The sequence below is a fragment of the Falco cherrug genome, chromosome 16 (genome assembly GCF_023634085.1).
Source record: "Falco cherrug isolate bFalChe1 chromosome 16, bFalChe1.pri, whole genome shotgun sequence".
Lineage (NCBI taxonomy): Eukaryota > Metazoa > Chordata > Aves > Falconiformes > Falconidae > Falco > Falco cherrug.
In genome coordinates, this window is record NC_073712.1 from 3,145,110 (window position 1) to 3,283,106 (window position 137,997).

The following is a 137,997-nucleotide window of genomic DNA, read 5'->3' on the forward strand; positions in this document are numbered from 1 at the left end:
ATTCTTCAGAAAGCTGGTCCTTTCTTTTCAAGCTGAAAAGCCATCCTCAGTTTGATTGGATGATTATATGAACCTGGAGCATACCTGGCAGCTCTCTCCCCTCTACCTCCCCCACCCAACACCCCCACAAGGAGCAGGACAGAGCGGTTTGGGCTTTTTTATTAGGACCAAAGCCCCTGAGATGGGCTTGTTTCCTTGTCACAGCTCCTACAGGGGACCATGCCATGGCAGGCTGAGGTACAGCCCCCCCCCCCCCCCCCCCGCCAAGAACTGCCAGGGAGGGGCAGGCCAGCAGAGACCATGGCCAGAAGCATCACCACATGTCATGCTACCACACAGCAGCTGCAGCATCCACCTGAGTAAAGGGATGAGATCTGAGTCCTGCAAGGGCATTGCTGCCAAGAGAGCAGTGGTGAGGGATGAGATGGGAAACCACATCCCAGCTACAGCTGTAATGGAAGACAAACCCGGCCCAGCTCTTCCACCCTCTCCCACCCCAAAAAACTCAGGTGCAACTGCTTTAGCTCTGCTTTTCCACCCCGCAGTCCCATTTCACACCCCTTTATACCTGCCCCCAGTACCTACACCCCTCATGTGCATCCAGCCCCTGATGCCCCAGGTCTCTGAGCCCTGTCTGCAAACTGGAGCTCTGCTAGCCATGCTGCCCCTGCACCTGCCAGGCACATCAGTCTCCACGGGCATGTTTTTCCTCCTGGCCATATTCACAGCCCTCCCTCCACCTTGCAAAAGGGCAGGTTTCTCTCAGGCTCCGCACCCGTTTTTCCCACCCCACCAGTGCATCTCCAGCCATGGGATGATGGAGACCTGAGACTGGGGCTCCGTCAGCAGGTGACAAGGGCTAATTCAGGACACTCAACCCACCTCAACCCCGATGAAGTGATCCACCCTCCCCCTCCTTCCCACAGCCCCAACCCAGACCTACCTTGCTCTTCTTCTTGTGCTCTGATCTGTCCTCACTGGGGCACTGCAGGAGAGCACAGGAGATATAAACCCCCTGAACTTCCCTCGTCTTACTCCACTTTTGGCTACCAAAAGCAGGCCAGGGTATAACCAACTTATTCATGTGCACACGTACCAACACGCACCTACACACACCACCCTCACACATACACACTCCAAGCAATCATGCACATCCCCATCACTGCCTGCTCCTGGCCAGCTTGCCCACAAGATCCCAGCCTGGGTGACTCCCAGGTGCTTGGTGTCCCCAGCACAACCAGCAGCTCATCCTCCTGGCAGACTTCACCGTGCTGCCTGCACGGCTGCGCTGACAGCCCTACCTGCAGGGCAGCGTGGTCAGGGCTGGCTGGGTCAGTGCTCACTGCATGGGCTGGGAGCCCTGCCACCAGCTGCCACAGAGCCAGCACCAACCCCATGCCGTGCTGGCAGCCCTGTGGCTCCAGCAGGGACCGAGGATGCTGGGCACCTGCCGGATCAGAGCCCTGCCTGCGTGAGAAGTAGGGCAGAGCATGTCTTGGGGCAAGCATGTGCTGGGAAGCCACGGAATGAGAAATAATAAGTGTGACACGTGTCTAAGGACACACTGCCACTCAAGGAACATGCATGTAGTGTGTGGGCATGCATCCTCCTGCATGCCAAGGAGGGTGTGCAGCATGCAGAGGCAGCATCTGCAGGGAGCAAAGCAGGGCACCCGCATGCAAGGGCTGGGCTGGGCGCTCTGCTGAGGCAGGGAAATGTGAGCTGGGAGCTCTAGGCAGGATCCTGAGGCATAAATCAGAACAACCCAGGTGCAAGTGGAGGGCGTTCAGCAGAGCCCCCACCCCCACCCCACCCCTGGCTTGGGACACAAGTGCTGGTAGGCACAGTGAGGGGCAAACGACTGTCCCAGCCTCCGCCAGCACCTCTGGTCCTCTGGCTCTGGAATTTCTGGTTTCCTCCCCATTTATTGGCCATGAATGAAGGCAAGCAATTTCAAGGTGTTTCAAGACCGATAACCCAAGAAGCCCAAAGCTCCAGCTCCAGCCCCATAGGGCTGCCCCATGTCCTTGGGCTTTACCATCACCAGGATCAACACAGAACAGGGACAAACGACACCACCGTGAAAGTGAGAACAGGAAAAGCAGGCAAGGAGGCCTGCTCCTCTATCTCCTCAGCCAATTTTACCTTTCACATCAAGTTTGCAGTCTACTGAGGCTTCCCCCAAGGGGTTCACAGCTTTGCAGGTGTAGATGCCCCCATCGAAAGGGCTGGGCTTGCGGATTTCCAGGGAGCAGACACCCTGCTCGATCATCGCTATGTATTTGGGGTCTTCCCGTATCTCCATCTGATTTTTCATCCAGATGATTTTAGGCTGGAAGGCAACAGGATTTGTTTGTTTGTTAAGACAGGGAGAGAAATGAGAAATCTAGCTGGCTCCAAAATGCAGCCACCTCCCTCTGCCGTGACCCTGCCTGAAGCTGGTGGCCATGGTGGGATTCATAGTCAGGAGTTCGAAGAGCTAAACTTCCCATTTTTGAGCCCTAAGCACTGCTCCACAGTTCCTTCCCCAGTGCAGAAAGAAACAAGACATGGCTTGAATTAAGACCTGTCACCCATCTCCATGCTTATGCTTATGTTTATACACTCCAAACCCACTCAGAATTGCCCTCTAACCTCATCCAGCCCTAACCCAACATGACCCACTGTCTCCCAGCACCTCCAGCCACCCTGCAGCATCCCCACTGGTGGCTGCCCAGGGGGGGAACCACTGACCTGGGGGAAGCCCCGGACGCAGCAGAAGAGATGTGTGCTGTAGCCCCGGGTCGTGGTTCGGTCTGTTAGGGGCTGGGTGAACTTTGGAGGCTCCATCATGTCCCGTTGGGGGATCTTTTCTGGCTGGTAAACAGTTTCTAAGAAAATAATTAAGTCTAGGCTGAGGCAGAGCTTGGGCTCCTGGGCTGACCAGTACATAGTCACAGGAATTCAGCCCAAGATACCCCAAAATGTTTCTGCTCCCTCACAAAACAAGCCAGACAGCATCTAGCCCGACCCAAGGACCTGGCCTTCAGCTCAGCCCAGCTCTGTCTATAGATCCCTTCTCATCCAGCCATGTCATGTTAGTTCCCAGTCTCTGCAGGGGACAGGGAAGATGCCAGTCTGCAAACCATCACTGCAATGCATGCTACATGCGGCTTGCCAGATACAGGCCAGACACCTCTCTGGATCTCCTACTCCATCCCCAAAATTCAGGGCAGAGAAGTAGGAGCTGGAGATAAGCTCTGCAAGTGGCAGAGACCCCAGCTCACTATGTGCTACCATGGAGCAGGATGGAAATAGCTGGAGGGAGAATGGGGCTGAGGGATGCTGGTTTGGAGGTTTGGCCCCGAGATGGACCACTGCACGGGTGCCTTCCTCTGCTGGCCCTGAGCTGTGGGGTTAAAGCCAGGGCTGATCCTCACCCCTCCCAGCTCCTGCTTTGATTCCGTCCCAGGAATTTCCATGCCTTGATCCCACCCATGGGGCTGACCATGGCACAAGTCTTCCTTGGAGGCAAAAGGAGGTGTAGAAGGAGGGCAGAGGACCTCGCCCTCAGGGCTGCACAGCCTGGGGACAGGGACCTGCCTTGGCATCAGCCCAGCAGCATCACCACAACACCGAGGAAGCCCCACTAGCCCAAATGGGCATAGGACCCCTCTTGCCCATCAGCATCCCCCAACCCCTTAGCCAGAGCCTTGTCCCTACTTGTCTTCTGGATGTGGGCCACCCCAGAGGCGACAGCCGCCTTCTCGCTCAGTCCACAGGCGTTTTCCGCGAACACCCGGAATGAGTAGGTATTGCCGATGATGAGGTCGGAGATGGTGCAGCTGGTGCGGGTGCAGCGCTCCAGTGCTGTGAACCATTTCTGGGAGGAGGGGAGTGAAAAGAGTGGTGAGGAAAGGCAGGCTGTCCAAAGGATGTAGAAGGCATGTGGGGAGACAGGGGTGTGCAGCTGCTCCACTCCCACCAGGACATCCCCAGCACCAGGACACAGGAGTGCCCAGACTCACCCCACTCTTCTTGTCTGACTTCTGCACCCTGTAGCCCTTAATGTCGGAGTTGCCATTGTCCACTGGGGGGGTCCACTCCAGCGCCACATTAAAGCCCCACACATCCACCAGCTTCAGGTTCTGGGGGGGGCCTGGTGGCTCTGCAAACACAAACCCTCACAGGGTGGCATCCTAATTTGCTCCCCCTGCATTCTGTGCCTTGACCACCCCTTGCACCTCGCTTTTAATCTCTTATCACCCTGTTGCAGCACACGAGGGATGAGAAGCTGCAATGGGCATGGGTGGCAGAAGCCCTGCATCCCCAGGCAGAGGAGTTAATCTCCATGACACTGCAGAAGATCCCGTGGAAGAGGGACACCAGAATCCCCTGCCTTGTTGGTAGCCCTGTCCCATCCCACCCAGAGCAAGAGCTATCCCCAGCCAAGGGGCAGAAATGAGCCCCAGGGTGGCCCTGCAGGGTCCCATCCCCAACCTTACCGATCACTCGAATGTCCAGGGTAGCCTTGTCCTCCGCTCCATTTACCCGCACGGCAAGCTCGTACTTGCCCGAATCGCTGCGCTGCGCGTTGCGGATGTAGAAGATGGTGTCACTCTCCAAGTTGCGGATGTTGATGCGGCTGGTGTCCAGGGGCTGGTCACCCTTGGTCCAGATCACCTCAGGCTGCGGCTTTCCCTGGAGCAACCCACGCAGGCAGGTTAGGAGCCACTTGAGCGCATGGTCCCACCACATCCTGCGGGGAAGGATGGGTGGACAGAGCCAACCTGCTTTGTCCAGGCAGCAGTGGCCTGGATCTGGCCTCTCCCATCCAGCAGTCCCCAGGGATGGAACTACAGCCGGTCCCTGCCAGTCCCACTGATGTGAAGCCATCAGGCTCCAGGGATGATGCTGGAACATGCTGGTCTCCCAGAGTCCTTATGGAGCAAGCCCAGCTTTACCTGCCCAGGGTATCTCAGGCAAAGGTGTGCTCCTGCGGTGCAGACACTGAGCCCAGGTTCCAGCCTAGCAGCAGGGGCTTGAATTCAGCATCCAGGGCAAATTCATGCCTGGAGCACAGGCAGAGCAGGCTCCCAGCTGCTTATGAGACATGGCATGGACATGTCCCTCAACTCTGGGGCAGCTTTCTGCCTCTCGCTTTCCCCTGCTTGACCAGCATGTTTCAGGACTGGTTTTCTCTATCTCAGATGCCATGATGGAGATGCTTTGGTGATGCCCCACACAGTATATGATCAGTTGAGGAGAGGACCTGCAGCCTGGCCCACCAGTTTCTGCATCACTCCCCCCATCACACAGCCCTGGGGCTGCCCTGCTCCAAAGGCAGCTGCTTTCCCCAGGAAGGTCCCCACTGCTGTGCTGTGGGGTCTTGTGGTACATGGCCAGATCCCTGCCAGGAACATGAGCTGAACAGGGCTCATGGGCAGAGGCAGCAGCAATAGCTAGCCCATGCCCTAGCATGTTTGGGGTGGTCCTGTTGTCACTACTAGCAACAAAAACGCAGCAGGAGAAAAATGGGAACTAGGCAGGAACGGGAGAGATGTTCCCACCCCATCTCCCACCCTTGGCCCATGAGACATGGGGATCAGGATAAGCCAGCCCACTGTTGGCCCCAGGCATGTCACGGGGGCTAGAAAAGTCACTGCAGAAGCCAACCTGCAGAGAAAGAGCCTGGGGGAGTAACTCCCAATTCATCCACCTACCTGGAAAGGGATCATCATGTTCACAGCATCCCCAACGTGCCTGACATACGTCTGCCGCAGGTGACGAGGCACACGGATCCTCGGGAGCTCTGGGGACCAGAAAGTTATGCAGTGGGGCCAAGAAAATCACAGCCCCCAGCTGGCTGACCCACCCCATGCATCCCCCCACTTGGCCATCCAGAAATCCCACCCAGAAACACAGCCACCTCTTCCATCCCATCTCCTGGACATGCTTGCTTCCCTGCAGGGCCGTGCCAACCTACCCCATTGCCTGCACCCCAAAATTACACCCATCCTTGAGCCCCCAGGTCACCAACCCGACAGCACCACCCCGATGGACCATTCGCCTCCATTGTAGCCAGGCCACGGACACCAACATGGGCTTACCCAGAAGAGCCACAGCACAGCCTACACGGCAGCAAGGCAGAGGACAGCATCTCTGCGTTAGGAAATATTTCTCCCCAGTTCAGAAAGCAGACGGCCCAGAGGCACACAACCCAACTTTTAACAAGGACAAGGCTCGCCAGACCTCCACCTTCGATGTGCGCTCAAGGCCATTGCAAGACCAAGATGGTGCATGGTTCCTCACAGCAGAGCTGTGAAAGCCCCAGGCTTAAAACGAAGGCTAACATCCCCAAGGGAACATAACAAAGATAAGCAAAAAACGCCCTGGAGAATGTTGATGGAGTCTCCTTCCCAGGGTGAAAATAGCAGCAGCCATGTAACCCTACCGGGTCGGTGCCACTGGGTGATCCTTCTGGAGAGGCATTGGGTTTACGTGAGCCACTCATAAAAAGCTGCATGTCTCTGCCTGGATTAAACGTGCCGGAGCTTAGCTCTGGGGAGGGGGCATGGTCAGAATTAACCCGGGACTGAGCAATGGCTAAACAGCTGTGAGCGTGAAACACCGGCAGTGGGCTGGGGAGGGCAGGGAGATGCCCAGCAGTCCCAGATGGCCCCGCTGACAGCTGAGATGGTCCCTCCTCTGCTCTTGCTGCTATTCATTTCGGGGATCCGTGCATCGATGCTGCCACTTGGGCTCATCAGTCTCAGCGGGGCAGAGAAACCTGACCTCGGTGGAGGAATGTTAATTCATGGGTGCTTTCTCCAGCTCTGTGCGCCTTGCTCAGCTGGAGAGGGCTGGACAGGGTTGGTGGCCCAGGTGACGTGCTGCTGTGGGTGGAAAGGCATTTTTCCTGCTCTAGCTCCCTGCAAAATGTAACTCCCACACCAAATCTTCATCTGGTTTCTCCTTGTCTCTCTCCACTTCCCAAACCCACTCATCCCACCTGTTTCCAAACTCTCTGCAGTCTGTATCGCTGCTATTTAAAATCCCTTGTGATGCTATAAATGAACCGATAAGTACAAAATGCAGTCCCAAATAAAATGCGAAGATCAGAAGGTAACGGACAGGGCAAAGAGGAATGGAGTTGTGGACACCACACAGACCAGCACCACTGGAGTGAACACAGGGGGGCAGAGGGACACTGGGGGCTAATTTGCTCCTCAAAGCCAGGCAACGTGCACAGGGCTGTATTTCAAATGAAATGCATGAGTGGGCACGTGCTGCTTGTTAATGAAGGGTTTCAGTCAGTAAAAAGAAAAGAGGGGGGAAGGAAACCAACCCAAACACCTCACCAGCACGGAGCAAGAGCAAGCTGTGCGTGGGTCCTTCAGCTTTTTGGGTTTTACACCTCTCAGCTGGTACACACGGTTGGGACAGAGCTCAGGCAGCAGGGGCAGGGGGTTTGAAGTGGTGGGCGCAGCGAAGGATTAGAAGTGGGAAACACAAGTTGTGTACTTGGTATCTCATACCAGTCCTCCCTGCCTCATCCTCCCTGGTCCTACAAGTTATGTTGGGATGGCTTTGAGATCTGGAGGTAAACACGGCAGCAGACGCCAACCATAAAGCCATGTTCACCTCCTCCGGGCAGACTGAGAGGACAGACCCTGCAGGACCCCTTCCAGATGCTGATAGCCTTCTCCAAGCCTTTTCCTATGAAAAGCTGATGGTTCCTGGAAATAACTTTTGTTATTATTATTACTATTTTAAAGCAGCTGAAATACATGATGTGTTCTTTGAGTAATAGGAAAACCCGCGCTTTAATAATTCCTTGTAAAGGCAAAATAAGTCTATGTATTTGCTAAGTGAAAACTAACCTTGCAGTCATACATCAGCCTCAGCACATTCACAGCACCTCGGGAGGAATGCGAGTCTTGCTAAGCATGGGAGAAAGTCATTCATTGGCGAGTTCAGCATGATTAAAGTTCCCATGCTCCAGACTACCAGCTCGTGACTTTCCTTAGCTAAATAAACAAAGCTGTCCGATGTGTGTGTGATGGCATACTAGAGATGTAGTATGGCCAAGAAGAGGGAATGTGCTGGAAATGAAACAGTTTCTGAGATCTTGCAATGAAATCTGAAAATGTGGCTCTGCACCGAGTCCTTCACCCGCAAAGCTTCACCATCTGCAGGATCAGTGTTGTGAAGTCAGGGAGCTACTCCATCCCACCCCAAGAGAACTGGACAGAGTTATGGAGAATAACAACCTGGTCAGGGGCTGGATTGTGACGTGTTAGAGTGCGGAGGCTGCCCAGGCTACAAGGATGGACGGCGATTCCTTTGCACGGCTGGCAAAGCCCACAGGACCCACGCGCGGCAGGAGCGGTACTTACGGAGGATCTCCTTGATGAGGACTGGCTGCTCCAATGTCGCCGGGACACTGGCCCCGCTGGCGCTGACAGCCTTCACCCGCACATGGACCTTGTCACCGGAGTTGAGGTCCTGGATTGTGTAGCGGGTGGAAAGAAAAGGCTCCTCGTTCACGGCCGTCCAGTCTGTGCCTGCGATGAACAAGCAGAGCACTTCAGCCGTGCGGTGGACAGACGGACGCACACCCCAAAGAGCAGGATCAAGCCACAGGGGTGAAACCAGAGGTAAAGAGCCTCTCCCTTCCTTGCAAAGACTGCATGATTTGGGGCAGCAGCAGAAAAAGGTATCTTAGAGGGGAGGTTGGCCACCCCACCCTGCCAGGGAGCGTGGGGCACGAAATGCTGGCAGAAGCTCAACTGTTGTTCAGGAGGCTGTTTGCAAGCAAGAAAAGGCATTAGGCCAGCAAACATGGTCCCTGCTGACCTTCCAGGTGAATTTCTAGAAGTAGTTAAGATCCTTTGACAGCCCTGCCAGCCAGTCTGCTCCCCTCACTGCCCCAGGGTAACTTGCTGGGGCTCACCATGTTCCCCAGCACACCTTCCACATCAGGCAAGGTCTGCTCGTCACCTGTCAGCTAGACATCTCTGACTGTTCTTCCTGCTTGGAAGGGGCATCTCAAACTCACCCCCTAGCCAAGATGCAGAAGCCTCCCCCCCAACAGCTAGCTAACACAGCCTTGTGATGTGCCAAAGCTCTTAACAGGTTTCTCAGTTAGAAAACAGCTGCCCCAGTCACCAAGGGACTGGCTGTCCCAGGTGGGCAATTAGAGCCACCCGTGAGTGCTGGTGTTTGCTAAGCCACCATGTGCACCTTCAAACCAAGAAGGTTTTCCTGTCAGGGCCATTGGACTAGCCAGATCCCACCAGCTCCTCTTGCCCTTCACCATGGGCATTACTCACACCAGCCCTCACTGGGATCTCACTGTATTTTAGCCACCCAGGGTCTTGCACTAGCCCAAATACCGCAGTCACGGAGCCCATGTGGTTTTCACTGAATGACTAGCGCTCTCCTGTCACCCAGCCAAGCTCAAAGCAAGCTAGGAGAGCATCCAAAACTGTGACCTTTGGGTGGCTGTCAGCCAGCACCCTCCAGGAGTGGCTGCATCTCTCCTTCTCCCACACAAGGGCCTCATCCCCCATCCCAGTTTACCTCCCCAGTCCCCAGCCCAATGATGGAAGCCTCCCACAGCCAAGCATGTGTTGATCGTGTGTGCCACGAGCTAAACAGCCAAGGGTCACAGACCAAGCTCCCCAAGGCCCATTGACAACCTGGGTCTCTCAAACCACCGCAGCCACATACAGCACCCAGCCCACCAGTCCCAGCCTCCCCTTGCAGATCCTCCCAGCCACACAAGTCATTCACTTTCACCCCAAAGCCAAGCAGGGCTTCAAGAGAGCACCCAAAACACAAGTTTTACCCACCTAGCCCATTCCACCAACCAGCCATGCAACTGGAGAAGCGCAGATAATTGTTGCCACCCACCAGCCCACCTCCATCCACAATGGCCATTCTCCTTCCAAACATCTCAAGCCCCATCTGGCTCAGGCAGGGCTTGCCTGCTGATCTATGGTAGCCCCTCTTGCGCTGCCCAGGATCCTTTCCCCCCTCATCCTCCCACCTTACCCCCATTCCTTCTGCACTTCATTTCAGACTAACGTGGGACAATCACATCTTCTTCATCCTGAGGTCTTACACCACCATCCCAACCCCAGGTTTCTGCAGAGCTGGAGTTCATCAGAGACCACCCTCACTGGGTATGCTGGTCTCTCCTCCTCCCTCTAACACAGCAGTGATATTAAAACCCATCCAGACCCCTGCTAAAGACACCACTGCTATCTGAAGCCAGTGGGAAGCCCTGTTCCTCCATGGAAAAAAAAAAAAAAAAATCATTTAAAATGAACCCATTTGAGCAAAGAAAAGAAAATGGTCCCCAGGGACACGCACTTCCAGGTTCTGCCCAGCTCCATCCCATGCCTCCCCAGCAACACAGCAGCTCTCCACGCTTACGAGGCAGGAAAGCCCAAGCCTACTTCCATCTTTGCAGATCTCCACCACGTATCCATCCAGGCCCGACTGGCCTGTCTGTTCTGGGGCTTTCCAGGTCAGCATAACCGAGTTTTCGCTCACTCCTTCCACAGCCAAGGACAAGGGGGAGCTGGGCGGCTCTGTAACAAGCGCAGTGGTGAGGACAGGCTCTCGAGTACTGGGGCTGCTGGAGGGCAATCACCCACCCTCCATGTTGGTCCTCAGCCCCCCCCTCCTCCTAATCCCCCAGCCTAATCCCACTGCAAAAATACCCTTGATGACTTCATCCCTCCATCCCTTCACCCCAGCACCCCCCATGCCCCCTCCCAGCCTTGCATATCTCCCCTCCCCGCTTCGGTGTCCGATCCCGTCCTCACCTGCCTTTGGTTTCTCAAGCTTCGGTTCAGGGGCTGGGGCTTGGGGTTCAGCTGGGGGAGCCGGGGGACCTTCTTCAGGGGCTGGAGTCGCTTCTGGTGTAGGGACAGAAGCGGACTCATCTGCAGGGGCTGGGGGCTGCTCAGGGGCTGGGGGCTCTTCAGCAGCTGGGGCTGGCACTGGCTCTTCTTTTGGAGCTGCCGGAGCTGGGTCTGTGGCCGGAGGTGCAGTTTTGCCGGTCATTGCTGCAAAGCCGGGGGGGCTGGAGAAGAGGGTGTTTTGGGGGGTCTCTTCTCTGGGATCTCTGCTCTGTTTTGGGGTCCCTGCTCCAGACCAAAGGTATCTCCTCCAGATCTGGGATCTTGACTCTGAAGCTGGGGTCCCTGCTCTGGACCAGGCGTCTCCACTCTGGACGGAGAGTCTCTGCTCCGGGACGGCTGTCCTGGGAGGGGGGAACCGGCTGTCCTGGGAGGGGGGAACCAGGTCACTGAGCCAGAACAGGGGCTGGGAGATTTTTATAGGCTTCGGCTGGCACTTGTCACCTCCCTGCAAACCAATCTGCCTGCGCAGGCGGGGGCCGCCAGGAATAGCCACCCGGGACCTGCACATTCAGCAGCATGCCGCTACCCCTCCTATAGGGCCGCAGCATATGGTCCTGCCCCCACCCCCCAGGCTCGCACGGGACTGGTCAGGCCAGAGCCAGGTCACCTTTCCTTGGGGACATGTCTCCTGTCCCCAGCACCAGCAGCCCTCTAGCTATGGACTTCCCAATGCCCTCACTGCCACCTCCTCAGCCACCCACTGCACGCCCCCCCCCCAGCCTCCCCATTGACCCTGCGCCCCAGATGCCTTCCCCCAGCCCCTGCATTAACACTAGACCCCCAATCCTCCCTGATAATCCTGCACTGACCACCTCGACCCACCATGTCCTCCCACAGCCCCAGATCCCTCTGCTCCCCCACATACTCCCCCAGCCTTGACCGCATTGTTGAGGTTAGAAGGCAACTCTTGGGATCACCTGGACCAACCCAGCTGTCCGTACCCCTGACCCATGTTCCTGGAGAAGATTTATTGCATCCCTGGAGAAGATTTATCAGCAGCCAGCCCTCTGCCTTCCCCTCCAGCCTGTGCCCTGCCCACTCCACCAGGACCTTATCCACAGAGTTTGGTCACCCCAGAGCTCATGATCAGCCACCCTTCTGTTAGCCCTCAAACTCAGATTTGCCCCAAAGCCCCCCACTGACCTAGGAAAGCCCCATTAGTCCTGTAGGATCCACCCTTCTCCCCCCACCTCCCCTTGTTTCCCTCCCTTGCCATGCCATGCATGAGGCGCTGCTGAAAAGGTCTCTGTCACCCCTGGTCTGACTCCTTAACCTTCCTCAAACTGGGGCTGACTGTTTTCTCCTGTTTCCCAGCTACTTGCCTGTCTCCAGGGATGCTGCTATGGAGGATCCAGGCAAACCCGGCTCTCCTGGGCGTTGGTCCAAAGGCTCACAGTTCCCTGGTCCCCAGGAAACACCTCCCAAGATGGACATCAGCGTCAAGAGGCATCTCGGAGACAACCAGAGCCTGAAGCTCTGGCAGAGCCCGATGATCTGAGCTTTGCTGACAAGGGGGTGGCTTTCCAGGTGGGGGGAGCTGCAGTGAAGGGGAGGGAGAGAAGAAAGAGTAAAGCCCCATTGGCCAGGCTGGCCTTTAAAGGGATGGTGACATCCCAGAGAAGAGCTACAGGGCTCTGAGGGATGCATCCCAGCTGGAGCAGGAGCCATGGACTGGCTGGGAAAGGAAGCCAGGGCAGTAACGCTGGCTTTTTGGTCCATCAAGGTGGTGGAGGAGCACTGGGCTTGGCCAGCCACCGGGCTCAGCTCCTGGCTGCCAGGCAACCACAGGCAGTGATGCATGGAGGCATCGTCCCAAGGACCCCTGCCCACTGTGCCCTGCACAGACAGCGAGATGTGCAGCTGCTGCTCTCTGGGAAGAGCACAGAGACCTCACGCTCCCTGCTAGCCCTGCTCCTCCTGTGACCTGAGAAGAAAGCTCCTTACAGCCATCAGCGAGTCACCTGGACAGGGCAGACCTGGTCCCCCATGGGCTCCCACCCTGCCCAGGGGCTGCAGCCCAGCAGCACGACCCTCCTGCTCCAGGAGGGATATTTTTTTCTCTCCTGGGCATTTCAGAAACAGCATTTGGCAGCAGGACAAAGCCAGGACACCAAGAGATGGTATCAGTATCTCAGGGAGGGTATGTTTCCTCCAAAACTATGCGATAACCCAGATGTTCCTCGATTACTTCTGCCAGCGAGGAGTGATATGCCTAATAAAGGCTCCTCCTTCCCCAAGATACCTTTGGGATGCCTGAAGGATGAGCTCCCTGAGGCAGGGAGAAGAGGGTGATGTGGGGCTCCTGGCCATTTTTGCTGCCTGCAGGCCATGGACAGGTACTGGCGGTCCCTCCTGCTCCCCAGAGTGCCTCGGGGTGGCTCAAACTTGCCAAGTGGGTCATAAACAATAAAATTTTCTGCAGCTGCTCTGGCAAAAGAGAAGACAGCCCTGCTCCCCAGCACAGCTATGTAGGGCTGGAGGACACCATCCGTCTGTTCTCCAGCTGCCTTTGGCTCCCTGGTGGGTCTGGCACCCAGAGGGGAGGATTAGAGAAGCTCTGGTTTCTCCATACCTTGATCCACAGGGATTTCATCTTGTCTTGGATGATCTCAGAACATCCTTGATCCCTCAGCTTTCACATGGCCCATGCCTTGATGACTTTTTCCATCAGCTCACAGGTGGCCACCTCCAGACTCCCAGCTCTGCTCAGAAATCTTCTGTGTGTCTTTCTCAAAGGCAATCGTGATGTCTAATCTAAACCAAAATGCTTTGCAAAAAGCAGGTTTCTTTTGATTATGTGTTAAGAAAAACAATTTAAAGCGGTCTGGAAAAAAATACATCAATACCAAAACTCTAGGTCACAAAGAAATTAGCACTCAAATTTCTCTCCTATTTCAATTCAGATTGGTGAGGTTGGAAATTAAATAGTTTCCCCAGGAAAAAAAACATCAATGCAATTATTTTGCTTGAAGTTCTTGAAGTTTTTCAACCTGCTGGGTGATGTTTGGATGCCGTTTTCTCTGTTGACTCAGGGAATGACTCATAGGTTAAGAGCAAGTGAATCAATATGGTTTATCATCCAGACTTATCTGGGGCACCTTACTGTAGCATTTTGGCATCTTGTTTATTCACACGTTGCCAGCAAGACCTCCGTGTGTTGAGCAAACTCAAGCATGGAAACACCACACTGACTGCTGTAAGTGACAATGGCACCTGGCAGGTGGCCCAGTTCCAGCGGCAAAGGGTTTCCCGTAGGGACCAGACTCAAGTGCCGAAGGTTCTGTCACCCACCACAGTGGCTTCACTTGTGGATGCAGGACAGGGCGGGAGAAACGGCTTCCATGGAGTCATTTCATCCACAAGGATGGGAGCAGGGTGTCTCACCCCCCCAGCTTTGGGGTGAGGGAGCTAAAATGAGAAACAAAACAAAGTGCCCACCAGTGCGATACCTCCACCTTGACATGAAAACAGAGTGCCAAACCAAAAACCACGTGGGCTGTGCTGGCTGTTCCTACGGGCAACCAGGAGGGTTGAACATTAAAATTGTAGTGATAATTTAAATATCAACATATTTTTGCTTGATACCCCAAATATTTCAGGATTTAGCTGAAAACTAGGGCATTCATATTTTCCAACGAGAAAAGACCTCTTCTCTATAGGAAGCTGATACTTGTTATAAATTGGTTTGAACCCACATTCCCAGCACACCGAACCATCGATGTTCCTTGCTTATCCTCCAGGTAACATAGTTCTAACTAACCAGAGTATCATCTCTTCCCTAAAGGATCAGCTCCACCTCATGCCACTGTAATTCAACCCACCCACCCCACCGCCCCCCCCCAAAAAAAAAAAAAAAAAAAGATGCAGCAGGGACATCTTTCAGCTGGGTTTATTGCTGGGACCCCATCGCAAAGAGGGTCCCTGCTGTACAGATTTGCTGTACCCCAAAAAGCATCAGGTCTACCTGTCCATCCAGATTTGCCAGTTTGGGACATCACAGCATCAGAGACCTGTCAGGCAGGACGGGGGGGAGCCTCGGCAACACTTCTGCACGCTGGGAGAGCTGATGTACTGGTATGGGAAGACAGGAGATGCCTCTGACAGCTGAGGCAAATCCTGGAGGCTTCCAGAGATTAGGACCATCCCCTGAACAGGGCTCCAGGATTAGACAGGGGGTGGTGACACCTTCCCACTTGCACATTGTAGAGCGAAGCAGAGATGCCAAAGGCCCAGAATAAGCGAAGGGCCCATGGCATGCGGGTGGAGATGGCTCCCTGAAGCTGTAACCTCCTCTGTGCTCATCCCCTCTTGCCACTGTCCCCACGAGCATCTCTGGAAAGCCCAGTGGGCTCTTTGCACCCCAGGAGGACTGTGAAAGCAGCAGGGTGGTGTCACACGCTGTTACATGGGCCACTGCTGGTTCTGAGCACAGGATCATGAGGTTGTTGGCACAAACAATGTGCTTCACCAGTGTAGAGGACAGAGCCAGGCTCAAAGGGGTGGCATGACAGATGTCAACAAGGAGCTGTCACCTATGGCCTGTATCAGAGTGGGGAAGGGGACACCCGGGACTGACAGGGTTCCCATTGCCATCCCCAGTGGGATTAATCAAAGCCATCCAACAAGAGAGAGAGGGAAACATCCTCACCTCCCCATGGCCACATCCAGCCCTGTGCACATCACGTGAGTCCACAGGACACCACAAATGGGCAATTTGTGTTTTGGACACAGAAATGTCCAAACCCCAGGATTTCAGCAGGCAGGAGGTGCCCAGACCCCTCTGGGGGGGGGAATATTGCTGCCAGATACTGATGCAGCTGGAGACAGTGCCTGTGTGGGGCTGTCCCCTCCTTTTGGCTGCTTCCCCCGCTCCTGCCCTTGCCTGTCCCCTCTCCAGGGGTGTTAAGTCAGACCTCCAGAAAACTAGGGAGGTCATATGGAAAACACACAGTGGCCGACCACAGATGCCAGCAGGGCTGAGGCTCGGGGCGGCTCAGCGCCCTGCCTGCCACATCACAGCTCCCCGCAGCATTACCAGCCTCCGTGTCATCGTGATATTCGCAGTGCGCTGAGTCAAGTGGCCGGGGCAGGCGGCAGGTGGGCTGGGACGTAGGCAAGCTTTCCGTTTTGTGTGTCGCACGCAAACGGATGCTTACTTCACCCCAAAAAAATGACTGCAGGCAGGGGCTCCCGGGGCCAAGCTGGGACATGGGCGGGACCCCTCTCCCAGAGCTCCCCCAGGGTAGTGCCTGTTGCAGTGCAGGCCTGGGGCAGGGGCTTCAAGCAAGTATCGCTCTAAAACATCCTTGTCTGGTCTAGAAAATACAACCAGGCAATAAAGAGACACTGCCAGCAGTATCTCTGAGGTCCTGTTGGGCATCCCTTGCCAGGCACAGGAGGAGGGTTGATGCAGCCCAGCTGCACACTCCAGGGCTGTCCCTGTCGCATGGTTGCATATCAGCTCATGCCACCAGCACTCAGCATCACCACACTTCGATTCATTGAATCATCAATAACCCTTTCTCCACCAAAAGGCTTGTGAAACGTTGGAACAGGCTACCCAGGGAGGTGATGGAGTCACCATTCCTGGAGGTATTTAAGAGACATGCAGATGTGGCACTTGGGGACATGGTTTAGCGGTGGCCTTGGTGGTGCTGGGTTAACAGTTGGACTCTATGATCTTTGGATCTTTTCCAACCTAAACAGTTCTTTGATTCTATGATTAGTTGGGGCAAGCAATGGGGTCATCCACCACCAGGTCCCCAGCATCAATTTATGGATCAGCACAGTGGGTGCCCAGACATGCAACCTGTCCCTGGGGATCAGGAGCTGCTGCGTGTGGGCAGGGCTCATGGATGCAAACACCCAGAACCAACGGCTTCTTTGGGGTGTTATTTTGGGGATGTGACTGGGATCTTTCTCCTCCAAGCTTGAAGGAGCAGAGAAAGAGCAACCCATGCAGGGGTGCCCTGATTTTGCCCAGTGCCTCGCTGGGAGCCGAGTCAGGGAGCTCAGTGCCAGTTCCATGTGCCCCCCAGCCCAGGGACAGCACTGCACGCAGGAAACCATCATGGATCGGCATCGCCTGCTGCCCCCAGTCAAAGCGGTCCCCACAAAGCCACCCGTGGGGCCACCACACATCAAGGGCACAGCGCGAGGCAGACAGCACCCTCCAAAGCAGCAGCTGTGTAGGGCAGGAGCAGCGACCTCCAGCAGCTGCACCCAGGGCTGGCCAGGACAGGGCAGGGGCATGGTGGGCCAGCAGAAGCCCTCGTGCACCCTGGCACCGCATCCGTCCCCTCCTGTGTCCCCAGAAGCAATGCTAAACCTGGGGCATTGCTCTGCCTTTGGTGGTTTTGTTTTTTTTTTCCCAATCCTGCCCTACCTCCAGGTCTGCCAGCAGGAGCTTACCTAGGACGTACGGGCAGAGAGCTCGCAGGGGCTGAGGCTGTGCCAGCCCTGCTGTCCTCAGCCTGCCAGGGGTCACCTCTACCAAGGGCTGGGGACAGCAGCTGGGGACGCCAATAAGGCTCTGTCACCACCTGCCCTGCCTGGTCCCACTCTGTGGCAGGGGAAGGCTGCAAACAGCAGCTTGAGCTTTCCCTTCTGCATTCCAGTGCTCAGAAAGGCCCAGAACGCTGCCGCCTTGTTCGGGACATTACACACTGCAGCTGCACCTGGGGGATGCAGCCAAACACCCGCCTGCTGCTGTCCCTGCGCTGTGGCAACCCCCGGGCAGCGAGCGGGGAGGCTCTACAAGAGAAGGGGAAGGAAACAGCGCAGCCCCAGGCTCCACCAGCACCAGTTTCCTTATCATTTAGTGTCAGCAAGGAGCTCAGGCATTTGCTTTTCACTGCACAAGGGCAATGTCCGCTATTCAGAGCCCAGCTTTGCTCACCTCCGTGCCAGCACTACTGGTCCCAGCAGGGCATCTAGCCCTGACATAAGGGCTTCAGGGCACCAAAACCCTGCCAGGGTGCACTGTGCCCTTGGCCAGTTACACCTCAGGCACACACTCCCGGTCTCACTCGACCTTCGGCATCCCCTTACCTCCATCAAGGACTTAAGGCCACTTTAGGTACCCTAAAGGTCATCGTTCCTCTCCAGTCCCTCCTGCATGACCAACACCGGGTGCTGACATCCCCTCTTCCCCTCCCAGCTCTCTCCTTATCTTCTCACATGCACACCCCTCCTTTCCTTGCCTTAAATGCTTTCACCTGCTCCCACACCTGCCTCCCCTCACCCTGCTCTCCCCATCCCCTCCTCCTGTCTGCATCCTTCCGCCACACACAGTCCCTGCAGAGTGCTGCCGTCTCCAACCCGCCGCCAGCGCAGCCAACAGCCCGTTTGGCTGAAAGCATCAAGGCAGCCGGGGAGCAGCACCATGTCCTGCAGCCAGGCCCCCCCCTGCCATGTCTGAGCGGTATGCAGAGGGCTGCCCCTGCCCAGGATGCTCTGAAGCAAATGGGATCAGGTCCCTTCATGGGACAGCATATCCTGGACCCATCCCACATCCCTCTCTAACCCGAGCACCTCTGTTTGGGAACCTCCCTGCTGTGTCCCCCTCCCTGGGGAATTTGCTGGATTGAGAGGGGTGGGACCATCCCCAAATCCCGGTGACTCCCTCCAGGGTCCCAGTAAACCGGGAAGGCAAACTAGTTTGGGGCTGTCCAACCGTGGCCCAGCTGCGCCCCTTCTCTGCTGCCACCAGGGAGCATCATGGGGACATTCAGTCGGGCTGTCCTCACCCTGCGTCCAGCCGAAGCCCTCCAGATACTGTGCCAAGCTCCGGGAAGATGCCGTTCCCTTTGTGACTGCTCCTTAGTGTCCCCACAGCCAGATGTGGCCCAGCCCTGCTTTGGATGCACAAGGTCGACCTGCCGCAGGGTGCCTGGGTGCTGCTCTGCTCCCTGCCCTGCCCCACCTCCGCTGTCCCAGTTCAGCACAGCGTGACACCCCTGCACCTTCCCTGGAAGAAGCATCACCCAAAGCACCTTCACCACATCTGGGCCAGGACATGGGCTTCAGAGAGCAAATGGGGTTTGAGCTGTTGACCCAATAACCTGCAAGGAAACAGCCACGGAAGAGGACGCTCCATCCTCCTCCTTGTCCCTGTGCATGTCAGCACAGGAGGGACACTGGTATTTGTGCAGGGGAAGGCCACCACCCCCAGCCTGCCGTGACCGAGGGCCACTGAGGGCCAGGGCTGAGGCTGATGGTGGCTTTTGCCATGAGCACATGCGATGGGCTCATTCCCGTCTCCTGGGGGTTAGGAGGTGGCAGAGATCCCAAGGGATCTGGGGACATGGAGGAGAGATGAGGGGTCCTGTGCCTCCCAAGCGCTGGCCCTTAGGAAGGAGGAACATTTCCTTGGCAAACAGAGCTGGATGGAGGGACCCACCGCCGGCTCTGCGGCATGAGCCCACCCTGTCCGCAGGCTTCAAATACCCTGGGATCCCACCAGGCACCCGTGGCAGGAGGCATCATTCCTGCCTGGCACCTGTAAAGCCCTCGAGGATCTTGTGGGGTGGTAAAACACCGCAGGAATGCGAAGGGACGTTGCAGGGCTCTCACCCAGCCCTGGGTGCCACTGAAGGTGAGAAGCTGATTTAATTTTACAACCTGCAAAGCCCCTGGGGAGGTGGACACGGCCAGGCTGGGCACCAGGGCTGGTGATTTTCTGTCCCTGGCAGTGTGACTTGCAAAGCGGTCAGGGCTCTCCACAAGTTCAGCTCTTCCTGCAAGCCAGGCCATGACCCACATCCCACCCCACCGCCTGGACAAGGAAACAAGCCCTCAGCGATCCCTTCTTTTCTGCTGCTTGTGACTGTGGTCACCTCCTCCTTGGGGTGCAGGAGAAGCTGATGTCCTTCTGCACCCCAAGACAGCAACCAGGACGGGTGGCAGCGGGGGACAGAGGGAGCAGCCAGGGACCGGTTATCCGATCCCAGTGGCTCCGGTGTAAACTTAGCATGGCCTTTCGGAAAGTACTTGCTGTGGCAAAACATGCAGTAAATTGCTCTTCTGAATGCCAACAATATTTTGAGATTAGCAAATCTCACCGAGCTCCTTGGGTTAAAGCTCGGTTCGGGTCATGGTTTGCAGCCCTGCCTGTTTAACTGGGGGGCTCTGGCCATGCTGGTAGCCCCCAGCCCCTGGGGATTGCACCAAGCTGCAAATGCTTCTTGTTCTTTGGAGGAGATGGGGCAAGGTGTGGTGTCAGCACTGGGTGTGGGGCTGTGGGACCCCCACACTCACACGGGTGCCCAGCCTGTGCTCCTGAGGAGCAGGACCAGCCATCTGATTTCCTGCCCTCTCCTTCCCAGCTTGCTCAGCCCAGCTTGGAAGATCCCCAATTTCTTCCTTTTTTTAATCAAGTAGCAAAGCCAGCTCCCCACCCTCTGCCCTGGCCCTCTCCAACATTGTCCCATGCTCCCCGGGGCTAGCCACCATGACCCCCAGCACCATCACCCCGGTCCCCAGTGTCCCCAGCACCCCTGGCACTGGCAGGTCACTGAACCACAGCGCTGCAGGGTGGGGATGCCCAGGACTTTGCAAAAGCCACCCAGGAGGCTGGACCCCAGTGCCACCACCTGCCTCCAGAGATGCTACGAGTCCTCCAAGCTCAGCTGAGGGCTCCTGCTGCACCAGCGCCCTGCTGAGGGGCAGAGGCGGGAGAAGCCCTTTGAACTGAGCAGAAAAAGGGGCAGCAAGTGCCTGAGAGCCCAAACCAGGCGCATCCCCAAGGAATGCTTTGCACACATCGGAGGATTAACCCCTGAAACACACCCCCACGGCCAGAACGGCCCAGAGCTGGCATTTTAGCCCAACAGGAGTTACTGGCTCAGTACGGGAGGGACTGGGGAAGTACACCTGAGGCTGGGCTCTGCAGCTCGATCCTTTCCATCTATGGATGCCCGCCTGCGAACAGCGCTGCCAGCCCAGCTGGGAGCCTGTAAACTGAGCCAGCTTTGCACCTCCTGACCATTAAACAAGCAGCCTCAGAAAGCAGGAGTTTCCCTGCACTGGGATTGCAAGGGGGCTGCAGCCCAGCACCAAGCCTCCCTGCCCACCCAAGCACCTCTGCCGAACACCACCTCCAAGAAATCCTGAAGGCGGGTTGAAATACTTGGGATTAAAACCATTAGGTGCAAGGAAAAGTGATCAGATCAGCTTTGTTTTCTAATCCCCAGGAGTTCTTCAGCCCCCTCTGAAACCATCATGCAAGAAACAGTCCCTAAAGCTTTTCTCATGCAAAAATGTGTCAAAGTCACAGACCCCTGCACCCCAGCAGTTAGAGCAGGGAGGGCTCTGGGGGACAGAGGATGCACCTGGCTAAGAAGCCATGAACTTGGTGTCCCATGCAGGTTGATAGCTCTTCTCCTTGCCCAATCTGGGACTGCATTGCTCCCGTTCATGGGCCAGTGTCCCAGCCAGCTCTCGGCCCCCCTGTCCTGACAGGTCCCCCTGCACCCACAAGCATGAGGAGGAAGAGGAGCAGGCAGAGGATGTTACACGGGCCCCCCTTTTGGGGAGCTGGGAGTGATCACCAAGCACCAAACAGGGCAGTGAGTGAAGTGTCAGCAGCACGAATGTTGCAAACACAAGTGAACTGAACCCACGCGTCCTTGGCCCAAGTACAAACCTCCCGGGAGCCAGCCAGCCAGCAAGAAGTCTCTCCGGAGAAAGGTCCCCTCTCCCACAAGGTCTCCAGGGGATGTTTCTTTGCTCTAATGCTGCCATCCAGTGGGAGAAACTCCCTGGCATGGGAAAAGCTGGAAACGGGGGCCTTGGGGTCCCCAGCCCCCGGGGGGGCATCCACCACCACCTGCCCCAGGCTGCCCTCGGGGACCTCCCTGCCAGGGATGCTGTGGCCAAACGTGAGCCTCCATCTCCAAGCCCCAGTCCCAACCCGACTGTGATGAGCAAAATAAAAACTGCTCACAAGCCACACGCTCGACCTTCTGTGGCACCTCAATGTCCTCCCAAAATGCAGCACCCAGTGAAGAGGCACTGGGATGAGGCAAGGGGCAGCAAGCTGAGCCTTCCTTGAGAGGAGGAGGAGGCTGAGGAGCTGCGGTGCAGGCAAGGAGGAAGGACACCCCGGTCCCACTGCGATGCAGCCCCACGGGATGCTCACGATGGGATATTTGCAGTCTGAACACACCACGCCTGCAGGAAGCCAAATTCCAGAGTGTATTCATCAGCACCGGGCTGCAAGGAGGGAAAAAAAACTAAAAAAAAAAACCAAAAAAAACCCCAAAAAAATCCTCCCTGGGCTTGGTTCAGGGAAGAGAAACGATTTTGGCAGCGGTGACAGAGCAGCACAACGGCGAGTGCTGCATCCGCCGTGGCCAGCAGCCCCGAGGGTCCCACAATGTGCCCATTTGTTGTCCCGGTGGGTGGCTGGCTCCCCGCAGAAAGGAGCTTTCAGTGGGAATATTCAGAAGTTCAACCTCTTTCAGCAGCGCAAGGTTTGCTGGATTGTGCGACGGACACAAAGGGACAGTGTTTCCTCGGGAGCCGGGAGGTTTTGTGGCTGGGAACACGGCTCTGAGCAGAGTCAAGGCATTATCGAGGCAGGATCACAGTCGGAGACTTGCCTTAAAGGGAGAAAGCAGAAAAGATTTGTGTATATGGGAAAAAAATCAAAGAATTTGGGGATTTCTTTTGGCTGAAGGCAGCGGCTGTTTTCCCAAGGTGACTCTGGTTTCCAGGAAATCAGGGATTTTCCTCCAGAATCCAGAGGGAAAACCCCGAACTTTTTAATTTCCCTTCATCTGGGAACAAGCTCTGTGCACAAACACATTGCCCTGTTCTCCGGGAAGCACAAATACTCTTCCACCCACTCAGGATCAGCCGGAAAATGTTCCCTGGACCAGCAGTTTTCTGATAACCCAGGACGGCAGCAGAGTCCGGGCTGGGGCAGGGGCATGTGCCGATGGGAACATGTTTGGGAAGCTCCGGCCACCTCTGCCGGCTGGCGAAGGCCATTTCTCCCGGCTGCAAACCCACCTGGCGAGGGGAAGGGGATGGGAGGTGGTGTACAATAAGAGAGGAGGGTGTTTGGTGTAGGAAGTCTGGTCTACAAATGCAACCAGCCGCATGCTGGCACTGAGGCTGAGAACGGTGCACAGCTCATCACACCGAGAGCCCCCAGCCGCAGCGGCACCCAGGAGGGCCTCTCCTGGGCGTTGGATTTCTGTGTAAGCGCTGCCCAAAACCGGCAGGCGAAACGTTAGGGGTGTGGGCAGGCTAAGGATGGGAAGAAGGAAATTTTTTTGAAGATACCACTGGTTTTAAGGAGACTTCCCTTGTTCATGGGTCTGGAGCAGTGAAACCACCCAGCAAAGCCAAGCGGCTCCGGAGGGATCCCGGCTGCGTGCCCGGGACAGGGCGACCACCGTATCGCAGCAGGAACAAACTGCCTCCCTTCCTGTGAGGAAGAGGGTGGGCAACCGGCCCCCGGCCAGCCTGGGCCAAGGCACCTCTGAGTCACCCGGAGAGGGGGAATAAATCTGCCCGGTGGAGAAACGCCAGCCCGAGGGAAGGCACAGCCCGGCCAGTGCTCCCAAACCCGACCAGTGCTCCCAAACCCAACCAGTGCTCCCAAACCCAACCAGTGCTCCCAAACCCGACCAGTGCTCCCAAACCCGGCCAGTGCTCCCAAACCCGACCAGTGCTCCCAAACCCAGCCAGTGCTCCCAAACCTGACCAGCTCCCAAACCCAGCCAGTGCTCCCAAACCCGACCAGTGCTCCCAAACCCAGCCAGTGCTCCCAAACCCGACCAGTGCTCCCAAACCCGACCAGTGCTCCCAAACCCAGCCAGTGCTCCCAAACCCGGCCAGTGCTCCCAAACCCGGCCAGTGCTCCCAAACCCGACCAGTGCTCCCAAACCCAGCCAGTGCTCCCAAACCCGACCAGTGCTCCCAAACCCGACCAGTGCTCCCAAACCCAGCCAGTGCTCCCAAACCCAGCCAGTGCTCCCAAACCCGACCAGTGCTCCCAAACCCGACCAGTGCTCCCAAACCCAGCCAGTGCTCCCAAACCCGGCCAGTGCTCCCAAACCCGGCCAGTGCTCCCAAACCCGACCAGTGCTCCCAAACCCGGCCAGTGCTCCCAAACCCGGCCAGTGCTCCCAAACCCGGCCAGTGCTCCCAAACCCGGCCAGTGCTCCCAAACCCGGCCAGTGCTCCCAAACCCGACCAGTGCTCCCAAACCCGACCAGTGCTCCCAAACCCAGCCAGTGCTCCCAAACCCGGCCAGTGCTCCCAAACCCGACCAGTGCTCCCAAACCCGACCAGTGCTCCCAAACCCGGCCAGTGCTCCCAAACCCGGCCAGTGCTCCCAAACCCGGCCAGTGCTCCCAAACCCGACTAGTGCTCCCAAACCTGACCAGTGCTCCCAAACCCGGCCAGTGCTCCCAAACCTGACCAGTGCTCCCAAACCCGGCCAGTGCTCCCAAACCCGGCCAGTGCTCCCAAACCCGGCCAGTGCTCCCAAACCCAACCAGTGCTCCCAAACCCGACCAGTGCTCCCAAACCCGGCCAGTGCTCCCAAACCCGACCAGTGCTCCCAAACCTGACCAGTGTTCCCAAACCCGGCCAGTGTTCCCAAGCGGAGTTGGGACAAGCCATGGCCTTGGGGATGAGAGCACGGTGGCACCATCAGGGCGGCTCAGCGGGCCCCATCCCACTGCACAGGGGGGGACGGTCAGTGTCCCCCCAGCCCTGCAGCACTGCACTGGGCACATCCCTGGCACCAGCGGGGTCCGGGGGCCAAGGGCTTGGGGGGGGGCGCAGGGCTCAGACGGGGGGTGGGGAGGGGGGGTGTGCAGGTTTGGGGCAGGGCAAAGCCACCCCTTATCCCCAGGGTCCCTGCTTCGTTTCCCACCCTGCCGTGCCCTGCGCGGGCTGTGCCGGGCTCCCCACCGGGATGCCCAGCTCCATTTCCAGGGGTGCTCAGCTCCCCCGTGCCCGGTGCTCCCGGTATCTCTGTGCCCGGTTCTCCCGGCTCCCCCGTGCCCGGTTCCTCCTGGCATCCCCGGACCCCGGGGTGCTCCCTGCTCCCCCATTCCCGGTGCCCCCGTGCCCGCTGCTCCCGGGGCAAGCCCCCATGGCCGGTTCTCCCGGTTGCCCGGGCCCCCCGGGGCCTCCCCGTGCCCACGCGCCCCCGCTCCCGGGGCGGGTTCGCGATGCCCCGGCCGGTGCCAGGTGCTCCCCGCTCCTCCTCCGCTCCCCGCCCCGGCCTGGCCCGGCCCTCCCCCGGGAAAGCGAAAGCGCGGCGGGCGGAAGCCGAGCGCTCCCCGCCGGGCCGCTCCGCACGGGGCCGCTCCGCCTCCGCACCGGCGCCGCTCCGCACCGGGGCCACCATGGCTTCCATCGGCAGCTTCTTCCGACGGAGCCTGCGGCGCTCCGGCCGCAGAGGTGAGGGTCGGGAGGGGCCGCCGGGGAGCACCGCCCTGCGCCGGGCTCCGGGAGGGCCGGTGCCGGTGTCGGTGCCGGTGCCGGTGTCGGTGCCGGTGCCGGTGTCGGTGTCGGTGCCGGTGTCGGTGCCAGCCCCAGGACGGCGGCTGCGGGAGCCGACGGCTGCCGTCGGAGCGGGGACTTTGCCCGGCGGCGCAGCGCGGCCGCGCCGGGTGGGACCGACCGGGGCTCCGGGGAGCGACACCGGCAGCGGCAGCGGCACCGGCAGCGGCAGCGGCACCGGCAGCGGCAGCGGCGCGCTGGCCCCCAGCCCTGCCCGTAGGCGCTGCGGAGCCCAGCCTGGGCCGCCAGCCCCCGGCGGTCACCGCATCTCCCGGGGCTCGCCCCAGCCCCCAGCCGTGCACCCCCTCCCCGGGAGCTGCACCCCACCCCGGGAGCCCACCCCGTCCCGGAGGAGTGTGCCCCCTCCCCAGGGGTTCACCCCCTCCCCGGGGCAGCCCCTCCCACCACAGCCCCCTAAGCTTTCCCAGCCCTTTGCCCACCACGGGCGGCATTGCGGGGCTCCGAGCGAGGGCACGGTGCCCCCCAGGCAGGCCAGTGCTGCGGGCAATGGGTCCTTGGGGATTTGTGAGTTTTTCCGAGCTACGGGATGGATTCTCGGCGTTCCCTGGCCCACCGCATCTCAAGCCTTGGGGCAACCTGTGGCTTTGGGGGGGTCACTGCAACACCACCCTACCCCCCGTCTGTTTTGTGCTGGCTGGCTCTGGCCCTGGGTGCGATGAATGTGGTTTGGAGCTCAGCAGGAGAGGTGTGAGAACACCGAAGCCGTTTCCTCTCGACCGGGCAGGTGGGCGGCTGCGCACCGGATCAGCGCCACAAACCTTCGTGCCAGGCCAGGAGATTCCGGCACACCGCAGCAGCCCGGGACTTTTCCAGGAGGAAAGAAACAGGTTGTGCCGCATCGTAGCGTGGGGCTCAGCCCTCGGCTGATAAGGAAACCCGGCTCTGGTCAGGGAGGCTGTTCGTGCAGGAAAATGTGTTTTTGTTTTACCACTGGCAGCTGCGGTGCCATGTCTGCGTGGGCTGGGGTGCACTGCGGCAGCCTTTGCCCTCTCCGTGCCCGGCACAGGGGCGGGTGAAAATCCTCAGCACCAGCAGCCCCCTTCCATCCCAGAGCTGCGTGGGCCCCCCTGGCCACCTGGATCATTCTCCTCCTTGCTCCTGCTGCTGGGGGGACTGTGGGGTGGTCCCCAAGTCTTCCCACTTGGGCTATGCGAAAGTTGGACAAAGCTCTTGTGACAGTGGCTCATGCTGCCGGGACACATGTGGAACTGGGAATCCTGCCGGTTTTGGGGAGTGCTGGAACCCCTGATGCCACATTAAACCCATCTGACGCTGCGTGACGGTGCATGGTCCTGTACATCCCCAGAGCTCGTTTTCCAGCCCAGGGGTGGGGTGTTACGGTCTCAGGGGGATTTAGGCTCTGCCAATGAGGGCTTTGTGGCCAGACCTGGTGCAGGGGAGCGCTGTTGGGTGACACCACGCTTTTGGCAGGGCTCGCCACACCGGCTCGCTGCAGGCAGGCCCGCGGGTCCAGCTGCAAGGGGCAGAGCCGCAGCCTGGCACGACTGGCCTCCCTGGAGCAGCGGGTTGTACTTGGCTGTTTGAAAACCCCATGGACAAGATGCAAATCCAGCCCTTGCTTGAGAGTGCATCTTCTGTTCTCTGAAATGCAGGACGGGACTGGATAGGCAGGATTCAGCTGGCCTTTCACCCTACCCTGGCAAGCTGCGATGGGAAAACAACAGACACGGGTGCCCAGCGAGGATGGGGGATGCCGGCAGCCCTCCTTGCTGCACAGCCTGGTTCCAAGAGGTCCTGGCCCCGTAGGTGAGACTGGACTGAAGCCATTACTGGAGCATCCCAGGGAGCGGCAGGAGAAGCAAAGAGCATCTTGTCAACCTTTTTTCCCTGGCCTGGGGCTCCTTGCTGAGCTGCCATCCAGGTGATCCCTGCTGAGGACAAACCAGAGGTGTCTGCAGCTGGGTCTCATCCTCAGGATGCTCCTGGGCTTCCCCCTGCTGCAAAGGGACCTCTTTGGGATGACTTGCACCTTGCCAAGAGGAAGGACTTTGCATGTGGAGGTGGAGCAGCCTCAGGGTGCACACGGGTGAGGCTTCGTGCATCTCCCCACCCCGACCTGGAAAAGGCGTTTCTGGTCCCTGGGAATGGACATCCCATGATGGGACTGTGAGTGTCACCTCCTCGGATGAGCTTTCTGCTCCTGTTGGCCCATGATGACCTAGAGCAAAGGCTGGAAAGTTGTTTCCAGACTAAAAGAGGTGGCTACGGAGCCAGAGGGATACGGGGATGGGTTGTCCACCAGCACTGCTTTTGGAGGAGGATGTCATGCACCGGGGAAGAAGGACGATGGGAGCAGCCGGCCATGGCCAATGCCTTGCCCTGCCAAACTGCAGCACAAGTAAAAGAGCCCAGAGCCAAACTCCAGGATGTGGAGACAAATTGCAGGAGTTGGTTATTTCATCCAGCCACACAATTGTTTTCCTGCCTGTTATTCCTAGGAGCAGCTCAAGCATTTCTGTTCCCACCATAATCAGAGACAAGACCAAGCCCAGGACAGTCTCAGGGCCCGGGACCGGGGGTTTAGAGTCATAAGCAGCTGCTGGGAGAGGGCAGAGCTGCGGCACAGCCTGGCTCCAGCCTCCCGTCGGCGTTCAGCTCCTCTCCTTCCCAGCCTCCGGGGCTCACTGCCCCACCATGACCATCCCAGCACCCTTGGCGATGCCGGCTTGGGCGCCTTTCACTCTTCTTTCTAGTTTTTCAAGTTATGATGGCTTACGCTCGCCAGCCATCCTCCCCACCTGCCCAAACAAGAAATGGGATGTAATCTCAGGGAACTGCTATACTTTGGGAGCTGTGGTTTAGGGAATACCCTCGAGCATCTCATTTGCAATCAGCAGTTCCCAGGACTGAGGACATCTGGCAGGGAGAGGTTGGGATTCATCTTACTGGAGCCTTTGGAGGTGCTCAGACAAGATCTGTGCTGTTTGTTTGCTTGTTTTTCCCCCTAAGGGAATAAGATTAGCTGCTATAAAAGCATTCCCACACCTTCCCGCAGATGCTTTCTGCAGAGACTGTCTGCTTTCCACTGTCACACATGCTGGCTTCGCTCTGGGCATCCGTCCTTCTGCCCCTGATGGAATGGGGCAAAGCGGGGCTGGGAGTGTCTGATGGCAATTTGATTTTCCCCAGAAGACTCATAAAAGCCGTTTTGCCTTTCTGTGTCCCCAGCTGTTCACTGCCAGGGACCGAAACACCCTGTGCACCAGGTGCCAATTCCTTCCAGCCACTTTGCCCTGCTCCTGCGTCGCTCTGTGACTCCTCTCCTGCCCTCGGGACAGCTCCCACCTTTCATTCACTCTGCTCTGTTTTTCTGTTTGGTTGGTTTTTGGCTACAGAAGCAAAAGTGGACGCCTCTGCTGCAGAAAGCAACCCCGCACGGGTGCCGCAGAGGCCAGGAGAACGGAGCTCTGTCTATTCTGCTGGGCAGTTTTTCTTCGAGTACCTGGTGGTGGTGTCACTGAAGAAGACATCAGACGGACATTACGAACCCAAGATAACCTACCAGTTCCCAAAGGTATTTACTCCCATCTTTACAGGAAGATGAGTTTTCCAAATTGAGAGAAAAAGGGATTGTTGCTGCTTCCCCATCACTAGAGCCAGGGGAGGAGACAGAAGAATACCCTGTGCCCTGCAGATGCAGACCCAGACCCCAGGGCTTTGCCTGCCATGGGTTGGGGTTGCTGGGACCTGCCGGTCCTTCCCTGTGGTCTGAGCCCAGGGCCACAAAGACCAGGAGAAAAATCTGAGGGGTGCTCACTGTCCCCCTATCCCAAAAGGGGAGACCACAGCAGTGAAATCACACCCTGGGGAGGTGGCACAGGAGGAGACCCCAGGTTCGCAGAGGGGGCCCTGGGTGCCTCTGCTTTGCCCCATTATCCATGGGGTAAAAGAGTCAAAAATTGGATTTTTTGGGAGATGCTTGTCCAGGGATGTGCAGGCACCTTCTGCTTTGGTCTGAGCTGGGGGCTGCTTTGGAACACACCCCATCCCACCCCATCCCCTGGGACTATAGGCACCCTCCAGCACCCTGACTCTTGGCATCATTTCATTCCAGCGTGAGAACTTGCTGAAGGGCCAGAAGGAGGAGGAGGAACGCCTCTTGCAAGCCATCCCCCTCTTCTGCTTCCCTGACGGCAACAACTGGGCCCCCGTCACCGAGTTCACCAGGTACCTACCCCGTTGCGGGGTCTCGGCAGTGGTTGCCCACCCCTGAGGGCTGCAAGGGCCGTCCCGACCCCACACATTGTCTCTCCTTGCAGCGAAACCTTTTCTTTCGTCCTGACCAATGTGGATGGCAGCAGGAAGATCGGCTACTGCAGGCGGCTGCTGGTGAGAGCATCCCACCGCCCCACCGCCCATCGCTGGGTCGGTGCTGGCCATGCCACCCCATCCCCATGGTGGGACATGATGCCTTCTGCCATGCCCAGAGTACAGCTCTTGGGCATGTGCCTTAGAAAGCCACTCACCTTGACGAAGATGATGACAAGGGGGTTCCCAAAGGATTTTTTTGGAGCTTTCTTCTGCTGAGGCATCATCTGGGTGCTGGATGGAGGAAAGCAGTGCTGGCTGTAGCCCAGGGCTGGTCTGAAATGCAGCCAGGAGATGCAGCAGTTGGGAGGTGCCGTTCCCTGTACCAGTGGTCGCTGCCACCCCACCAATCTCCTGCAGCTTCCCTGGCTCCTTTTCCCTGGCCGCAGTGCTCAGGGTGGCTGCAAACCCCACTCAGGATTGGGATGGGGATGTGTTCGTGCCCATCCAGGTGCCAAGAGCCTGGTGCCCTCAGCCCCATCCCCAGAACCTGCTTCTGAACGGGGGCTGCCTTTCTCAGCTCATGCATTTGGCCAGCTCGGGGGGCTGCGAGGTGTGATGGAGGTCTTCCTTGGCTGCTGATTTATGCACAGCCTGCTTAAATAGGGCCATAAAGCCGCAGGGCCATACGCCACAGCTTGGTGATTTGCTGGACCCCACCACCCTTGCACTCCCTGGGGAACTTGCCCACTTCTGGAGCCAGGGCTGAGCTCTGGCTGTTTGGACTGCACGTCTGGAGCGCTGCAAATGGACCCAGGATGGTCCAGTTGGAAAGGGAAAAAAAGCCTGGGCACTCATCTCGATGGTCCCCGTTCCAGCAGGAGGCAGGATTAGCCCCAAGGATGGTGGGGCAGGACATCTCAAAGGACGTGTGTCAGGGGGAGGAAAGTTTGGGAATATGCCATTGCCTTCTCCGGACACCCTCTGCTTTTACAGCATCAACTGCATCCTTGGCCTGAGCTCCAGCTCTGAAAATCCCCAGCGGGTGATCGGGTATTTTAGCAGGAGAGAGTGGGGCTGGGGGGGATCTCTGGGGAGAGAGTGAGGGTGGACGATGCTCCAACACTTTTCCCATCCTCTTCCAGCCATCCGGCCGTGGCGTCCGCCTCCCTGAGGTCTTCTGCATCATCAGCTGCCTGGGCTGCTTCGGGCTCTTCTCTAAGGTAGGGATGTGGTGGCACCACCTGGCACGGCGCTGGCCCAGGCTGCCACTCTGTTGCCTGCTGGGGTTTCCCAGCTCATTTTTTTTTCTCCCCCAGATCCTGGATGAGGTGGAGAAGAGGCGCCAGATCTCCATGGCTGTGATTTACCCCTTCATGCAGGGCCTTCGGGAATCACCCTTCCCAGCTCCAGGGAAAAGTGTCACCATTAAAAGCTTCATCCCTGAGTCAGGCACAGAGGTTGGTAGGGGTCTCGGGGGCTCAGCGGCCCCTCCCGGGCTGCTCTGATGTGAGGAGCCTGGGCTATCTCTGGGATCATCCTCCCCATCTGCAGCACCCATAGGTGCTCACTGGAGCAGTGGGTGGTGGGTCAGGCTGCTGGGGGCCTCCTGCCCTGGGAACATGGGTGCCACCTCCCTCCTGGTCCAGGAGGAGAGCAGCAAGCAGTGAGGATGAGGATGGAGCCCACCCACAGGTGATGCTGCCCCATCTTCGCAGCTCCCTCAGCCTCGGGCTGGAGCCGCCAGCACAAAACTTCCCGGACGCTGTTTCCGAACGTGCCGGTGCTTGTCCGAGCAGGGCAGCACGCCGGGGCTGGAGCGGAGCTGGCTGCACCCCGCTGGACCCCGCGTTCACACCTCGGGGTGCAGCAGGCAGGGCTGCTGGGGTGCGTGGGGGTGCCGGGGCTGTCGTGGGGGTGTCATGGGCTGCAGCCTCCCCTCGGCACCGTGGTGCTCAGTTCTCAGCCTCGACACTCACCCCAGTTCAGCATGATGAGCGAGCAGCCGCAGCGGCACAGGCATGCAGCGAGCCCAGCCCTCACCTGTGGAGAGGAGATCTGACACGGGCACAGCGCCCGCGGGGCTCCTCTCGCCCACGCACGGCCCAGGCTCGCACGGGCAGAGCCTTTTACTTGGCTTTTTCTTCCTCTTGTGGCAAAGCTGGGGTAGAAAAATGGGTAGGGTCTGCCCCGGCACTGGACAAAATAACCTCAGTGCTGAGCACCCCAGGGTTGCATCCTGCCAGGGTGGGTCTGAGAGCAAGACCCCTCTTCCTTAGTACAATTTAGCAGCCAGCTGTCGAATTGCAAGAGATTTCTTCATCCAGGAAGGCTTGTGCAAGGGTTTGCAGGTTGCTCAACGCCCTGGCTGTGGGCCAGGCCGCGTGGATGGCGGCTGGGGGTGATGGGGAAGGAGGCTGCACCAGGGCGTTCTTCGAAAGAGCTGCACTTTGGGGCTCTGGGTGGGGGTGAAAGCAAGTCAAGGAGATCAGTGAGAAAACAGGGAAAAGGGGTGAAAATAAATCCTGGGTACTGTATGGGCTGGGAGCTGGGGATTGTGCAGGATTTGTGCTGGAATGGGGCTGCGGAGCCCAGCCAAGCCTTATGCTGTTGGCTGGGAAGATGCTGCATTGCTGGCAAGGTGGCCTGGCACGTGGAGGGGGGGGATTTCCCCCCCCTACAGCTGAGGAGAGGGGCCAAGCCTTCTCATGAGCTGCACAGTCCTATTAACCCTTCAGCGGTCACCGTCCCAGGGCTGCCTGCAGCACAGCAGATGTTTCGACCAGGTTTGGGAGACTCTTGTCAGCAGGACAGACAGGCCACCTGCAAATACCCGGCAGGTAACTCACTTTTGGGCCATCCTGGCTAGGAACAGGCGAGCTGGCCCTGCCAGGGAGGCTTTTGAGGAAGCTTTTGTGGTTTTCATAGCAAAAGTCATGCCCTCATCCCTCCTGCCTTTCCTGGAAGCTGCTGCTCACAGATGAGCTGGCAGACACCAAGGCGGGGGTACGTCCCTCTCCATCTCCTACCAGGGACTTGTGAGCGCTGAAGAAAAGAGGCATTTTGGTTAAAAATGCAGAGCCCAAACCAGTAAAGCCCACGGCGCACATCACTGCTGGCTTCCCCTGCATCCTCAGCGCTGCACAGCCCAAACCTCCAAGCAGGACAAGATGAGGTTTGTCCCTTCCAGAGGGACAAACTCTGGGTCATTAATTACTCCCACATCACCCTCGTGGGGGGCCAGGGGGGCGCGGGGGGGGTGTTGTACCTCCTAAGCTGGGTTTTGGTGGCTCTCCCTCGGCAGCTCATCGAGCTCACGCGGCCCGTGGATGCCCACCTGGAGCACGTGGAGTTTCAGGCTCTGCTCCAGCGGCTCAGCCCCCACCTCATCCTGCACATCTTCGCCTCCGCTGTGCTGGAGCGACGGCTTATTTTCCTGGCAGAGGAGCTGAGGTGAGTCCTGATCTGTTTATTTAAAAAAAACAACCAAACAAACAATAAAACCCCTTGAAGGAGCGCAGGATGCAGCTCAGGTTGGGGTGGGATATTCCCTCGAGGGGTGAAATCACCTTTCCTCATGCAATGCCCCCATGGTGGCTCCTTGTCCTGCAGCGTCCTGTCGCAGTGCATCCACGCAGTGGCTGCTCTCCTCTACCCCTTCACCTGGGCTCACACCTACATCCCCGTGGTCCCCGAGTGCCTGCTCGACACTGTCTGCTGCCCCACACCCTTCATGGTTGGCATCCAGATGCGGCACCTGGAGCGGGTCCTGGACCAGCCGATGGAGGAGGTATTTCAACCGGGTGGGGGAAAGCATCTGGATGGAGCCAGCGGTTAGCCTGTGACGCTGGGTTTGGGTTGGCTCCGAGGCTGGAGGCTCTGGTTGTGCCCTTTCCCCATCCAGGAAGGCTGGAGATTGGGGCTTCTCACATCTCCTTTCCTGCTGGCACCTGGGGCAACACCTCTGCATCCCCCTGGGTGCTGCCAGCCACCCCAGGACCCACAGCCCTGCCCTGGGGGGCTTGGGGAGCTGCTGTTGGCCAGGCTGCCTGTTGGCATCATCCCAGCCTTGCAGAAGTGGGGATAAGCCACCAAGCCTGCAGCAAACACGGTCTCTGGGGGATGCCCTGGTACCCCCTGCCCACGTCCCTCTAGCACAGAGGGGCTGATCCCTCTCCTGCCACCCTCGCGGGCTGCGGACACACTGGTCTGATGGCAAAACGGGTGGGATGGAGCCCAGATGCCTTGGTAGGGCTAAACACATCGCTCTCTGCTCTCTTCCAGGCTCTGATAGTTGACCTCTGCGAAGGAAAGATCCTCCAGGCGGTGGGTCCCCCTGCGCAGGGCGCGGGGCTGCGGGTGGGCTCGCTGGCCTGGGTGGTCCTGGGAAGGGCCCCTTTCCCCTCGGTGCCAGCTACCACATTTGGGGGGCAGACACACCTCAGTGTCACCCATCCAGGGGGAATGTCCCATGAAGGGATGTCTCCGACCACTGCAGCTGCCTTGTCGTGAGCCAGAGCAGCAGGGTCCCTGTGCTGGTCATCCCACTCCCTGCATCGCTGCAGCAGCCTGCAATGATAATTAATTAATGAGTTCTGCAGAAAGCCCCACTGATGGGCTGCACCAGCTGCTGGTCACGGCCACCTGAGCTGGGTTCCCACCGGTGCCGGGTCCTTCATGGCCCCGTTGCCTTCCAGGTCGGCGATGAGGAGGAGATCTTGCCCATCAAGCTGCAGAATGAGATGCTGACATCTCTGAACAGGCACAACAACAACAACAACATACACAGTAAGGACATCCCTTTATATATGTGTAAAACACACACAAGCTGCCCTCCACAGATGACTGGGGCCCTCAGCAAAATGATTTTCCTAATAGGACCTGGCCTGGGATGTTTCTGCCCCCATTTGCAACAAAATGCCACCACAGGAGGGAAACCCTTTGGCCTTTCCCCTGTCCTGTGAAACACGAGAGCAGGAACAACTAATTCTGCTGAAAAAAATCAGGTTTTGCTGATATTTGGCCCACAAAGGTGCCACCACCTTGGAAAGCAAACACAGCCAGTGCTCCCTCAGCAAGATCAGTCTGATCTTTGTTTACTGGCAGAGGGAAGTTTTAAGCCATTTCATGGGATGGAAGCACAGACTGTGGACCAGCCAGGTTAAAATAAGCCTGTCCTTTCTGGTTCAGAGGTCCCACCCCACCTCTTGTGCTCCGTGTCCTCTTCCAGCATCCGAGCAGGTGAACACGCTTGTCTCTGAAGCCTTCGTGCAATTCTTCGTCCGAATGGTTGGCCACTACCCCTCGCACATCAAGTGGAGTAAAAATGGCTCGGGCACCTTCCAGGAGCGAGCCTTCTGCAAAGCCATCACCTCCAAAACCAGCCGCAAGTTTGTGAAGAAATTTGTGAAGACGAACATGTTTGCCCTATTTATTGAGGAAGCAGAAAAGAGCAGGATCCCACAGGAAGGTAAACAGCCCCCTCTCCCCTTCCCGCTTTGGCTGGGTGAGCTCTGCAAGTCCTGGGCTATTAGGGGAAGGGAAAGATGCCCTGTGCCCGGAGAGGGATGCAGCTCGAGGCTGAGGATGCTCAGGGCAGCGAGTAGAACCCATGTGCTCTCACGAGCTGCATTTCTCTGTCCCTGTCAAGCGATCAAAAAAAAAAATCCCTGGGCTCATTTTAGATCTTGTTGCTTGACCAGGAACAGGGCAGGCTTGCTGAGAGCTCAGCATTTCGGCAAACATGCCAGTAGCAGCGCAAATATTTGGCTTGGATGCAGGCAGCAGCTGGGAGCTGGCTCCTGCCTGCAAGCCCTGCCTCATCCCTGCCACCAGCTTGGGCACAGACCTGCGGCCGCTGGGCTGGTCCTTCCCCTTCCCGGGGATGTACAGGGCACTGGGCAGAGCTGAGCCTCCTCCCAGCCCAGGACAAGGACAGACAGGGTGACGGGGGTTGAGGAAGCCACCCAAACCTTCCACCAGTGGCCAGGGACATCCTGGCCCGGCACTTGCCACCCCCAAGGTGGCCAAGGTCTCCAGCCCCCCTGCAGCCCGTCCAGGGGGCTCGAAGCCCAGCACGACTTTGGTCGCCGCTCACTCTGCCCTTTTAGGTCAGGTTTGATCAGGCAGACACGGACCTGGGTCTGCCGGGGTTGGGGGAGAGGGATGGCACAACCCCAGCCCTCCCATCGCATTCCCAGCCTCTGTCACCTTCTCGGCTACCCACATCCCCAGGGTCTCCTGCTCTTGCTCTCCCTTGGTGCTTGGAGAGGAACCACAAAAACTGGAGTGAGCACAAGGGTTAAATCCTTACACTAACCCAGCATAATAAAGCTCTTTTTGGGTGGGTGAGAGGGGTGGGAGCGATCGCAACCACCCCCTGGGTGCAGTCACCCACAGCCCAGCCGCCTGGCTCCCGGGGGGCACGCGCGCTCCCCAGGACGCAGCATCCCCAGCCCCAGCGCTTCACCAGCAGCCTTCTCTCATCCACAGCGTATTTCCAGCAGAAAATAGCAGAGTACCACGAACAGAAGAAGCACCGACGGGACTCCTGAAGTCCAGCCTGGGAACACGGGAGCAGGGCTGGGACCGTGCAGGTCCCCGCCAGCAGCACTGTGCTGCGCAGGCTCCACAGCACGCCGGACTCCGCTGGGTCTGTCCACCCGTTCTTGCCCATCCGTGACTCATGAGATGCGTGGGCAGCTCCAAACACCAATTTCTACCCTTTCTTTTTTCCTCAGGGCATCGCTGCACTGGAAAACTCTTTTGCACAGAGCTAGCAAGTAGGCTGTGATTTCTTTTCCAATCCTGCTAGCAACAGGGATGAACCGCCACCGGCGGTCCCATCAAAGGTCGTAGAGTAATGGTTAGAGAGAAAGAAAGAAAGAAAAAAAAAAAAAAAGGTAGGAAATAGTGCTGTTTTTAATTAAAACAAACCTAGGTTTTGCAAATAAGTAACATCCTATTGAACAAGCTTCCGAGGTTTCTATTATTAACTGTTTCACTTTATTTTCTATCAAGAGATGTTCATTGTTAAATACCAGCAGGAACGGTTGCGGTGGATTTTAGCAGTTTCCTCTACAGCAGCTGTCTGCTTCACTGGTACCACTTGGAGCCCAGTTTAGCTCTTTAAAGAAACAAAAAAATTCTTTTCCAACAGGTTATTTATTTGTGCTGTAAGCAAACTGTGAAGGCCACAGGGCTGTGTCGGGTAGGAGAGGGAAACAGCTGAATGACAGCTTTGGGCAGGGAGGAAGTATTTGTTAAATCCAGTAGTAAAACATGTCGACATCCTCCTCATTTCTGGTTTTGACGCCAACTTCTTTCAAAACCCTGCAGTTCATTGAAGCACTGTCTGAAATGTGATGCTTGCCGCAAATATAAAGCTAAATAATGGTCCTCCCCCATTCCTAATGCACTCATCCAGGGAATAAATATTTCAGCAGGGGAGGCTGGTGCTGGCTGCAGCACTGCCCGGTTCCTTCCCACACTAACTGGGGCCAGACACTTCTCTCAGCAAGGGCTAGAGGCAAAGGCGAGAGCTTCATCCTCCTCCCCGGGATGTTACAGCCAAGCTGCCACATCACTCGGTACCCACCAGACACGTGCAATTGTTATCAAAAATACAGGTTAACACAACTTTCGCAGTGGTACCAAACGCCGCGGTGAGAGATTTTACATAAACACTAAAAAAGCATCAGGATGTCTGCCAGGCAGCTTCGGCTTTCAGAGCTGTTGAACATCTAACGAAAACAAGACAGCTGTAAAGGGCATTTATTTTAGAAGTAACTATCGGTGCAGTCATGCACAAACGCAACACAAACCGAGGGTGCAAACTGGACAGCAGCAGAACGCTCTAGCCCTGCCGAAAGAAAAGGGTTGATTTCTGTCCAGCCCTCCCCGTGTCTTTGTAGGGGGGAACAATAATTATTTATTGGGGGGGGGGGGAAGGCTATTTTTGGCACTGTGGGTATTTTCTCTGGCTCCACAAGTTCCCCCTCATTGGCAGAGAGAGGGTTAGTGGTTTAACTACAGGAACTTCAAGGTTAGTGGTCTTTTTCTGTGTTGTTTTTTTGTTTTCGTGTTTGGTTTTTTGGTTTTTATTTGGTTTTTTGAGTTTTGTTTGGTATTTTGGGGGGGGGGGGGGGGGGTATTTGAAAAAGCTCACCTGCCAGCAGAAAATTTTGTATGCAAAATCAAGGGCACGTACCAAGAATTGATCCTTTTCAAAAGACTGCTTGCCTCTGCCTTCTCCTGCTTGTTCACTATCGTTTTGAGAAGGTGCTGACCTTTTTTGTTCCAAAGCGTTAAAACGGTCTGAGAAAACTGGAAGTGGTCCTGGCTGTGGTAGTAGCTTTTTAGAAAAGAATTAGAAATCATGTAAGGGACTGGGTTGTGGGGTTGCTTCACTTTCTATTACATTTTTCTCTGGCAGGAAGTATTCTTTAGCTGCTGAAAACATACACAAAAAAACAGCCCTTAACTTTTTTTTTAAAATAAATGTTCAAATGTAGCCAGTGCTACAGGTGTCAGCAAGGGTTAACTACAGTGAGTTAGAAGGGTTGGTGCTACTGTGAGTGACCACTGGTCAAAGAACAGGTTGAAATAGGATATTAAATTACTTAAAGCACTTTTCCTTTCAGTATTGTTATGGAAAAAGGGACCTAGATCCACTCCCTGTGACCAGCCCAGGGAAGAATCCCTTGGGAAGCACATTGGCTCTTCACTCAGTTTCTCAGTTGGCTACAGGGAGACAAAAGGAGCAGGTTCAGAGCAACAGGAGCAACTGGGCACTTCCCTGGCACTAACTTCACTCCCCACCATCCAGCAGCAGCTTCAGAGCTACAGGTGGTGGCCGAAGATGCTGGAGAGAAAGAAAACAAGCCCAGGGGCATGACCTAGCCCAGGGCCTCCAAATCCCCCCCCACGCTCCTCTCCCATCTTTCCCTTTAATTACGCTGTTGCTCTTCCTGACAGCTCTGTCCTCCTTTCCTAAGCCTGTGTGACTAATGTTGATCCTGATCAGCAAGTTTAAAGGGTTTCTTGAGTTGGGTTGGCCTGAACATTGAAATGCAGCTTGGTATTATCATGCCTGCTTACTCACCTGACTGGTGCAATCTGGCAGGAGCTCTGGTGCCCTCCCTTTAATGCCCAGAGGGTGGCCAGACTGCCTAGGGAAGCATGCACATCACATGGTGAAGAAAGAAGACACCGTCCTGGAAAAGCAGATGCTGAATAAAATACCCTGTTTATTTCTTTGAACTCCATCTGCCTCTCTTAAACTACCTGCTTGTCGGTGAGGCACTGCATTTGCTGCTAGAGACACTGGGCTAAAAACTGAGCTGGTGTTGGCGAGGAGCAGGGACGCATCCAGCTGGGCTCAGGTCACATTGAAGCGTATCAGCAAAACTTGCAACGTATTCTTAAATTCTTCTTCCTGTTCAAGATTTGTCTCACACGTGATCTAAGTCTACAACAGTAAATAAAACAGTGCCAAGAAATGTTTCCCTGAACTGGAAAGTGCTCATTTATTCTGCTAAATTGTTAACATAGTTCCCAGCATAGTATTAGTCAGCTCACGCTCGTGCAAACAACTCCCAGGCACTGTTGGGGAGTCAGCTCAGGAATCGCTCCCAATTTGTGGTTCAGTTCCTGCTACGCAGCTGCCCTGCTTGGAAGATAAGTTTCACGTTATGGCATGTGTCACCCTCTGCCACCTGGCCTCAGTGCCAGCAAATAGTCCTGGGCATATTTAACCTCCCAGAGTCAACGCAGTCGTCATTGCTAAGTGCCCTCAGCCTGCTCCCGTGCGGTAACACACACAGCTCCCACCTCAGATCGCTTCCCACCCGGCTATAACCCCTGAAAACTGCTGCAGGCTTCACCTCCTGCTCTCTGGAAATAATTAAATTTCTCTGCAACTCCGTTCCAAACTCAAAGATGGGCACAGCAGCACTGGAGGTACCTTGTGCATGCAGGGTAGGAAGGGAAGAAGAGAAAAATACCAGTAGGAAGCAAAACCAACACTTAGATGAGACAGAAACAGGCCCTGTGGTTTCTTTTCTGTTAAACTCCTTGCCAAAGCAAGGGAATTCCTTCTACCAGTTCCTGGGAATTTCTTTTACCAGTTCCTAAAGAGGCAACAGTCCAACACCAAGTGGAAATTTTCAGCTTGCCTTTAGTTTTAGGGGAAGACTTGCTTAGCAGAGAACAGGTTGTATTTGTTTCGAAGGGAGTACACTCGGACACAGGTGTTCCAGGAAGCTCAACAGGCTGCTGTTGCAAAAGATCTTCCTTCTGAACGCCACAAAGTGAAAAAGTGTGTCATCAGATCAGGCTGAGCCTACAAGAAAACCGTTCCCCTTCTCAACTCCTTGAGCAGCCTCAGCCCTGCAAACATATCTAAGATAACCTACGACCACAAACAAGACAGCTCTGCAATGTGCAGGTGCCAGGGGTAAAGTTAATTTACTCTATTATTTATTACAGGCATTTATACAATACCTATATCCACAGCAACACTTTATATGGCTTACGTTACCAGCAGTAACTATTCCCCGGTAACACTGAAGCTCCACCAGGATAGAAATGGAAATTTTTTTCCTGGCTGGCTGAACACGGAGGGCATTCAACCTTTCAGGTGGCAAAAAGCTCAGGAAAAGGTGCCCTACTGCATTTCCTGAACATCAGAAAGCTTTAGCTTAGATATGTTTTGTAAAGGAAAGTTTGGTCTAGACAGCCCTTTAAAGACTTCAGTTCTTCCACCAGTCTCAAGTTATCAGTGACAAATTATTTGGAGCGAGTTAATCTTAAACCCCTGACAACTGAGAGCATGATTCTCTTTGTCTGCATTCCTAGAAAACCACTTACACCCCAGGGAGGGACCCTCCACGCAACTGAGTTTTGCACCCACTTCATGCTGACGAAAAGAGAGATGGTTTGTGGAAGGGGAGAGAGGCCCCCAGCATCATGAAAACACTTCGGTTTTTGCCTTGCAGACTTTGCCTTGCTCATTCACCAGCAGCAGGGGCTGGAGGGTCTAGATCAAACCTTCACCCAGCTGAATACAGTTAAACCTAAACAAACTAGTTACAGTTGTAAGATACAGCTGGAATTTAGGTGATACTATAGAGACAGCTGCCACCTGACACACCGGAGATGCTCCCAGTCCCAAGGCACTTGGACCCCAATGTTTCCAGGACACTCAAGAGCCGTGTCCCAAGGATGCAGGCAGGATGCAGGAAGAAAACTCTCCTTCAGGCTTCAGCCTGGCAGGGACCCTCTGCAAGCCCCCAGGGCCAGGTCACCCAGAGCTTGCCATAAAATACCTGCTCACAAGCATGCAAATGCCTGGGAGCTCAAGGGCAAAGCGGGAAGCCTTCTTTAGCTTCCTCCTCACCCTGCGGCCGTTTCTCCTCTCCCCAGTGCCCCAATCCCGACACCCTCAGACTCACTCGTTAAAACAGTATCACCCCGTGCGAAGGAACCAAGACTCTTCCACCTAAAGAAAACACAAGAGAGAGTACGTCCACACGCTAAACGCTCAGCTGAGGACAGCCTCTCTGTTCCACTTCCAACACCCCAGACAGGGGCCAGCCCCAGTTCTTCCCTTGCAGAGACAAGGGCCCTGGAGCCGTGCTCCTCCTGCGCTCCCCGCTGAGCCCCAGCAGCCCTGTGTCTTTGCAAGGACAAGGACACAGCTTCGGAAGACTGACCTCTGTCCATGATAGCCTGACCTTAGGGAGCTGGAAGAAGGGGTTTAAAAGATCTCCAGGAGCTGAATTCTCACTCCACTTCCCGAGCACATTTGCTAATCGCTCTGGTATCACAGGAAATACATGTCACCAGTTCCTGTGGCCAACTGGGAGTTTGATTTATTGGTGTTGGGGTTTTTTGTTTGCTTTTTAGCAAGATGTGCTTAATCCCTTCAAAGACAACACAAGCAGTTGTCTTCAGGTACTGCTGTGCTCTGGGTTCTCAGTAGACAGAGCCGTTTTCTTACCATCTGGAGTGAGAAGCTCCATGGTTTTCACGGATTTCAGCCACCAGGTTCCTAGTGTTCCCCACCATCTCTCAAACAGCTCCTCGACAGCCACAGCAGATCCTGCTCTGGAGACACACTTTGCTCTGTACAGCATGGCCAGGCATTCTGTTCAGGGTCGGAAGCTCCCCTCAGTGCCAGGGCCCATGGCACACATTGCACTGCGCAATTAAACCCTCCATCAAATCTAATTTAGCCTCCCTAATGCAGTTCACCACATTTAAAATGGTATTAAAATAACAACAACAAAAAAAAACAAACCACCCCAAACTTACTGCACTATTTAGCAGGAAAAAAAAAAAACACAACCAACCAACTCTTGGAGATCCTGGAATGACACCACTATGCCCATAAAAACACTAGAAAACTGCTTTCTAAATCGCAGGCAGAATTGTACTTCAGAAGTCTAAGTAGGACAGAGCAACACACACATCTGAAGACAACTGTTGCTCTCACAATTCTTATTTATTAAGAGCAGAAAGGAAGTTTTGCTTAAGTTTTGTACATAAAAAAGTAAAGAGTAAAATTTTATTTTTATAGTCTTTCCACTGAAGAAAATTGAGAAATAAGTTGTCTTTTTAGATAATGTTTATTTAAAAAAATAAAATTAATTGACAAAGATACCACACTATTTTGCATGCCGCTCATCCCTTCTGCTTGCAGAACCCTGTTCAGTGTGTCATTCTTTATTAAGAAACCGCTTTATCAGCAATGCATAAGCAAAAAACCCACATCAGTCTGGACTCAAACCTTGACAGCTGCTTCAGCTACACAAGCTAGTGCGATATCTCTGGTTTTACCAGCTCAGGTCTTTAGTAAATAAATTTCAAGTGGACACTAAACAAGTATTTCACTAAGAGATGATGAAATATTAAAATTAAAAGCAAGTTGTATTGCAGCTGTAATCATACTACATTAGAAACTTCAGTTGTTGGGGATCCATTCACCATATATAGATTATTTTGTAATCAAGGTAATTACAAAGACAGAGCATTACTCCCTGCATGCTTTCCTGGGCTTTGAACCAACAGAGTTGACTACATGTAGAATTGACTAGGGTGTACTTGGAATTCACTCTCTCAGGCAGGAGACTAGTTAAGGAGTGTTACTGATAACAAAGAATAAAAGTTATACAACACTGATTATTATAAATTACTTTGTTCTTATCTGCTTTTTGCCTTAGTCTCCTACATATCTTCACATCTGTTCATGTGGAAAACCAACTCCTTATTTCTCCTTATGGTGACTCCCCATTCGCTAATGGTGATTCGAATGCATGGAGGCAGACTTGATTCGGAATACGTGGATGTGCAGGTGGGCAGCAATCTGATTGCACACACTGACACAGTATCGCAGCAAATCAAAGAGAGAAAAGATCTGCCAAGGGAAAAAAAACCCCACAAAACATGTTACACACATTTAGATCTATGTTTTCAGAGTGTAACACCACCCACATACATCAGAATAAAACCACTAGGGTCTTCTTTCAACAAACTAAATCTTCAGCTCTGTAGGAACGATCACTCAGTGACAAAAGAGTTGCTAGGTGTGCTGGGCTTTCTTCCAGCTTTGTAAGAATACAGACTCTTAGTTCTAGAGTCAGAGAAGGGAAAACGGTTACAGTACCTATACAGATACTGTGAAATACCCCATTAACTCTGAATGGTGATAACCATACATAAAACATCAATTTTAATAAAAGGTTAACACTGCATTTTGGTAGATAACACTTGAGATAAGCACATATGAGTTTAACTTCAGGTATTTTTTCCTAACCGGTGCTGCTAGTACTGACAGACAGACATGCTTTCAAGAACTGAAGGGCACAGCCATACTAGGCTTGCACTGCACATAATATATTGCCTTGCTAACAAAAACCCAACACAAACCTTCAAAATATTCTATTCTAAGCTTTGAATATTTGCTACACTGCTTTAGAACTTGTTTAAACTACACAAGCAAACCATGTTTACCTCTTTGCATGGGGTCTGTTTAAAATCAACTCAGTCAAGTAGGTTCCCAGTCCCATCACTGACTAGGCAAGTCAGCTAGGCTCGGCAGCACATCACGATTTGTGAAAGAGCACGCAAACGCCTGCAGCGGTTACGGACAAGCGAAGTGAGCCCATACTCACCAGGGCAATCCAGAGTACAATATACTCATCAATAAAGCTGTTAAAATACTGGTCCAGAAACAATAGCGCTGGGCCTATGAACGCTGTGTCGTGCAGGTGCATTTCGCTTTTGGTCATGTGTGCAACCTACATTAAAGAAAAGGGAAGTTTAAGAAAAAAACGTACAGCAGAGCCAAGGTAGAATGATTTCAGAATACAAAGTCAAAAGCGCTACAGTTCAGGCCACGTCACTGTAAGATATCAAGTACTTCAGTCGAAGCAGCAATACTATTTTAACCATGAAAGTCTACAGCTACATGAGATGCAAGGTTTGCAGAGAAGTATCTTTTACTAGAACAAAGAATGTAGCTACAGGGAAAAACCTAACACATTTTCCAGCCCACAAACTCTTCTTCCTGCCAGAAACAAAACGGTGAAATGGAAGTAGACTGGTAAACTTTAAGGTTTAGGAAAGGCCTGGAAACAAAAACTCACATCTGCTAGATCTTCAAAAATCAGAGACACTTGGTGTTCCCCTCACTCCACCACATGTTCCCATCCCGTAAGGATCCACCACCTCTCTCTGGTTACAGTTTGATGATCACATCTTTTTGTGTCCAAGTGCAACCTCCCCACCCTCCCACACACGCACAGAGGCTGTCCTACACCACATCCTCACTTTCACCAGCCCAGCTGTTGATGTGACTGTGTAGTAAACTGGTCCCTGTAAGAAAACTCGTGGTGGAAGAAAAGTTTATGTCCAACACTGATCCAGTTCACGTGGCAACACAGCACGTGCCTGCACAACCGAGATGGTGCAGGGCTGCAGTTGTTTAATCCCTCATTCCCTCTGTTCAGCTGGGGCTCCTCTCCTGATAACATTGCCATCTGTTATGAACCCGTGAATAATTTAAAAAAATTGGAGAGAAATAGCAGTTAAGTTAAACCCTGAGCAGCTGTTCCAAACCTCAGCAGCTCTGTCAACCTTCTCTCTTTCTTCCAAACTTTCCTCCCCTCTGTACCTGCATATGAGGGGGGTTTCAGCCATCTCTGTTCCAGCCCAGCTCATCAGACACACGTGTAAATACACTGTAAAAGAGTGATTAAACAGCTGGGAAAGGGGGAGAAAACTCAGGCAGCTGTAAGCTGTTCCGGCACTATAACCATGGCATTAGCTTAAAGTTTACTACTCCGCTTTCAAACAGAGGAAAGGATCTGGTGCACCTTCAAGCTACTGAAAATAAGTAAAGCACAAGTATCACTTGAGTACCCAAACAGATGCAAGTCAATCAATGGAATAACCAGAGGACTTAAATCTACAAAATGTTTTACTGCAATAAGAAGAAATTCAAAGGTTCTGGCACACTTACCACTAGTTTATTTGTTATCTTAGCAGATACAAAACCAAAAGTAAGTATATATAAGCAGGGATGCCTTTCAAAGAGCTGCACTGCAGATTTCTTGTAGATCATTGCAGCTAACGCGATCACTGACCCAATATGAAGAAAAGGTGAAAGGACACTTGTTCCCTACGGTGAGATTAAAGTTAAAGCATTAGGTTAACAAAACATGCATGTTGCAAAGAAACCTCACTAAGCCAGTCACGTGGGTGGTTTCTAATTAAAATCACATTAAAAAACATGTCTTTGAGCACTGGTATTAACAGGAACAAAGTGTGGTGAAACTCGAGTGAGCATGAGCTGAGCATGTGGTTGAACTTTTGTTGTGCTGGGGAAGAAAACAAGGTTTTAGGCAGCAAGTAGTGCAGTTTTGACACCTGCCACACAGGCAGTGGCTAATGCTTTTAGCAAGTAACAGGAGACACTACTGCCATCGCTTCCTCTGTGCCAGCCAGAAAGCAACCAAACCAGGCTTCTAGGTAGCAAATAATTATTACAGCGGTATAGAACTGCTTTTTGGAAAACTCCTGGCGCTCTGGAATCAATCATCACCTTCACAGACACAAGGTACCTGTGCAGATACCTCTACCTGTACTTCTTCACTGGTAATATGAGTAGTACAGATCTTGAAGGATCAAAACCATAATCAATCTTCCTGATAAATTCCCTTCTGAATGAATTTTTTTGCATGGGATTTTTCTATGAACTCTTGGGGGTGGTGGGTGGTATCTGTGTAACCTGTTTTATATGAATAACTCGGAAGCAAATATCAAAGTAGCATGAGTACATTTAATCACTCAAATTTTAAAACTCTTGACTCCTAAAGCTACTATTCTCACAGAGACCATCTTAACTGGTTTTCCCCAAGTCAGCAAGGAACTGAAAGGAAAATGTTTCACATGTAGGAGGTATTATGTTACATAAAAACAAAGGCATGGCTGAAAAGCCATAGAGTGCTGAAGAGTAACTAGCAGAACAAAGTACTTACTGCTATAGTGGATCCATTTTTGCCAACTCCACCTGTGAAGATCACACCAAAGTAGTTTGTACAGGAGAATATTGTTCCTGCGACAGTACAGAGAGCTGGGAATATTTTCACTTGAATATTCAGTATTGGGATCTTAACAGAAGAGAGACAAGAAGTTAGAATATGCAAAAGCAAACTAAAATTGGGCTTAATACTTCTGGTGCACTCAAACACTCCACTTTCCAACACCACATTATTTGCTGTTCTTTCTCTGCTATACAGAGATTTCAATTTCTACAAGGCACAGAGAAATGTGCATTTTTCCAGTAATCCTCCCACCAAGCTTCCTATAAAGCCAGACTTATCCTCATTTACCTGAAAAAAAAGTCATCAAAAGCAGACAAGCGGGCAGAAACCACAAACTTGCTAGCTAAATCACTCAGCTATTACATGGGACAGAAAGGCATCAGGCATCTTTTCTGAAGCTGGTTGTAAAACTCACAGCTGCAGCCCAAGATCAAACTGGGCAAAGCAAGAGCCATTGGAGATGATTAAACCAAGTCCCTTGAGAAACTGGATCCTATCTTACAGGCAAGAGAAGGGCAGCAAACAGAGATCAGACAAGACATCTCAGAGCCCGTCAGCCTAGGATGGCAAGCAACGAGGCTGCTAAAGAAGTGAAAAATGAGCACAAGCAGCTTTGAAAGAAAAGCAGTATTCTTCATTTTTTTAATGTTTTCAAGCAAAACAGGAGAAACTAGATGAGAAGAAAGTTTTAAAAATACCCACAAGAAATATGGAAGCAAATGTATAGATAAAGTTGGGAAGTTTTGGGTAGTTCCCTCTAAACAACTACTAAAAATCTTCACGAACTCTTGATTTAGGAACTGAAGTCATAGCACTCAACTGAATAAACACACTTGGCCCCCCAACAACCAGGCGTCCAACTACATACAGAAGCCCAAATGAAGTCAAGTTGTTTCTATTTTCCTTCAGTTACACTCTCAGTGTAGCTTTCAGCAGGTAAAGATCATCAGTTCTCCATTGCACTCAAATTAATCTCTCAACCTTTTCAGGGATTAATTAAGAGGCAGAGCCAGCTTTAACTCTTCATGCCTTGCTCTCAGGCAGCCTACAGATGAACTCCCAGACCACCTCTCCAAATCACGGCCCTGTGAGCATATTTCTCCCTTGCTCAGACTGTGCTGTTAAATCAAAAAAAGATAAAGACAGTAAAGAAAGAGTAATGACAAGTAAACAAGAGGCATACATTGCCCAGACTGGAGTTCTAACTGTAATCAACCATTAATGTTACTGGGCACGGGACTCCTGAAGGTCTCTCCTCAGCCTTAATGAAGGCAGGTACCCGCGCTGCCCTCTGCCTCAGGGTGCTTTGGCATTTAAGGAGTGGGGTGAATTTGCTCTGCCACAGGAAGAAAACAATGGCAAGCTTCTTACAGGAGTCAAAAGACATTAAGTTCGACATTTCCCAAAGGCAAGGGGAATCTGCTGGAAAGAACACCGCGTGAACTCCCGACTACTACTAACACATCTGCGAATGCTGCTTTGGAGAGGCAGAAGGATGAGATCATACTGTTACAACACCCAGTTTGGCCAGTTACGCTTCATTAACACTCTCTTTTTTGCTTCCACGAATAGCTGCATCAGTGATAGGTATCACAGTGCACTTACCTGGCAGAAACAATTAACAGGAAACAAAGCTACATACAGAAATTCAGCAGAGGAAAGCCAAAGGAGACATATAAAAAGGCCAGCGCCTGCTAAATTGTTTTGCATACAAAATGGAAGCAGCAAGGCCAAAAGTTGGAAGCAGCAAAGGCAAGCAAATATCACAGGGGTGAGGGAATGCCCTGAGTAGAGGGAGAGAGGAAAATCTTCCTACAAAATGGCACTGCAGCCCCAGACTTCTCAAATAAAAGGACACTACAGGGCAAGCCACAAGACCTCCTTGTCTGGTATTCCATAGATCACTGCAGTCCATGCAATTATTCTGACCGGTAATTGCACAGGTTTCACAGAAGTCAGGTGTGTGCAGAACTTCAGAAGACACTGTCAATAATGCAGAAAAGTATCACAAGCCAAACGTTTTGCAAGCAAATTACGTTCTCTGTTAAACCCCTTGTCACTGACTACAAGAGAGGCTGCTTGGCACAGCAAGCTTCTGAATACAGGCACATCCTGGTAGAGGGAGCATTCCAGCTTTGGGGAAAAACAACACGTGTGTGTTAATAAAAACAAGTGGCAGCAGGCAAAGAAGGGATTAACAGTGCCAGAGCCTGGATTAAAGTCAGTCCGGAGTCACTTGCCAGAACAATAATGTCAGGTCTCTGGACTAGATGCCACCAGAGTTTTGTGCAGCATTAATTGGGATTTTGAAAAAATACATATATAACTGGGAAACAGCTAAGGGCTCATGCAAGCAGCATGTAAGAGACAATGCATCTCTAAGTGGACTAAGACACTTCCTCAAGAAGCTCCTTGGCTAGCTCCATCACAAATACCACCGCCAGCTGGGCAGCTGAGTCCAGGAGTCTCCGCACAAACTGGATCCCAGCTGCAGTTGAAAGCTGTGTCTATATGCACTTCAGTCACACTGCAAGAAGAGTAACAACTCATAGCTGGCCAAAACCAAGCTTGCTTTGTACTCGTGAAGCATTTATGCTTTTAAAGATGACATCGTGAAATAAAACTCAAGCAAATGGAGCGTTTTTCTCACTTCAAACAGAAAAAAACCCTCTATATAATCAAAGCATCCAACAACTTGCACCTAAGCTTTCTCACTTTACTCACATTTTCCAAACGAGGATCACAGCTGCAGTTGTACTCACCATCCACCAGAAATTACCAAGCTCCAGAAGCCTTGCAGAAGAGCATTTTAACACACTTTAAAGAGAATCTACACTGACAGAAAGAAGGAAGCCAATACAGGTACACACCATTTCGGGGGGGGGGGGGGGGGGGGGGGGCAGAAAAAAGCTAATGGAAGCAACAATTGACAAAATACATCATTCTGCATTTAGCCTGTTCAGATTGTTACGCTTTTTGCGTGTTAGCATAAGAAAGTGGAATGTTTGAGTTCACAACCACATTTTATTCCATTATTTTTCCCCCCAGATAGAAACAAACCAAAAAATAACAAACCACCAATTTTGATGTCACAAAACATTAAAGGATTGGGGAAGGGGGTAGGGTAAGGAAGGGCTGTGTGATATATTTTGCTCTGCAAGTAGCAAATAACATTTACCTCTAAACACAAAATCTCACACACTGAATGAAAAATCTCTCATTATTATAGGAAACCTGATCAAGTTTGTAGAAATGCCTCCATTAATCCAACAAAATAGCTTAATCTTTTGGAAGCAACTGGACCAAATGCTGCTGCAACCCAGAACTTCTAACAGGTTTCACGATTTTGCTGAAAAGGGTTATTTAATAGGTTATTTAAAAGAGTTATTGATTTAAGTTATTAAATAACAGGAAAAAGAGTAATTTCTAAGTGCCTGTAAACACCACCTTGCACTTAATTGTACCAGAGGTTGCTGTGGCAGCATTTTTTGCCCCTTTTTTAAAAAAAAAAAAAAAAAAAAAAAAAGGGAAAAGCTAACAGAGCATGAATTGGGAAATCCCCATTTGTAATGCAGAATAGCAGCTGCATGGGGATGTTGGCCACGCTGCTCTCTCTGGAAAAGTTTGGTACCAATAAGCTGACTTGTAGCCTCATTTTTTTTAGAATTAATTCTATCCACACTCATTGTCTTAAGACAGCATTTACTTTGCAGTTTACATCATTAATTGGGGGGTGGTTGTAAGCCTGAAAGCACATGTAGCAAAATTGGGGTAGCCAAAGTTAGCTCCTTTTCCTAGAGACTCTCTACAGTGTTAGAGGGTTCATTTCTCCAGTTACACGAAGCTGATTAGAAATTAATTTATTATTATTCAATTTAGGGTGACATGTTTTAGTGATTTTTTGGCCATCTCTTGGTTTTATTGCAAATCAGTATTTCTTTATCCACCTTAAGAATTTATCAAGTACACAAAAAAAGATCAATAGTCTGGAAGGAAAACCTTCCAGGAAATCAATGCTTTAGATGTTTCTTCCAGAAATGTGGTGATCTTTTTTATTATTAATATATGCACATATATGCTTTTCTCTGGCTAATGCCATTTTGATAGCCCAATGTGGTTTTGGTAATGCAAATATAAAGTCAACTCATGACAGCCCTTAAACTGCCAGCTGACATGGCCTCATAAACCTATGTAACACCTGCAGGATCTACATACAGCCAGCTTGCTTAATTAGGATGATCTTTGCTCAAAAAAAAGTGACTTTTTCCCCCCTCCCCATACAGATAGGAGTTGTCAGCCATATCCAGGCCAAATTATCTACTGATGGTTACCAACTGCTCTCCAAAAGCTTCCCCCATATCCTCAATCCAATTTAGTACTCCTCCGTTGCTGATCTAGCTTACTGCATGAGGCTCAGCCAAGTTTTGGCCGGCTCTCTCAAAGGAAGCTGGGCTGCTCTGAAGGTACATTTAACTTTGTGCAACCTTTGATAGCTCTCTACCTGCAAACACAAGATACAGAATAACAGCTTGTTTCAGTAACACTGATAAAATCAGAATGCACAGTTATTGCCATGTGACTTATACGCCAAAACATGTATTGCCATTTATGAGGAAAAGGGAGACTTCCCCTCACAAATTAACCTGTGCTACTATATACAGGCAGTTCTTCCAGGGGTCTATCAGTCTATAAAAAGGATAAAATAAGAACATGAACAAAATTACCAGAGATTGCCAAAAAGGTGGTCCTCCAATCACTGCCAGTAAATGCATGATTATTATGAAGATTTGTACTTCAGTCACATCAATTCTGATTAGGTACAAAAAGCCAAAAAAAGCAAAATTATTGAAAGCAATTTCAAGTCAGTTATTTGCAAGCTCAGCAGCTCTCCTCTATCATGCACAGTATAGAAACTCCAAAACACTGAGGAAGAGACAAAATTTATAGATACTTTAGAAAGCAAAAATATATTTTAGTTTTATTATTAAAATTAAGGCCTGTGCCGTGCTATATGTTTTGGTTTATTTCACAGTGCAATAAAAATCCATTTTGTCAAGAGGAACAGTTGGAACTCTGAACTGCCCACTGCCAGCTGCAGAAATAAACATTCAGTTTTAACCTGGCCCACCAAAAAAAAAGAATTTATTTCAGACAACAAAATTCAGGGGAAATATTTTTAATCCCTATTTTTTTAATATGAATAGTCTCTCTGAATAGCATCAAACTTTAAACAGCAAAACAAATCCCTGAAGAGTTTATGCAAATGTATACAGTAGTCAGCTGCACTGCTGAAGGTTACACAACTCTGTCCCCAGCATGCAGCAAGAAGAAAAACCATTCCTGGTTCTAGCGTAGCTAGTGTAGTTTGTAGAAGGGTAAGAAGGAAAGGCTTGTAGAAAAAGACTGAATTTAAGACTTGGTTTTAAAGGGCATGCAAAAGTCTTGGAGCTAGCAAGAAGGAAGAATGGCTATACAAACCAGTTCCAGAAATAGAAGTAAAGAAAAATACAAGTGAAACAAAAGAGGATGGACTTGCTGGTGTATTCCGTGAAGCCATGTAACACTAACTCATACTGAAGTATTGTGCCAAAAAGAATCCTTCGAGTCAGTGTGAAGTATTTATGGCATATTGCTTAACACTGATTATACAGTTCTATCTAGAAAGACTCAAAACAGCTTCTTGGGAATACATGCTGTGCTGCTACAAAGACACTCTTGATACCAACTGCATTGGCGCCGTGGAATAACGGTTCAGGGGTGGGTTTTTTGTCTGTCTGCTTTAAATGCGCTACAAGACCATATAATTAGAGTTTAATATCAGATCAGTGTGCTACCTCAAGTTCTCTACAGCCTTTTCTCCAGTTTTGGAATGGATCCTCTCAATTGAGAGCCTCCAGTCTGGCCAAAACCATAATTTTGTTTCAGCAGCAGATCAATACTTACAAGGTATAGTTATGAGGCTGCATCTAATTTCCTCGTAGAACATCGCCCAAAGCACAGGAAAGCAGAAGGGCCACGGTACATGGCATTCAGTGCAATCTCTTATTTTACTACAGATTCTCTGCATGGCGGCTGCTGCTTGCAGCAGGCTGCAACAACGCTGCAGCCACCTCCCACTGTGCAACCTCACCTTCCCATCAGCCAGGCGACTTTCTGAACAACCCCCGAAGCACAGGGCACGTGCCGATTCTGCTGTCGATTCTGCTGTCGACCGCAGGCAAACAGGATACGAGGCACCCAGCCCCCGACTATTGCAAAGCACCACTGCTCCCCCCTTACAAAGTAAGCGAGCAGCGGAGCAGCAGAAGGGAGCATAAAGGATAAAGATGGAGAGCAGCAATACCCACAAACTGGCCAAACTCTCAGCGTATAATGGGGAAGTTTAGCCAAGGTTGTCAGAAGAAATCTAGAGCAGACGACAGTTTCCTTTACATGCCTTGGCTTTGCAGATTTTCTTTTCACTACACCAAATGTGGAGACACAAGATACACAGGAAATAGCCTCAGGTGTCCTCCTGTACTCTCATTTGTTCAATAACAATCCTGCCTGGGCAATCGGAACTGGCTTGGAGAAAAAATTAATTTCCAAAAAGAGGAAAGAATGTTCTATAAAAATTCACATTTTCAGTCCCCATACAAACAAATTAAGCCATTGAGCTACCTTGCAAAAGAAAATAAAACATTCAGCCATGCAAAAAGAGAAATAGCATCTGATTAAATGCAAATTGCTTCCTCCTAGCTTTTGGAGTCAGCATGGAAACGTGTTTTCAACGTGTCCAAATGAGGAAGGGCTGAAGCAGCACTCTGAACCCACACAGGTTAAACAGGAACGCGTTTTAGCCTGTTTCACTACCACTGTCAAATGACCTAAAAGAACATAAAGCAACTGAGAAAGCTCACAGAAACAGTGACTAATAACTAACGTAAGTAACCCAAATTTAGAGCTTTCCTTGGACAGTAAACCAGGTTTCTTTTGGCACCAGTAATCTTGAAGCAAAATAAAGTAAGGTCATATACTTAAAAAAAAAAATTCAGATCATAAAAGACAAGATATTCTGAAAGACAGTGTCTTACACAAAACCAAGCACTAAACCAAATCCATGGAACCAGTGCAGGGATCCAGGTCAGGGAGAACAGCATTATCTTCTTTACACAGGCATGGTACAACCTTTGCTCCATTGCCTGTAGCTCTGCTCTCCCCAACTCAAATAAAAATGGCATCAGGCAGCTGGAAAGGCTCAGCAATGAACTGCAAGTATATTTGGTTAAAAACTCCTCCCTGACTTATTATAAGAATCTCATATTGCAGAACAAATAGCAGTCTTAACTTCAACGCTACATAGAGAAGATTGTTAACATCAAAGGGCTCCTTAAGACAGAAGACAAAGGCACAAAACCAACCGAGGAAAAACTAAACACCTAGACTGTCACCTAATTAAAGCGCAAGTTCTTTAATACCAAGGATGAAAAAGGACTGTGAACTTCCTACACTCATTAAAACCACTGTTAGATGACTTAGACACGCTTGACACCAGTAGAGTACATGCCTGATTCTGGCACTATCCAGTAATATTTTTTTGCAGTATGTCAAATGGCCACTACTTAATTTAAGAATACAGGAATCCAGACAGGCAGCTCCTCAAAGCCTGACCAAAGGAAACAACATTTGGAAACAGAAGCTGGGTGAAAGGGAAAAGCAGCACACTGTTCCTCTCTTCATTTATCTTGAATTTAAAAAGACTGTGCAACTACAGCATAAACTGGACTAAATCCATGTTGCTGCTAAAAGGAGCAGTCATCCCAGCTTCTATGAAGACCTACCACTTTCTCCCCCCAAAACCCACCTGCTCGGTCCCACTTTCTCCCCTGTGGCAGCACTACAGTCTCAAGCCATCACCTGGGTCGGAAAACTGCCTTAGCTAAAATAACCCAACCAAAAAAAAGGTTCCCGTTCCAGTTCCTAGCGCATCAGCTTTCCTTATCCATTCGATGTGGCCTCACAGATGATGGCAGCACGACGCAGAGGGCAGCGGCACGGCCGGGCTGCCTCGTCTGGCAGCTGAACAAAATCTGCTGAGACACTGCGACTGGGCAGCTACAGACCTGGGGGATGAGGGAGGAACAGGAGGAATAAATGGGAATGAGTTAAGGCAGCGGACTGCTACCAGTGTTCATAAAAGTCCTAACCAGCCCTTAAAATGTTAACAATAACATAGCTGAAAGAGTGCAATTAGAAAACAAAGCAGCAGTGCTTTTGACAAGATACTGAGCAAAGGTAATGCATGGCACCACCTGGAAAGCATTAATCACGCAGTCTAGAGGGCATTCATTCCTACACTTTAATCATTAACTCGTATTCTATTAATTGCTTCAAGGCAAAACGTGCTAGTAATAAAAAGATCCATAAATTGCCTCAGTCACCATATTGTTTTTAAACTCTGGTAGAACTGGGAAGGTGCCTAATAAAATGACCAGGCAAAAGCAGGGCTGTAGGGAAAGTGGCTTGCTCAGTTTGGATGTAGATCAACTTTAGTCTGTACTCCCCACACTGCTCTTCTGAGGGAAAACACATATAGCTTGCTTCAGTGGTTAAGGATATTATTTGCAAAGCAGGGTGATAACGCTCCTGCCTGAATACTGCGTAAACAGTACTGTATTTTTTCCACATAAAGTTCCATTGCACATTGAAGTGCCTCTTCCCATGATAAGGACTACAGAAAATGCAAACTGGAGTAGTGGATCATCTGCCAGCTAGTAGTAACAAAATATTTTAACTTCAATGAAAAAGATAGGCCCTACAAGGAAAAAAACCCACAGCACTGGGAAACGAAAAATGGGAAAAGGCCTGTGGTACTGCAGATCCCCCCCAACCCCCATTCAGTTACTGCACACAACCAGTTCTGGTGCCATAAGCAAACCTGTAGGAAAGCAAAGACATTTCAAAGCAAGAAGGGAATTGGCAAGTTCAGAGTCTGATTCTATTTTCTCCTTGTGTTTGTATTTATTTACTCTTTTAAATGCTACAGTGGACATCCTAAGCTCTTTCCATTTGTTTCTTCTAACAGCATGACTTCTGCAGCTCAAGCAAGGGGGTTTCTTAAAGACTCTTAACTGAGATATTTTCAGCAATCACTTGAGCCACACTTCCCCTAACCCCATAGGTTTTTTGCCCGATGTTTCCTGACAAATTGAGTCATGTCAGCATTGCCCAAACAGTTTATGTTGCCAGAATGATGCAGAGCCACAGTGCACAATATGTAGCGGATCCCCGATAGCTATGAAATGAAGAAAATGAAACAAACCATTTCCCCCAGGACATGCCCACACTTCAACAGATGGACATAAAGCTATTGTAACAGTTCCTCAACAGACACAAAGCAGTCCAGTTCCAAAGATCACTTCTTCAAATAAACTTTTTCATCTTCTAGAAAATAAACAGAAGACCCTGATTCAAGTTTTTAAGATCACCAGGAACACTCAGGCAAAGAACCAACGAACAAAGATCAGACACTGAAGACAAAGCAACAAAGAACTTTTGTTGTCTCAATATTTTAACAAACTAAACATGCGGAGACAGAACATCTAATTGCAAAGCTGAGAAAAACATTGAAAATGACCCTGAAAAAATAAGGATTCTGCAGCAAACTGATGTTAGGAAAGAACAATAAACAGCAGCTCTGCAGAACTGAAGATAGCAAGCAGGGACTAGGTCAACCAATGTCAACACTGCACCAGCCACCTGTGTGAACTAAAGGCTGTAAACAAGAATATCTAGGGGTGTTAATTCAAATAAAGTCATGGAAGCATAAAAGTTGTGCGGTTTTAAATGCACATATAATCCCTCGCTCCCTGCCTACCTAAATTCACAAGACAGCAGAATGCCTACGAGGCTTCAAAGGACATTCTGAAGTTCTTGCAGGAAGACCGACATGGATTTTACTGTGCAGGCTTCAACACATTTTACTCTGCCTTTCCTTGTCGTGACAAACTTCAACGCAGATTACTTGCTAGTTTTCAAACTACTGTACAGTTTTCTGACATAATAGATTACCAGGAAGACTATTATTTTAACATTTCCTTTCCTATAAAAGCCTGAGTATTGCCCAGATTCATCTTAAAGACCTTTATTCACAATTCCTTGATATGGTTGTGCTAAACTGTATTAAAACTGCCCAATTCTGGTCTCTAAAAAAAGCACCAAAGTGTGAGGTAAAACATTACAACAAAAGTCACCTTCCAGCAGTACGAGTACCGAAGGGTGACACTGCAGAGCTGCAGGGAGGCAGGGCTGAAGCTCTTCAGAATTCTGCACATTTACACTGCAAGTTAGAGTAAACCTGTTTTAACTTGATTCCCCAAATCCTGTTGTTTTCCATTGTTTAAAGCCAGCAGGTTCTTCTAAATAATTTCTCCATAGGCTAAAGGCATAAGCAAACTTCATTAACAGTTTAAGACATTTTTTCTCCTCCTTGATGAATAAAAAGCCTTACTGCCCAGCACACACAAGTACAAGGTTTACCCGTGTTGCAAGCACTGTAAGCTATTTCACTTCTGTATTTTGCCAGATCATGTAGTATTTGAGAGGGCTACATTATTATACCTTCTCATTACAAATGTTTATCACATCTAACAGCTTTCAGATGAAAAAGAACAGCATGAATACACACTTCCTGTAGCTTATCCATCTCAGATGGTGCAATACTGAAACAAAAATCTCTACCATCTGACCTCAAACTGTGTAAAATAAGTGTGATGCTTTGTGTGTTCTCAGTAAATGGCTTAGAAGCAGCAGTATCTTCACTTATTAGAGACTAAAACAGATGCCAGATGGCATCTGAAACTACGTACGTGAGAATTTTAGAAGTTGATTAAGTCTACGCTGTAATTCAGTATGCCTAAAAACTGATTAAAACTAGTGTATATGAGTGGACTTGTCACAAGCAAGCACTTGGCATGCTGTTACTGGAGCAAAAGTCACAAAATGGCCTGCCTGGCTCGTCCACTACACACACCACTCCTACCAAGCACTGCATTTATTTGCGAAACAAACTCCTTCTTGAATGGCAAAGGCATCCTTTCCAAGGGTGGAGACCACAGGTAGAGTCTGTACAGACTGACACCTTGTGCTGGTTTTGGCTGGGAGAGAGTCCATTGCCACATCTCCATCAGCTCCAGGTCACCTGTGCAGAGAATCAGACCTCCCTCTCCTCCAACAGCCAGCCATCTGTCCTCATCCATTTTAAACAACTCGCTGTCCTTACAGAATTAAAGTTGCTTCCTCTTGCAGAACTATCATACCAAGGGGTGATTTCAGAAGTCTCTCAGTGTTTGGTACTAAGGGATTTCTTTTCGCCCTAAGTGACTCCTTGGGCAGAGTCATAATGCTGTTATCACAACAAGCTAAAATCTTGATTAAGCTCTTCCTTCCCTCAAGTTATTGCTTGCTACATTACCATTTCCTGAGATTAAGTATTTCCAGCCTTTCATAGACTGTCAACAAAGTATTTAAAAATCATGTCATCTGACTACCTTCAGAGCATGCCTAACTGGCACTTGGCTTAAACTGTCAGATGCAGCCACTGGATACACATACAGCATGATTTAGCAGACTGCTGATATTGTTTGATCTAAAGTAGAGCTGCTAATTAAGGACTAACAGCCTTGTGAAAGCAGAGATTGGGCTGAACCACTACATGAAAAAAACAAATCAGTGCAATTTACATCAATGCAAGTTTAACAAAGGGTATGTAAACAAACAACAAAAAAAAATCTGGTTTATTTCAAATCTGATGCAATTTTAAGAAGGCTATCAAAAAGCTATTCTTCTATCCTCAAATATTTCAAAGGAAAGTCATGGCTAATACGCCAGGCAACTGTGAAATTTCAAGGAACTCAACTTGCTTACTTTCAATGTCACCATTTTATTGGCAGTGGTGGGGCAACCCCCACCACCACTATACACTGTATTAAAAAAAGCTGAAATAAGGAAGAGAAAGTCCTTTCTAAAGGCAGTAAACCAGAGCAGAGAAGGATATATTTAGCACAGACATAAGGAAAAGCATTTTGATAATGAAGACAACCAGGAAATAAAGCTCCTTAACAATGAAGCTACAAGCACAGTTAAGTGACTGGACTACACAGATGAAGTGGCATAGTTCAAACCTGGTGTTTTTAACCAGTAACTGGTGACTTTTATGCTATTGCATATTGCTATTGCTATTAAATTATTGTTTAAATGCTATTGCACGGCATACAGTTCCCTGAACTAGCCAAGAAATTCTTTTTTTCTGGTGGAAAAGTATTTAAACAGCAATAACAAAAAAGTTTCTACAGCTTTAAACAGCTGTTCCGACAAAATTATTCTACACCCACACTTACAGAGCTGCTTCCACAACCCTGGTTAGCTTTTAGGTGAAGCCAGAACCGTGACAAAATAAAAATAAGTGTTTAAAGCAAACTCTTTTTAACTGGCAGTATTTGCTTTGTTTTCAAGTCAAACACAATGCTTTCAAGAAAGATTATTTCCAGCCAGATTGGATTTTTACTGCTCATTCACATTTCCCAAACATTTTCCCCCTGGTATTAAAGCACTTGTGAAATACCCTTAGACAGATGCTTTTCATATACCAGTTACTACGTGCATGACAAAGGCGCTGTGTCTGCTTAGTCCATGCCATGGTTTGCCAGGTAGCGTTAGCGTTCACTTTACCGTGTAGTTCCAGAACCAGGGTCCCAGAGATCCTGTGAGAAGCTGGATTGCTATTGTACAGAGCATAGACTCCGTAACATCAAATCTACGTACGAGGGAAAGAAACATTTCAAAACATTTTCCTGAGCACTTCAGTTATATGGAGCCATTAGAACGGATCTTCAGTCACAGCACAAAGAATAAAGTCCAGAAAACTAAGGGTGCAGCACTGAGACAATTTAAAGGGTAAGTCAGAGGAAGGGGATTAATGACCACGATAAAAATGAGAGTATTAATGAGTTAAAAATATTGTAACCCACATACTTTTTTTTAATGCATTTAAAATCCCATTCAGAGCTTCTGCAATTTACAGTACCACTGCAACACATGGGCAAACAATCATTGGTGTGTGCATGAGGAAACAAAATGAACTTCCTTGCTCCAAGTCACAGCAAATAAAATTCATGACCAAACATAATCCAGGACCTCTCATCCTCCCTACCCTATGTTCAGATCTCCAGATAACACTGAATATATTAATTTGTCATCTAGAGATGCTACTGCGTATTTTTTGTAGAGCAGACTGCGTCTTCAGTTCACCACCTCCCTCTGCTCACACGACTCCTTGGCTTCTTGGCAAATAATGCTGAAAAGAGTCATGTGAGCTCTGGACCCCTACTCAGCAGTAACTGAACTCCGTCCTGTATGTATTTATTTTTCACCCAACAGAAAGGGATGAAAAAACATGCTGTAGCCAACAGAGATACAACTACCACACATAGTCCTTATAGAAGTGGTATAAATCTGCACTTTACCGTAACTATAAAATATTTTAAAGTGTGATCAAATTAAACTACATTAAACCATCTAGTAACATGCCAATTGATTAAAAAGGTACATCAAGGAAACAAGAGTTCATTGTGATCACACTGACAGAGATTAAGAAGTGCAGTTATGACAGGCAGTCCTGTGCTTGATGAGAGGTTACACTGAATTTCAGCCTGATAAGCATTGTCAGTTGAATTATCACAGCACATAATACGGTATACAGTTAGAAAAGGTAAGATTTGGTATTTTAGGGAATAAAGGAAGCGAAAGTCACATATACAAACACCACAGCTAACTCTGGTACTTTTGAACAGCTGCAGTTTCTCTTCCTTTTTTCCTACGTCACTCAGTGATATTTGTAATCCAGACATGGATTCATTTTTTAAACATTATCTGGGAAAGCTTAAGAAGGGGCCGTTGACCTCAGCATGTGCTTAACTCTATTTAGATGTTGGCAGTGACAAGTCTTATTTTGTACGCTGCCTGCTCTGCAAGTTCCCTTGTCAAGCTGGTGAGAGCCTTGAGCCAATTAACACACAATTGATTAGTCATGCATCCAGAATATACTCTTGTCAGTGCTAATTTATTAAGCATTTTCCACTGGCAATTCTTAAGAGATCCTGTTTGATTAAACTAGCCATTAGACCTTACAAAGGCCACCACTGAATCAAGTTGCAGAGTTTAGAGACAGCTGCAGTCAATTCGCTCCTTGCCCAGCATCGTGAGCCGAAAGGATTCAGTTCGGAGTTGGGAGATTTCCTGAGCAAGTGAACCAAGAACAACAGGAAACAGGTACTTACACTGAAGATGGCTCTGAAATCAAGTCAATCACTAGAAATACAGCTTCTTGTTAATATTCTGTGCAACTAAGGGGGGCCTTTCTGTCCCATCCTCCCCCCTTCCCCACATACAGAATTCCTTGTAGGAGTCCCATATAGCAAAACATAGTAGAAAAGAAAAACACTCTTGCCTCATCAGAAAATAGAAGTTACGAGGCTGGAAAATTCAAGGGGGTATGTCTACTATTTAATACTCTGTGTAGCAGCACTCTGGTCTGAGAAATGATGATTCTTCCATCTGTTTTATCTGTATCTACTAAGCATGCAAGTGGGATTACTCAGGCTGGGCAATGAACTATGAATCTGAGCATGAGACAAAGGATTGTTTTCTTAAGGGAACCACTGCAACAAGAGAAGAATGTTCATCATCACAACACAAGAGAAAAAAAGGTTAGAAGTCACATGCTAGAAGTCCAAATGCTTAGTTTTAAATTATTACAGAGTTTAATCTTAACTCATTCTAACCCAGCATTTTCACTTGGACAGGACATAATGAAATACAAATAACATGAATAAAGCAAACTGTACAGAGGAATGAATGAATTAAAAATATTTCCAGCTACAGGAAATTCATGTTGAAGTAAAAATAATATTAAAAATGAGCCTGTCCTTTCCTTGTTCTAATACACTTATATCAATATGTAAATTTTTCCTTTTGCTGCTCACTCATGTACGTGAAAAGTTGTACAGGTCAGACAACAGCCACATGCTTCACCTCATTACATTGAAGTTCACTATTTCACAGGGCAGTAAGAACATCTTTCAATGATAAAGGCAAAACAATCATCAGCAGCAGCATCTCTGCACATGACCACCGGGTTTCTGGCTTAAAACACTGGTAAGGGACTTGTGAGAGGGAAAAGGAAGAGGATGATCACGTGGAAAACCTCCCACACCATTTACATCAGCCCTCGGCAATTTCAGCTGTATGTATGAGTGCTGTAGCAAGGCACTTATACATATTTATGCGATGCACACCAAGCACTACAGAGAAGCTGGCAGGTGGCAATGAGTGACTGAAGTGCACAGAAGGCAGGTTGCAAGCAGCAAACTTAACACCTACCACAACCCTACTTCAACACATCCTTCTTGCAAGCGTAGAGAAACCAATTCCCCTGTGACATTAAGAGGGACTCTTATTTGCAGAGGGAAGTTTGAAGCTCAGAAATCAAGGTGCTAAAGTTCTTCAAAAAGTGTTGGAAAAACTCCTAAAATGGAAAGTTTTAAGCCCTATCTATAATCACGGGGATTACTGCCTTATCTCCTAGCGTAGCCCTGAGATCCTAAAGCTGTTCCCAGGAGCAAGAACTCAATGTGCTAACTCTGACTTGGAAGGCTTCCATCTCTGTATTTTGGTATTTGGTGTGAATTGTCTATCCAAGACAACAAACTCACTCTTTCTGCTAACTGCTAAAGAGGCATCATTTTACCTGCTTTCTGAAATACAGCCTCATTTACTATCTCGCCTTTATACCTCAGTGGCAGTACTGGCAAAAGGGCTCAGCAGGTTAACCAAATTAACCTTCTCCCCTTCCTAAACCAACCCATTACCAAGTGGGCTCTTCTGCATGTACCACTGCTACAGTGTCACTGAACAAGAATGTTCCCCCAAATTCTCCAACATTCCTCAATAATGGTTGTTTTGTTAGACAAGCCTGAATTCTTTTGCTTTCTCTGGGGACTATTCTTCAAAGAGTGAAGACCAACCTTTAACTGTTCAGTTATAGAAAAGCTGGTAAGAACTGATCCTTCCTTTCAGCGTTTACTGATGTGCCTTTATGAAGCATCCTTAGAAACTAATTTCTATCTCATTGTGTGTGTATAATTATACACACACCCCCTATAACTTCTACCACCAACAACTTTCCTTTTTTCCAATTAAGAAATGTTGGACTAAACCAGATAATGCAGTAACTCACAGGAGAAACGCTGGAGACCATGGTGCAGCAACACACTCATGTCTCTAGGTAGACCCTTGCTGAGTGTCCACTGGGGTTTTAAAATGGTTTGGCACTTCCCCCAGTCCAGCATGGCCAAGCACACAAGGTCATGACCTGTGCATTACCAGTGCTTTTTGAAAAGCAACCTGTTTTAAGACAACACTCAAGTTGCAATGCAGAACCCAGCTCAGATCCGACAGACTATATAATAATAATGATAGCTGTAGCTTCACCTCCAGCCACCCTGGATTGGAGACATCTGGAATTTAGCAGTCAGGCTGTCTGTGCACTGACCTTGTAAGGCTGGATACAGCACCGAACCTGCGTAGCAGACATCTCCTAATATACTTCTGGAAGCCAGAACAGTGAGCACGTACAGTACCGAATCCAAGTGGATTAAGTTTGGATCTGCAAGAACCAGAGCTAGTAATCACTCCTGGGCTCCAGCTAACAGCAGGCAAATCCCTCTCGGGGTTTGTGCACCACATTCCCTAACGCTCTGGTTTCTGCAGCGTGTTCCTGAAATACCAGATTTGCATCTGCTTGGACATGTGGAAGCCCACCGGGGCTTGCCACTTTGATTTTTGTGAAATGCAGAAGAAAATTCACTTTTTCCAAACCAGAGAAGCCCCAGCTACAGAACACCTACAAGACTAAGCCTGAAACAAAGCTCATTCTGTATTGAAGCACAGCAAGTCCGCAATCCAGATAAACCAGTTACTGATCTTAAAAACAGGACATGAGAACAAAGTCATTATTTGGACTGCTTCGACATTGAATGTTTTCCTACAATTCAGAATCACCTTTTTGTTTCTTCAAACGCGCAGTATATTCCGGCTCATTCATGAGCCCATTCCCAGATCAGGTGTTTGGTTTTAAACAAAACTGCTGCATACAAGTCCATCCATGCTGCTCCTCGCTGCCTTTGTGCTGCTGATGTTACCATAGTGACTTTTACTGCAGCCAGCCCAACTTTCTTTGAGACACTTCTCAACTTCCTCACAGGGAACTTCTAGTCAACACTGACCTCTAGCTATTTTTTTGAGCTATTTAACCAACTCAACACAGACTTGCTTTCTGAAGTCTGCATCAGCTGCCAAGATCTAATAAAGTTACGTGATCATTTAAAGATGGAGAAAGATTACAGGATCTTACCGTTTCAACTGATTATTCTACAGTCCCAGGGTTGTGCAGGGCAGCTCCCCACAGTTGTCAGTAGGAAGAAAAAGAACTAGCACAGTCAATTTATTCAGTAATTGGGCACAATTAAATAATAGGTTTCCTACTCTACCTGCAACGCTCCATAGGAATTTAGCAGAAGCAATCCCATTTCTTCCTCCCTCAGGGTGAACACTTCTGCTCTGCAGATAAAGTTTGACACAAAGTGCACTCTGTACAGCTTCACTGAATTGTCAAGGCTGGTACAGTGACAGCATGTATGAATTGGACATTCTGTTCTGCAAGCATACACTTAATCTGACACTAATTTGTCTTTTTTTTTTTTTAAAGACAATGGATTTTTTCAGCAAGCCAAGTTGATTATACATTTAACTGTTCAAGTTCGAGCTGTGTGTATGGAGTAAAATACTAATATTTCCCTTTAGCGGTCTGCTGCTCTTCTCTGAGCTATTTCCAATTTGCTTATTGAGCAGATCTCTGTAATGAAATACAACTTCTCAGACATTGCTTATTGTATTTCTGTGATGAGACTATAACTACGTGCTCTTTCTCGCTTCTCTGGAATGGGAAGCAATTTAGAAGTGCTGTCACATTGCCTAAAACATCACTACAGTTCACAGCCCCCTCTGTATTTTTGGCATAGGATAAACAGACAGGAAAATGCTACTGTGCACTAAGAACTTTTCAGCTCCTTTCAACAGCTGTCTCTGATTCCACTTATTCAGGAGTAAGAATACCTAAGCCTGTGTGCTCCAGTGAATCTGAAAGGGCAGATAAAATACAGACTTATTTTTTTTCAGTTTTATGACTGGTGAAATGAAAGCTTCAGAAAAACCTAGTATGAAACAGTAAGAATCATTTAATTGGACAAATAGTCTCAGAGTTTTTGCCACAGAAATGAACGTCAGCTTACGGCAGTCTATTAACCTTCTGACACGGAGCAAATGAAGAAACAAATGTGTTTACTAGACAGTGCTGTCTGTCATCTAAAATAATAATACATATTTGTGTGCTTATTGCCTTCTCTAAATTAGCTACATAATGATGGATCACCAAATTCTCATAATATAAGGCCACGCAGACCAAAAGTATCTGCTAAATAATGTTGTCTCCAAAATATGAAGACTCTTCACAAAAGCAAAAAGCAAGGTTACAGTGAATACCAGGACCAACATACACACTTGTCTAGAGCACAAAAGCAAATCGCATGATTTTGGTACTTGCATCCATGAAGTCAAGCACATGCCAAGGTTGGGGTTTTTGTGTTCTTTGATCGATAACAGGAACACTTTAATGATCAGGGCCCTGTAAAGTTCAAAGGGAGCTAAAAGCATTCAGTATTGAGACCTTTGATATAGCACAAATGTGAGAAGCCTAAAACAGTAAAAGATTTGAGCCAGATGTCTTGCTTTCAAGACTGAAGTATCAGAATAGTTTCAGTCAATCTGCGCTGGTATAGTCAGGATTAGAACAGAGGTATAGATTTTTTTCTTTTCTTCCTCCAGTAGACATTGAAAACTACTCCAACACCTTAAATCTTTGACCAGAAACAGAGGTTTCTCAAAAGAATCTGCATTAGTACCCTGCCAATAAAAACTCTTATAGACAAGAGGCCCACACTTGTACTGTTTTAGCAGTATGCGGGTGTCTACAGATCAATAGACTGTAAATAAATGCTGCTTGTTGTAGCATTGTTTCAAAATCCCAGACAAACTAAAGGCAAATTTCAGAGGGTTCCAGATGCAAAAATAATTCTACGGTGTATTCATTTGAAATATATTTGTTAGACCTATAAAAGCAAACTTAGAATGAATGTACATTTCCACATGAAGGCTAGTGAATCCCACAGCTCACCGAGTCCTTGTGTTCTGTTTCCCCACATATCCTCACCCAGCAGTAAATGGGATTTCAGCTGTTGACTTTCTTGGCATTGCAATTTTGGTCTCGTTACTGGCAGAACCACGGTCTAAACTAACTAGAAGGGATTCAGAACTTCAAGTTGCAGGAGCAGTGTCAATTAAGCCATAACTCTTAAAATATAGTGTATAATAGTAAACATTAATCATCATTAAACATCATCACAAGTCAAGCACTACCAAGAGAAAGGCAGTTAACTGAATACTAAAGCCAGACTGCCACCATCTGACAACAGCATTCCATTCTTGGGGATGAAAACCCAGGTAGATTCCCTTATTTAAGCTGAAATCACATCAGAAGTTCTTAATTAACAAATATGACAAAAGGCTACTTCACCACTCCTAAAACAAGTTAAGTAACATTCAGTATTAATTGCAGATCAAAGAGGTAATAGCTGCCACAAGCTCTAAGTGTGTGTATTTGAATATAAACAATTCACTACTGCTCTAAGGATCTGAAGCACAATCACATCAAGTGCAACCAGACAGGAAAGCCGCCTAACTTTCAGTTTTATTTTCAGCCAAGGTACTTACATGCCAAAGCGCAGCGTTCCAGAGACGTACGTCTGCCAATGTGCGCAGTAAAACATGAACGTTCCAGCAAAACAACAAAAGAACATCCAGTCAGGGTTCGTTCCCAGCTGCACAGCAATACAAGTTCCCAAAACCACAAAGACTGCAGAAGAAAATCAGTCACATAGTAAAAAGGTAAAGCGTGTATGTGTGTAAAGATCCTGACCAGAAACAAATCTAACAAAGGGACCCAGAGGAGAGACAGCACGAAGGTATCCTGATGTGTTTTATTTCACAGACATAAGAGATCAGCACTTCCATTTTTAAAAGTACAGACTGTAAAATGTATATTTAAATTCTTATTAGTTATCAGAAGTCCTCAATATTGAGGGTTTCTTAGTCGCCTACATTTTTATTGAGCTTAATGGGATTAGACATCAAGGGACTCAAGCAATTTATGCAATTGCAGCCTGCTGCCGGAGTTTTGTGGTTCTCGTGTATCTAAGATTTGCTGGACATGTTTTTCCCCCATTTCCTGAATTTTTATTATGCCATTAAGAAAATCCAAGGTCTGTCATTCAAGATTCATAAGGTATCTTTCCCCTCTACCCTTCAAATACACAACTTTGATAAAGTATCCATAAAAATTTAAAGTGTAAGAGTTTTAAATTCAAGTACCCAAAAGCACTTGATCATTCTTTTACAATGGGGTTAAACTTCAGGCTGGCTCAGTGAACTCGACCCAGCTATGAACTGATCTTGCTGATTCTAATCTTAAAACTCAGACTTGTACTGTCCCATTGGCCACTCAAGAATTGTCCCATTCTTGGGGCTGCCTTGCAATCACTCCACACAGATTCAATCTGAAATACTACAGGAGAGCACTTTGACAGCTTTGTGTGGAAGATTTTTTAGAACCAAGACTCTGATAAAGCATGCACAGAAGACTGCTGGCTCAAATTGAACCAGTCACATGCTTAAATTTTAAATTTTTTTCCCCAGTGTAATACAAGATGACGTTCAGTTGATCAAGAGTACCGTTATGGAAAGAAGGCTGACTGAAAAGCTACACATTCATCAATATCAGTTGTCCTCTTCTTCAGAAAAGAAGCATTTTTCTGTATTGCAGATTTGATCCCTGAAACAGAGTCATTTAATCCTCATACTTCAATTAAAAATGACAATACCTGTGGAAAGTGAGTCACAGCCATGATCAAAAAGTTCTCCTAATGGAGTACTGCTATTTGTCCTTCTTGCTTGTTTTCCATCTATAGCATCCAGAGACTGGTAGATGAAAAGGCCACATGCACAAGCAATGTATGCCCAGGGAGGTGCCTAAGAAAGAAAGTCAATGAGAGTAAAAGATCTTTTTTAAACCTTAAAAGAAAAAAAAAGCAAAGCCTCAAGCTGACCCATCTTACACTCTCATATAGCAGTTTTTCATTTGCACACACTTCCTCATCATGCATGGACTTTTCGTTAGCTGGTCCTTGCAAGGACAGGCAGGCAGGATTATGACATGAGAAATGTAAATAAAACAGTGACAAGAACTACTAGCTTTGATTAATAGGTAAAGAACATCTTACAAAGCAGGAAGCTGCACTGTACATCTGAAAAAAATTCTATCACTACATTTGCAAAGTGGTGCACAGTTAAGTTCTTGTCTTGCTTTTGTTTCCAGTGGGGGTATGTCCAAGTGATCTAGAAACTCAAAAACTTCTTAGCCCCTGTGCAACCGTGGCACAAACACTGAGCTCATCTTCACAAGACCTCAGGGAGGTGTCACATACTAAAACACTGCCAAGTACAGGGTATTACCAGGCTGCAGCAGCATTTGAGAACCACGTCATTGCAAAGCGCTCAAAGTTTTAGAGTTCAAGCTTAGCCATCAGACTCTGAGATCTGTAAAGTTTCAGTGCTCTGCAGCACCGCACCTCCTCCACCACCGTTTTTTCCATTACTGGGTAACAGCAGCTCTGCCAAATCGTGTTAATAACCCTTAGTATTCATATCCTGTATTGTAGTCTTTATTTCTACAGAAATAGGAACAATACCGAATTCCTGATAGACCAGAGACTACAATTCAAGTTTTTTTCAGTATCTGAGGCATAAACCATTATGACTATAAAAGCCAGAGAGGTTTGCCATTAGATTGTCTCAGTTTACACATCCATAAAACAGATATTACTGGATATTTAGCAATCTTCACATTTGACACAACTTATAGAAGTGATCATTTATGAGCAGCTGTATTTTATAGACCATGCCAATGAAGTATTAATACAGCTAAGTAGCTTAATCAAGCTGACTTGCCTCTCATAAAGCTCTGGAGCCCAGCTTGTTTTGGCCTACACAACCATGACTCATTTGCAGCACATCAACTTAAATTGTATTTCTTTCTACAACTTGCATTGTTCCTGCTACAGGATTTTACTAAAACAGTTCATTCTGCCTCAAAAGCTGGCACCACGCTCTGCTTTCAGCAGTGTATCTATACAAACCAGCACAAGGAGAGAAGTAAGGGGGAAACGTGTCACCCAAAAGCAGAGGATCACGTTTAGACAAGGTTTTGATGCCACAGAATTCCATCCCATGATACCATTTCTGTTTCTTGTGTACAGATTTTATTTACAATGTTTAGGTTACCTTCAGGGTCATGCAATTTTCTTCTATAAACCTAAAAAAAAAAATAAATCAGACCACTGGCTCTTCTTTCTTAAATGCTACTTTCATCAGCAGCATAGGTGTTTCCACAGATGTTATTTGTATCTGCATAAGATTTCACAGTTCCCTCCTATCCAAATCTTTTTTTCCTTTTCTTTTTTTATAGGAAAAAAAATAATAATCAGCTACCATTCCATTGTCAGCACATTGCTAGCTGGGGTCCCCTCAACTAAGCAGGCAGTAGAACTATTTTTATTTTCTTTTTTGCTACCACTGAAACTGTAAGTCATAGCTACGCTCTCTTGGCTACACTTCTCATCAACAGGAAGAGACAAGTTGCTTTTGAAAAACACAGAACTAAGACTGAGTTAAAAGGAAAAGACAATTTACATCTGAAAGCAACAGTGCTTTTTGAAAAAAAAAAAAAAAATCATCTGTTTCTGGAATTTCAAAGCCCGATTTTCTTTCCCAGACAGCTACTTGACACTTTAAAAGCACAAGCTCCCAGCTCCACCATCGAGATGGCACCCTCCCTGTCGTGCCAGCACACAGGGCTGCAGTGCCATATGGCAAACCAGATCAGGCTGAAAGCTAGCTCAGCAAAGTTATTTTTCATCTAAAGCAAGAATACAATCTCACTCGCTTCACACAAAGTAACTCTCAAACTGGTTAAAATACAAACCAGTTTTAATACAACAGACTACAGCTAACACTGACTTTTTGATGCTCTGAGCATACTTTAGTGTGTACTTCAGAAGTTTAATTACCAACCAAAATACAACTGTACTCTAAATTTTAAATTATGCTCTGGTTCAGTGGCCTATACTATCTGCTAAGTTGATGAAATAGAGACAGATTGAAATCTCTCTATCAAACTGGATTTCAGAGCCTCAGCCCCACGGAACAGTGCTATGGAAATAAGCAGCAAGTTAAAACCAAGCCATACAGCAGTGCCATGGGCCAAAGGAGAAAGGAGCTGCTCTGAGCATTCACTGCTCCAGCTTAACATTCACTTTTTATCTTACACCTGCCAAATTCCACAAGTTATTGTGAAACTATCTATTTCAACAGATTTCTAGAAGAAGCAAATATCCTTTTGCTATGTCATATGCAGAACAGGGACGCAGTGCTGAATGTGCCAATCTACACGGGTTTTTTTAGAGTCTGGTTGGAAACTAACTGTATGCCACTTGACTGTGAAGCGTTTTCACCACCTCAGCTGGGAGACTTGGTTACAAAGGAGTTCAGGTATTTTAAAAGCTAGAACTCATGAGACATTCTCCAGCTATTTTAGTGTAATACATTTTCTGTTCCAAATAATTCCCTTTTTCAGCACATAAGATATGAGCAGCTTTAAAGATTCCACATTCAAGTGGCAAAACTTTTCCAGCGCATAAAACTGGATGTTTGTCGAGTGCCTTAAGGGGTAACTACTGAAAAGAGAAAAGTCTTATAAACTAGTAAGCTGAAATGCCTCGTAAAGACACTTGTATCCCTGAAACCAGGAATTACAGGAAGTTAAGACAGTTCTCCTGAGGACAGGTCAGGAGCTTTTAGTGCATTCGGAACAAAGAGTAAAGCCTTCTCACAGACTACTCGGGCAACATGCTGCTCAAGAAGACAACTTTGTATTCCCACAGTTTGTAACACACTGTACCTAAGGTTCTGATCCAAGCTGCCCTGGCAGTTCACATTACCAGGCCCACACGGGATGAAGAAAGGTGTTCCTTTGTTTTAGTAAGCTGGGTTTAGTCACACAGCCACAGAGGAAGCAGCCCGCCTTGATCTCTCAAGCTGCACCACTTTGGAGCTCAGTCCCTTGACTGAGCTCAAGTTCCTCGCTGTGTTGCAACTCTAGCTGGGCTTGCAGGCAGACGCAGCTCGCTGCCAATCGAGTCACCTTGCACTCCTCATTGTGTGGTAACTCTAGATCAGAAAGCTGGAGGTGACTAACCTAGTCACAAGCAGAGAAAGTAAACAGGCAAAACCTCATGCCATGCAAGATGGCTGCAAATCCATTTCTTAATTGTCTGCACAGGCACTCAAGCCTTGTGGGGCTGCAGCTTTTGTGAAGCGGGTCCTTCATAGCTGCAACCAGAACAGCTATTTTGGTACTGGATCCTGTTTCACATGGTGCATGTTGGCCAGAGGTAGTGCCGTTTCACTGAGCAAGCAGCGAGCTAACCCCAAAATACGTATGTGTTCTTTCAGCACGCAGGCACTCGCACAGAGGCACGCACATTAGACACCTACAGAGAAGAGCTTCAACGTATGAGAACTGCAGGCTGGTCAAGGAGAAACAGTTCTCCACAAAGATGAGAACCCACCAGAAAATGGTGCTACTAGATGACAGCAACTATGAACAAAAATTGTCAGAGGTCCGTAACTTACCTGTTCTGTAGCTGTTGGGCAGTAATATACTAATAGCAGAGTTGTAAATATATTTATTAACAGTCCAATGATGGTGATCAGATTCGGGGCAATCCAGGCTGGAACTCTTCCAACTAACCATTCCCAGTAACCTTGCATTAGGGGTTCAAGCAGGGATCGTCCAGCACTCTGATATTTGTGTTCTTCTAACCGTTTCAGCTGGTGCTTTGACAAGGGAGGTGTAGGCAACTGAACTAGTTTGCTTAACACGCATCCAGCGGCAGGACCGTGACCACAGCCCGCAGGGGATTCCAGGTGCGACTCCCCACATCGCCTCTTTATGTTTCGATGCCCACTCATGGATTGGGTGGCCTCAGAATTTTTATTTGTCAGGTAGCAGCTGTTACGGAGAATCATAAGATCCTGCAACATAAAGAGTTGAGACATACTGAAGGTGAAGAGCACACATAAGATTTTAAGATATCAAAAGCTCCTAGCTGCTGCTCTACGGAGCATTTCATTTGCCATCAGCAAAGCAAAAAGATTTTAGAAAATATCTCTCTCAGAAAAGATAGATATTTGGGGCACCACTGAGGGAAAAACAGAAAACAAGTGCTGTCAATGCAGTTATAAAATGGTATGTTGTACTTGTTCACTTTCCTTGCTGCCTACTGAAGCAAATATCCTGCAGTCACCAGCCTAAATTTTATCGGCAGTAGAAACCAACACCACACCGCTGACTTACGTTACAGACTGAGGCAGAGTCAGTCCCCTCACTCTCTCACAGGACAGCTAGCAATACCCAACAAACCTGTAACACTTGGATTATCAATTGATGGCACTAAAAAGAGCACAAATACAGAGAAGTCTTAAGTTAAATTGGTTTGGAGCAGCTTTGCCTCTTTGGCGAAGCTTAACAACCACCTAAAGACAGTTAAAAGCATTATTTTTTTTTTCAGATCACTGCTCTTTATTTCAGTTTTGCTGTGGCTTTTTACTTCTCTGAATTTAACCCCATTCAGGTGAAAGTTCATCATCTATTCACCTTTCAAGATAAGCAAGAGCTACAGAGCTTTAGCTGGTCAAAGACAGCCTACAGCCACCAGCACAAGGCAGCTGTGAAAAGAAGACGCAGGGTCAGGAACAGCATTTTGAGAACAAAAAAGGATCCTCGCTATGTTCCATCTCTCTTGAAGGCAGGTGACCAGAAACACATAACTCTCCACACAAACTAGAGGAGTAGCAGTAAAGAAGACTAAAAAAGAAAAGTTTGCCATTTATCTACAGGATCCAGCCACAAAAAAAACCCAAAACAACTAGTTGCAAAGTCCAGCGGAATAGAGCTAGAGAGGGGAAGATGGCAGCTGCCTGTCAAGCCATCAGCAACGCACCTATCAGGTAGGGAAAATAAGCTCTGTAAATCAAAGGCCGATACTGGCACAAGAACAAGTACTCTCACTTCCACTCTCCACAGCTTAATTAAGGCAACTTCCGACAGTGAAGCGCCAGCCTCAGAAGCTCTGTCAGTGGGAGGAGAGGAGCAAGCCAGCAAGCAGGGCCTTGCTTATGCAGGAACTCGGTAAGTTTGGGAGCAGACAGACTTGCACCTATTCACTTATCAGGAACTCAGGCTTAGCCACCTAGGAGGTCCCTGTGGGCACTGTCCTGGATGACCAGAAAAATGAGTCCCGAGGCAGAGCAGTGTGCTTATCCTCTCTTCCCGAGGGGCTGCTCCCCCAGAGGTGAACTCCGCCTGAGCCAGGAGAGAAAACAGCCAGAGACCGTCTCGTCCTCCAAAACAAACAACCCTGCACCGCCGGCTTCCGCAGGACTTTCACCCGGGCCCGGCCGCCCAGCGGCAAAGGCCCAGGGAAGGGGAGGGAGGGCAAGGGCCCCCTGGGCCCGGCCAGCCGCCTCGCCCCCCACTCGCGCGGGCTGCCCCCGCTTCGGCCAGGACCCACCGCACCCAGGCCGGGCGGGGGGACCCCGGCCCAACCCGCAGCACAGGCCCCAGCCCGCCCTCAGGGATCTCCCCCCGGCCCACAGGGCGCCCCTCTCCCCCAGGGACCCCGTCCCACCCGGGAAGAGCGGGCAGAACCGAGAGGCCGGACCCCAGCCCCTCACACCGCACCCGCCACCGAGCAGAACCCGGCATTTACCTCAATCTCCCCGCACCAGGCGGCGCTTTTACGCCTCTTTTGCGACGGCCGGAAAGGAGGTGGGCGGCGGCGGGGCGGGGCGAGGCCGCGGGGACGGCGCGGGAGCGGCTGAGGTAACGGGGGGCGGGGGGACCCACCGCGCACAGCCTCCCCGGTTCGCCCCTCAGCCGCCCTCCGCCCCTCTCCGCCTCCCCGTCACCCCCTCAGCGACCCCCCGCTGGCCCCTGGCCCCCGCCCCGGTCCTTCGTGCCCCCAGGCCGCCCTCCCCGCTGCCCCCTGCCGCACCTAACGGCCCGCCGGCCGGCCTGGGGGCTCCGCGCGCCCCCGGAGACCCCCGGTTGCCTCAGGTGACCGCCCTCCCCCCCAGAAGACCCCCAGTCACCCCCCCAAGGGACCCCCGTCACTCTCCCTCCTGCCCCAGGGACCTCTGACCACCATCCCCCATGGCCCCCCATCACTTCCAGTGACGACTCTGCCCCCCGACCGCTGTCCCCCATGGCCCCACATCACTTCCAGTGACCCCTCTGCCCCCCAGCCACTATCCCCCATGGTCCCCCTTTGCTTCTAGTGACCCCTCTGCCCCAGGGACACCATTGAGCCTCTGTCCTTTCCCCCCTCTGCGCTCAGGCCTCCCCTTTCCCCCCCTCCATCTCCCCATCCTTCCTGCCCAGCGGCTCTCCTAAACATTCCCTCCATCCTGGTCCCTTTTCCCTCTCCCTCACCCCGCCCGAGCTTCCCCCCCCAGTCCCTCTCTGTGACCTTACAGTAACTTCATTTCCCCAGCTCTGATGTGGGAAACTGTCTCCCGTGCTTTTCTGCCAGTACTCACGTATTTTTAGATGCTTTTCTCTGGTTAGGCAGGTTGGACTGACGGGTAGCGTGCGTTCATCCTGGACGCTGAGCTCCTCGGTCAGCTGTAGCGCCGGGCTGGTATCCTGGTATGCCAGGTTTCTAAAACAGGCGTTGGTACATCCTTATGTCATGGTATCTTGTGCCTGGCTTTGTTTGGTTTGGCACCCTGCCCTTCTGCTGCTTCCCCAGCGAGGTAACAGGGTCTTAGCCAGGGCATAACGATCCTTGCCTCAACTCTCTGGAAACTGACCCCCATATCGAAAAGATTTAATAGCAACTTTTTTGGTGTCACTACCATGAAAATACTCAAAATGAGTCATCTGTCATTAGCCTGCAGTGTGAACAACAAAGGCGACACATTTCCTACTTTCTTCCTTCTAGTTGTTTTGAGGATTAGCAACCTTTAACTGTTGTTATCAGTTTGACCCTGACAATAAATTGCGCAAATGAACAGGTTCAATCCCTTTCTGACTCATCCCTATCCGACCTTTGTATTTACTTAGGAACGCACAGGGCAAACTGCTTTGTCTTTCTTCCTTCAATACAGTGTCTGTTGGAGCATTTTGCTGGAGAGAAAAAGGAGTATCCCCGAGTACAGCTTTATCTCTGTCTTGCTGAGAGCGCAGTGAAGAGGCAGGTAATTTCCCTTTCCCCCACGTACTTGGACTATCTTTTCAGCATTATCATTATAGGTAACATTAACTTTCTGCCATTAATGGTTTTGCCTACCTTTCTTTATCATTTGTAGTTTCTATTCTGCACGCTCAACCATGTGCAGAATGCTGCTGCACACTTCCTGAATTTAAAGGAAAACCTCAGAGATGGTTAAAATCTCCTTTGCTTTTGAAACACTTCCTTGACTTGCTCTGGATGATTTGATAATGCCTGTTGCAGAAAACATCTGATACTTAATATGGGGCTTAAAAAAAACCTAACTTAGGACACAGAAGTGCGTACAGATCAGAGGAAATACGTAAGAAAATCATAGTTACATTGAAAAGAGAGGCTAGCCGTTGTCATGATATAATCAGTTGGCAAAGGACCTTGTGAAAAAACAAGGAGGCTGAGTGTTTTCTTTCTCCCCCTTGAAAACAATAGGACAGGATGAGGTGTTAATTTATTTCAGGACCTTCCAGCTGGCAAATGGCAAGGCAATTCCATCCTGCCTCCCAGCGATTGGAGAAGCCTTGTTATGTGCCTGTGCTTGCCCAGACGCTCGTTCGGAGCCCTGAGTTGGCAGTGACAGGGTATATCTGCAGCACTGTGAAGTTCTGATGGCCTCGAGCAGACGGTGCCATAAATGCACACAGCGCTTTGCACGGAACAAAGCCTGTGTTTGCTATACACAGTCTGCCCACGTAACAGTGTGAAAAAAGACTTGATTTCACTGAAAAAATTTAAACAGGAAGGAAGATGGTAAGAATTCAAGGAAGATCTTGACAGAGCTAGGAAAGATAATTTATGGGGGAAAAAATTTACAGAAGTTTTACATGTAAGGAGGGTTTGTCAGGGGTTTATGTCTGTGCAGGTAAGAGGACCAGAGCTGCAGTTTTCTGACAGAGCCCAAACCAGCTCTAATCCTGGAGCCATTGGGATGTACCAGCCCACAGCTATATGCGCAGTAAGAAGTGCTTCACTGGAGCTCTCAGGTTGCAGCTGAAGCTACCACACTGCTCTTTAGGCCTGACCACATGAAAACGACCATAATTTGTGTCCAGGCCATGGCTTTGGGCGAAGTGACAGCACAAGCTGTGGAAATGCCCAGCCTTAACAGACTGAGGGCTTCTCTGCAGTGGGGCTTGCTCTGGAGCAGACACTGCTGATGAGCTGCCTGTGTGGCCACATTTATTGTGTAATAAGAGCAATATCCAGGGGGGAAATTGGGAATAGCTGTTCTGCTTTACTAAGCTCACCTTAGTCCACGTAAATCAATCTGTGTAGGCATGCAAATAGTCTCCACAGGTGGAAAATCTGTGTGTGAGCCTTACCCACACAACTTCAGTCACACTGCATCCCGAAGCTGCACCTGACCAGCACCCAAACGTTGCAGACACCTGTGCAAGCTTATGAATATCACCAGGTAACAGGAAGGCAGCACAGAGCCTCCCCTGTGATGACTTCTGCAGTGTGTGAAAACGGCAGCTGCCCATGTGAAGAGAAGATGGGAGCTGTGGGATGTCTGTGTCTCCTATGAAGACAGGCTGAGAGAGTTGGGGCTGTTCAGCCTGGAGAAGAGAAGGCTCCAGAGAGACCTTAGAGCAGCTCCCAGTACCTACAGGGGCTGACAGGAAAGCTGGAGAGGGAAGTTCTTACAAGGGCCTGTAGTAATGGGACAGAGTAATGGCTTTAAGCTGAAAGAGGGTAGATTTAGATTAGATATTAGGAGGAAATTCTTTACTGTGAGGATCACGAGGCACTGGCACAGGGTGCCCAGAGCAGCTGTGGGTGCCCCATCCCTGGAAGTTCAAGGCCGGGCTGGACGGGGCTTGGAGCAACCTGGTCCAGTGCAAGGTATCCCTGCCCACAGCACGTGGTTGGAACTAGATGATTTTTAGGTCCCTTCCAACCCAAACTGTTCTATGATTCTATAATTACATTCAGGTTGCTTCAGCACCTGTCCTGCCACATATTTAGTGTAGCACCAGCATCGCACTGGGATGCCCATCCACAGTGAAATGGGAAGACTCCATGTTCTGTCCTCTTCCTTATGTGAAAGCAGTGTGCTGGTTTTAATTGCATTAGAACAGTTGGGGTCATATTTTTTTTATTTCCTGAAAGCCTCTCACTTCAAGTTAAATCTTTGTGCCAACGAGTCCTATATATCAAAAAGTCTTAAACACCTGTTTTTCTGCATTTCTACCATCCCACCGTACACAAGCTTCACTCCTTAAACCACCTGGAACATAGGAAAAGCATACTGTGTCAGGCCAACAGCCCATCTAATCCAATGTCCAGTCAGCAGCAATGACTAACAGAAGATGCTAAGAATTAGGAGAAAAATGCTATACAGCAAGAGGTATAGAAGTACCTCACACCCTGATGATTTTCCTTTATATTGCAAAGATTTAGGGGAAAAAAATGAAGCGAACGTGGAACTTCACCAGAAAGATGACTTTGGATTCCTCTTGAGGTGACTTCATTTGTTGCTCTCGTGCTCAGGTATGTGGCATATCGTTTGTTTGTTTTCAGGCAAAAATCTGTTAGCTCAAAAATAAAGTTAAGGTACTTATGGACATTTAAATGCTAAAGGAAATGTAAAATCTGAGCATCGGACTGATTGCTTGAAGTTTTGCATCACATGTTAAGATCTGTAACAGAATGCCACGCAAAATATGCATTTCTCTTTCAAATTCCCAATGTACTTATACAAGGGATGGGATTGCAAAGATATTTTCATTACTGTTTTTACTGCATTACAGTAAAATGAAAGTCAACGTCAGAGAGCAAATGTTATACTTAGCGTAAAAATGAAAGCTTAAGGGTAAGAAAGCAAGCAACTTCAATTCTACCACTCTTTTCTTATTCACTACTTCTCCTGTTAGACACCTTTATCTGCTACCTAACATCTTCCTTACAAGCAGGTGAACCTTCAGTTTTCCGAGTAGGTAATTGTACATTCTTTTCAAGGGTTATCAATTAAAGTTGCCTTTTGTTACCTCTCAGGAGCATGTCAGAGCTCGTTGTTCTTGTTTGAAGCACTAATGGTGGCCAAGTTCTAGTAAATGAGCAATTCTCATTATGCATTGTTATGTGTTACGTGATAAATCTATCAGCCTGGCTTTCCACAAGCTCTCCTAGACATGCATGCTGGCAAAGGTCAGCAGAAAGATATGCCCAAGGCCTGCCTGTGACCAAGTGCCTGCTGTGCACAGTACGTCCGCGTCACGTGAGTGCTGAGGTCTCCTAAGTAAGATGCAAAGGACTTGATCAGCTCTGATCTGTTTGCAAGATTCGTGGACTTTAGTTTCAACTTCTTTTTTCCTCCTGTGAGACTTTCTAGTCTTGGTGCTTCCTGTCTCTTTTCTTCCTTTTCTCCTTCCTTTCAGTCTGTCACACTCTAGGCAATGCCCACCTCCTAAAACTTCTCAGTGCCACACTCCTTCCTATTTTGTCACAACATTATTCTGCTTTTCTCACGTACTGTCTGATCTTTGCCTGGACATCCTTGGATCCATTTTCTTTATGATTTGCTTTTCACCCTTGTCTTATTTCATATTCCATTTACAGTCTCCAGTTTCAACTATGGTTAAACACTTTCCGTACTCTTCTCATGAGTGTAAACGTAAGGGAATGCCGTCAGGAAAACAGCATAAAATGCAGGGGCTTAAGGAAGAGAAGGCTCAGGTGGGATCTCATATCCTTACCCAAAGGAGGCTGCAAAGAGGACGGAGCCAGGTTCTTCTCTGTGGTGCCCAGTGACAGGACCAGGAGTGATGGGTGTAAACTGAAACACAGGAGTTTGTCTGAACATCAGGAAGCACTTTTTCACTGTGAGGCTGACAGGGCACTGGCACAGGGTGCCCAGAGAGGTTGTAGCATCTCCATTCTTAGGAGATATTCAAAAGCCATCCTGCACGACTGGCATTGAGTGGCCTGGCATGAGCAGGTGTTGGACAAGATGACCTCCAGAGGTCCCTGCCCACCTCAGCCATTCTGGGATTTGAAAGCAGCTCTGTTTAACTTTGTGTTTGAAGCTGATAGAAAATTACTTCCTCCTAGCAGCAAGTAAAGAAGAGTCACAGTTCTTTCTGCATGAGCTCACCAGGGTGACCCAGCTGCACGTTATTGTTCTTAGAGAACTGGAGGGAGAAACAAAGATTTGCTGTCAGGCTGGGACTCTCAGAACTGGATGGTGTGAGGACAGTGTTAGCCATTTCACTCCACTGTAAATGGGCCTTTTCCTCCCACCTGTAAAAACATACTAGCTGCTACACTGCCACCAGGAATAAGTAGCCCTTGAGTTTGAAGGCTGTAGCTGGTAGCAGTCAGCTTTTGCTCCTAGATATCTGTGAGCTTATTTAAGTGATGCTTATAACAGATGTTGAGTCACACAGCATGACAGGTAGTAAATGAGTGCAGATATTAAAGTAATTTTAGGTAATTTCCTCCACATCTGCCCAGTCGATTATTAATGGAAGTTAGAGGCTCCACAACAGCCACTATCAGTTAAACTGCCACTACTTGGGTGCATTTTTTGTCAGCTTCACTAACTCTAACATGGTGTTATGACACAAGGGCAAGAAGCAAATAGAGTCAGTAACTCACAGTGACCCACCCAACCTTTTTCTGACAGCAACAAATGCTGAGACGTAGTAAAGTGACACTACTGGTTTCTTTTCCTCTGATCTTCTAAGGCTTTCAGAATTAACATTTCCAGATGTTTCTATTTATGATGGCTTCTGTGCCGTGAAGTCAAATGTTCACTTTGGGTTTGCAGGACAACACTGAGAGCAATACAGAATTGCTGTACTTGAAGCAGCTTGTCTCGAGAAAAGGAAAAGTTTTGAGAAATCTTAGCAAACCTTTGTATTTGATTCTTCGCAGTGTTCGGAGTTAGAAGTCTGCACCGAAATGTGGTGGTTTCAGCAAGGCCTCTCTTTCTTGCCTGCGGCTTTGGTTGTTTGGTCAGCTGCGTCTTTTGTGTTTTCATACATTACTGCAATCGTCCTACACCACGTCGACCCTTTGGTGCCCTACATCAGGTCAGTAACATTCGTACCGTATCATAGTATTGAACTGGCCTCTCCCACGCTGTGAATTCTTCCCCAGCTCCAAACAGCAGTTCTTACCCAACAGCTCCAGTCCCAAAACTACTAGCTGTTTGTAGTTATTTGTGTGTAACACTATTTAAAGCTGTCTATTTCTCTGCAAAAGTCTAACCTTTAAGCGGTAGCTCTGTGAACGTATCCTTAAAATGATGATGAACAAGAAAATTGGGGGTGCATCTCCCACCTTCTGTTTGTAGTGAAGCCTCTTGCTGTCACCAGGTTTGGTTGCACCAGTAAATACATACTATAATCTATATTCCCAACTGCATTGCATCATTGCTGTACATATGACCTTAGTTTTGGTCTTTCAGTTTTCCAGCTTCATTTTCCCAGTCTTAATACTATATTCACCTTTTATGGAATCAAGATTGATATAAAAGCAATAGTTATACCAAGTGTGTTCATTCCTTGTTCTAAGGATAGCATGTCTTTACCTTGCTTATTTCTACAGCTCTAGAAACTAGAACAGTATAGTTTGACTAATGAAAAATTCAGGGAAAAATGTCTAGGAGGGTTTTTTCACAAACCTGTTTCTTATGGTTCCTTTGTAGATTGAAATAAGTAAAGTTGTGTTGTAAGTATTTTTAGTATAGATAGATACATATCACTTCATTTATCTCTTCCAGTGATACAGGGACAATACCACCTGAAAGATGCTTATTTGGGATCATGTTAAATATTTCAGCTTTCTTGGGTGAGTATAGAAAGCTGTCTGTCCTTGGAGAACTGCAGGCAGTTCTGGAATGCACAGAGCTTTAAACAATCTAATTTCCTTATTCAGATCATTATATGGCCCATAATTCTCAGTCAAATCCTAAATTCTAAGTAATCAATCTTAATTCTCTTAAACAATTCAGAGGAAAGCGTATATCAGGGATGTTCTCCTCAAAGCCAGCATGACAGCTGCAGATTCCAGAAAGCCAGAAATGCATTTTTAAAAAAACAGACTAGTAAAAGAAATAGAAATTCAAAATCAAGGCAGTCACCTTACTTGTGCTGCGATTATAGAGAGGGGGAAAAACAACCTAGTATGTCTTTCAAATGAAAGAAACAAGAAAAATCTAGTAAATTTACCTGTTTACCATTGTATTATTTTAGTTTTGACTTCCAGATCATTAAGCTTTCCTATTTAAGCGCACCATAAGACAGTTTTTGTATTTTAAATAGTTGCCTCTGTCACTCAGCATCTTCCCAGTTAAAAAAGGAGTGTCTACTTGTCAGCTGAAAATCTTACTGCAGTTGGGTTCTTCATTAACAGGTATGGCTACCATGTACGTCCGTTATAAACAAATTTATGCTTTGAATCCAGAAAAATCCAAGATCATCAAGCTCAATAAGATTGGCCTTACACTAGGATTGATGAGCTGTTTCGGACTTTGCATTATTGCAAATTTCCAGGTTTGTGCTTTGCTTGCAATGTTCTGAAGCTGTCAAGTTGTGTGGGGGTTTGTTTACTGAGATATCTGATAAAATGGGGATTTTACTGAAAGCAAAACCTTCTGGGGCAAACCTGTTTTTTTGTCAACTTCCCTACAGAAAACTGTTAAAAAATGTAAGGTTTTGTTTATAATTTCTTACTTATTTCTTATTTGCTTTATCCACTGCGACTTGTGAGCAGCCATTCGTGACATTTTGAAACATTAAAACCCCCCACAAGTTTTGCAGAAAGCAAACTCATTTTGGATCTCCTTATAGGAGATTTAAAAGCCCTAGTAATCCAGATTCAAAATACAGTATAGTTGTGGTCTTTTACTCCAGGGAATCAGGTATCAAATAGTAAAAAAAACATGTACAAATAGAAGTAATGCCAACAAAACCACCCAACCGCACAAGAAGTACAGCTCTGAAAAGTCTGTCCTCTTAGGTATATTTTCCTTCAAACCTGTGCAATTGTTGGAAACACTGCAACAGTTACCAGCTTTTTAATTTCTCCATCCTGGTGTCTATTTTTATTCCTCCCCAGTATTTCCCATCCTCTCCAAAAAAAAAATAATCTGGTATTCTCACCTATCACGCCATCAGCAGGGCCACATTCTATGTTGTTGGCTGCTACATGCAAGACAGTTGTATAATTCCCAGCCTCACTGTGTTAATTACCTGCTGGGTTTTTGGGGATGTATAGTGGTGCCTTTGGTGTTGAGAGGCTGCAGTGTCACCTTGGTCTCCTGCTGGATTAGGTCCAGGGAAAAGCAAAGAGGAAAAATTCTGGGAAAATTTTCCCTTCTCCTTTTCCCCAGCACAGCTCTCCCAGTGATTCAGCAGCCCTGGCCTTAGAAACCGCAGCACACTCCTGTTGGGGTGGGTTTTCTTTTGGAGGCTTAATTCCGTTTACTTTTCTCTGGAACCCTAGCTGTTCCTGGCGGGCACAGCCTCCCCACTGCACCCACCATGCAAAAGCCTCCTGGCTGTGTTCAGCTCCATGATTTCCCTCCACCACTGGTCAGGAGAGGATACATCTACTTTCCATAGATTTCAAGATAATCAAAACATAGACAGTGCATGTTAATTTGTTAACTGTTTTGTGTAACATTTAATCTTGAACAAGACAAAAGTTGGAAGTGATGTACCTGCATATCCAAGTGATACTGAGGACTGGTTGAGGGCCACACCAGAGACAAAAGGAGCTTAAAGCCCCCTGGAATCTACTAGTTACTGAAGACAACATGTGTGAAAATACATGAAGACAAACAAAGGAGATACGGGAACAGCCATCCCACACAGAGCTCCAGATAGCGCTCACTGCTGCGTGTCAAAGCAGTAGCACAGGGCTCACCCTCACAGGAGATTTAACTCATGCTGTTCAGCCAGTACAATTGCTTTATTCTAGCTGTGGCTAGTGATCTTCTCTCCTGTAGGGCAAAGATTTCTCTCTGATGATACCTCTTTGCTGAACAGCGCAGGATTTTGGAGCACACACCTTTGCAGCTTCATTATTCACTATTTAAATTCCCACCTCTTACACTGTGGATGCAGCGCCTCAGATTCAGTTGTGCGCATAAGGTGCACATGGAGATTATGAGGAAAGAGTGACTCCAATTCCTGATCTTAATAGTTACTCAGTAAAATACACAGACAGTCCCTTGCTTTGGGCATAAATGATCACCTGCAGGACTGGCGAGTAGGGAGGCTGCCCTGCATCGTGCAGTTGGCAAGGTCACACTTTCTAGTTTCTGCCTTCAGGTGCCGTGCTTAGCCAGGGATGAGAGGAAGGACAGAACACAATGTGATTTTTCAGGGCATGAATTTTAAGTTGGGTGTTTTTTTCTTGGAATAACTTCTAGTTTTAATGATTACTATTTGACAGCTCATTCTCCTGTAGTGGTTTTTAAGTTAAGAAGCATTACTGCTTGATTCAGCCCTGTTCCCTCCAAGTATTCAAAGATACTAATTTGTCAAACAAGGCTTATTCAAACTAGAGTAATTCAGAGAAGCGCTAAACCTCATTATTTTTAATCCTGTTGTGGGTACTAGAGCTGTGTCGTGTTTATCACATATTGCATTGTCTTTCATAGATGTGCAGATTCCTGGGATAGAAAAGCTCAGCGGACAGCCTGTTGTCACTCATTCCTTGCCCAGCTGCCAGGATTCCTTATCCACTTTCTGTGTTACTGTCCCGTATCATGAACGATAACAGCTCTTAAATTCCTGTAGTTAAGCTATAGCTGTGACCTGTAACTTAGCCACAAGGACTTAACAAAAGCAGCAATACAGGGAGCTGGCAGGGGCTGGCTTCCAGCCAGCTCTGTATGGGCTTTCCAAGAAAAATCTCCTGTGCACTAGCACGTTCCAGGACTGCTTAGCTTGGGATGTGAGAAGGTAATAGAGAGGGTGGAGTGCCAAAGGTTTACAGAAGAAAATTGTTCCTAGAGTGTAAAAATTAAATTTAAAAATGAAAGCAGGTTCTGTACAAGCAGTGCTTTCTTTCCCTAGAAATGTATTCTGTACTACATACACGTGGTTGGAGCCTGCCTGACATTCGGAGTAGGAGCCATTTATATGCTGGTTCAGACCATCCTGTCCTACCTGATGCAGCCAGAAGTTCACAGCAAAGACATCTTTTGGATCCGTCTGACCGTGTTGCTCTGGTGTTGTTCCAGCATTGTGAGCAGTATCCTTTTTGCTGTGCCGTGTCACTGTAAGACCGAGCAGCCTTCACCAATGACAGTATTTGCATCTATGTTAATTTAACCTACCGATGTGAAAGGCTGTGCCACAGAAGGCCTGTCGCCTTTACGTGCGGCTCCTATCGTGCTGTCTGTGTGTATTCTGTATCGTAACCTGGGAGCTTTAGGGGAAAGGGGACCATCAGGTGAAGCTCAAAAGTGAATCACTGGATAATAAAAAAACGTAAGAGGGATGGTTACCACCCTTTCTGCTCTCCTTCTGCACACCAGAGACTAAAAACGGCAAAATAAAAAGTTTATCACAAAGAGGTCAGGCCGTAGGTTATGAACGATGGGGAGAAGGGGCAGTGTGTGTGAGAGATGGGTTGTTTAATGGGGGTGGGGGGGGAGCCAGGTAAGCAATAAGCGTCTGCTCCCTGGCAACAGGAATGCTGCAGCAAATGTTACAGTTGGATACAACTAAAAGAGAAGTACAGAACATAGCATAAGAGAAAATACTACTAACAGAGCCGTGTGCAGCCAGCTGGCTCCCAGAACAGGTTTAAAGCACTGGCATTTGTCAGAGACACAATTCTGGTTGCCAGGGTTGAATCTAAAGAGACAATTGACCTCTGATCTCCTTCCCTGCCCATCCTACACTCCAAAAGGCAGGACATTTCTGGCTGGCATTCCCTACAGCATTCCCTCCATTCTGGAATCCATCTTCTCCCTTACCTTTGAATTCTGAGTGCTGGAAGCATCTGTGGGTTTTACAGAACCATGGGCAAGCCCATCCAGAAAAGAGAGGGCTTCTTCCTGTCCATTTAACAATCGGGAAACCAAACCACAGCTGTTCCTCTGCTCAACCCAATGGACCTAAACATTGTATTTAAAAATTATGACTCAGGTTTACATCCAACAGGACTACAACACTAAAGTTATCAAATTTACATGGGTGCAAAAATCATTGCTTAAGTGTTGTCCCTTCTGCAGCTGAATCAAGGCCACCAATTTAATCCCCACCAATTCTACTTATTTCCAGGCTGGCAGCCAAAACCAATACTAAACCATATGCCCCATTTCCCAGTGACAGACCATCTTGCCCGGCTCCTGTTGCTGCTGCTACAAGATTATACAGTCTGCACCCATCTGGTGAGAAATGATAGTCAGGGCACAGGCTGGTTATCTGGAAAGTGGCGAGAAGGACCCTTACTTGCTGAGGAGGCTTGGCGCAGGGCGAGGGGGTCATCTGTGAGTCGCCATCCCTAGCAGAAGGTTTTGGTGCTGGTGGAGAATGGGATTTCGAGCTTTGAACAGTTAGGAGCCAAATACAGTTGGGAAGACTAAAAATGGAACAGCGTGATCTGCTACAAGTGCCAAAAAACCACAAACCCCGTAGCCGTAGAGGTTTTTGAACCAGTGCAGTCTAACCAAAATTAGAGGGAAGTAAAGCTTTAGAAAGCTGTAGAAATAATGATATATACATACATGTGCGTGGAAGGAGAAGAAAAGAGAAATTGTCAGACTTATTTTCTAAACCAACATCTCATAATGTAATAAGGGAAGGATGGTACAAGGGAGATGTCTGTGGCCAAAGGTGGAACAGTTGCAACTGGTACTGGGCAGCAGAAGGAAACATACCTTTTATATCAGAAACAGTAGCCAGCAGGACTAGGGCGGTGATCTTAAAGATCTTTTTCAACCTAAATGTTTCTATAAAAATACTCCTAATCCTCTGCTGGAGCGAAACAGCAGAATTGCCAACACAGAAAGAGCAAAGCAGTTAATTACCCACTCTGTAATGGGGGAAGGATGACAGCCAGTTATTTTTGTATCACAATGATTAAATTATTTCCATTGCAGTAGTAAGTCAGGCAGGTAACTAACAGCTACTAAAGCTGTACATTTTAATTAGCAGAGAATTGGATATCTGGCATTCAGATCAGTAACCAGAGCTCCCTGGACCACTCAGATCAATTTCTTAATAAGCTTTGGAAGTCTGGCTTTTCAAATACATGTTTGTGCCAGTAAGTTCAGCCTTTTCACCACCAGAATTGATCTTTCACATCAGGAGGCTCTTGATGTTTAATCTCATTAACGGTTGAAGCCGATATCTTAATCCCATGAAAATCACATCTTCTGTAACTTAATGCTCCAAGTTCAATTTATAAAGGCAGTAGCACTGATGTAGCTTACCTTCCCTGTGCAAGATGTTGAGAAAAGAGATGACATCTCAATTGCTCCAGAAAAATCCCAGGCCTCTGATCAAATCATTGTCATGTGGGGTTTTCCCTGGGCTGCTGTACCGAAGCAGTTCTCAAACCTGGAGTGAACAGAGGGAAACAGAAAAGCTAATAACCCTCTCTGCTGCAAGTGCTGTAGTGTGCCAACCCATCACCCACATGTCAAGAATTCAAGGTGGTTGAGAAGTTGAAATGCCATCAGGGAAGGTGGTCTAGACACTGTTAGCCTAGAAAATACCACTAAAAACAAACACAAAATGCTAAATCAGTATTCACATGTTATCATAGCTGAAATTATTTCATAAGGATGCTGTGTTTGATCAAGGAGGTATAACAAGATACAGCATACAGAGAACAGAAATAATTGATTTAGATTAGAATTAACTTTATCATATGACAGTAACCAGGCAGTTGGGACAACCTACAAGTTGAAGGGGATGACGTGAATCAGTCCATGTCACATTGCATGCCCTTTTACAAGGGCCTGTAGTGACAGGGCAAAGGGTAATGGCTTTAAGCTGAAAGAGGGTAGATTTAGATTAGATATTAAGAAGAAATTCTGTACTGTGAGGGTGGCAAGGTGCCTGTACAGGGTGCCCAGAGCAGCTGTGGATGCCCCATCCCTGGAAGTTCAAGGCCAGGCTGGACGGGGCTTGGAGCAACCTGGTCCAGTGACAGGTGTCCCTGCCCATGGCACGTGGTTGGAACTGGATTTTTAGGTCCCTTCCAACCCAAACCATTGTATGATTCCGTTATTAGTGTTCATTATGCTGATGAGACTTTGTGGAAACACAGAGATGTCCTTACAGCCTCAGCCTGACACAATCCAAGCAGAGTCTAAAATTTCCAAGTTGCTCATTCTTGCTCTTGAATCTTCCTTAACATATTTCTTAAAGTGTTTGTTTCCTCAGTCATCTTATACAGCGGCCTGTATGGGACGAATCTAGTGCAGAAGTTGCACTGGGACCCACAGGAAAGAGTAAGTGTTTGAGTGGAAAAGATAAACAGAGAACAAAACCCAGCTACGTTATTTCAGTGACATATGCACCTGGGAACTGACTGCAGTTCCATGCTCCTGCTTGGGATGGCAGGGGACAGTGAGCTTTCCAGCTGAGCCAGCATGCAGCTACTTGCTGAAGCGTTGCTTTCAGCAAAAGTTGCAGCTTTAAGGGTTATTTTAAATTAATCTTGCTCAGGGGCAGCAGTTTAACTGTCTGAACGAGCTGTCAGACTACCAGCCTGTCTGGTCAGCGATTCCCGGTCACTGTTAAACAATAACTGTAAATAATCTCATATGCCGGTGGGTTGCAGCAAAGCAGCGTTCCTGGCTGCTGCCAGGTGGGTGTCTGGTGGAGCCAGGAGGAGAAAAAAGGCCAAAGGATACAAGTGGCAGAGCTGCCATCGAAGGGCCAAGTGTTGGGCAGCGAGGGATCCCGAGTGGGACAGAAAGGGCATGCTGGTAGTCACAGCTCTGCCCACCTCCGAGGTGCGACACTTCCTGGAGGAGAGATTACACAGGCTGGTTTTGAGGGCTTTTCCCACCCCTCCCTGTATTTAAAGCATAAAGGAGCCCCCAGGAAGTCTGCTGACATCCAAAGGAGGGCCTTGAACCTTACTTTCGTGAAGAGTTTTGCTGTTAGTCATGCCAAACTCTTGACTGAGCCTTCAGGTTTTGCAGGTGGCTATTAAATTCCCAGTGGGGGTCATCCCAGTTGTGTGGAGCAGGTGTCTTCCTGGTCATTCTCACTCTTCTGCAGAGTTCAGCACTTCATTCAGAGAGAGTGCCCATATGCCAAAAAATTTTTACTCTCCAAAAGGAAATAGTTGTGCATATGGGATGTCACACATGCAAGCTGTCTTTGTGCTGTCACAGGTTCAAGAGGAGCTTTTCACACTGATTATTTTTCCCCCCCCCTCACTATTACACAGGGCTACACAGCTCACATCATCAGTACCGTCTCAGAGTGGTCGTTAGCATTCTCCTTCCTCAGCTTTTTCCTCACCTATATCCGTGACTTTCAGGTAAAATGCAGTTAACGTTAAGTGCTTTGCTTCTCCACGCTCTGAATAGCCCGACACGCTGCACGATGGGCTGCCCTGTATTATCGGCCATCAAGGCTGCCAGACCTCAGCAGCCGCAGCACCACACGGTCCTCTCCCCCTCGGCAGGCTTTGCCCCTGCTGCGTTGATACGCAGGCTCCGGCATCAGACCAGCTTTAACCAGCTTCGCTTGCGGGATCTGCCGCAGTCACAGGGGACGTTTGCTCTGGGATGGCAGAGCAAACGGTGGAGTCTGTCCAGGAGAACAGCTTGGAAGTCAGGCTTATAGTTCTGGAGCCGACCAACATTTTGGTGTGCCATCTGACTTCTGAAGTTGTTGCTGTCTCAGCGTGGGCAAGCCTGCTAACTTGAATTTTCTTTCCTTGTTCCTGTATAGAAAATTTCCCTGCGTGCAGTCGTCAGCTTGCATGGACAAACCCTGTATAACACACCGCAGAGCTTTGTGACTGACGAGCAAACACTACTGATAGCAGGGAGCATCTAATGAAGGTGAAGAGAACATGTTCTCAGCATAACTCAGGAATTTAGTAGCAATAATGGTTGATATTTCTAAGCATTTATTTTATATAAAAAAAAATGTATGAAGCGATTGTATAGTACTTGACACAAAGGGCTTTGCTATTAATCCACACAGCAATGCAAATGTTATCAGTATTGTAAACAAGCCTGTAACATTTCCACACATGCCAATGTCATGAAAGAATTAAATGAAGGTTATTGAAGAGTTGTGTCTCCTCATCACTTCCACCACACCCAGTTTTACCCCCCGCAGCCCCTCACCCTGCGAGCTCCAGCATTCCCCAGGCCAAGTCCTTCTGGACACACGGAGGGAGCCCCCAGCCCAGAGCCGGGCTCCAGCCCCAGCCTTCGGGGCCGAGCCATGGCCTGCGCGCTGCTGGAGGGGAAGGTCCCCAGAGCTGCCTCATCCTTCGAGCAGCCCAGGAGGAAAGGGCTCATCACACCACCACCTCCTGCAGAGGACAGGAGGCAGCCGGACCAGCTCCCCTCTTGCCGGCGAGGCCCCCATGGAGGAGGAATGGTGCAGCAGCGGCAGAAACCTGCACAAGCTGCTCCAGGGTCCAACCGCCCCACTCTGAATCCCTCCCTCCGGTTTGGGCGGTGGGACAAGCTCACCCAAGGGTCCGCTCACAGCAGCCCCATTGCACAAGTCTAGGAAGCGTCAGACTCCGCAGCCCGTGTCCTGTTCACACTTCCAGAAGCGCATAGAACAGCCTGTCCTCATAGCCTTGATGTCCCCAGTGCTCCCTGAGAGCCTCCAGCCCACAGCCAGCTGCTCGTCCCTCCTGCTGCTTCCCCAAGCTGTCGGACGGCGCTGGCAGCACCCCAGCCTGACCCCACCGTGGGTCAGCGGGCTCCAGAGGTTGAGCTTCACAAGGCTCTCGGGGTTTGACACCCAGATGCGTGCCAGGGTGCTCATACCGAGCGTTTTCATAGCAACAGCCTCCCACGCACAACAGTTGTGTCCAGACCAAGCCAGAAGCCTTAAAAATGCACATTTGCTCCAGTTCTGCCAAAGCACAGCAAAGAAAAGGGACATTTGATTACACACAGACCTAGAGAATCCATGAGGAACAGCTGCCTTCGAGCCCTGCTTAGCAGGAACAGCTCAGCTCCCGTCCTACGTTATTGCTCAAGTCTACAGCTACATAAGCTCCAGCACGCACTCCCGCACCAACACAGCTTGTGCTGACTTCTTCCCCTCCCTGGAGGGGCAGGTAAAGGACCAGGAGAGGAATTTAAGCCAGAGGCCTCCTGGAAATGCCAGCAGCTGCCCTGGGAAACTTCTTTCTCCCAGATTTAAAGCTGGATGTCTCCATCAGTGCTTTACTCGCGCTTGCAGCCTGGTTCAGCCCAGGGCGCAGACAATTCGCGTTGTGAAAACAAGTTTTGGAGCAAGAAACCTGCCAAACTACTGAAGCCAGCGGAGCAGGAGGAGAAGTAGATACTCTTACCATGGAAGCAGAGACCCCAGGGGCTCTACAGCTTGGGGAGGATTTCCCCAAGCATCACACTTCAGCTGCTGATGGATCCCTAGGGATCGGGGCCTCCCTGCAGGTTCCACACTTGGCCAAGTGCTTTCTAACAAGGCAACATGTAAACCCCAGTTTCTGGTTAACTGCTACAACGCAGAACATGTAACATTTCATCTAGCAGAAACCTTTGCCTTCTTTCAGTCTCATTAGGCAAATTGTTTACCCAGGAGATTGTCAGGACAGTGACGAAGTGCCGTGCATTGCAGGGCCAGGGCTCTGCCGGGAAGGAGGGAGGAAGCCCTTTTACTGGTACAAAACAGGGGGAAGCAAAACCCCCATTTATCCATTCAAGCAGCTTCACAGGGCTTTTTTTCCCCCCTCTCTTTCTCCTTGGCACCTGGCATCACCTTCCTCCCTCTCCCCTGTGAACCGCTATCAAGCGCAGAGGTTGCTCCTGACAAGCACCAGGCAGGCTGTCCCCTACCCCAGAACCCCCAGGTATCTCTGCACTAACACCACCGCCATGAGCCAGCCAAACCCAACCAACACGTGGGTAACCAGCAGCCTGAGCTCCAGCAGGAATCCGAGTCCTACCCAAAATAGCACATTCCTGAGTTTGCAGCTAATAACCCAGCACCCCTCCCAACCACCCCATGCTCCCCCACCAGCTCAGCACCGCTTGCTAGGTTTCTTGCTCATCTGTAGATCCACAGAAGCTCGACAACAGAGCACCAAAGTCTTCTCTGTTTAACAACCTCCTCAATGCTGAGGAAACTCCCCTCCTCCTCTCCCACCCCTCACCAAAAGGACAGGGATGAGCAGCACCCAGGAACACTCCACACTCCTGACTGACCACTCCAGAGTTACAGGCCCCCATTGAATCCACCCCTCTTCCCCCACAGCCCCTGCAGTCCCACCAATGCAGAAGCGCAATTCTGAGGGCTGCACCAGGTCCTACCTCTCCTACTGAGGATTTTTTGGATGGTCAATGCCTCTGCAGAATGTTGGGCACAATCAGACTATGCCAGCTGAGAAAAGCCTGAAAGCTCAAGCAGTTGACCCAAGGATCCATTTCCCTCGCTGCTACAGGATTTATAGGCCCCTGAGGGCACTCACACCCCTCAATTGCCCTGACCAGCCTCACCTGGGACCCCCTCATATACTCTGCCCATGGCCCAGGAGCACCATGTAAGCTCAGGCTGAAACACCCAGTCCTGCTCTGATCTATGCTGTGAGCAGATGTGCCTTCAGCTCTACCCCGGCTTTATTTTGTGCACAGGCCTCAGACCTAGACTGCAGGCAACTGTCCTCCAACCTCATCTTCCCCTTGGACCTCAGCTGTGCAGCCAGTCCTGTCCCCAGTCCCATCTCTACTGCTCCTGGCTGAACATCTTGGACAGACCCAGAACTTCATTCATGTCACTTTGCCTGGGGCTGTCCATGGACCCCGTTACCACCAGCCTGCTCTGCCTACCTGGCCCAGCTCCCTGTTGGCAAGGGCACTGCCCGTGCCCAGGTGGCCCCCAGCTCATCCTTCCCTGGGGGGCAGCCCCACTCCTGCTGCTCCCCAACAGGGTGAGATGTTTCAGTCAATCCCCGTTGACTCAACCAGGGGCAGAGAAGGAGCAAGTTCATCAGCATCTCCATGTCAAAGAGTGGCTGCATTCACACCTCTTGTCCATGCCAGGTCCTGTGAACTTGCTCCTCCTCTGCCCCTGAGCAGTAAACTTACAGGCTTGGGCTAAAGAAACAGCCACCTAAATGACACCGGTGTCTTCCTGTGAGACCCTAATGGAAGACAGGGCTGGCTTTGTCACCTGCAAGGTGGCTCTATGGTACCACTCCTGAACGGAGCCCCACACCCTGCTGCAAGGGCACCAGGGGTGGCGGCACCTGCAGCTGCTGAACCCTGGAGGTGAAGCATGCCAAGGAGGCTCAGCCTTCTTGCTAAGACTGACAGGAAAGCTAACATAAGACAGCTACTAAAAATGAGAAAAGCCTGTTGGAATGCCACCAGCCACTCAAATTCTTGGTGAGTCCTCACCCTGCCCTACCACCCGGACCTCAGGTTTGTCAGATTGCGTTAACACTTGCCATGTGTGTCACCTGGAATGTTTCCAGGGATGGGGCATCCACAGCCTCTCTGGGAAACCTGTTCCAAGGGTTTCATGACCCTCCATCGTAAAAAACTTCCTTAAATCTAGCCTGAATCTACACTCTTTTAGTTTAAAACCATGAGCCCTTGTCCTATCCCTACAGGTCCTACTAAAAAGTCTGTGCCCGTCTTTCATATAACCCCCTTTAAGTACTGGGAGGCCACTATAAGGTCCCCCTGGAGCCTTCTCTTCTCCAGGCTGAACAACCCCAACCCTCTCAGCCTGTCTTCATAGAGGTGTTCCATCTCTCTGATCATTTTTGTGGTCATTTTTGTGATCATTATGTCTCTGTACTCTTTCAGGTATCCCCTGCTGCCCTCCATTCCGATTTCCTTCCCCGTGCTGGTCTCTGAGGGAAAGGCAGTGATGGGTTGGATGGATCTTCAGACCACTTCAGCACTGTGGACTTAAAATTTTCTGTCTTGCTTTTGAAAGCAGCCTCATCTCTCTTCCCATCTGCCAGAAGCTGTCTTCAGACCGCACTGTAACTGCTCCGCACCTCCCCGATCCACCACAGGACAGGCAAGGCTCTGCCAGATCCAGCCCTGGTATGTGCTCGCGCTGCCAACCGTGCCATCGGACATTGGTCACAACGTGTCCACTCCAATCACACAACTGCAGGAACTCTGAAGTCAGCTCCACTGTCCAAGACAGTTTGAAAGCTGAGCCTGCACATCCCTGATGAGGCGCACCCGCAGCATCACTGGTTCTCTAGGACTCCTGCAACCCCACCCCCTGCAGCCAAGTGCTGGCTTGCAAGGAAAAAACTGGACCTGGCGGAGTCCAGGGTGCCCAGCTTCCTGGTGGCTTCTCACACTAAATAAGGTTGAGTCACCATCCCTGGAGGTATCTGAAAGACATGTAGATGTGGCAGTTAGGGACATGGTTTAGTGGTGGTCTTGGCAGTGTTAGGTTTATGGTTAGGCTCGATGATCTTAAGGGTCTTTTCCAGCCTACATGATTCTCTGATTCTGTAAATGGCTGGGACAGACCTCTGTGAAGATTTGAGTCCTCATACAGAAATGCTGGTGCTGTGTTGGGTTGTCCTCTAGCTGAACAGTAACAGCTTCCCCATGGATAGTTCTGGCCAGATACTCCAGGTCACAAGGTGAGGCTGATGTTGGCAACGATCATCTTTGCTTGCCAAACCATTTTGTCCAGCATTTGCTGCCACCTTTGCTCTTTGGACCCAGAAATTCCTAAAAGGTCTTCTACTGATTCTTCCCCAGTATTTGCTTGAAAAATTTAATTTGTAGCCTAAATCTCTGGTTTTCATATCACTACGTGCTTCACACAACAAGCAAAGCATGTAACTGCAGTGCCTTCTGCCAGCCACGGCTGCACATAGGTACGGCTGCCAACAGCCGGCACCCCGGCATCCAGCCAGCGCTCCCAGGACTCTGCTTCTTCGTCACAAACTCATAACGGATCACAGCAGCTGAAGGATGAACATTTGCAGAAATAATGCAGAAAAACAGAATCCGTGCTACAGATGACATGTCTGGATGAGCTGTTCCAACAACCCACAAGGTTCTTGGCTGTTAGAAGTCCCTTTGCTCCTGCCATTGGCACAATGGTCCCACACCAGCGCACCAAGGGGCTTCCCTTGGCTCTCAATGATCCTCCCAACTGCACACTGATGTTGTTCCAAGAATGACTCCTCTTTCTCTTCCATCTTTCTCTTTTATCTTCTTAGCTCGACTTTGTCTTTCTGAGTTGCGCCAAGTGTCTTCCACTAGACCTCAAGGAAATAGCCCATTCACTTTTTTCCACCAAATCCTACCGATCATATTTCTGCAAAACCTTGCCATGAGGACTCTCCTCCAAATTTTCAGTATCTTGTCACTGTCTCTAGAGAAGACAGGCTAACGGACTACTTTGCTAGCGTAAAAGAGGTTCTGGAAGAAAGAAGATGGTGTGTCACAGAATGCCCAGTCTGGGATCCTCCCAGCAAAAGGAGAGGATCAGTGAACTCGGCTTCATTAGTTTCTTTGAAGATCACTGGAAAATAGAAGTCTTCTGGAAAACAGATGAAAGTCTTCTGTCAGAAGACAGTCACGACAGGTGAGTGATGTCTGCTGGAGAAGTATCGCAACAGGTGACTGCAGCACCAGACACAAGACACAAGGCTGCCACTGTCCCCTTTCTACTGCTGCCCCATCACCGTGTCTGGCTGGGGTGGAGTGAATTTTCTTCATAGCAGCCCACGTGCTGCTGTGTTTTAGATTTGACGGAAGACAGGCAGACAGCCTTGGTGGACACACCAGTGCCTCGGCTGTTGTGGAATGGTGCTTGCACGGCACCAAGGATTTCTCTTTTTCCTCACTCTGCACCCCTCCCGGCAAGGAGGCTGGGGATGGACAAGCTGCGAATGGATGCAGCCAGGGCAGGGATATTCCGTGCCATATGATGTCACACTCAGCAAATAAAAGCTTAACGAAAGGAAGAGGATGCAGAGACATTTATTGTTCCATTATCTGTCTTCTCCTGGTAAACATGGATGCTGAGACCCAGGAGATGGCTGAACACCTGGTGCTGACAGCACACAGTGATTAAATTCCTTATTTTGCTTTGCCTCATACACCTCTTGATTAACCTGTTAAACTGTCTTTATCTCAATCCACAAGACTTGCCCATCTTCTATCTTCTCCCCATCCTGCAGGAGAAGGGAGCGAGCGAGCAGCTGGGTAGGTGCTTGGGAGTTGGCCAGGATCAACCCATCACACCCAAAGTGGGGAATATTCCAATTTTTCACACAAAACTATTACCTCCTCCCTACCAACCTTACTCAACGGGCAAGGCAAATATTACCAAATATGGCCAAACTTAGACTTTTTCACTTCCTGGGACAAGCACAGACGAGACTACCAACAGACATCTTCCTCACTGGTTTTAACGGCTGCTCAAAAAAAATCATCACCTCCCATAAATCAGCCTCTTTGCTTTGCACATCTACTAATACAGAACACACAACAGCTGTGCACACCCACTCTGTCAGCGGCTCGGCCTGTCAGGCTGCAGGTCACTGGTCCAACCAACAGAGTCCTCTCCTTGTGCTCAGCCATCTCGCACATGCCCCTTGCTCCATGATCCTTGGGCTGCATGGTAACGTGGGTCATCAGGCCCAATTCAGCCACATCGCTCTCCCTGCTGTGCATCAGCCCTTCATTAGGTGTCTGTCACCCTATGCTAACCCACGGGATTTCAGTCCAAAACACTCACTCCACACAGTGAACCCACAGATGCCCGTAATATCACCTGTACTTGCTTGCTCGACCACAGGCACTTGCCTCTTCTTCAGTAATCTCAATCATTTAAGAGTTTAGTTCCATTATATACCTTCCTTCTTCACCCACCTTTGCGTGTTTGGTGTATCATCTTCTCCCACACCTGGTCTATCTCAAGCTCTTCATAGCACAGACCATCTTTTTCTTCTCTCGTAAAAGGCTGTCCAGGCTCTCTAATCCACCTGAGTTTTTCACACTGTCAGGACACATATTAACAAGGAACACGGGGCTGATACAGTCTATGGGGCTCTCCGAAGACACCTCCAAAGAAACATCCTTCCGCACAACCCCATAGATACACTAGGCATCCATGTAATAATAGAGATAAACCTTGCAGATGTAAATTTCATTAAAATACAGAAAATAAGAATAGTAGCAAACAGTCTCCTGTCAACAGAAATCACCCATGGAGTTCTACAGGGATGGGTGATGTTGAATGTAACCATAAACAGACAAGAACAAACACAATGACAAATTCTGTTGGCAAAAGTTATTGATGGCTGTAACAATAAAGACTGAAGAGCTGCTGAAGGGTCTTTCCAGGATTCAGTGACATGGACAACAGAGGATCGTGAAAGACATTGTACAAACACAGGACAGAATATGCTGGGGAAATACAGTACAAAGATCTATAGAAATCATAATGGCAAAGACATTTTGAGCAAATATTCTCTCCCACAATGCAAAACTAAGGTAGCACCAAATGAAGGCAGCAAGAGACATGTTCAAATGGCAACTGAACAAATAAATGGAAAAGATGCTCATCAAAAGTTATTAAAGATACCTCTCCTGAATAAAGAAAGATGCCTTTTTTGCATCAATAAGTTATTATTCAACATAATTCTGTTTAAAAAATATACACACATCCCACACACACAAATAATCCCAACAACCAAACTTCAGCAGTGCACAGCTGGCAAAGGCCTTACAAAGGCTTGTAACAGTAAACAACATGTATCTAAACTGTCAGCAGGGGTTTCTACTGCTTCCATCTTCACATCTGTAAGAAGTTTTGTATAAATATCTGCATCTTACTGCCTAAAGTCTAATTCCCAGGTCACTTAAACAGCATGTATTAAACACTAATCATTGGCCTTTAATAACAATTGATAGTTCTCAGGAGCTCATAAAAGTTGCCACACACATTAGGAAAACTAACAAAAAAAAAAATCTACAGTTGAGGTTTGCATTGTACATTCAGTTTCTAAGAGACAGGCCATGGAATTCCAAAGTGGGAAAGTTTATTTGCTAGGGCTAATACAGAAACTCCTCAATTCAAAATATAGAGAATACATTAACAAAAATTCCTATCTTCTGCATTCTTTCATACATGTAATGTCCCAGAAGCAGAATGTGATGGTCCAAGTCTTTCATTTCTAGTACGTAACAAGATACTTGTACGTTTCTAAATACATACACACTATAAATTTCATTAAGATCTTCCATCCACCAGAAAAAATCAGGTTTGTTTAAACAAGGAATTTCTTCCTGAAGTCACTGAAATGAAGATGAGTATGGTCCAGATCACCAGCTTCAGTATTTCAACTCTGCTGCATTTTTTTTACGTACTTCTTCAAGTGCTGCTTCTCGTTCTCTTAGAAGCTGTTTAAGTCGTTTTATTTTTTCATCCCGTATTGTTTCATCCAAATCTGGTGGAGTCAAAGGGAAAGCATCATTTCTAAAAGAACCTTCAGGAACTGAAGCATAAACCTCACCAGACACTAAAACTGGAATATTTAAGTCTGCAAGATCACTATATTGACCGTATGGGTCTGGCTCAGAGTCCTTCCCTGGGGATGATGTGACAAAGTCTGTGGAAACACTGTGCTGTGATGAGACTGGTGGAGGTGAAACACTTTTGTTGAGTACACCAGCACCTGAGCTGATATTTTCTGAACTTGGACTTGCGGTTGATTTGACTGAAGTCTTCCTTCTCTTTCTGCTGTCTGACAGTGGTGAAGGTTTTATTTTTCGTTTCTTAGTCAACTCCTCTTCCAGATCCACAATCACCTGTACAGTCAAGAAACATACAAAATACACTTCTGTTAAACCGATCATCATTCTACATTATAACATCACAGTTCACTAAGCACCAATTACAAGTTATAGTAATTCTAAGAGGCTTGCAACAAATATGGAAGACGCTTCTTTTAGCAAATTGAGCAAACATACTTCTGTGTTCTGTATTTTTCTAGCAAAGATTCCCAGTTAAAAATTCCAGAACACTGAATTCCTTCCTTAGTCAACAGCACACTTCTGCCTTTCCTGTGCATACCTATGATCTCCCGCTGCTGCTTCAGTTCTTTAACTGTAGCGTAAGACAAAAAATTCTATCTAACTTGACGGGAAAATTAAAAATGTAGAAGAATTTTTCATGCTTACATTTCCAAAAAGCTTAAACATTAGCAGTAAACGAGACTGCAACCCTCACAGCTGTTTTGTTATCTAAATGTTAATGTAGCTCATTAAAAGCAGCCCGTAGATCTGCTCAAACCAGGGCTCTTAACACAGAACTATTAAAACCTGAGAAAACCTTTGACTGGGTAGATTCATACAAATGGAAATTTAGAACACTATGGCTGAACAGAACTACTCTGGATGGATACAATCATTTTAATATAAAGACTTTTGTAACCCTAAAAATTAGACAGGTACACAGCTAAATTTCTTTTAATAAAATCACACATGACTAAGTGGATACCGTTCTTCGGAAGTCAGCCACACTCAGTCATGTGAGTGACTGAAGTGCCTTGACATAATGGCACTTGACTGATTTTTCAAACTCAAGGCTAAAGCCACACAAGAGATTATTCTTCTGTTATTCTGCTTATATCCACTGCACTACTGGATAAACCTAACTGTTTGCAGAAGGCTAAATATAAATCAGGATGCAGAGGTATGGTTTCTGTTCCAATAAAGACTTCCTCTTTGACTATTCAAACCACCACTACAGAGGGTCTTCTTCAAAGCATTTGTTCCTCCAATTTCCCTCAGTGGAACCCAGAAAAAAAGAATAAAAATTCCTACGTGGTACTCAAGCTGTACTGAAATCACACAAGTCTGTTGCAGTACACGAAGAAGTGCTAGGAGCAATTCTCACAGGAACCACTACAATTACTGAATTGCCCTGATGAATCCTGAGGTAGGAGGGTCCAAATAAACACGCAGCTCTGTACTAACCATATATATGCTGCTTCCTGAATACGTTGCATTATACATGTTAGCACCGAAAAATTTCCAAGATACCTTTTCCTCTTTAACACATTCCCGATGTTGACTTATTACTTCCACATCTAATGATGATGAACTGCAAGAATCATTTTCCCTTTTCAAGCTGTTACTGGAACAAACTCTTTCTTCTGGTGTCTCACAGGAGGTCCTTAATGGTATTCTCCTAAGGTATACTCTCTCCTCCTTAGACAGACCAAATTTTTTCCTTAATTCCAAGTACTGTTTCCAATGTGGCTTCTCTTGGTATTTGATTTGAATAACCTTTCTCAGTGAATCCATCTTTTCACACTGGACCTGAAATACAGAAACAGTGAAAGCACCATCAAACACTCTCTCTCCCCATGTCTATAAACTAAAAACTAGTTACTAGAAAGGCTGGTGAAACTTTGTTTTTGTCTGCCATTCTCCAAGAGTTACATTTAACACAGGTAAGCCAATTTTGAGAAATTATATACATAGTATCATAGGTCTAACACTCTCGTTAGTTAGTTAAAACCCTGAGTACCTTGTGGAACATCCAGAAAATGCACAGTCCAACTAGTAAACCACAGAAGTAAACGAAGCAAGAAAGGAATCACCTATTCTAAAACTTCAAAAAACGAAAGGAAGGTGATGGAAGATCAGATGGCATCTTTGCAGTGCCACTTTCAGGCTGCTGAATGCATTTCATATATGCACTGTCAGTGACAATACCAACCCAGCGCTACCAAGCACCTCTTGTACCTAACCTCACCATGACTTGAGCTGTTCCTGCCTTTCAAGTTCCATCTCACACCAGCCTGTCGGGCAATCCATGGGCTTGCAAATTTACAAAGTGAAAGCAGCAACCTTTTGATATGCTATTTTTCACAGAGTTTAAAGCAAATGAGAATGCTAACACTCGGCATCACACAGCACTAAGGAAAAAAAAGCCCATTTTAACCATTTTACATGTGAGAAGCTATCAAAAAAAGAGAACCTACAGTCTACTGCAATGATTAAATATCTAAAATTTGCACAAATATGTTTAGCTGACATCCATCTTCTGCCTGGTCAACACAAGCAAGCATACTTTTCTATCTGGAAGCAAATTCATTCTGGCCTGTTGAGCAACTGAAAACTTGATCTACAATCCTTCATGGGTACAGTTTGTGGGATTTAAGGCCAAGGACTTTCTACATATTTTTGATGTTATGATCTCAAGAATACATAGGTCCAGCTTGAAGGGGGAGAGCCATGAAAGATCTCAAGAGTTTCTTCTGCCTGCCTGACATGAAACCATGAGTCAAAGGAGGTGGATCCCTCCCCTTCATGGCATGAAAGGAAGGAAGCGCAGCTCCTGCCTTTGGCTGTCTGAGCTAACGGAGCCTAGAGCTCACTCAGTGTAAGACCAGAGTTCACCTCTGGATGACAAACACTGCTCTTCCACCTGGTTTTCCTCTTGCCAACTTCTCTACTTACATCACACCTACAACACAGTCAGCGGCTGTGCTGTGAGAATCTGGCATCAACCTCAGAAAGCAAGCAGCTCCCAGAGCTCAAACAATGAATAACCTTCCTACAGTTTCAGTTATTACCAACAATTTACCTTGTGAGGAGATAAAAAGTCATATTTTCCCTGCCCCTTTCTTTTCTTTATGCATTTTCTCACTTGCATGATGCAATCTTACCGTAAAAGATCATTTACTGACTAGAATCACACTTTAGATGAGCAATTCTAATGACAGGATACCTGGTTACAAAAATCTGTGAATTTATTAATAGCCATTTTATTCAAATAGAACCAGGACCACGTAACAACTTAGCAAAGACTAAGATGGGCACGTTTGGAGACAGTTACCTTTTGCCAGTCTTCACTGAAAGCACACTCTTGCTTAGACTGAGGTAAAACAGCACTTGCTGCTTTGGGGGAGTGACTCTTTTCTTTGCCATTTTGGCATACATTTTCTTGTGTCCCTACTGCTGTAATAGGGGTCACTCCACTTGAAATGCTCTTGGTGAAGGGCAAACTCTTTCTCTGGTTAACAGTGGAATTCTGCTCATTAGTACTTGGTGCCACCAGAGCTGCAGGTGCAGAATTTAAATCATTTCTTAAGCCAGATGGTGAAGAATTTTTTGAGTTTGCACATGTTTTTGGATCTTTCTGAGGCAGCACCATTCCTTTGCTTTTTGACAAAACCAGCTTCACTACTTTATTGGTTATTTTATTAACTGCAGTAGAATCAATTAGCTTGGATGTCTCCTTAAGTGAATCATCAGAAGAGGAACATGCTTGTTTGTCAGCTTGGGCTGACAGATCATCAGAGCCTCTTTTGGTCAACAAATACACCTTCCCATTGTACATGACCAGAGCATTATCTTTAAAAGGTGTGATTTTGGTTTGGCTTCCACCAGGACCACTAGAAGAGAGTGGTAAAATATTTGCAGAGTTAGCTTCTACATTCTTCATGTCTGACAAAGTTTTCAAGATCTTAGAAGCCATATTATTCGATGACTTTACAGGAATAAGGCAAGGCGTTGATGACTGTGGAGTTTCTTGCACAATCCATTTCATTGGAGTTTGCTGGCACTGCTGACCATCAGATGTTACTGTCTCAGGAGAACAGCTATTTCCCGTTTGTGTAGCAGTCATTATTAATGTTTTTGAAACTTCTGTGGCAGGTTTTGAGCAAATGGCTTGCAAACACTTGGGAAACACTGTTTTCACTGTGTTCACTGGTGACACGTAAATAACAGTCGGCATTTTTTTACTGTCAGCTCCTCCAGACACATTCGTTGCTGCAGCTGCAAGTATTTTTTGCTGTATTGCAGGTGGCAAAAAAGAAGCTGGGACATATTTCACTTCTGCATCAGCTGGTATCTGGAGGTGGTGGCCAGAGGGCAGTATTGGAGATTTCATAGAAACTGGAAGAGTTTTTGTGTTTACCAACATGTATGCAGTGTTACTCTGGTTAGATGAACTTGTTACAGCAATGTTCTGCAAAGACAGTCTATCAGCTGAAACACAGCTGCTCTGGATGTTAGCAGCTGATTTTGGAACTGAGCTTTCTTTTTCAGAACCTGCCCTAACGCTTTTGGTTTTGTCTGATTTTCTTGTAAGAAAAATGTTTCCAGAATTAGGAGACTGAAAAACAGGTATCTTAACAGATGAAGGTGCAGTAGTATTGGCAAGCTGTGTCTTAAAAGTAAGATGGACCGGACTACAAATACTCGCTTTAGAATTATTTGGCATGGCTGAAGACTGAACTACTGGCACAAAGCTCCCAGAAGATTTAGAAATTGGAAGTAATTTCAGAAGGTTTTTTCCATCGGGTCCCGTCGTCTGAACTACTCGGTACATACAGCCTGCAATGCTTAACAAAACAAAGAAAAGAGAAATGAAAAAGAAAAACGAAAGATAGCATAAGTGAACACACCATAGATATTTTAATTAATGTGCATCAGTGAATCGTATACCCAGCACTGCTATACCTTAGAGGCAGGTTACCTACTGAAAAATGCCAATCTGACCTTCAGGGAACCTCGCTGGCATCTACTAAGTACACATTTTGGGTTAGCATTTCAGAATACCACAGACTAGCTGAAAATAACATCCAACTTTTACATCACAGGGTAGCAAGAAATGGCATCCTTTTCAGATAAAAATAAGCTAAAAGACCCAAGAGAACACCTTTACATTATTCTCCTCTTCTGCTTACAGAGTCTTTTTGAAAAAGGAAAACATTATCTCCAGATTTCATAGAGAAGCCATATTTTTTGCTTTCCCATCTCCCTGTTACTATTAATGTCCCTACTTAGTGCTATGAAATGCGAATTCCAGGAAGGCTTCAAGAAAATACAGGCAGAGTAGTTGCACGGCAAGATGGAAGCAGAAATTACTCAGACACATATATACAAAAAAGAAATTAAGATGCAGAATACATTTACTTTGTGGAATAGGATGTAGGGTGACCAGCTCATATACCTACATCTCACCTGCTCACTCATTCTTTAGGCAGATATAGACTACAAAGATGTATAGTCTTAATCTTCAAAGAGATTAAAAAAAAAAAATGCTATCAAGGTATATACATTTATGAGAACAGAAGTCTAAGTCCAGGAAGGAAAAGCCTTCAAAAATGAGGAGGAACACATGGAAACAGCACCAGTGAAATGTGAAGAGTAAATACAGATTTTTGCAGGCGAAGGTAGGACCTCAAAACAGCAGAGAACTAGGACCTTGTCAACCCAAAAGCTGTGACTGCTTCAAATGCCAAGATTTTTCAAGTCCCTTGCAAGACAGAGAATCTTTCCCTCTTCAGGTGAGTTTGCCCAAATGTAGGCACCTTGCCCAAAGAACTCCTGGACTCTCAGAACAACCTAATGCCCAAAGCACTGCAGAAGCAACAGGGCACATTGAGACAGACATGATCAAGAGAGTTTCCCTCACTAGTAAAGAAGAGACCAAATGAACTGGAAGCAGGTTTCACAGTCTTGACATCAGATCCGCAATGATTAAAGAAGCTACCAACTCCACTTTCAGTCACCAAGAGCATTCTAGCTCTGTCCCATTCATTTCCTACATCAATTAAATGCATCGAGAACACAGACATGAGATTATTTCCCAGTCCAGATGACATCAGTACTGTGTTCTGTTCACTGTCAAGTAGTTTTGAAACACTGGCATTTTTTCTGGCAGTGAAGCGTTACAGTTTGGGCTTCCAGCTCAGCTCAGAATAAAGTGATTAGGAGATATGCATCCCACCGTTGTATCTGCTCAAGCAGTCAGTCAAGACATTGCCTTTTCCCATCAAGTGAGAAGTCACAAGGATGCTCTTCACTCCCAGAGTTGCACAGTTCCTGCTACCATCTTGATGGTCAACAAAAATAACCATGCTATTGTCTGTCTAAAACATAAATGCTTTAGACATGCAGAGCTTTCCTCACTGTAACCTTAGAATTAACTCCCACGTCCAATATTTTCGCACAATGCCTCATTTCTATGCAAGCTGCGTGAAAATGCAGGTGTTTACGTGATTTATCAGTTGTGGCAGCAGTAGGCAGGAAATTCCACAATACTTTTGTTTTTAAAATAACGTACCAAAAATGAAAACACAGGCAACATACCACATGGTTCCTAGTGGAAGCTGCCATCAGAGGTGTTAGTAGTAAAATGAAGTTGGATATTTTGGAATCAGAAATGATAGCTGAGAAGGACTAACACTGAAGGGTAAAGATCTTAAATAAATACTTTTGCTTAAACAAAGAGCAACTAGAAATATTGATATGTTTAGACTTAATTAAAGAAGAAAAAGACTCACTTTTGGAGCCACTTTAAACCGCCTAGCACTACCGACAATGCAGAATTAGGAGGACCAACACTGAACTCCTGGACAGCTTTTCACGTCTGTATCTATCATATGCTCTGAATCTCTCAATGCTTCTTTAATAACACCATGATCTACAAACTCGGTTTTTCTTCTGTATTTACAGATTAATATTCTGAAGGCAAATTCAGAAGGAAATTTTCAGCAAGCTCCACACTACAGCTTCTTCAGAGCCAACAGGCACTTACATCCACTCAAACTAATTGGCACTGCAAATAAGCATCAAAGGGCAGAAGGAACCTCCAAAGAGGCACACTCCTCCACCTGCCAAAGCAAGGGCAAACCTCTAACTGTTGGGCAAGAGGAGGGGGAGCAGATCAGAGAGAGAGGAAGCAAGAAAAGCAGAGAAAGAGAGGTGAGACAGAGGATGCATTTCCACTAATATCTTCTTCAGCTGCAATGCCAGTTTCCTGTCCTCACCTCGCTCTTCTCATTTCTACCTTGAGTCACTGTTCACCTCCCTTTCAATGGACTCAAAAAAATGCTGGTTTTGACCTTGTGCTACAAATAGGATCTTTTAAGTAGGCTGGGGAATAAACCTTCTTTAAAAAATCCAGTTTGCCTGAACTCCCGATGATTCTGCTTTTCATGATCACAGAAGACAACCGTAGCTTGTCACACTCTATGCAAGAACAGCAAGAACCCCCAAAATAACATTCTTCTGGAAAATAGCATTCTTTTACTTGAAACTAATAGCTGGTACTCACAAGATTGTGGAATTACAAAAATCTAAATGATAGACACAAAAGAAGGAAAGGAAACGTTCAGATGAGATACTGAGAAGTTGTATTCACACGTATTTACTCAAACATCTAAGGAGGAGGAAGGGAAGATGTCATTGCCAAAGTTTTTAGACACTTTTGCTATTTCAGATAAGTTGAAAAAGCTTCACCCTACATAACTCACATCACTAAAAACTCTTCCAGGTGACACAAAGAAATAACCAGGGCTGACGTTTCATATTACCAAAATAAAATAAAGGATTTTTGGTTTTCACATAGGCTCCCGAGTGATGAAGAGGGGGTCTAGAAAGTAATTAATTCACTCTGCAGGCCACTGTTTCTTTGAAGCATATGTTTTAAGGATTCCTTAAGCAGAGTGAAAATATCTTTCCATCAGCATCGCTCTTTAAGAGTGTCAGATTAATTTAATTTAAGAACAGGTTAATTTCTTTTCCTAAAAAAAGTAATAACAGGAATTCCATAACTCATGCCAAGTTGTACATGGGGACCTTTCCCACAATTATCAAAGTAGTTTTCTTTCTTCTCTTCATACTCCTTCACTTCCCTACTCCACAAATACAAACCTCCTTAAATCTCATATATGAACAACAGAAGTATCTCCAAGCATTAGGACACTTTAGCAAGGCAAATCCATAAACAGAACTTGAGGGAATTAAGTTCATAGAAGAAAAAAAATAAAGGAAAAAAGAAGTGGTGGGCTGGTAGAAACCTTATCTAACATCACCATAGAAACAATCAAATTCAGGTAGTCGGCTTTCTTTAAAAAAAAAAAAAAAATACATAGTTCTGTCACATTCACAGAGGGAACTATCAACTAGATAACACTTTTCTTGACCAAAAAGGGTCATTATTTCTTTAGGTAAATAGTCTGTATGGCCATACTGAAAGCTTCCTAGTCAACAACGGAAACAGCGTTAAGAAAGCTGTGCAAGCAGAAATAACAGGAAGAAACAGGAAGACTTATTTATACTAAGCGAGAAAAGTACAAGAACAGCCTACATTTCACTCAGTTGAAACAGAATTCCTGTCTTCTTCACTTACATGACTTCATCATTTAAAATTCTCATTCCATACCGTTCATTACTTTTACTAAGCAGCAGGCTCAAATAATGAAATATCGAGTATTTAAAAATTAATCTTCTGTCCATAATTTTTGCATTAACAGAAATATCTTCGGAATATTTTCAGTAAATAAAACCATTTGCCAAATCCATTGCAACCACAAGGGCATCCCAACCCATCACTGCAACAGAAATCACGATTGCACCATCTAAAAAGTAAATTGGTGGAGAAGAAAAAAGGCAGAAAGACTTGCTCAACCTGTAATTATACTTCAAAATTGTCAGAAGAAACATTTCCCTTTCAGCGCAAGCAAGCTACTTTTTAGTCTGCTTTTACTCCCAGCTACTACTTTAGAGACAACTTTCATCTTCTATAAATAAGAATAAATCAAACGGGGACTACAAGGAACTACAAAGTTCAGAGAACCAACTTAATTTATTTTAATGAGTTAATAAGTTAACTTTAATAAGTTAACTTTTACTATAAACTGGAAGCACACAACTAGGAATAGAGCAAAAATTAGTTGACTGTAATCCATATTTCTTTATATAGCCGTATCCCATCCACGTATTAGCTGAGTATGGTAACAAGGTATTTTTTGTTATTATTACCTGAAGGAAATCTGGAAATCTACGTTGAGTTTGCAAATGAAGCTGCAGAATTATGTCCAGAATTCAGGTCCAAGCCATTCGTAATGGCTTCAGGTTTTACTGTAATCCAGAAGCTTTCAACAACGGCAGAAGAAACATTTTCTGCCCGACAATAATTTTGTATGGGAACAGCTTCACCCGTTGTGGAACATTCCTCGGAGTATGGACAGTTATTCTAGGACGCGCTAACTGCCAGGAAACGGTCCCTGTTCTTTGTCACAAACCACAGCTCTACCAACCAGCGACCAGGGCCTCCTCCAGCTGTAAAACCTTCGGCAGAATCGCGGAGAACGTCAGCAGCGCAAAAACTCCAGCCCGCGGCCACAGCCAGCCCGCGCAGCCAACCCCCAGCTCTGCACCTGCAGCCGCGGCAACCCCAGAGCTCTGCAGACCGAACCACAGCTCCGGCGGCCGGCCCGGCCAAGCCCTTCTGCCGCCAGCGGGAACGCGCACACGGAGCAGCAGGTAGCCGTGGCGCCTCCCTTGGCACGGCTGGAGCTGGTGTCCTCGGGCCGGTGCCAGGCTTCGGCCGTGGTTTACGCCACGGTTGAACTCGCACGTTGGCGTCAAACCAATGCGCTGCCGGAGGCGGTGAAACCCCCGCACTCACCCTCCGCATGAGCCACGGGCCCCGTGGGGCCCGGCAGCATCGAGCCGGGCCAGCGCCACGTGCCAGGCACGAGGCCGGGAGGAGGCTGGGGGCTCCACCCGCGAACGGGGAGGCCGCCCCGCCCCGCCGGGCCCCTCCCCGCTGCCACCCCCGCAGCCCACCGGGCCCCGCCGGGGCGGGAGGAGGCGGTGGGGCCGTACCTGGCGGGTCTCGGCCGTGTCGGGCGCCGCCCGAGGGAAAGGCGGTACCGCGGCGGCCCGTCCGCGCGGCGCTGCCCGCCTACCTCTGCCCGCCGCCGGGAGGGGGCGAGCGGCGGGGCCGCCCCGCGCCGCCCAGGGCCCGGTACTCACAACTGCGTGGCGCTGCCCGGCCGCTCCTCTCGGCTCCGCGGGGCCCCCGGCGGGCGGCGGTACATGGCGCCGCGGCAGCGGGCCGGGCCTGGCTGCCCCCGCCGCGGGGGGCACGAGTGCGGCACCGGCTGCGGACAACGGCCGTGGCGGAAGGGGGCGGGCTGGGGCGCGGGCAGCACGTCACTTCCGCCCGCCCCGCCCCCCCGCCCCCGCCGCTCCCGCCGCTCCCGCGCGCCGCCCTGCCGCCCGCGCCAATCGGCGGCCGCTTCCTCCAGGCCACTTCCGGGAGAGAGCGGAAGTGGAGCGCGGCGCCGCCGGGCGGCTGCAAATGGCGTAGCGGCTTTCGGCGGCGCTTCCGGCTGATAACGGAAGTAGTTGGAGGCGGTGCGGGACTGCTTCCTGCCTGGCCGGTTTTGAGGCTGGAAATGGCCGGTTTGGGCGCCAGCGATGGCCCCCATCAGGGGAGGGGGCGGCCCCAGGCCCGGCCCCCGGCCCGGCCCCCCCTCGCCGTCACCCTGCGGGCGCTGGCGCCCGGCGGGGCGGAGCGGCCAGGCCAGGAGCAGCCCCAGCACTGGGGCCCCCACAAAGGCCCTGGCCACGTCCCCAGAGTCCGCAGCTGCCACAGCCATACAGCCATCCTCATGCGCATGGCCAAGGCGCCTCTCAGCCCTGGCAGCCAGCACTGGACGTCACCTCACAGGACTCATCCTCAACCTGTGGCACCTTCCCCGGAGCCCCGTGCTGCATGTATGTGCTGTCCAGATTGCTGCTGCCCTGCTGTGTGACTCTTCTAACCCAAACCAGCGAGTGAGACCATTGCCGTTGTCTGCTGCCAAGTCACACAATCACAGAATCGGGGAACGGCTGAGGTGGGAAGGGACCTCTGGAGGTCGCTGGTCCAACCCCTGCCCAAGCAGGGCCACCCAGAGCCAGTTTCTCAGGACTGTGTCCAGGTGGTTCCTGTAATACCTCTAAGGATGGAGACTCCACAAGCTCCCTGGGCAACCTGTGCCAGTGTTCCGTCAACCTCACAGTGAAAAAGTGTTTCCTGATGTTCAGAACGAACCTCCTGTGTTTCAGTTTGTGCCTGTTGCCTCTTGTCCTGGCACTGCCCTTTTTTCACCCTCTCTAGGTATTTACATACATTAATAAGATTCCCATGAGCTTTCTCTTCTCCAGACTAAACAGTCCCAGCTCACTCAGTCTTTCCTCATATGAGAGATGCTCCAATCCCTTCATCATCTTCATGTGTCTTTGTTCAACTTTCCAGTGTGTCACTCTTGTACTGGGGAGTCTAGAACTGGACCCAGCACTCCAGGTGATATCGAAAAGTCAGAGACAAAACTCTCTAATACCTGGGTTGGAGTGTTAGAAAGCAGGCATTCTTTATTTTCGGCACTGGATGCATGGGGTTTAAGTTCCGCCCAACATGCATGCTGATGTTGTTTCACTGCTTATCTTTATATTGCTGGTCTATACATATTCATGACCTTTCTGAGAAACTATTAGCATATTCATTACTGTTCCATGAACTGTATCAACACTCTTACTACACATGTGTGGCCTAATGGGTTACAGGTCCCCTGGTGGTCATTTGGAACATCTTCATCCTTTCTTCATCCTCTTTTTCACCATCTCCCTCCTCTTCTTCTCATCCTTTTCATGACCTTCTCTTCCTCTGGCCCTGTTTCAGCACTCTTGGCTCATGTCTTGGTTGTGGACCCGTTCTTACCTACTTAGTAGCTAAACTGTAAAATGCAGCGTTCTACTAGCCCGCTAAACTACATAACACAGTGTTGTACAGTTCGGCCATGTCATGGATAAAAAGTTGCAAGATTTACAGTTAAGAACACTGGGAAAATTCCTCCCTTATCACAGGTGTGGCCTCACGAGCGCTGAGCTGAGGGGACAGATGGCCTCCTGTGACCCACTGTCTGTATTTTACCCAATGCAGCCCAGGATACCACTCACCTTCTGTGCAGCAAGAGCACATTGCTGGCTCATGTTCAGCCTGGTGCCACTAGGACCCTCAGGTCCTTTTTTGCCAGGCTGCTGTCCAGCTGGGTGACCCCCAAGAATATGCTGGTGCAGGACAGGGTTTCTTCCCCAGGTGCAGGACTTGGCACTTCTCTTTGTTGAACTTCACGACCTATTTCTCCAGCCTGTCAAGATCCCTCTGGGTCGCAGCACGACCCCCTGGTGTATCAGCCACCCCTCCCACTTTTCTGTCATCTGCACACTTGCTGAGGTACGCTGCCTCATCATCCAGATCATTAATGAAGATGCCGAAAAGGACTGAACGCAAGCTGTCACACTGTAGGCACAAATGCCATTACTGTCCCACCATCCATACTGAGCTGGGTGCCAACACATTTTCTGAAGAGCCACAGTCTGTTTGGATCTCTCAAATTTACAGGACAATGTACTCTGTGATTTAAACTTTATTTCATGAGCTCATGAAGAAATACAACACACAAACATGACAAACAGGGCTCATTCCCCCTTGCCCAGACTACTCTATCATGTGAATTCACTTATTCACCACTTGAGTCACAAGGTTTCGTTGGAAAGAGCGAGTGTCCTACCTGGCAGGGAAAGGCAGTCAGAGGACTAGAAGGATGTAAACCACTGCTATTCCAAGCAGTCTTAGAACGCAAGGAGTTAGCGGTAATGCATTGCAAAGCTCATCAAAAGGGGCAAGGAGACGTGATCTTTGGAAATGGACAAGCAGATGGAACAGCAAAAAAGATGTGAGGGTGTGGAAAAAAAGATGTGAAGGTGTGCTCCCCTCCCCCCACCCCTCCCACCCTTTGTGCCCCTGACAATGCTCAAGCCATAACCATCTGCGGTGGTGGTCACGATTGCTGCCTGCAGCTGGAGTGAATTGGTGGGGGACAGATAAGGACACAATAACCACCGGCTGTTGTGAACAACCTGCCTGCTTAGCAGTGCTGGCCAAGCTAACTCCAGCCAAGTGTCAATGAAACTCACTCCTGTAGTCAGTATGCAATATGATGATGAGTCAGTTATTTCATAATTAGTGGGCAGCTCGGAACCCACTAAGCCCCCCTGCACGGCAGCATGCCAGAATCTTCCCTCGAGTAGGGATGCCTCTCTACGTTACTCCTCGAGGTTGAGAGATTCCTTGCTGCAATGGATAAGTGATTAATAGCATGCTAAACTTTGAAATCTTAGCTAAGTGGTATTGTTAGCCAAAATCATAACCAAGAAAACTCTCTAAACCAAATGATAGTTTAGAGAGCCGACATTGGTTTATTGCAGTGCTGGGTGCATGGTGGGTTTTTCCTCCCAATGTGCGCACCAAGCTACTCAAGGTTATAAATTATATAAAATAGATTATTTGCATATTCATATGCATTGCATACTCATTGTGAATAATGGACCAGATATGATTTATTTAAAGAACGGTGTGCTCTTGTTTATCTGAGGAGACCCTTATTGTTGACTTGAGGATGCACTAAATCCTTGAATGGGTGACATAGGGAGTGTGCTAATTGTCCAGGCACAAGATATGTTAGTGTTGTTAACTTGAAGATATACTAGGTCCTTGAATGGGAATGTGCTAATTGTTCAAGTGCAAGATATGTTAATGAGTTCCCGGAAAGTTAATGAATATACATGAGTAACTTGTTTAAAGAGAGGGCTGAAAGGTTCCCTTGGGGTGCATGACTTTGGTGGAGCATCCCCCATGCACCCAGCACTGCCGAATAAAGATAACCTCCGCTCACTCGAATATTGGTGATAGATTCTTTGAATCAATTGTCATTCACACACAGGATTGCAACACTTTATCAGTTTGTCTCCTCTTGTGGCCAGAACTTTCTCACCTGAAGGCTTCTTTTGCATACCATAGATAACAGTGTTCTTTACTTGAAAGCTTCCTTTGCATAACACAGATAACAGCGTTCTTTTCACCATCTGTTCTTTGTTTCCCCGAGCTTGAGACATCAGCAAAAGAAGGGGGGCTTCTTCTCTGTTCTAACTAAATTACTCAAGTCTTTGTTATTGGTATAAAGGATTGATTGCGCATATATAATCCTTTAGATCTAAACCGTTGACCAATTCTGAGATTAGTCTGGATTCAGCTACATCTAAAATCCCCTCTGAGAAGTTGTTTAGAATGCAAGGGGGTCCTTTCTGAACCTCATGACTCAACAGGAGGGTCTCCCTGGAAGTTTTGTCTAACCTTGTCCTCTGTGCAGTAAACAATCAGTGTACCTTACCATCGAATCTTGTTATGCCGTTGTCACATTTACTATCAAATTTTGTTAAATCTGTTTTACACCAATAAACGTGTTGCTACTGCTCTCTTACAAGTGAAGTGCGTCACTCCATCCGCAACAGAAGACAGCAATAAAAGGGTCAATACTAGGAGCATTGATACCTGAAATAAAAATGAGTTTGGAGTTACAAGAATATACAGAAAAGGAAGATAAATTGGCCAAAATACCAAAATGTTAAAAAAATTCTGAAGGATGGTGGGTGACGTGATCATGAAGTACTAATATCTATGAGAATGATGGAAAAACTCATGCAGAAAATGCATAATGAAACCCACTGGGGAACAGAAGCCTTAGTAGATAGTGTCAAAAGATATGCAGTATGGCCAAAAATGCTGACCCTTGCGAACATCACTGTAAAGAAGTGCCAGACATGCTGTACAAGTAATCCTAAAATCCAAAAGAAACCACTGGCAGAGTTGTGAAAAGAGGAACTGCTCCTGGGGAACACTGGAAACTAGATCTTTTGAGTTGACAAGGTCTGACGTACGGAATTAGACTCTCTAACTCAAAAGTTATAAAGTAGGTATGTTTATTGCGCGCAGATGCACGGGGGATCGCTCCTCCACAAGCGTGCATGCCCGAAGTGACGAACCATCTCACATTTATACAATAAAACAAATGAATATTCAATTAACACCTATACATATTCGTTACCTAAACCGGCTTACTCTCGCTTCGTATGTTAATTAGCTTATCAGTCCTTTGCCTGGAATGTGGTGGTCTTGCAGGTTTGTAGGTGATTCATGTCCTTGTGACCATCTGATCTTCTCCAGCAAGAAGACTTAGCACTCCCTCCCTCTAGATAACGTTGGAATATCTCTCATCCTTTTCTCATTCTTTTTTAAATAGCCCCTTTGTTAGAGGAAGAAGGGTAGGCGTCTCCTCAAAGCTGTGTGGCTATGTGACCAGACACCGCACCAGTCACCATACCCACATTCCTGAGCAGACATATACAATCACAATCGATGTCCATTGTCCCCATTTCACACTATTTCCCCATATCAGGTCCAATCAGTATAAGTATTTGCTTGCCCCAGTGGATACCTTCTCAGGATGGCCAGAAGCCTTCCCTTGCTATACCAGTGTGGTGAGAGAAGTCATTAAGGTAATATTAAAAGAAATAATTCCTAGATGTGAGATTCCAGAAGGATTTTCCTCTAATAACGGGCCCCATTTTGTCACAGAGATAGTCCAAGGAGCGTCCAAATTCCTCCAGTTTAAATGGGATTTGCGCACCCCTTGGAGCCCACAGTCCAGTGGGAAAATAGAAAGGATCAATCAAACAATTAAGGCTCAAAAAACAAAATTGTGCCAGGAAACTCGGATTAAATGGATTGAGGTATAACCTGTGGCCCTGATGAGAATTAGGATTGCCCCTAGAACAAAGGAAGGAGTAAAGAGTAAAGCCATTTGAAATTTTATATGGGAAACCATTGCCAGTTAATAGCCTAACCACAGAAAAGGACCAAATGCATATTAAAGGTGAAGAAATGTTAAGGAGATACTTAATCTGTGTCACAAACCTTATTGTCCTTACAGAAATATGTAAATCAAAAGCTCCATTGCCTTCGGATTCAACAGTACATCAGTTTCAACCAGGAGATTTGGTTGAAAAAACCCAAACACCGTATCTTTGAATGGAGATGAGGCATGTAAGAACCAGTGAGAATTAACTGTGGCTAAATGTAATTGTAAACAATTGTTCAAAGTGTATAAAATTTTTGCTGTGGGCTAGCTCTGTGGGTTGCCACCCAGCACCCCCCTCTGCACAGACACCCAAGAGGCAAACACCTCGGCTCTGCCCAGAGCCACTCTTGCTCACCGGGTGAAGAACCTGGAGCTGGGATAACGCAGCTAGTGGTGGCTCCGCTTCCAAACCTTTTGGGTAAGGTGCTGCTCTACCTTCCAGCGTGGAGCTTTGGGATATGCTGTTTCCATGAGCGAGCAGATTCTGGCAAAATTGCCAGACAAAAGGTGATGGTGGCAGGAGACAGTGATCTGCAGGTGGCAGTGGCAGCTGTGCTGGTTTTGGCTGGGATACAGTTAATTGTCTTCATAGTAGCTAGTATGGGGCTGTGTTTTGGGTTTGTGCTAGTCACCCTGATGACAATACAGCGATGTTTACACAGAGCCAAGGCCTTTTCTGCCTCTCACCCCACCAGTGAGCAGGCTAGGGGGGCACCAGAAGCTGGGAGGCGACACAGCCGGGACAGCTGACCCCGACTGGCCAAAGGATATTCCATACCATAGACCGTCATGCTCAGTATATAAGGCTGGGGAAGGAGGAAAGGGGAATGCTCAGAGTTACAGCGTTTTGTCTTCCCAAGTCCCCACTGGGTGTGATGGAGCCCGGCTGTCCTGGGGATGGCTGAGCACCTGCCTGCCGTGGGAAGTGGTGAATGAATTCTTTGTTTTGCTTTGCTTGAGCACGTGGCTTTTGCTTTACCTGTTAAAATGTCTTTATCTCAACCCATGAGTTTCCTCACTTTTATCTTTCTGATTCTCTCCGCCATCCCACTGGGTGGGAGCAAGCGAGTGGCTGCGTGGGGCTCGGTTGCCGGCCACAGTTAAACCACGACTTTACCCTAAATCCAGGACTTTCCAGCTCCCCCTGCTCTGCCAGCGAGCGGGGCACAAGGAGCCAGGAGGGAGCAGAGCCGGGACACCTGCCCCAAACTCGCCAAAGGGATATTCCACACCGTGGGAATCACACCCAGTATATAAACTGGGGGGAGTTGGCTGGGGGCCACCAATGGCCGCTGGGGGACTGGCTGGGCATCGCTCGGTGTGGGTGACCAACTGCATCGTGCATCACTTGGGCTTTTTTACCCTCGGGTTTTATTCCTCTCTGTTTCTGTTCCTTTTTCATTACAGTTGTTATTATCATTGTTACTATAGTTTATTTTATATCAATTACTAATTTGTTCTTATCTCAACCCATGAGTTTTACCTTTTTCACAATTCTCCCCATCCTGCCTAGGCGGTGGGGGAGGTGAGCAAGCAGCTGAGTGGTACTTAGTTAAATAAGAATTTAAGTACTTAGTACTTAAGGTACTTAGCCAACCGGGATTAAACCAGGGCAACTGCGTAATTGCCCTGTAGGTCTCCCCGGCCACCCTGCCTGCCCGTATGGCACCCTGGACCCTGGCCTTGACCTAACAGCGCTGCTCCCAGCATACGTCAAGCCTTAGCATCAGCCCTGTTACCCAAAACCTGAGCAGGAGTGGAGTGAACAGTCATGTGGAGGCAGAACTAAGCTGCCCAGGCTCCAGGGTATTTTCCCCTCAATTCCTTTGGCACAGGAAGGTCACAAAGTGGCCGTCCCCAGGATAGCATCCAGGTGGGCTTTCCCCTGCAGCTCATTGCTGCTCCAAACACAGCGGTGGCAGCAAATCTTGCAACGCAGCACCGACTCCGTGTCACGTAGGCATCGTGCCGAGGGTGGCACTGTGCACAGGAGACGGATCCCATGGCTTCCCTCCCCTTCCCCAGCTTCCCTCCCCTTCCCCAGCTTCCCTCCCCTTCCCTTCCCACATGCTCCATCTGTCATCCCCACCCAGCCGCCCACATTCTTCCCTCACTGGAATCTCTCTGATGTGTGTGGATCTCTTGTTCCCAGTTACGGCTCTGGGAGCAACTCTGCTTGTTCCTCAGTGCTTACATCTTGCTGCTAGCTCTGATATTCTTTAGTTGCCCTGAACTAAAGTCTTCTAGTCTTCTGACACGAACTAGCAAAGGAAGCTAGTCTCTGAAAAGTGATTTAAAGTTCACCAGTCGATCCCTTAGCCTTGTGCCCTGCAGATGCTTTGCTCAGTTAGATGGGAGCTGCTGATCCGAGCAGCTTGTTTTCTCTGTGGTACGATCCTGCCCACAGCGGGATCTCCGTTCCCAAGAAGAATTTACCATTCAGTTTTTATTGCGAGAGGAGGCCAGCTGGGCTTCTGGGGACCTCAGGTTTGTTCAGATTTAGGCAATTCTTGTCAAGCCTTTCAAGCTCCCGGTGAACTGGCAAAGTACTCCAGCCTCTGTTAACAGAAAGGTACATCTTTGCCTTTTTCATGTATAAGAAACTAAACTAAATATTTCTCGGAGTTTTTTTCATACTCATAGTTTTTTCCTCGCGCTAAATTCAAACATGTTGAGTGAGGTATAACTCAGCTTCCCCCAAATTGCAACACAGACCCACAGACTTCACACAAACATCAATTTGATGCAGTTTGGGGAAGCCCAGCTCAACTGTGTCTCCTTTTCCTGCCTGTTCATCCAGCACCATTTGGGTTTGACTTTGAGCTCACTGCGTGTCTAATGAAAGCAGATACTTGTGTGCAGAACTGACAAGTTGTTTATTCATTAAATGCTACTCCGGTCTTCTCTTTGAGAGGATGATTTGGATTTGTCATGGTTAAACCCCAGCTGGTAACAAAAGACCACACATCTCCTGTGCCACAATATTAGCGGCGATGCTGAACAGCAAAAGATACTCGGCAGCTGCTGACGGTCCTGTCTGCTGCTCTACCAGGCGGCTCCCAGGACTCACAACGGAACTCCGGTGACACAGAGCACTCCAAGGTAGAACTGTTTGAGGGAACCAGAGTCCAGCCCATTTTGGGCTTGAAGGCAATGACTGTGCCTTAAAACACGAGGCAAGAACCAGTTCTGCATTCCTCCGGCCGCCTGCACCGGCTGACAGCACCGCAGGCACGGAGGCCCCAACTCCCTTTCAGCACAGGAAGGAACCCAACTAAAAAGGGGATGGATGCCGGGAGGCTCCAGAGCAGCAGCCGTCTTCCCCAGAGTAACCAGCACTGCACTGACCTTCTCCCTCTCACAAAGGGTTCCACAGCTGCCTCTCATCCTTGCCATCCTGCAGATTACTAGTTCTGCTGAAGAGCTGAGATGACAAGTAACATCAGCACCTCCATGAGCCCGCTGCCAGCCTCTCGCATCCGTCTGACAGTCCCGGAGCTGCCTTGCAGCCAGGCTTCCAAAAAGGATAGATGGATACCAACTGTGATAATGCATTGCTCTAGTGACCTTACATTTTTCACGTCAGAAATAATTTTTACTTCTTTTAAGACTAAAAATAGTACCTACAATGATTAAAAACCCACTCCACTCCCCCCCCCACCAAAACCCCAACCACAACAAAGATAATTGACTAATCCAGCCTTGTGAAACTTCACAAGACATTTCAACGAAAGGATAACTTTTTACATGTGCTACATGATAGAAATAATATTCACCCCACAGTTCTAGAGGAATTAGCCAAGAAGGTGAGTTATGGCAAAGTCATACATCAGCCCTAATTCAGTGAGATGTTTTGCAATGTTGCCCTTAGCATGCAGAACAAGTCCCATTTGGGTCATAAGAACGACACGCAACCCCACAAGGGGCTGCATTCTGCTTTATCTCCCCAAACAGGGCACTGCAAGCACACACTGTGAATTTAAAAACTGTATCTGAAAATCCCTAAGCCTCTGTCTCTACAACACAGGCAGATCAAGCTTTTAACACTAATGCACGATCACATTAATGTGCATATATTCTTCAACCAACATTTATCTGCTGGAATAAGCTGGAAAGACTAGTACTTATCACTACAATTATTTATACAGACACACGAACGTCAAGTGGATTTGAACAATACTATAGCATCATGTCCTGTTAAAACCAGTCACCTCTTGAATTTACCCTACAGCTGCAGCAAGCTGCTTGTAAGCCACTCACAGACAATTTCATTCAAGATAACTGCGCTAACACCTGAAGATACACCACTTTTTTTGGAGGCCAGTTTACAAGCAGGAGTCACCATCCGCAGGGCAAAGTCCTGAGTACAGTTTGTCCAGTTCAGCTGGCCTCTGGCTCTCCCCTTCTGCCGCTTTTTGGTTCCCAACAGATAATCCCTGAGGGGAACTTGGTTTATTCTGTCATCCTGGCCACTTTTCTTTTTGAAACTTTTTCTTCAGAGTGGTCACGTTTTACCTTCATTTCCATTGGGTCATCTGTATCATCTACAGAAGAAGGGAAGAAGAATTAAAGGTTGCAAGTCTTTCTCTGACTTCAGTGCAATAGCCCAGCAATGACAACAGCCAGTGAAGTTACAAAGCACGCCAGAAAATGCTTCTCTTTACAGGCAACAAAAGTAACACCGGGAGCAGGGGACTCTGATTCTCAGATTTTGCCTTTCCCTATCTCCAACAGCCATCACAACATTTACTCCTCTACACCACAGGGTTTGCGGAAGAACTGTCAGCATACATCGCTTACACCTGGAAGGTACCAATGTGCAACCTCCTGGATACATCAGTACATGCAGGATTGGGAACAATTAATTCCTTCTGACCACAGCAAATGAGGCAGGAATACTTAAAGTCTCCCCTCAGCTGCTGCACGTTGGGATTGTGTAATAGATGATAGAGGCTACTGTGGCATGCTCTTAAATACAAAACCATCGCTTCCGTTACATTCCTGCAGAGGAGTCCCTGGAGGCTGAGAGCTCATCACAGGCCCTAGGATTTCAATCTTAGTAGCACAGGTGCTGTAAGTGAAACATCCGTGTGACTGGAAATACCCAATTAATCCAGAGTCCCCCAGAGTTCGAGTGTTCCAGCCCTAACTGGTAACTACCGGTTTGTTATGCATATGCTTAACCTATTTAGGAAACAAGGTCAAAAGGTACATTTCTTAGAGCAACTCAGCTCTCAAGGGCTTTTTGCTCATGGTCGGTGGGAACCTCAAATAATTCCTGCTACGAGGCAGGGTAGACCATGGCAAAAAGGACAAGCAACAACGCTCTGGTTTGCAAGAGGCATGGGCAGAGCTGCAGGGATTTGTGCACCTTGGCGATACACCTGAAAAACCTGAGGCCGCGGAGGCTGTCGGTGCAGACGGGAGGCAGAGGAGGTCTGCTTTGGGGAAGGCGTTCCTCCAGCAGGCAGAAGCAAGCTGCCATGCTGCCAGGGCAGCCAGAAGGGGAAGAACACTGCTCAACTTCTACTTTTCCCTCTTGGGACTTCATTTTAACAGTAACTAGAAGAGCAGCGCAGGGGGCTGGTACCCAAGGGGAAAGGCATCCTGGAAATCAACACAAAACCAACCCCCAGAGCCTGTTCCTGGTGACAGCCCCTGCACTGCAGCATCTCGTACCTCTCGTCAGCTGGGCTGTTCCGTACTGCTCCTCGCGGACCTGTTTCATCAGCTGTAGGTTGTGATCACTGGCTTCTTTGTGGTTCACCATCGGGAAGGGGTAATCTCGACCTGGGGACATGGGGACAGCGACCTTTACAGAACTAATCAAGGACATTTCACTGGATTTGCACCCCAGCAAATGCTTGCAGCTTTTCTTAAAATAAATGGCATCTCAGATAGACCACATGACCCACTCTCCAGAGCTGCCTGCTTCTCTCCATCAAAGAGTACGAGCTCCCATTTAGACATAAGCTTATAAGAGACTTCAAAGATGCATTAGAGCAGCAGCAAAACACAAGATGTTCAGAGACTCTTTAAAGACAGCCAAGCATCTGAGCCAGAAAAAAGCAACTGCAACAACTTAAAGCGATTCAATAATTTTAGGACATGAACTGGAGGCAAAAATACGTACTCTGAAATTAAGACTCCAATAAAAAACCTTAAAGGAGATTTGGCAGAAGGTAGACTGCTGGCTGAATCAATCCATTTTCAGAAAATAAATGCATGACTTGTGTTGGAAGTGTGACATTTCCATCTCACACATGTAATTATTTTGGACAGTTAATAGCAGCAAAACCCTAAGCCAGGTATCCGAATGAATTACCTATGATACATCCCGCTTGCTTCTGCTCCTCTTCAGATGCCATCCAGGGCTCATAGATGTACTTAGAGGGAAAGTTCTTTAGTACAGGCAAGTATTTGCTGCAAAAGAGGAATAATATGGGGTTTTATAATCCTGCAGACCAATACTCAAACATTTAAGAGAAGTGTAAACCAACCTATGCCATATTAATTCTTGGTGATCATATGGATACTACAATCCATGGGGAAGTTCTGATTAATTCTGCACAAAAGAACTGGGTTTATGTTCGGAAACCTCCACAGAGGGATATCTTCCAAAAGTTAACTTTACAGCATAGAATAAATGGGTTGATTTAAACACTACTTCATTTTGACTTCATCCAAAATATTTTGGTTTTTAACATTTTCACTGACATTTCATCCTAAATTTCAACAAATCTCTAAACCAAATTAATTTTAAAAAAATATCTTAAAGTCTTACAGAATGGGAAAGTAATTTTCTGTCCCACTCTGTCAGATATGTCAGCATGGGCTTCCTCTTTGATGATACCCAAAGCTAGATAGGATGTGAGGAAGAGGAGATGTGGGGACATCAACAGTCTGCTCCTGCTCCAGTCGGCTGTAAAATCACCCTCTACTTATGAGAAAGCTCATCAGCACCTTATTGAGAGATAAGGAAACTGAGACTCTGAAGCAAAAAGGATTGAGAGTAGAAAATAAAACTTAAGTATCTAAAATTAACCAGACCACCTATAAAACCAAGCAGCACAGCACTTGGTTCCCCACAGACTGGAGCAGGGGGAAGTTTTACTCAAGTCCTTTAGAAAAAGGAGTCAGCCTGGCGAGCACACACAGTCCCGGAGCCGACAGGTGCTAGAAATCAACACAGTGCCCTGCTCAGTCACCTCCTTGCCACCATGGGCATGTCTCTGCCTCAGTTTCCCGATGTGTTCAATAAAATCATTGCTAGGACCCCTGTTTCACAAGTGTATCAGTTTCAAACGGACACGAGTTCATCAGCTCGTGCTGCACGAGGAGCCGGGGAAGCTCGACATCGCCCTACCGGACGTATTGCCCCTCGGGGTCCGTGCGCCTCCCGAAGTGGACGGGGCAGAAGATCCGGGTGTACTGGTGGAAGAATGCGCTGGCTGACAGCCACATCCAGTTCCCTGCGTTGATGCTGTAGTCAGCATCTAGAAGCAGCTCTTCAAACACCTGCAGTTCAGGGATGGGAAAAGAAAGAGAAGCATCCCTGGAATGGCTAAGTTGCAAAAAATAATTAAAAAAAAAAAATTGGGGTTTTTTTGGAGGGGTTGATGGGTGGGAGATGAAGGTGAAGCTCGCTGCTAAAAGCACAGCACCCTGCTGGTCTGGGCTGCCCTTCTCAAAGGGAAGGCTCTCCAGTTTGCCAGAAGGAAGACAGAGCAACCTGAAGCCCAAAGTTATCTTCAACACCCAAAAATCATCAGGTCTCAGGGATGGGAACAACCTGTCAAGGGCTCAAATGACAGACCACAAGATTTCATAAACCATGAGACTCCTAGCAAGGCTCGGTAAGGAAGCGCAGCACCACCTCCCGCTGCCACGCTCACATCTGGCAGGGGTTTCTCAAGGTCAGCCAGAAGAGAGAAACCAAAGAACCAAAGCAAACCTTCATGCCCTCTTCCCAGCTGATCCAAAGGTCCCCCCGTGTCAGGAAGCAGGCGACAGCGTGCCGAGCAAGGTGATGGATCCAACCTTCCTGGTGCAGCTGGGTCATAATCGCATCGATCCACGGGAACCCTGTCTGTGCCTGCAGCAGAAGAGGAACACCAGCCCTCCTGCACAAAGTGGCATTCCACCTGTCCCACACGCTGCTGGAAGCCCCACCTCAACCAGCCAGCTGGGACCAGCCCCAGGGCGACAGAAAAACCCTAAACTGAAGCGCAGTAGTTGTGGCAATGCATCTTTATTACCGTTTTCCATTTGTGGAGCCTCTCTGCGTCCTCATCCCAACTGATCTGAAGGCAGATGGGGTTCCCAGCCATTTTGGTGAAGTTTGGTGTTGCTGATGCCACCGTATAGAAGAATTCCCTCCACAAAAGCTGCCCTTGCAGTGACACTGGGGGCAGAGAGTGATGCTTGGCCTGCAAAAGGCACATGAGGTGAAAGCTTCTGTTCACATATACCGTTGCACTCTCACTCATTTTGTGGCTGTCAGGCCTGTAAAATAAAGATTAATCTAACTACACTGCCGGCTTCATGGCACGTTACCAGGCAAGCCAAAGAAATTAAAGATCTGAAGCAATGCTATATGCTCAACACCAAAGCTGAATTCTGTTAGAGCTCAGTGTTACCACAAACATTCTCTACCTACCTTCCAAAATGGTGTCACACTGGGATTTCTTAAACCAAAACTGTGTTTATTAACATATTAACTGCTTGACTATCTGAATCCAGGTGGCTCAGCCATGTCTCAAGAGATACTCTTCAGAAAGAGGTTCAGGAAGACCTTAGTTTTCTTGTGTTGGTGTCCACTACACTTTTCCTTAAGAATCAAAGAAGTTTTCAGAAGCTGGTTTTGGCTTATGCTATAGTTAAAACTTGTCTAAGCTGAAAACAGATGATTTTAAAAACTAAGCTGCTTGAACAGGCTCAACTGATCAAAAACGTCACTTCAACACCAGGCAGGTGTCTTGAACTCCTTGAATTTTGGGAGGGTTTGCCTGGGCTTCCCTGCTGCTTCCAGGTCTCCTTGAATCACAGAAGGGTTTGGGTTGGAAGGGACCTTGAAGACCATCCAGTCCCAACCGCCCCACCAGAGATGGGGACACCTGCCACCAGCCCAGGCTGCTCCCAGCCCCGTCCAGCCTGGCCTTGACCTCCCAGGGATGGGGCACCCACAGCTGCTCTGGGCAGCCTGTGCCAGCACCTCGCCACACTCATTACCCCCTATTTATCATATTTCTAAAACTTAATTGGGAAAAGCTGTAGGCATCCACGGGTGTTTCACACAACACATAAAGCCACTTCACAGATTTCATCAGATGCTGTGAAAAGACATTAGCAAAGTAGTATTTTTTGGGTACAGCAGGTGCCTACCGAGACGACCCGAGTGTTAAATCCTAGCCTCAGATGCCAAACTGAGATTTGTGAGAGTGCTGGATTTGCTTAACTACAACCCATTATTTTCTTACCTGAGCATAAATGTTTGACAACCTATAAAAAAAGGTGCGAACTGACAGACAGCCCATACTGAAATACGGGCTCAGGCCCGTGGTGCTTGGAAGCAGCGAATTTGGGATTGTTCTTGGTTTAGTAAAACTTGCCACCCAGCCCTAAAATGAAAACAGAAAGCCAGGTTGAGGCAGCACAAGGTGAGACACGTCCAGATAATGACACAGGGGGGGAAAAAAAACCACCGTTTGGCAATAGGCTTCTGCATCACAGAAGCCTGTTCAGCATCACGCCCGGAAGATGTTCCCACCACCCATCCTCCCACAAAAGCCACCAGCAAGGACAATGAGACCAGGCTGCCACCCTCCTCCAAGATCTGCACATACATCAGCCTCCTCCAAGGCCAACACGAAGGCCACGTTGTTTATTTGAGTTAAAATATAAAGTGGTGTGTCATTGTTGCAGCCACTCATTTAGTCTTTGAGCAACTCTCGCGTTGTTGTGGAGCCTGGTGGCCCCTGGGTGCTGCGGAGCTCTGCTCTCCCCAGGTGATTTTGATACATGGGGAGCAGCTCTCCCTGTCGCAGAACCATGCTGAAGGTCCTTTGCACTTTATGAAACTGGGGGTGGGTAAAGCATCGCAGCCAGCACCCAAAGCAGGCTTGGCTGCCCAGAGCTGAGCCCCAGCAGGCAAAAACTCAGCTCAAGCAGGAACAGCCGAGCAGTTGCCAGAGGTCCAGACACAACCACACACAACAGGGGCAAGGTGGGCACCAACCTCAGCCCACCCAGGGTCGCTATCCCCACCCACGTAAAATCGAGGCTGACCTGGTCAGTCAAGTGTTGCTCCAGGCGCTGCAGCCCTTTGGTCTCCCCTCCTTTCCAGGGGGAAAGGCTCTCCGGGGGGATCTTCAAATCCACAGGGAGAGGCACCCTGTAACACTCAGCCAGGCACAGCTCGGGGGCCCTACACCTCCTAACGTGAAAGAGAAGCCTCATTCAGAGAGGGAACGGGAGGCCAGATCTCCTGTCACAGCACAGCTGGAGCACGGGGGAACAAAATCGCAGCCAGAAAGCCCAGGCTGCACTCTCTCCGTGGGGAAGAGAGCTCATCCTCTTCGCTCCGGGTAATTCTAGCCTGAGCTGGGGGAAGAGGAACAGACCCACCAGATGCCAGCGCCCAGAGCAGTCGGCTGCAGCCCCCACAGCTCAGACACCCCCTCACCTCCCACCCGCCAAAGGAGGCTCAGAGGCACCTTCTCTCCAGCCTCCCCCAGCTGTCTCATCCATCCCTGCCAGGGAGCCAAGAGCCCCCTCAGACTCTAAACACAATTCCAGACCCTCCAAACGCTGCTCCCGGGGAGCGGTGGCTCCGAGAGAGGTTCCACAGGGAAGGAGGCAGAGCGGCTCCCTGTGCCACCTCCCCAGCTGCAACCTCCTAACTGGGGGGGGGAGGGGTGTGGGGGGGGGGTGTCTGCACCTCTGAGCATCACCCCCCCATCTCCCCTGCAGCCTCAGCTGCCGAGGCTCTGCCCGTGAGGCTGGAGGAGCATCAGAGTATGGGTTTTCCCCCCTGTAAAACACAGGGGAGGAGGTTCAAGGACACGGCAGCGGTGTGCAGACTGCTCAAACCCCACAAACGAACTTGGATATCGATAGAGAGCTTTCTGCTTACCTGGGGAAAACCGAGCTCAGCTCTGTTGCAGACACCTACAGAGGAAGGGGTCAGTGGGGCTCTCAGAGCACTGACATAACACAGGCCTGCTGGGAAGCATGTGAACCACTTATCTCTCATCATCATTAATTTAAAAAAGCACAAGTAAACTAATCGGGGAAAAAAGAAGGGGGGAAAAAAAAAGTACAAGGGAAAAAAAAAATGCAAGAACTGATATATCCCAACAGTTACATGGGTCTTGTCATCGAACTACCTGAGGACAACATTCAGGAATTAACAGGATGCCCCTAGACGGAAGCCTGAGTTACCAACACCGGCCTGAGGCCACGCAGGAGGCACCTGACAAGTTCCAAGCACACGCAGTCCCGTCCCCAGTGGCCAGCTCTCTCCTTCCCCGGTCTTACCTCCCTTTGGATCACTGACCTCCCCTCATGCAGAGCTAAACATAAGACATCTTTGACTCTGAGCTTCTTCTCCAGTCCTGGGAGACATGAGCTCAGTCCCTCCTTCCCATACAGCAGAGGGGAGAAGATTTAAAGCCAGAAGGGAACAGTATGATTTTTCCACCGAGCTTCCTGCATAAAACAAGCTATAGTGGTTCATCCAATTCCTGCCCTAAATCTTGACTTGAGAGGAACCTAGAGCATGCCTTTGAGGAGGGGACGTGTAATTCCTTAAGCATTCCTCGTTAAACTTTTACAGGTCTCAAAAGCTGTTCTCAATGTGCCTTGCAAAAGCTGAAGTCTTTCAGCTGTGCCACGTCTCATCTGCTCTCCCCTCCCAACAGCAGAGTCACATCCCCTGGACATAAAAATCAGTAACTCTCCGTGCACAGAAGTAACGCAATGCAACATCTAAACCACCCCATTCTCCTCTGGCCCTGGCTCTTCCAGCCGGAGAAAAAGGACCTGCAGTTCCCAGCTGGCTGGCTGGTACTTACTGGAAGTCTTCAGCTGTAATGTTTCGGACAGGCACCTCGGGGTCACCGAGCAGAGACAGAATGTGAAGGAATCTCTTGTATGTTAATGGGGGAGAACCGCCGTTTAGGTCCAAAATCCTAAATAAAACAAGATCGCTTTTCACCATAAATAATATAAACCAAGAAGGGAGCTGGAGCTGCCAGTGAATAGGGCAGTAAAAGCACAGACTGGAACAGCCCCAGTTCGTGCAACTGAACGTGGAAATTACAGATTTGACAAGTAAAGGTTCCCTGGGTGAAGGTACATCCATCCTGACAGCAGGCACTCAGGACCCGAGACAACAGGATGGGAGCGGGATGCCAGCCGCAGCTCCAGCCGGGCAGCTCCGTACGGCCCGGCAAGGCTGGGACGGCAGGGGGTGAGGTGCAGGGCACTTCTGGGGCTGCCACCGGCAGCCAGGTCACAAAAACCAGGTTCAGGGCAGTAAATAACGGCTCTGTGTGAGCAACCACCTGTGCAGACAGATGGCAAGTCATATACATCCACTCGTACATAAATTAGGGTCTATCCAGAACTGGAGTGCTAAGGCTGTTTTAGCCATTAGCAATTACCTTCCTGTTATTACTAATTTCAGTATCCTCAGTCATTCACCTGTGAATAACACCTTGGATCCAAGTGTATCCAGACAGCAGTAAAAGATGATTAGAAAGATATAAAAAAAAATCTGATACAAAAGATTTATATAAAAGTCCTATTAAATGTGTTAACAAATTTCTTCCACTCCGTTTAAAAGTAACTAATATAAGTTCATAAGTGAATTATACTCCCAAAAGGAAAAAATTAACCAACTCTAAGCACAAATCACTGCCCAGCATCCTAATACCTGTGCAAAATCTCTTCGTTCCAGCAGACCAAGACACAAAAATTCTCCAGCAAACAGTGCCACGTTCATCTCAGACAGTCCAACTTGCTCAAGAGGCATGTGTTAGCATTCAAAAAGACCAAGATATTTGGCCTTTTCTCCCTGACACTTCCTAAATTCAAAACAAACCTTCCTGGAGACACCTCTTTGGGGCAACCACGTACCGTTTGGTGTCGTACAGACTGTGGCCCACCAGGGAAAGGACCTCAAAGCCCAGCTCTTCTCCGAGACGTCGTATGTTGGCCTCCATCTCCTTGTAAAACGGTTCCATCTCCGCATCCAGAGTCACTTGCGTGATATTCCACTTCTGGACGTGATCTCTAAGAACAGACTCGTATTCTCCTTGAATAACCAGCAAGCAGGAGCCCAGCTGAGACAAGTTTTTCTGGAGATCCTCCAGGGACTGCAGCAGAAAATGCCACCGCAGGGCCCCTATGTGCATCACGGATGTCATGAACTTTCTGTCCAGGATGTAGACGGGGTAGATGGCCTCCGAGGACTCGAGGGCAGCCAGCAGCGCCGGGTTGTCATGAAGCCGAAGTCCTTTCCGGAAAAGGTGAATAGTGCGATGCAGCATCCTGGCTGTCCTCCTCAGACCCAGTAAAAGAGGAAGGGAACCCTTGGCTTTTGGGTTACACGATCCCTATAAAGAAAAAAGTCAATTAACAATTAGGAACGAAGCTCCAAACAGCCCTCAGCTCTTTTTATCGCAAGTATCTTCTGCTTTTTGATAAGTTTTCATGAGAGAGAAAAGCAGAAGCAGGACCAAACCACTCTCCTCTGCCTCCTCAGCCAGGTTCCATCATTCAGCAGCAGTATCACAACCTCGCTCCGGAGAAAATGGCTTTTTCTCTAAATGAGTCATTCAATTCCTTAAATTAAATCCCTAAATGACATTACACCCCAACAGCACTCACCAGAAGGAAGGAATCAAAACAGATAGAGTTGCCGGAGCTCCGTTTACTGCAAAAACATTTTACAAGCCCACAGATGTGGCCATCAGCAAACACTCTGGAAGCCAACAGTGACAAGATTCGTACACAACGGGCTGCAGGGAGAGCAGCTCCGCAGGAGCCCTCGTCTCATCTGAGCCCCAATGCAACACTCGCTCTGGCAGCGAAAAGGCTTCCTGGATTTCAGGAGCAGACACCCAGAAGTTTCCTCACCAACAAGACTGTTAAGGCTTCAAGGTGAAGCAAGGGAAAGCAAAGCCCAACCAATGCTGATACAGGAGCGTAATATCCCAGATCACCCATCTGCCATAGCTCTTATCCATCTTTCCTAGCACCCGCATGGTGCTTCCAAGTGCCAGGAGAAAAGCCCTCCTCTCTCCGTAGCAGAGCTGGGTGGTGATAATGGCACAAAACCACTCTTTTTCCAAAAGAGGGCTGATGTAGGGATCAGCACATGCTTATTCCCCTTGGAACTGCTTCAGCTGAGTTTCGGGGACAGGCTGGAGGGGTGTCTGGGCTCAGCCTGGGGCAGCTCAGGGCAGAGTCTGAGCAACTGCCCCGCTACCGCCGCTGCTCTGCTGGGTGAGGGGCTCGGCAGGCACCACCAGCCCGGCACCACCAGCCCCAGCCACCAGCCTGTGCCTGTGCCAAAGCCGGCAGCACCTCCCCAGCTCGCTCCCTCCCACCTGAAAGGGGGAACCTCAGCGCCCACCTCCCAGGTGGGTCCACACCGACTTCTGCTTTCAGGCGTTCCCACACAGAGATGAGTGATCAGCAAAGAACCACACAACAACCTCGAAGCAGCTCCAGCTCGTTCCAGCCAAGCTGCTCCACTCACCCTCCCAGGCAGCTGCAGCAGGTGCCTCAGCCCAGCTCAACCCGCAACCAAGGGCTTTACCGGCCTCATGAAGACAACGTGACTTACCCTGTCCCCAAAGACACTCAGCAGCATCACCCAGACAAACCTGCTGCGCTCCCAGGTGGTGGCACAACCTGTTCAACCCCCAGGAAGCCAGCCCTGCGAGCCTGTGGGCTGACGAGCACCAAACACGGGGCTCTGGGCTTTGTGGGGTGCTCTGGGCTGCGCCCCAGCTCAGGCACCGCCCGCGCATCCCAGGAGAACAGGAAAAACAAGGTGACTCTCCCACTGCTCAGGGGAGGGCCCAGCTGGCACTTCTGGGAGCAAACCGTGCAGAGGGTGCCAAAGAGTCCCCTGCACCCTGAGCATGGGACCAGCCTGCACCAGCTGGCCTCACCGAGGGGATGCCCCGAGTCGGGGGCTCCAATGCCCCCCACCCCAAGCCCCGTGGCCCCACATGGTCTGCAGGGCCACCCCAAGCCCCATAAAGCCCACAGGATCACCCCAAGCCCAGCACCCCTTGGCCCCAGGCAGCCCGTGGAGCCTCCCCACGCAGCCTATAGGAACACCCCCGTGTCGGGACACAGCCCATGGGGCTGCCCAAGCCCGTGGCCCTGCACCTCCACATACCCGTGGGGGTCACCCTGAGCCCAGTGCCCCATACAGCCTACAGGGCAGCACCAAACTTGGGGTCCCACCAGCCCATGGAACAGCCCTGAGCCCAGGGTGTCCCAGGGGGGCTCCAATGAGGTGGGGAGGGGCCCGTCCCATCCCTCACAGTGGTGGCATCGCCTGTGGGACCAGTGGGGCATGGCTGTGGGGAGTGGGACCACACCACGGCAGGGACTGGGCACAGGGCAGGGGGGCACAGCTAGAAGGGGCCTGGGTGGGCTGCAGGGCCTGGGTTAGGGGCAGCTCTGGGGATCCCAGTGCAGGGGACTGGGCAAATTGGAGTTGGTGGGGAGCAGGGGATCCACTAAAAGGGGCTGGGGTGCACTGGGGAGGGAGTGAACCCAGAGACGAAGCGGTGTCAGGGCCGGGCAGGGAGCTGGGACCCCACGCTGGATGGCCAGGGACAGCGGGGGGTCACTGGTGCACTGCGGGTGGTGTCAGAAAGGCGGTGGTGGCTCAGCACCAAGGGCCTGCACCCTCCGGCACCCCTGCCCTGTCAGGGGGAATGGGGAGAGCCCTGGGGGGCTGGGGGGCAGGCAGGGTGGGCATCGCCTGTCGATTGACCTGGGGTTGGGGTTTGTCCACTGCCATGGTTCTAACTCTCACCTGGATTACACCCGTTCCCCAAAACTCAACCAGTGCAGGCAGAAAAGGCACCTTGCACCCGATACAGCCCCGCGCTCCAGGAGAGGCACACCAGGACAGAAAGCAGGGAAAACCCCAAATTGGACAACCAGGTCTTACCTCAAGAGTTGCTTGGCTGACACTTTGGGGTCTTTACAACGTGTCCCCCCAAAAAGAGGACGGTACACAACCGGTGGTCCCGACTGTCCCGCCGCCGAGCATCTCTGCAGGGGGGGATCTGCCAGAGGAGAGAAGTCAGAGCGTCACCACCTCAACCAGCTGTGCTGCTCCTCTTCCTGCAAGCACTGAGAAAGGAGTGGCCAGGTTTAAACACTCCTAAAGACCAAAAATATATGCACCGAGGTGGATCCCGTGCCAAAGACGGCCAAGCGACTGCAGGCTGTGGTGTAAACCCCGAGGAGGAGGAGGAGGACGGCAGCGGCTCACAGCCCTCAGAGCCAGCCCAGCACCGGGAACGAGCACCTTGAACGGTTTAATTCCCTCTGTGGGAGCTCTGGATCATCCAGTTAAATCAAACCACAAACGTTCTCCTCAGCCGCCAGCCCGGCCACTTCTGAAGGGGCAGGAACACAATTATAAAGCTTTAAACAGGCGGCGGCCAGCGGGAAGGGGCAGCCTGGCAGGTGCCCTCTGGAACCGCGGTTGGGGCTGTTGACGTGACATCATTGTTTGAAGGGGTTCTGATTCGACAGGCTAGAGAACAATTCCTTAATTGGGATTTAAGGATGCCTATTTTTATTTTTCGCATAAATTTGGTTACATAAACCCAGCCTGCACACCAAGCCAGGCTGCAGCGGCTGCTGAGAGCACCCCAGTGCCACCTGCAGCAGGCACGGAGCCCCCCAGAACCCACCCGCCTGAGGGGCCTGGCCGGGTGCTCCCCTGCAGTGCCTCGGGGGGCAGGGGGCCTCGGCCCGGGGGGGGATCCTGCCTGGGGGGGCTGGGGGGGACCGGCCCAGGGGGACCCGGCCCGCTGGGAGGGTCTGGGGGGGGGGGGGGGGGGGAGGGGTACGACGGCCCGGGAGGACCCTGCCTCGGGGGAGCTGGGCGTCGGTCCGGGGGGGGCTCTGCCCGTGGGGACCCTCGGACGGGCGGCCAAGGGGCGAGGGCAGGAGCGGCGGAGGCGACCGCTGCACCAGCTCCGCGAGGGGCGAGCGGCGCGGGCCGGCCCCCCTTTACCTCGTTCCCCCGCGGCTCCTCCCGGCGGCGCGGCCCCGCGGGCCCCGTTACACAACTCCAGCCGGGCCGGGGGGCCGGGCCGGGCCGCCGCGGTTACGCAAGGGCCGCCCGGCGGGGCGGGCGGGCGGGGGGGCACAAGCCACGCCCACATGGCAGCTGTTCAGGCGAAGGGGTGGGGCTTGCGCTCCCGCCCGCGGGGCTCCGCCAATGGCGGCGCCCCTCCGCGGCGAATTCGAACGGTGGCGCTGAGGGGGCGTGGCCGAGCGACACCCAATCAGCGCCGGCTGCCCGCGAGGCGTCCCCTCCCGTTGCTAGGCGCCGGGGGAAGTCCCGCCCCCTCCCGCTCCGTGTCTGCGAGGGGCGGCCTCAGCCCCGGGCTCGGCAGCGCCGCGGCGGGTAATTAGCGCTGAGGGGGCGTAATTAGCGCGGGGGGCAGCAGCGAGGCTGGGGGAGGCTGGTCGTGGCGGGGCTCTGGGAGGCCGTTGCGCCTTGGGGCGGGGGGAGCGGGTAGGCCGGGCCAGGTCCTGGGGGGGCCCAGAGGCCGGGCCGGGGGGTCGGGCCGGGTCCTTGGGAGGGGGGACTCCATCTGGGAAGGGGGGGTCAGGCGAGGGGAGGGGTTAGGTACTCCCTTGGGGGGGTCAGGCCGTGGTGGTGGTAGTAAGTGTGCCCGGGGGGGGTGGGGGGTAGTTAAGTCGGGGTGGGGAGTTAAGTCGGGGGGGAGGGGGTGGGGAGTTAAGGCAGGGGGTGTTCCCCCCCCTTAGGGGTGAGTGGGCAGGGCTGGCAGGGGTATATGAGCCAGGTCCCCGCTGTCCCCCTTGGGGTAGGCCCAGGGGGGTCCCTGTCAGCAGAGGAGGAGGAGGTAGGAAAGCTGGTCCCAGCCTTGGGGGTGTCCCTGTAGCAGGGAGTATCCCCCCCCCTGCCCCGGGGCAGCTTCGGAGGTTTCCCCTCCCCAGGAAGGGAGAGTGGGATGCTGCTGGGGTGGGACAAGGGTCCCAGCCTGCTGGAGGGAGAGGGCACTGGGGGTATCCCAGTCTGAGGCACCCGGGGGTGCCTGGCCCAGCAGAGCAGCAGGTGTCCCTGTCTGTGAAGGGACAGTATTTCACCCCAAAGGGACAAGGGTTGTCTCGGGGTGCGTGTTCCAGTCCTGTTAAGGATGTGGAGCCTGGGGGTGGACTGGGAGGGTTTACTAAACTCAGCTGGGGATTGAGGGGATGGGACTGATTGCAAAGGGTGGGATTTGCTTCTCCTCCTCCAGCTGGGCGTGAGAGCAGCTCCAGGAACAGGCTCAGCTGCTCTGCAACTCAGGTTATTACATCAGGATAACAACCTGAAACCCAGGTTAATTCTCCTTAGCCAAAAACATTCTCAGTATTAAGTGCTATTTTTCAAAACCCACTTTTGCCAGCAATAAAATCCAGTCTCTTAGAGTTTCAGCATAATGCAAAGAGCATCGCGACTGAAGAGGGAGCTCTCTCTCTTGACCACAGAGCCTCCTCCGGGCATCACCTGCTGGCAAAATGAAAACCAGCTGGATAACCTACGAGCACGTACGTACTTCTCTGGTGGGACTTTGCTATTAGTAAGGGATGAGTTTGCTGCTAGGTCTGATTCACTGGGTGGCATGTGCTTTATAGATTGGCTGGAAGTGTGGAATTTTATGAAAACGCTTAAGGGTTTTTTTTTCTTTAAGCATAGTTTGGCCTGTGTGTCAATCTGCCTACAGTTTTGATTGCTGTGGGTGGAACTGGTCTCAGATAAGATTACATTGGGTTTTTTATTCCTGGATCTGAGCAGTGTTAGGAGTTCTGTAACTGCAGTAGTTATGTGGAGACTGTTGGACAAATTCAAGTGATTTTGAGTGTAATGCTTATGTTTTAATCTTGCTTTTAAAGAAATTTTAGGAGCTGCAGACACACCATATGAGAAAGGAATATTCAACCTGGAAATAATTGTTCCTGAAAGGTAAGTGGGCAACGACATCTAGCGAAGTAGCTGGTGTAGTACTTCTTTCAAATACAAGTTAAGTGATGTAAGATATTTGCTCCAAGTTGCTACCGCTTTGGTCTTTGCTTTAGCCTCCCAACAAAGAGCATGGTTGGCTAGGCGAGACCCTTCATTTAAGGATGTAATTGTTATTTCCTTTGGCTGATACACTTAGGATGTACTAAGGTGTGTGATTAACAACCTAAAAGCACCATGACAATATCTCTACCTTGTCATTGTGTGAAAGCTTTCTGGAAAGGAGCTCATTCATGAGTAGGAAGCTTCCTATCACTTTTCCTTCTTTGGGAAAAGCTACCCAGGAGAGTGCTAGTTGCACACAGCTGAAAGCATCAAAGGGAGAGCAATGCCTCCTCCAAAAATCTGTGGAGGAGGATATCACTTAGTAAATGGCTAGGAGCAGGAAATGATGGTGTTGCTCGAGTGATGAAGCAACTGGCATGCAAATATAGAAATAACTGTGTTTCTTAACACTTATCCCTTAAAGGTACCCATTTGAGCCCCCAAAGATTTGCTTTCTGACCCCTATCTATCATCCTAACATTGACTCCGCTGGAAGGATTTGTCTGGATGTTCTTAAATTACCACCAAAGGTAAGATAGTGCTACTTGGGCATGGGTAAGTGAGCCTGGAGAGGATAATGAACTCCTTATCCTTTTCTTGTAAAAGCCTTATTGAATGTCTGTTTGCTACTGACTTATTTACACAGGAGCACAGGAGTAAAGTTTTTGAGCGGCATCTCCTTTGTTTAGAGACTAGAACATGACCTTCTTTGTTCCATATAAGTTTCCAAGGTTTTAAGGATTGGAGTCAAAGGCATTAGGTGGCCCTCTGAAAACGGGCTACCCCAAACCTGACCCAGCAGAGCTGTGCAGGACACAGCCTGTGGCTGCCAGCCTGGCTTCCTTGGAGAGGCCACAGCCTGTGTGTTGAGAATGGGCCTGGTGTTTTCCGAGAAGGATTAAGTGCTGCAAGCCCTGAAGCAGCTTTTGGGCAGGTCGGGTTTAAATGCTGAGTCCCAAGGTTTCTCTAGGCAGCCTGTGGGCAGGTTTCTTTCTGCTTAACTGCTTCTTTCACCTTGTTTCCTTGAAGGGTGCATGGAGACCTTCCTTGAACATCTCCACACTGCTGACCTCCATACAGCTGCTGATGGCAGAGCCCAACCCCGATGACCCTCTCATGGCAGACATAGTACGTGAGCTCCTCTTCCTCTCCTGTGGCCACGGGTGCAGACCCGGAAGGCACAGTGCATTAGATTTAGGCTGCGCTGCCACTTCACTCGCTCTGGATTCGCATGCTAGCATGTCACATAGCAGCATGGCTTGACCTGGCCTGCATTCCGCTGAAGCAGCTGGGGCACGGGGCACAGGGTTTATGCCAGCAGTGAAAAAGAGATGGTAAAGGTCTTGTCCTCCAGCCTGCCAGTGCAAACGGCAGTGTGCATTCTTCAAGTAAAATGAACTTTATGCTTCATGCCGCATGCTTGTAGTGGTGTTGGTCTGGTTCTAGGAGTCCTAAAGCCAGACCTTAGTCCTGGCCTTTTGGTGTGATGTTTGTATTAAATCAAATCTCTGTCTTTGTCTTGCTCATTACATTTAGTCCTCGGAGTACAAGTACAACAAGCAGCTGTTCTTGCTAAATGCCAAAGAGTGGACCGAGAAATATGCAAGCCAGCAAACAAGGGTAAGAAACACACTCTGCTTGCTCAGCTGAGTGTGGCTCCGTCTTTCTTGTCTCAGTTTGCCTTTTGCAATTACTTTGTGCAGCTGTCTTTGGCAGCGTTCCTTCTTTCCTCCCCTTCTGTTCTGTGTTTCGGAAGTGTATTTAATTTTGTTGTACGTCAAGATCATTAGATTCACTCTTTCCAAATAAATGTGCTCATTCACAAATAACAGCAGTGCTTTCCAAGAGGAAGGAAGGATGAGTAAGGCTAAAGCCTGATAAGGCCCTTCCCCAGGGTCCTCAGCCCAGTTCCTACAGACTCCATGTTCGGCTGTGGCTGCGCCTCGTGCTCAGCTATGCCTGTTCTCCACCTGCTCGTCCCCTCACAGACTGGTGTCCCTAATCCCTGGTGCAGCACAGCCTCCCTGCCACCACCCTGCCTCTCCTGCCACCGTTCTGCACCCTGCCTTCCCTCACAGATTAGTCACATAAAAATAAACCACACTTAAGCAAATCAAATCCTGTTCCCAAAAAAGTAGTTGTGTGTGGGCCTTCTCCCTTACCTGGGAACTTTCCCTCCCTGCGCCTGATCTAGGCATCGTACTTGCCGAGAGGGGGGCGTCTTCTCCCTGGAAGCCCCCCGAGCAGTGCTCACTAATCCAGCTCCGAACATGTTTGCAGGGTAATTGTCTGGGTTGTTAGGGCACAGGGTGAAGAGACCTTTGCAGCAACACGCTTAGCCCCAGAGCAACCTGCCTCGTACATGTGTGTGGTACCTGCAGGCTCAGTCGTCATCCTGCTCTCCTGTCATTCCCCCTTCCTAAAATTTCCAGCGGTGGGAGCAGGGTAATTAAGGGTCGCTGCATAAAAGCTGGAGGCAGAGTCAGTTCTGATCTTTGTGGGGTGCTGGGAGCTGAGGTGCGCCCACGCAGAGCTGGCAATGCACAGCAGTGCCGATGGCTGTAAAACTAAATTATTCACACCTGTTACTTTTATTTCTTGTGTTATCACAGGCCTCCAAGCCTTTGGAAGAGAAAGCGAATCAAAGCGAAACAAGTTTCGCCAATGAAGCCACTGTGCGGAAAAGAAAAGGGAGCAGTATCAGCAAGAAGGAGAAGAAATCTTGCCTGGATTCCTGAGCAGTTTTTGTTCAGGTGTAGCTGCAGCAGGCTTTGGTTTTCCCTTTCCTAGGGCTTTTTTGTGAAAAGTTCTATTATGTAAATAAAATATAAAGCTTTAATTCATATATATACTTTCCTGGTTTGTTGTGTGGAGCTTTGGAATACTCTGAAGAAAAGGAAAATTAGAAGTACCGATTCAGCTTCCCATTTCCAGCTTTCTCTTGGAGAAGCAGGAACAGCACCGAGTGTTTTGGGTTCTGATCTCACTGCCCCAGCCTCGGAACAGACACATCGCAACCAGCCTGTGGAAATCCTCTCGTAAAGGCTTAGTTTTCTGTGTAAGGTCAAGGCTACTAAAGGCTAAGGCGTTAGACCTCGAGGCTCCAGCCCCCTAGAGCGGGCTGTTAGATTCCAGCGGTGGCACGGGCTGTGTCCCCACTCTGTCGCGTCGCCAGGAGGTGGCCAGAGACGCGCCAGCCGAGAGGGGTGGAGGAAAGCCCAAAGGGAGCCTGCAGGAGTCAGGGCGGCGGTGAGCGGGGCCAGAAGCCCGAGATGAGGAGTGAGCGGGAGGATTTTCGGCGCCGCAGCAGCTCGGGAGGTGTGCAGGGACAGGACTGTCACCGGAACCCTTTGATTTTTGTGAAGACCGATGGCAGATCACAGCAGGAGCAACTCTGAGGCTCAGCCCCCTGCTCTGCCTGGTTGCCTGCAAAGAATGTGACCTGTGCCCCGTCCCTGCTCCAAGAAAAACCAGCTAGGCCCACCCTTGGGCGCAGGCTGGAGCAGAGACAGGACGCAGCAGGGCTCCTGCCTGCCTGGGGAAGGCAGCACGCTGAACTAGGGGCGCCAGGAAAGGGAACGTCCTTGCCTGCTGCTGCTTCCAAAGCCCTTGGCTTGTCTCCAACACGCTTCATCCCACTCAGTCGAAGTTGTAATAAAGGCAAAAAGCAAAGAACATGGCGAAGATCTGCAAGGACAGGAGGCGGGGAGCAGGTTAGCCCCTGCTGCAGGGCCACGCTTGCACCTTGCTGCGGCTGCTTCCTGAAATCAGAGCCCGAAGCCCAAAGGATGGTTGTCCTCTGCTCCTGGGCTGGCCAGGCATTGATCCTGTGCCCCACTGAGGGGCTGCACACCAGCTGTCCTGGTGCTGCACAGGAACGGGATGGCGAGAGAGGCCCCTCTGAGCGTGCTGGGGTCCGCGTGCTGGGCAGCACGCCCCTCCAGGGCGCGCAGGAGTGGGGTACATCCTCCCCATCCTGTAACCCCACTCACCCACAGGGGGATTTGGCTTCACACCCTGAGACAGAGCCACAGTGTGTGCACCCACTTTCTGGGTGTGACAGTGACAGCTGGAGGCACGGGAGGGTCAGCCCGAGCCTGTCTGTGGTCCCTTCACCCACAAAGGGAGCCCACGTGAGGTGAGCCCGCAGCCCCCGCTGTCCCCTTCGGCCCTGCACCGTACCTCGATGCCCAGCACAGCCAAGCTGCAAGTCCCAGGGACAGAGATGTACTTCTGCAAGGTCCTGGCGAAGGTGGCGAAGCAGCCCTGAGGGAGGGAGATGCTGGAGGGGCTCATCGCGCTCCCCAGGGCTGCAAGGAGCTCAGAGGGTGGCCGAGGTTGGGGGCACTGTGGTGGGGCAGGATGAGCTGGGGACTTGGGAGAGTCACTGGGCTGCAGAACCGCAGGCAGGCAGTGTCCCCGGCTCCTGCCCTCGGTGCTTGGGGCAGAGGGTGCTGCTGCCCCAGCGGCCTGGGAAGCGCTGGGGACGGGGCAGGGACGTGGCAGGGTCGTGTCCTACCTGCTCATGGATGTAGCCAGGGCTCCTCTCCTGGCACTGCTCCCAGCCCAGCAGCTCGCCCACCTGCAGGACCCCATCCCGGGTGCAGCACGCCTGCGGCCAGGGCGTCCCTGGGTGCAGCTCCTGGAAGCGGGAGCCGTTCCCAAAGTCTTCGGGTCCTAAAACGCCACAACACGAGAACTAAAACAGAAGGGAAACACCATCAACACGCTGTCAAATTGGAGGGGGCATTGCTTGAGGAGGTGTCGGGGGGAGGGGAACAGCCCAACACCAGCCCAGCACGCAGCTCGGTGTCTGCCTGGGGTCCACGAGCCCCCTGCCTGCATTCGGGGGCACCCTCAGCAGGTCCTGTGAGTGCTCCAGACCCTCCACACACCCCCCAGGAGCCTTCTGGCTGCTCACCGTGACCATGAGGGTGTTCCAGGCGGTGGAGAAGACCTCAGCACTCTCATCCCCACGGTAGTTT

The 137,997-nt window shown here is 49.2% G+C and overlaps 8 protein-coding genes across 20 annotated transcripts in view; 3 read left to right on the top strand and 5 right to left on the bottom strand.

The window, feature by feature from the left end:
• Window positions 1-206: 206 nt before the first annotated feature.
• On the bottom strand, window positions 207-11,290 carry MYBPH (myosin binding protein H). The gene is made up of 11 exons (XM_005447254.3): window positions 10,818-11,290; window positions 10,446-10,580; window positions 8,379-8,546; window positions 5,703-5,791; window positions 4,485-4,680; window positions 4,008-4,147; window positions 3,703-3,862; window positions 2,734-2,870; window positions 2,146-2,332; window positions 944-985; window positions 207-355 (listed from the first exon to the last, which is right to left on the bottom strand). The coding sequence occupies exons 1-10, from the start codon at window positions 11,056-11,058 to the stop codon at window positions 975-977; spliced, it is 1,464 nt and encodes a 487-aa protein (XP_005447311.2). The 5' UTR covers window positions 11,059-11,290; the 3' UTR covers window positions 207-355; window positions 944-974.
• A 13,863-nt stretch (window positions 11,291-25,153) lies between these two features.
• Window positions 25,154-39,239, top strand: DENND2D (DENN domain containing 2D). The gene is made up of 12 exons (XM_055728250.1): window positions 25,154-25,343; window positions 28,823-29,001; window positions 29,542-29,654; window positions 29,747-29,816; window positions 30,881-30,958; window positions 31,055-31,195; window positions 33,040-33,188; window positions 33,348-33,525; window positions 34,020-34,061; window positions 34,433-34,523; window positions 34,966-35,205; window positions 36,228-39,239. The coding sequence occupies exons 1-12, from the start codon at window positions 25,289-25,291 to the stop codon at window positions 36,287-36,289; spliced, it is 1,398 nt and encodes a 465-aa protein (XP_055584225.1). The 5' UTR covers window positions 25,154-25,288; the 3' UTR covers window positions 36,290-39,239.
• A 3,106-nt stretch (window positions 39,240-42,345) lies between these two features.
• On the bottom strand, window positions 42,346-74,388 carry CEPT1 (choline/ethanolamine phosphotransferase 1). Of its 5 annotated transcripts, none has more exons than XM_027816697.2 (9): window positions 74,267-74,388; window positions 71,300-71,701; window positions 67,432-67,579; window positions 66,266-66,407; window positions 51,067-51,151; window positions 46,277-46,408; window positions 45,259-45,417; window positions 43,910-44,035; window positions 42,346-43,152 (listed from the first exon to the last, which is right to left on the bottom strand). In XM_027816697.2, exons 2-9 carry the CDS (start codon window positions 71,693-71,695, stop codon window positions 43,033-43,035), a joined length of 1,308 nt encoding a protein of 435 aa, XP_027672498.1. In that variant the 5' UTR covers window positions 71,696-71,701; window positions 74,267-74,388; the 3' UTR covers window positions 42,346-43,032. The 5 variants fall into 5 exon arrangements, with proteins under 5 accessions (XP_027672498.1, XP_055584401.1, XP_055584402.1 ...); XM_055728426.1 differs by lacking the exon at window positions 74,267-74,388 and adding an exon at window positions 73,438-73,517; XM_055728427.1 differs by lacking the exons at window positions 51,067-51,151; window positions 74,267-74,388 and adding exons at window positions 59,051-59,135; window positions 73,438-73,517.
• Window positions 72,736-89,187, top strand: DRAM2 (DNA damage regulated autophagy modulator 2). Of its 3 annotated transcripts, none has more exons than XM_055728430.1 (10): window positions 72,736-72,857; window positions 74,793-74,926; window positions 77,353-77,448; window positions 79,834-79,991; window positions 80,684-80,751; window positions 81,316-81,455; window positions 83,988-84,165; window positions 87,300-87,382; window positions 88,333-88,425; window positions 88,842-89,187. In XM_055728430.1, the coding sequence occupies exons 4-10, from the start codon at window positions 79,861-79,863 to the stop codon at window positions 88,947-88,949; spliced, it is 801 nt and encodes a 266-aa protein (XP_055584405.1). In that variant the 5' UTR covers window positions 72,736-72,857; window positions 74,793-74,926; window positions 77,353-77,448; window positions 79,834-79,860; the 3' UTR covers window positions 88,950-89,187. The 3 variants fall into 3 exon arrangements, with proteins under 3 accessions (XP_055584405.1, XP_055584404.1, XP_055584406.1); XM_055728429.1 differs by lacking the exon at window positions 72,736-72,857 and adding an exon at window positions 73,462-73,550; XM_055728431.1 differs by lacking the exons at window positions 72,736-72,857; window positions 88,333-88,425 and adding an exon at window positions 73,462-73,550.
• Window positions 89,188-96,377: 7,190 nt separating this feature from the next.
• LRIF1 (ligand dependent nuclear receptor interacting factor 1) lies at window positions 96,378-108,077 on the bottom strand. Of its 5 annotated transcripts, none has more exons than XM_055728077.1 (5): window positions 107,894-108,044; window positions 106,895-107,203; window positions 100,953-102,465; window positions 99,149-99,427; window positions 96,378-97,912 (listed from the first exon to the last, which is right to left on the bottom strand). In XM_055728077.1, the coding sequence occupies exons 3-5, from the start codon at window positions 102,450-102,452 to the stop codon at window positions 97,436-97,438; spliced, it is 2,256 nt and encodes a 751-aa protein (XP_055584052.1). In that variant the 5' UTR covers window positions 102,453-102,465; window positions 106,895-107,203; window positions 107,894-108,044; the 3' UTR covers window positions 96,378-97,435. The 5 variants fall into 5 exon arrangements, with proteins under 5 accessions (XP_055584052.1, XP_055584054.1, XP_055584053.1 ...); XM_055728079.1 differs by having other exon boundaries at window positions 107,827-107,952; XM_055728078.1 differs by lacking the exon at window positions 107,894-108,044 and adding an exon at window positions 107,744-107,887.
• Window positions 108,078-115,946: 7,869 nt separating this feature from the next.
• Window positions 115,947-131,061, bottom strand: LOC102046403 (cryptochrome-1-like). Of its 2 annotated transcripts, none has more exons than XM_055728278.1 (12): window positions 130,949-131,061; window positions 129,869-129,986; window positions 126,805-127,283; window positions 125,739-125,855; window positions 123,952-124,099; window positions 123,144-123,284; window positions 121,923-122,093; window positions 121,619-121,759; window positions 121,031-121,182; window positions 119,990-120,087; window positions 119,344-119,454; window positions 115,947-118,208 (listed from the first exon to the last, which is right to left on the bottom strand). In XM_055728278.1, exons 3-12 carry the CDS (start codon window positions 127,215-127,217, stop codon window positions 118,117-118,119), a joined length of 1,584 nt encoding a protein of 527 aa, XP_055584253.1. In that variant the 5' UTR covers window positions 127,218-127,283; window positions 129,869-129,986; window positions 130,949-131,061; the 3' UTR covers window positions 115,947-118,116. The 2 variants fall into 2 exon arrangements, with proteins under 2 accessions (XP_055584253.1, XP_055584254.1); XM_055728279.1 differs by having other exon boundaries at window positions 129,869-130,053; window positions 130,949-131,041.
• Window positions 131,062-131,244: 183 nt separating this feature from the next.
• On the top strand, window positions 131,245-135,857 carry UBE2T (ubiquitin conjugating enzyme E2 T). Of its 2 annotated transcripts, none has more exons than XM_055728390.1 (7): window positions 131,245-131,344; window positions 132,354-132,495; window positions 132,841-132,910; window positions 133,437-133,542; window positions 134,042-134,140; window positions 134,549-134,632; window positions 135,625-135,857. In XM_055728390.1, the coding sequence occupies exons 2-7, from the start codon at window positions 132,387-132,389 to the stop codon at window positions 135,748-135,750; spliced, it is 594 nt and encodes a 197-aa protein (XP_055584365.1). In that variant the 5' UTR covers window positions 131,245-131,344; window positions 132,354-132,386; the 3' UTR covers window positions 135,751-135,857. The 2 variants fall into 2 exon arrangements, with proteins under 2 accessions (XP_055584365.1, XP_055584366.1); XM_055728391.1 differs by having other exon boundaries at window positions 131,273-131,344; window positions 132,375-132,495.
• The window catches only part of LOC102050831 (tetraspanin-18-like), a 4,495-nt gene continuing 2,190 nt past the window's right edge, over window positions 135,693-137,997 (bottom strand). Inside the window, exons 4-8 of the mRNA XM_027816773.2 lie at window positions 137,934-137,997; window positions 137,532-137,711; window positions 137,195-137,278; window positions 135,925-136,699; window positions 135,693-135,821 (exon numbers count right to left, since the gene is read on the bottom strand). The exon at window positions 137,934-137,997 is cut by the window's right edge and continues 35 nt beyond it. Of these exons, the coding sequence (XP_027672574.1) occupies window positions 136,652-136,699; window positions 137,195-137,278; window positions 137,532-137,711; window positions 137,934-137,997 (376 nt within the window). The 3' untranslated portion in view covers window positions 135,693-135,821; window positions 135,925-136,651. The remainder of the gene's footprint in view (window positions 135,822-135,924; window positions 136,700-137,194; window positions 137,279-137,531; window positions 137,712-137,933) is intronic.

Coding starts and splice junctions, on each gene's coding strand:
- CEPT1 (XM_027816697.2), bottom strand. CDS start 71,695: ATGATTCTCCGTAACAGCTGCTACCTGACAAATAAAAATTCTGAGGCC. Junction 67,580..71,299: donor GCCCAACAGCTACAGAACAG/GTAAGTTACGGA, acceptor TTTCTTTCTTAG/GCACCTCCCTGGGCATACAT. Junction 45,418..46,276: donor AAAATGGATCCACTATAGCA/GTAAGTACTTTG, acceptor ATCTCACCGTAG/GGAACAAGTGTCCTTTCACC.
- LOC102046403 (XM_055728278.1), bottom strand. CDS start 127,217: ATGCTGCATCGCACTATTCACCTTTTCCGGAAAGGACTTCGGCTTCAT. Junction 125,856..126,804: donor AGTCTGTACGACACCAAACG/GTACGTGGTTGC, acceptor TGTTTTATTTAG/GATTTTGGACCTAAACGGCG. Junction 118,209..119,343: donor AACAGCCCAGCTGACGAGAG/GTACGAGATGCT, acceptor CTTCTTCTGTAG/ATGATACAGATGACCCAATG.
- DENND2D (XM_055728250.1), top strand. CDS start 25,289: ATGGCTTCCATCGGCAGCTTCTTCCGACGGAGCCTGCGGCGCTCCGGC. Junction 29,655..29,746: donor CCCGTCACCGAGTTCACCAG/GTACCTACCCCG, acceptor CTCTCCTTGCAG/CGAAACCTTTTCTTTCGTCC. Junction 30,959..31,054: donor GCTTCGGGCTCTTCTCTAAG/GTAGGGATGTGG, acceptor TTTCTCCCCCAG/ATCCTGGATGAGGTGGAGAA.
- MYBPH (XM_005447254.3), bottom strand. CDS start 11,058: ATGACCGGCAAAACTGCACCTCCGGCCACAGACCCAGCTCCGGCAGCT. Junction 4,148..4,484: donor CCTGGACATTCGAGTGATCG/GTAAGGTTGGGG, acceptor TTGTGTTTGCAG/AGCCACCAGGCCCCCCCCAG. Junction 2,333..2,733: donor GCGTCCGGGGCTTCCCCCAG/GTCAGTGGTTCC, acceptor GTTGCCTTCCAG/CCTAAAATCATCTGGATGAA.
- DRAM2 (XM_055728430.1), top strand. CDS start 79,861: ATGTGGTGGTTTCAGCAAGGCCTCTCTTTCTTGCCTGCGGCTTTGGTT. Junction 79,992..80,683: donor CCTTTGGTGCCCTACATCAG/GTCAGTAACATT, acceptor TATCTCTTCCAG/TGATACAGGGACAATACCAC. Junction 81,456..83,987: donor GCATTATTGCAAATTTCCAG/GTTTGTGCTTTG, acceptor TTCTTTCCCTAG/AAATGTATTCTGTACTACAT.
- UBE2T (XM_055728390.1), top strand. CDS start 132,387: ATGCAAAGAGCATCGCGACTGAAGAGGGAGCTCTCTCTCTTGACCACA. Junction 132,911..133,436: donor GAAATAATTGTTCCTGAAAG/GTAAGTGGGCAA, acceptor TATCCCTTAAAG/GTACCCATTTGAGCCCCCAA. Junction 134,141..134,548: donor ACCCTCTCATGGCAGACATA/GTACGTGAGCTC, acceptor CATTACATTTAG/TCCTCGGAGTACAAGTACAA.
- LRIF1 (XM_055728076.1), bottom strand. CDS start 107,958: ATGTACCGCCGCCCGCCGGGGGCCCCGCGGAGCCGAGAGGAGCGGCCG. Junction 102,466..107,893: donor CCGGGCAGCGCCACGCAGTT/GTGAGTACCGGG, acceptor TGTTTTGTTAAG/CATTGCAGGCTGTATGTACC. Junction 99,428..100,952: donor TCAGTGAAGACTGGCAAAAG/GTAACTGTCTCC, acceptor TCTGTATTTCAG/GTCCAGTGTGAAAAGATGGA.